The sequence below is a fragment of the Paramisgurnus dabryanus genome, chromosome 9, assembly GCF_030506205.2.
Source record: "Paramisgurnus dabryanus chromosome 9, PD_genome_1.1, whole genome shotgun sequence".
NCBI classification, from domain to species: Eukaryota; Metazoa; Chordata; class Actinopteri; order Cypriniformes; family Cobitidae; genus Paramisgurnus; species Paramisgurnus dabryanus.
In genome coordinates, this window is record NC_133345.1 from 39,258,679 (window position 1) to 39,361,669 (window position 102,991).

General features: G+C 38.5%; 2 protein-coding genes across 3 annotated transcripts; one reads left to right on the plus strand and one right to left on the minus strand.

The window, feature by feature from the left end:
* The first annotated feature begins 20,733 nt into the window (after window positions 1-20,733).
* On the plus strand, window positions 20,734-63,867 carry cdon (cell adhesion associated, oncogene regulated). 2 transcript variants are annotated; one of them, XM_065282773.2, is made up of 20 exons: window positions 20,734-21,046; window positions 26,536-26,566; window positions 36,603-36,742; window positions 36,840-37,118; window positions 37,856-38,002; window positions 38,091-38,234; window positions 38,434-38,724; window positions 38,805-39,074; window positions 45,064-45,341; window positions 46,143-46,317; window positions 46,473-46,586; window positions 49,156-49,362; window positions 49,449-49,630; window positions 52,713-52,818; window positions 56,333-56,455; window positions 57,101-57,292; window positions 58,689-58,987; window positions 61,567-61,646; window positions 62,465-62,712; window positions 62,893-63,867. In XM_065282773.2, the coding sequence occupies exons 3-20, from the start codon at window positions 36,670-36,672 to the stop codon at window positions 63,045-63,047; spliced, it is 3,363 nt and encodes a 1,120-aa protein (XP_065138845.1). In that variant the 5' UTR covers window positions 20,734-21,046; window positions 26,536-26,566; window positions 36,603-36,669; the 3' UTR covers window positions 63,048-63,867. The 2 variants fall into 2 exon arrangements, with proteins under 2 accessions (XP_065138845.1, XP_065138846.1); XM_065282774.2 differs by lacking the exon at window positions 26,536-26,566.
* Window positions 63,868-72,013: 8,146 nt separating this feature from the next.
* LOC141282543 (uncharacterized) lies at window positions 72,014-73,043 on the minus strand. Its single transcript, XM_073815690.1, has 2 exons — window positions 72,862-73,043; window positions 72,014-72,622 (listed from the first exon to the last, which is right to left on the minus strand). The coding sequence occupies exons 1-2, from the start codon at window positions 72,917-72,919 to the stop codon at window positions 72,174-72,176; spliced, it is 507 nt and encodes a 168-aa protein (XP_073671791.1). The 5' UTR covers window positions 72,920-73,043; the 3' UTR covers window positions 72,014-72,173.
* Window positions 73,044-102,991: the final 29,948 nt, after the last annotated feature.

The following is a 102,991-nucleotide window of genomic DNA, read 5'->3' on the forward strand; positions in this document are numbered from 1 at the left end:
TGCCTTTCTTTTTTCCCTCCTTTCCACACTTTTTCTGATAAAAGAGGTATTTTTGACTGGCTCTGGGGAAGATGGATCCCAGGGGCTGGATGGCAAACTAAGATAAGACTGGGAAGACTGAGCTCTTTCACATTTATTCCTATTCGCTAATTTACTGCAGCACACATAACAAAAACACATACACTAGTATTAGCTTTCCTACTGTCCAGAACGACCCAGACAATAAATATTAGCATGCATGTATGATTGTACATATAAAGATGAAGGTTTTGGCTATTGCACTACAGTAAATTTGACCTGTAGGAAAATATGCACTATGAATTTCGATTACATGTCAATGAGCACATTTCAGCCTTATAAATTTTAATTGGCAACAGCATATTATAAATCTAAATTGGGGAATGTTACAAAACACAAAACAAGCTAACACCAATTCCATGAACATGACTTTGACCTATAAAATGTCATTGCTTCACACATGTGCTGTCAATGCAACAGTTCAACCATTGTGCATAAAGTCATCTGTTTGATACGAAAAACGGTTGAAAACGAGCTTGATGCGCTCTTATCTGGCCTGACTGGGCTGGTTTGAAGGTTTTAGAGTGGTTTTGAGCACTTGAATGCTGGCCAGGTAGCTAAGCGCCAACTTAACCATGCCTAGAAACCAGTTATACCAGCTAAATACCAGCCTAAACTACTTGGACTGGTGTTAGGCTGTTTTCATTTATCAGAAGGGCAACCACAAGTTAATAGGCGACCGTACAATCTTACCCTTATATCAGCTACCACTCTGTGGCTTCCACCACAGCAGCAACCAAACATCTTTTCATTTTTTACCCCAAATTTAATGAGGGCTTTCGCTTCGTAACCTCTCCAGACTGATTTATTGCTTGCCAAGCAGAGATCAGAGAACTGGGTGCTATAGGGCACTCCAGGACACCCCACTACCCCTTCCTGAATCTAAGCCCTTGGCTGGCGTGGTCTGTATGTAGGGTGGGTGATTGCTAAACGTGGTGTAACTCACAGCTGGGCTCAACATGGTGAGAGGTGTGAACAGTCGGCTCTTAATGAGGGAAGAGGACAAGCGGATCAGAACACAGGTCAGAGGTGGTGGGACTGGGGCCAGAAAGCCTGGCTCTAATACAGGGGAAGTGGATTAACGGAAAAAGGAGATTTGCCGTAACTCTAACGAGAGCCACTTTGTAAGTGTGGAATGAGGCTTTTGATGAGGATGATGATGTAGGCCGAAACTGTGAACCAATACTTTTTTCATTTCCTTGCAGCTGGAACACAAGCAAGCTCCACTCTTAAAAATAAATGTTCCAGAAAGAGTTTTAAAGCTTAAGGCCATGGGAGTAACTTTTTAAGTTCCTAAAATGACGTACAAGAACTTTTAATCATCTGCGGTGTCAAAGAAGCCTGGAGGACTTTATTTTCGCTCTGTTAACTAATATTCAAAGATTTTTTCCTCAAATATCATCCTCAAAAACTCTCAGGGGCGGCTCTTCATACAGGGCTTGTCCTAGTCTCAGACTAAAATGCATGTTTGAGGTACCATAATTTACACCTTTACATCTTAAAATATATCAGTGCCATTGTTTTGTCTCTATATGCACACCAGTATTGTTTTTTTGTAAGGTTTGTGTGTAAAAAAATGTCCCAATATAACTAAGGCCTAGTCCTGGCTCAATCTAAACGCTGTGTGGGAAACTGTCCCACAATGTACTGTAGCACTTTGGTGACGTACATTCTGAACTTTATTTTCAAGCCAACTGGTTAAAACCTAGTCACCTTAACTCCAGGAAACTGCATAACAGCCAGTTCATCAGATTACAACTTGCAACATTGAAAACATACTTGCCAGTTTTTCTTTGCAATATGCATGAGACGGTCATTGAATATTGAGCATTGGCTGTTTGAGCCAGATAGTACCCAGCAAGTAATAGCCCACATTTCACTGTCTATTTTAACTATAAACCCGATATATAAGTATCTATACCCATTTCTAGCCAAAATAAACTTGAATTTAGTGTCGTTTTTACCAAAATAACTTGTGAAATGTATGATTTTCTGCCTTAAAGGTATTGTGGAGGATTTTCTTTTTCCGGGTGGATCATCAAGACTATTGGTCCTCCTAGTTGTCAATCAGGAGTGTTGCGCAATTGCATTTTTTAAAAAAATGGAGAAGGCGGTTCTTTTCTAAAATTCGAGAAAATCCTCCGCTACACCTTTAACATGGCAGCAGCAGGCGTAGTGATATTAGGCACTGCCCAAAAATAGTCCTATTAAAAGTTACCAAAGGGACTATATTTGGGCAGTGCGTAATATCGCAACTTTTAATTTTCTGTTTGTCTTAGTACACGATGTAACTACAGAAGAGTCAAGTTTTAAATAGGAAAACTATAGAAAGTCTTTGGTTATTTTTGAGTGTTTCTAATGGAGATTCAATGTATTGTGCTTAACTATGCTAAAAGTGGTAGCGTCAGACCCAGATATCGTCTGAATTGATCCCAAAACAGTAAAAATCTAATGTTTAACTCTAGGAGAGCTGGAAACTGAGCATATTTAAAAAAAAAATAGGAATGTCCATTTAACAGTGGTGTTTGGTTTCATTTCTTTATTTTTTATTTCATTTATTTTTGGGCTATGGTTAGACTTCTAGGGGTGGTTTCCCAGACAGAGATTGGCTTAAGCCAGAACTAGGCATTAGTAAAATTCGGAAATATATCTAGTTTTAACAAACATGTCTTACTAAAAACATTACTTTTGTGTATTTTGAGGCAAAACAAATATGTCATTGCAAATTGTTTTCAGTTTGGACAGCTCTTACATTTATTTTAGTTTAGGACTAGTCTAATCCCTGTCCGGGAAACCGCCCCTAATAAATTTTCACTGACAGCAAAAATTTTGCCTTGTATTAGCCTATACCTCTGGCCTGTGTTTGGACAGCAATTAGGTGTCTTTTAAATGCAAAATTGTTTGCTAGGTACCCATAATCCAAGCAGGAACCAGTGATGTAGTCGAGACCACCTAAAGCGTGACCAAGATAAGACCACAGGGTGTCTAGACCAAGACAAGACTGAGACCAAAGACAGTCAAGACAGAGAAAAGACCAAGACCATCAAAAAATTGGATGGAATTATTGTGGATATTGTGGGACATTGTATTCATTGTTGACAGATTATTTTGGAGATTCTTCCGGGCACAACAGTAATAAAAAGTCAAATAAAAAATAAGTCAGTGATTGCTTTAAAATAGGGTGACCATACGTGCCATTCTTCCCGGACGCATCCCGTCCAGGATTTCGGTGCGTCTTCCGGAAGTCGTATTTGTTGACAACATACGCCATTCAGTTAAAAACATAAGATATACAATCGTAGTTTCATTCTTACCTTAAAATGTAACGGTTGCTTTTCTGTAATAATAATAATAATCCTCTATGACGTATGCGGTCGACAAATACGACTTCCGGAAGACGAACCCAAAATCCTGGACGGGATGCGTCCGGGAAGAATGGCACGTATGGTCACCCTATTTTAAAGCCAGAACTTCTACATCTAATCACATTAATGATGTTTACACATAAATCAGACTATGCACCAGCAATTTAGTGTAATTCCTGCAGTTGTGGTCTTGACCGGTCTTGAAATAAAATCCAGTCTGAGAACACGACAAGACCAACCAAAGGCAGTCAAGACCGAGACAAGACAAAGACCAACAAAAATGGTCTTGAGAGCGACCTCGAGAACTACAACACTAGCAGGAACTACTTCAGTCTTCATAGAACAATACAGCTACAATAAATCTAGTTATAGATGACCATCAAGTGCTTTAAACATCATTAAAAAGCATTTACTTTTGGAAGTACATTTTAAAATACAACTACATGTGACCGGGTGTTATCTAGAAGTCTTTAATGATCTCCTAATATGAGAGTTTACCTAATAAACTGCCCAAAAGATGTTCCTCATCAGTTCCCCAAAGGTCAAGTATGTGTGACTAAGTAACTTCTCCTTATTTATGAGGGCTATAAGCACTCAAGGCTGTAAGTCTTGTTTCAAGTTGAGAGGGCGCATGTGAGAGTTATATTTTGTTATGGTGAAGGGCTTAAGATCAGCAGGGTTGCCAAGGAGAATTTGTTTGGACAGCCATGCCCCCAAAAACCAAAACTGAGCCATTGGAATCAATTTTACACTCAGAAAATGTCTCCTTCCTCCATGTTTAGGACGACACACATTTCCCATACGCCTTTTGGGGTTGTGGTGACTATTAAGTATAACACATGAGGGTCATAATCAAACCTAAGAGTGAAATGAGGTTGAAATTTGCAGTGTTTTAGTAATCAGCCGTGCTTGACCCTGAAGGAATAAACAGGGATAAGATGGGAGTGTCAAAGGGGCCATGATTTCCAGATTTGTGGGTGCATGTTACCCTTTTCACCCAGAATGCTTAGCCTCTCGCTCTGGATCATCTCAATAACTCCACTCATTTGACGGCTCCCAACAGCGTCATTAATCTATCCCATGTTAAGATAAAAGATCGTCCTGTCTTCGTCTCAATTTCAACCGATTTGTGCCGGAGGTTCAAATTTCCAATGTGAGACTCGAAAAAACCTTGAAGCTGCAAAATGTTAAATCTTATGTTAGCTTGTACAAACCACTAACATAAGGTACAGCTGCAGATTGTCAACCACTTCACTGACAAATTCAGGTTGCCTGTTAACTAATTTTATTGGAATTGTAGCTGTTTTACCAGCATAAGACCCTCTTGCCTTTACAAACACACAAAAAGGTTTTACCAGTAGACTGAAGGGCCATGGGTTGTACCTCAGGTTGCACAACAAAATGATTACCTGACCTGACAGCAGTTTAACAGAGACATTAGGACAGCACTGTTTTAAAAGAGCAGGGTTACTGCCATATTCACGCTGGGTGGCCTATGAAATCCTGTGAATGAAAGCAAACACATGAAAGAGAGAAGAGAAGCTGTGGTACTAAGGCCCGTGTAATACTTGCTTCTGTGGAAAGCCCTTTATTTACTTTTAACAGGCCAGTAAACGTACTTTCAATGCCTCGGTCAGGACACCACAAGCCTGGGCCACTTAAAAAGCTCACAACCTGTCCCAATCCGGTCACCGTTTAAGTTGTACTTAAGCCTGGCCATCGGTCAAGCGATACTATCTTACATAAAGAGATATTTGATGAATACCAAAAGCATTGGGAGCTTTTTCAGTTGTTTTTCCTGGTGACCTCTGTCCTGCAAAACTAATTTGAAACAGAAGCTTCTTCAGACAGTTTCATCTCTCTTTTCTATGGCCGGCTGTCTCTCTATCCACCCCCAGGGAGCTGCAATTTATGCCCAGGGAACAGGCACAGAGAATGGGGCTGAAACAGGCCCAATGGCCTAGAAGGCTGGAACCAATTGTTCACGGGTTGAGAGCGTCTCTCTGGTAGTGAGCAAGGCTGAGAAAGAGAGAAAGAGAGAGAGGATGGATGAGTCTATCACAGAGAAACAGTGTGAGAGAGTAAATGGAGATTATTATGAAGACATCAGGCCGGGTTTCTGGTTTCACATCTGTCCAGGATTCCTGTCTCACATCCTGTTGAAGGGAATCTTTCGTCGGCACGATGTTCTAACCTCTCGTCTTACGCTTCCTTGCACTTAAGACCCTTACAAAAATACCAGACTATCACTACATGTATTTAATATATGGACATGGTAACGTGAAATACGTTTTTTAGACACTAATGGCCAAACCAACCAATGATATACAAAGACCCGAGATTTGATTTGTCTTTTTTTTCACATTTTTACCATCTATTTTGGGGTTAGGAGGAACCAATAAATATAAAAACCAAATATTTTTCTTAGAACATGAAGCAGTGTATTTGTCCATGTTTGTGGACAACAGGTTCCAGTTACACATAATTAAGTATTATGGTGCAAAAAAAAAAAAAATTGATCTAGGTCTTAGGAGGTTAAGGATGCTTACTGGAAATTTTGCAGTTAAAATTTTAATTTTAGGTTGAGTCAAATTGGCAATTACAAGTTATTTCAACTTAGTATTTTACATTTTGTTTACACTTCAAACTTTACAAATTAAAATTTTTAACTTAGTTTACACAAAATTTAAAACGGTAAGTCTTGCGAAGCCAATTTGATTAAAGTAAAAAAAATGACATGCTATTAGCATCTGATACATCAAAGACATGTTACATAATTAAATAAAGTAGATTTTTTGTATGTTGTAGGGTCTTGCAGACTGTACATCTTCTTTGTTGAAACTTTCTTAACCCCTTAACAATGACATTTCTTGTTAAATATTGTTAACAATTTTTTTTTACTGGAAAACAAGATGGAAAAACTGATTAGTTAAATACTTTTCTGTCGTTTTTTTTGTTAAATACTTGGCCAAATACAACTATTTTCATGTCCCATTTATAACTCAAATGCTCTATACGTGCTGGTGTACCCATGCATTTGTGTCTGTTTTCTTACTGCAAAGCTTTCATGTTTGCATATGTTATTGCTTCTCTAGCTCTGTCCAACATGCCACATCCCGGTCCAACCTAAATGCTGAGCAACAGCCCTGCAGCATAACATTGAGTAAACACGCATGACATTCATTCAGCAGCTGGGAATACTGCTACCAATGGTGCAGACCAGAGCAAGAACCATATTTAATGAGCTAAGAAAACATTTGGTCTCATTCCCTGCCTAACTGGGTGTGTGCAATACATGAGAATATATCTGTTCTTTATAAATATATTTTGATGCATAAGAAAACATGGACTTTATTAAAATGTTTTTAGAAACCTGCACCAACAAAAATATACTATGATATACTTCTAGTACTTTTATGCTCTCAGAAAAAAAGTTGTCACTGGAACAGTACCTTTTAAAAAGGTCCTATATTCCATTTTGTGTTAATAAGATTTTATAAATCTTATTAAAGATTTTTTTTTTGAGAGAAACATTTTGTGAGTACATTTCATTTGTTTCCTTTTGTTTGGACAAGGTTTTCAAAACAGAGAATCCATAAAAGTCCTGTCATTCACACCTTTGGCTCACTGACTTTTCTGAAAGCTGTTCAGTAAATAAAATTTTTCTAATACAAAACACATGAGTCAAAGCCTCAGGTTTAACCTTGTTTGATGTCATACTCGTCAAACTTTTCCTGATAAAAGAGACGTATGGTCCAACACACAGCTTTGCAAAGTATAGTTTATTTGATTGTTACGTGCACACAGACGTTCGACGCATTTGCTTTGCAACGAAATGCAGTGCATCTCCTGGGCTACACATTCTCCTGTAGGCGGCGTGCATCATTGACCTACTCGTACAATGTACACAGGGTTTTAAAAATCCACTCTTCTGATGCCAAAAATTGCCGCCGCTCACATAAAAAATGGACCATACTTGGGCCTTAAACTTACTTATTTTGAATTTTGCAAAACGCTTTTTTATAAACACTGATTGTTTTATGGACAGACTGATTGTAAGAATGTATCTGATTGTAAGACATGATTATAAAAGATCCCACTCTAAAATTGGTTAGCATCCCTTGGTTAGGTCAAATTATACATTTCCTAGGTTAATTTAAACTAGCAGTTGTGTTTGTCCATATTTAACCCCCACCAAAGGTTGACACAACCAAGCATTTTTATAACGCAGTATAATCAAAACACATCCACAGCTCTGTGTAGTCCATGGGAGAGTGTTTGGGCTGAACTCATCCTCGACCCCCTTTCAACGGCATGGCTGAGGCCCAATGGGAAAGCCATTGTTTGTTTAACTACTGTTTTATGGAATACCTAGTAACAGGAAGTTCTTAAAACAGCAGCAGTTACTATTTATATAGTGTCTCTTTCGGAGTAAATACTCGTTCAGATCGCCGCCGCCTCCTCCTCAAACCCGCACACAGACCCCACGGGACACTCCGGCACTGAGGAATGCACCCATTCACAATCCGGCGGCCATCTTGAATGCTTGCCTCTCACTTCCTGTTACCATGACAACACCCTCCCATCTCAGACGAGGCGTGAATGAGAGCTGATAAGCGCTCTCTCCGAGCGTGTGAGCAATAATCCCTCTCATGCAGCTAATTTTCTAAATCTGTTTAGGCCTTTCAGAGTCACAACCACAATGACATTTAGCCCAGTCTGCCGCCTTTATTGCTTTTATTAGTTTGCTGATCGCTGGCTGCCTGACAGCAAGAACCGATGTCACGTAATTACTTCTCTTTCTTTAGTGCTCTTTGATTGCTACATTTCCCCTCAGGTCGGGTTCGTACAGAGATAATGAGCAGGTAGCATGTAGCATCAAGGGAATTTATGTTTAGGGGGCATTACAGAGTTCACAAGTATCATCAACAGATCGGCCTGCTGAGCAGAAGGCAATACCTCAGTTACGGGAGATTAGTAGTTCAATTAGATGCAGCAGTATAGTGCTGTCTGAAACCAAGGGTATTAGCATATGACTGCATGTGTGTTTGTCTATGGGATGAGTGTCCTAACTATTCAATTACTGAATGAAGAGTTTCAGAGTTTTGTATAATGAGGTTATTAGCATTAGTACTAGTGTAAATTAAAGTCTGAATAAGATTCCAATGTTTTTGTGTGTGAGCTACCAATAGATTTGGGGACAGGATTGATAAAAATGTCCAGAGAAGTCAGCAAAATCTGACCTATAAACCTACTTTTGGAGGCATTCAGAAAGACAAATGTCTTCATGAATCATTATCACTTGATTAAGGGTTCCAAGTTCAACTAAAAAAATTAAAGGGACATTCCGCTTTTTTTAAAACTATGCTCATTTTCCAGCTCCCCTAGAGTTAAACATTTGATCCTTACCGTTTTGGAATCCATTCAGCTGATCTCCAGGTCTGGCGCTAGCACTTTTAGCATAGCTTAGCACAATCCACTGAATCTTATTAGACAATTAGCATCACGCTAAAAATACCAAAAGAGTTGTAATATTTTTACTCTTTAAAACTTGACTCTTCTGTAGTTACATCATGTACTAAGACCGACTGAAAATTAAAAGTTGTGATTCTCTAGGCAGATATGGCTAGGAACTATACTCTCATTCTGGCGTAATAATCAAGGACTTTGCTAATGTAACATGGCTGCAGCAGGCGTAGCGATATTACGCACTTCCCTGAAAATAATCCCCTGCTATATCCCCGGGCAGTGCGTAATATCACTACACCTGCTGCGGCCATGTTACATCAGCAAAGTCCTTGATTTTTACGCCAGTAATTTGGAAATTTAGCATATAAAAAAAAATAAGTGGAATGTCCCTTTAAATCATTACTTATCTCCTCAATTTGTTAGATTGGTTATGAGTTAACTCTAGTTGGGTTTCCATCACCACATATAATGCATAAGAAACAAGTGATGGAAACGCCGAATAACGAATAAAAATCCCTTAATTCGCAAAAACATTTTAATGCTCACTTGAGGTTTTTGATTTATGGGATGTCGTCAATATTTGACGACACTTGACCATTCGTCATATGTTGACGCGAAGGGTATACCTTTCGCGTCATTTTTTGACGAACTGGGGACTTCAATACTATTACATCCGTTGCATTCTCTTTCCTATTTTCTTACCATTTTCGCGTCGGTTTAGGGTTAGATTTACATAATGACATCCCTACCCAAACCTAACTCTAACCCCAACGCCAGGTGACAACTGTTTCATTTCGCGTACCTAACTCTAACCCCAACGCCAGGTGACAACTGTTTAATTTTGCGTACACTGTTTAATTTTGCGTAATCTAACCCTAAACCGACGCGAAAATGGTAAGAAAATAGGAAAGAGAATGCAACGGACGTAATAGTATTGAAGTCCCCAGTTCGTCAAAAAATGACGCGAAAGGTATACCCTTCGCGTCAACATATGACGAATGGTCAAGTGTCGTCAAATATTGACGACATGGGGTGAGACTGTGTTAGAAAAACAGTAAATGCGAAAAATGGTTGATAGAAATGCATTTGCAGAATAAATTCTGCCGTAGTGAACGTTAAACCCACGTGACTGATCATCTAACTGTATCATCATATATGGGGCTTAACGTCGCCACAATGCCATTGCTGCTAGTGCCTTCATCAAAAATTCTGCATTTTTTTCTGTACACAGCAAGTTTGGCAATTAAATGTTGTCTCCATTTTCTAAGCGTGCCTTGTTTCATTTACTGTTGATTACTAGGTTACAAATACCACCGTCATTCGCTCGAACAAGTTGATGGAAACGCCCCTAATTAGCATTTTTGTTTTTCTGAATTTTGAAAAGATTTGCTTCTCATTTCGATGGATATTCAGATAATGTTATCTCTGTGGGTGGAGTTGTCACCATGTATGCAGTGCTTCCCTGGTATCATTGCATATTAGTGGACCAGGGAAGGACGACATACATGGTGTTGAGTTGAAAGGGTTTTATGTACGCTGATATTTTCTGGCTAGTAAGACAGAATGTATACTGTTCCATTGTAAGTGCACTACCACAAACAGGATTTCTGTTCTCAACCGCCTTCATCTATAAATGAGGGTGAAACTGCAATAGGACTTAAGGAGACATAACTGAACCCTGTGACCGATCACTTTCTTTACCAGCTTCCTTCCCGTCTATTCCCTTGACTCGCTCTATCACAGATGAGCCGTGTGTCATCATTTTCCAGCTTATCTTTAATGATTCCCTGTCTGCAATATCCGTGCACTGTCCTCGAGAGAAGAGAAGACAGAGGAAATTTAAACCTGCCGTATGGCAGAGTGTAGACGTTACACAGTTGCATTCTGGGAAACTTCCTGATAAGACAGAAATACTCCTGTGGTTAAAGTTCAGATGGACTAGCATGCATTTTTTACCGAGTGGACTGTCTCTGAAGATAAAAAACAGGATGAGGGAGTAAATAGAGATGGAGAACACTGAGGGTTCTCCAGGGAAACGTAAGGTCCTGTGTGTGTGTCAATGACTTATGTTGGAGACTGAAAGAATGCGAGGTTGTGTGCGTGAAAGAGAGAGAGAGAGAAAGGGAGAGAGAGAAAGAACAGACTGCAGAGAGATGAGTGAATAAGTGAGATGTAACATACTGATGAAATTCCCAGAGAGGCCAGAATGGATAATACAATCTCGGCACAGTGATGCACAAACCAGATGGGTGGAGGATGGGGGGTGTTGGAGGGATACTAGTGTTCTCTCTCTCGTTCGCTCGCACACACACCTGTCTGTGCTAAAAGACATATGGTCTTCCTGGGGGAGATGTGGTTGCGTGTGTTGTACAACAGTAAAGAGAGTTTATATAGTTTGTACTTCAACTTCACTTTTATAGTAAAGTTTAAATTTATACCATGGGTCTGTTGAATGCTGTATTCTGATTGGTTAAGAAATCTTCCATGGATGTTGATTATTTTTTGATAAACGCACACCTGACATGTCAAATGTCGAAAAAAAACCCGCCAGAGCAATGTTTGTTGTAACCGTGGTATAAGCAGAATAATTGACTCCGGTCAATTATTTGAAAATAATGCACACCCCCTGGTGTAAAATCCCTCGTGTCGCATTACCACCTTATTTTCGAATAATTACAATGGCCCTGTCGTCAATTATTCCTTACATATTAAATATATAATGTTATAATATGATATACATTTCTATGATGAAAGTTAGATTTTTTTGTATTATTGAGGGGATATATTATATTTTAGTTATAAATGATATAAATTAAACTATAAATAGTTTAATACATGATAATATAATCATATTAATAATTATTATATTATAATCTATAAAAATTTGCAATAATATTATATATTCTTTTATATATACATATATATATTATATATTTAATCATTTTTCTTTGCCTTTCTTGTAATGCTGCTTTGAATCAACAAAAGATTGAAAAAAAATATTTCAAGCATTAAAGAGGAATAAATCCAACTCTATCTCACGAGAATTCGTACATATTTTACAACTTGGCTTATTCGTATTAATTCATACGACCTCATTCGTAAGTACGATTTGCATTGACCCCTGTGATGTTGGGGGTTCGGTTTTGTTCTTTTTAACATGAGAAGCGTACGATTTTGCATGATTAACTTTGTATGAATTGATACGGATTAGCCAACTCGTAAAATATGCGAGATTTCTCATGAGATCAGGCTGAATAAATCAGTTTTTCTTTACAGTTCAGATTTTGGTAGGCCTACTACATTCTGTAGTTTCTGTCCTTCATACATGTTAATTTTTACTATTGATGGTATTACGTAAGTCAATATAAAATCAAAACACATTTTTTTTTAAATTTCTCATGTATTAAAGATAAATAATATCCACATCATGACATGTTTGATGAAATTGTTTTTTAATCCCGGCCCTCCAACTACCTGTCATATAGAAACTAGGGCTGTCAATTGATAAAAATATTTAATCTAGATTAATCGCATGATTGTCATGAGTTAAGTCATGATTAATCGAAACTTAATTGCACATTTTTATCTGGTCTATTTATCTTAATTTAATTTAGCACGTTTTTAATACTCTAATCAACATGTGCATGGACAAATATGGATGCGTTATACAAATGTACGTTTATTATTAGTGAAAGAATCAGCAAAAATACTTTTGGAAAAAAATCCAGTTAAAGATTTTTTAAGGTTCAAAAACAAAATCACCGCAACCCTACCTTAAAATCACTGGTAAAACTAAAAGACTTGGCACACACAAAGTCAAAAACAATATCAATATATGTTGCACTTTTTTCTTTACTTTTATTGTTTTATTGACATAAAGACACAGACAGTTTAATGATATACTGTAATGCAAGGACCTAATATAATGTTACACATCAGATATTTTCCCCAACAGTTAATCAGATATTTAAGACATAACAGACTATATCTGCTTGAATTCTTGTCAAAACAGATATTTTTAAACCAAAATCTCCCAAGTGGATGGACATGCATCATTTGTATTAGTTAAGCATTTAGGACGGTACACCTATCAGAAAACGTACAAATAAAGATAGTTTTAGACGTTTGACGCCCATTTACTGTAAGGTTGCGTCTTAATTTATCCAACAATGGCCTATGGTCAAACAGAAATTGCACGTTGCGTGTGTGTGTCTGTGATAATCAGGATCAGTAATAAAATTACTGTTGTTAAAATGTTTTTACGTTAACATGTTATACATTTTGACAGCTGAATAAACAATGGATAAATTCATGAACAAAGTGTTTCACATGGAATAACATCAATATACTTATTTATTTACATAAGTAAAATAAATTGTGAATGAGGTAACTCATAAAATTATTGTCATCCCTGTTCAACATCCACTTTACAAATTTTATTCCTCTATATACGTCAGGTATGCTCTCTGTATATGTCTATGTGTATATGTTTATGTTGTTAATATGTTATGTATGTTTGTATCATGTATGTACACATCTATGGTACATCTCTTGAGGATAAATCAATCAATCAATACTGTTTCAAGTTGACTTTGATCCATTTCTTTTGCAATGTTTCCCTTAAGAGGACAAATATAGTTTACTCTTAAATTACATTCCAATCACATGTCTTCATGTCTCTTAGAAATTCACAGAATTGCAAACCAGTACAATAGGTGTTAGACAGGGTTTACTAATCTAAGTTTTGGCATATGGACTCACATTCCTGTGTGAGGTTAAGGATGCTCCCAGGTTTGATTTAGCTGTGTACTCTAACCTCTGACCCCTAAAGGCACTCTTGCTATCTCTAATGACCTTTTGATAGCGAGTGAGAGGAGGAGAGCAAGTCGGGGTTGGGCGAGCATCATGGCCCCTGCTGGAAAAGTCAATACTACCCTGTCTTGCTTTGCAGCTCGTAAACACTCTGCCGACAGTGATCTGATCCTGATTATCACAGACACACACACAGCAAACAATAAACAGACGTATACACCTGACAGGCAGAGGTGTGAGAGCTCTGCTGTGCCTAATTTTAAGGCGCGTGTGGATTTGGAGGTGGAATGGGAATCTTTTTTAACATTTTATTTTTAGTATGAATAACTCTTTTACTAAAAATGAACATGAGTGAATCGTAAGGACAAATTATTATATTTTATTATATATATATATACATATATATATACATATATATATATATATATATATATATATATATATATATATATATATATATTTATGTATTTATTTATTTATTAAATTAGTGCATAATTCCTAGTTATCATAGGTTGAAAAAATCCCTGGTGACAATGTTGTTTTGAACTCCACATGCCCATCAGATTTTTCTTCAGTTTATGTCAAACGGAGAAAAAGAGACTGCAGCAGGGCCAGAGAGATGTGACCAGCTTCAGTTCCCAGCACGTCTCGGGCCTCTCTAACTCGCACACCGCTGGGCCTGACCCCCTCAAGCTCTTTTGTATGAAGACCCCTGCTCCCCATGGACTGCCTGCTTTCTGGCCTTTCACATGCGACTGTGTCAAATCAAACCCCAGCCCCTCTAACCCTCCTCCCGTCTCATCCCTCCGAGCTCATACATAGTAGATTTTGTCCTCTCACGTGCACACACTCCCTCCAATCCTCCCAAATTCACAACAAGAGAGGTAACAAACATGTGGAGGTGATGTAGGCAGAGTTTGATAGATCTGTAACATACATGATTGGAGAGTGGCGAGGTCTGCACCTGCTCTCCTTGAGTGTGGGTCATGTTGAAAGCTTTGATTTTAACCCAGGACCTGTTGAATCCACGCAGCCCCATACAGAGCCTTTAGAGCCAGCGCAGGGCTCACAGACAGCCTGCTGCTCTTGGCTTGGACTGAGCTTTTTTCTCCTGACAAAATCCCATTCAATAAGACAAAAAGCTCAGTGTGCTGAGGTACAGCGAGGTGAGAGGAAGGGGAACTGTAGGGGCAGAGGCCACTATGGAAAATTTTTCAAAAGAAAACCACAGAGGAGAGTCCAGAGAATAAACAGACACAATAAAGTACATTTGTTATAATTCCAGAAGAAATTGTCAAAAACAGCCAAGCATCAATGCTATTCTTGTTTTTAGATATGACGTTCAGTATTAGCTTACACTGTAAAAAAAATTGCTGTAATAATACAGCTGGTTGCCAGTAACTTACTGTAGAAAATAGAGACTGAAAATGTATCATGTTCATTTAACTTTGAACAAACTGTTGTCAGTAAATAACATAAATGTAAATATACAGTAAGTTACTGGCAACCAGCTGCCAGTAATACTGTAATTTCTACCAAATTTATTTTACACTGTACTGTATTTTTCTCCGGTTTTAAAATTCTGTAAATGAGTGATGAATGTACTAAATATTTTGATTATTTTACAATTTCAGCTTTGATAACAACTGTAAATCTGTTTAACTGGCGCTGTCCTGTGAGCGGGATACCTGAGTTTACTTCAATATTTTGCATGTAAATTTTAATCTATCACAACAAACGGTTTTTCGTTGGAAAGGTCTAAAAAGGTAGTTGTCATATTTAACCGTTTTAGCAGTAATAATAATTCAGTGACAGTAATTTATTCATTTGTAACAAGAGTATGCAGCAAACCATTGACACCTAGTGGCCGTTGTTGGTAAACCACTAAAAGTGGAACACAAACCTTATTTTTTGTGATCATTTTATGTATAAAATATATACTTTATTGCATTATTTTTACTACAATAAATGTAAACTGCTATAAAAAAAAATGTATGTAATATTTTCACTTCCAGACACAAAACGTTAAAGTGTCTTCTTTAAAGATTAGGCTTCTAGACAAAAATAAATAAAAATGGCAAAGTTTTATTAATTTAACTCATTCCTTGCCATTGACGAGTTATCTCGTCAATTAGGAAAAAATATTTGCATAAAAAACGTGTTTCCAAAGAATTTTAATGTTAATCTGTAATACCGCGATTATACACTAGATTATCCAATTACCCACTTTATAAAAAAATCTGAAGCTAAAAAGTTATTTACTAATTTTAAACTCTGTGTATGTTTTGATAATCAATCTGAATCTGATATCTAACAAAATTCCTTCTCAAAAATGCAATTATTTCAGCTTTTTGCTTAAAAAAATATTTTTTATGAAAAATACCCATATTTAAATGTTAATAAGCAGAGAAAAAATAAAGATAAGATGAAACTTTTTATCCCCATTTTGTTTGTTTGTTTATTGTTTGTTTGAAAGCAGAGGGTCTGTTATTTTTATTTGATATATTTGTATGTTTATATATATTTTAGAAGAACATTTTCCTTTTGTGAAATTTTTGTAAAAATCCCAAAAAATGCTTGCGGGGAATGAGTTAAAGGTGTACATGTCATTTTCACCAACCACCTTAAAAAGGGCTGCACCAGATAAGGGGTTTAATAAAAAACAAAGGCAAACAGAAAATGTTTATGAGTGCGGGGCATGTTGGCACATCCAGATCCTCTCAGCCAACAGTTGTCAGATAAGCCCCAATTCCACTGCACTGACTCTCTCTCCACAGACCTGAGAGGAACGGGATCACACCTTCCACTGCAATGGACAGTCAGACGGCAGCAGCACCTGCTGTACTTCGGCCCGGGTGGCCCGCCTCATCACAGCCCAGTGCAATGACTACAGCCGAAAAGTTGATTATACTATTTACACATGCTAGAACGTGGAACAGATGACCGCTTCACACACAAAATCGGGACGCCCAGTACGGGCCATTCGAACACACACGTTCGCTCTCACGCACAAGTTAACCTGCCAGCAATTTTCCCCACACCTGAACTTCCCTCTGCACACATACCATCATCTCACAGAGTGCTGAGGAAATTTTCCCAGCCAAACAAGCCACGTCCAACCAACAATCCTGAGGCCAAAATCGACCCACTGAACCTAGCTACACAAACAAGGACACAAACACTCATTTGAACCAGTGCTACAAGAGCAAACTGCATGCAACAGTGTGGTCGTTCTGTGTGCCTTACAGTGTCATTTTTAATCCGTTCATGATCTTTTTTTAATCTGGCCTTGTCAATGAATGACTGTGGAATGTGCTTTGTGCAAATATACCGCATACTTCCTGAAAACTCTTGCATTGCTGGGGATTATGGAGGTGTGCAAACAAGGACGCCACCTGCCAATCACACCAAGGGTTGACAGGTTCAGAAGAATTTGAAACATTTGAATAGTAACACTATCAGATATCATATAAGAATATTGATACAGTGGCAGTGTGATAAATGAAGTTGCTTGCCAAACTTATGGTTGTCTGTGATTTTATTTTTTATATTTCATTTTATTGTTTTAGTTTAGTAATAGATATGTCGTTATGTTTGATTAGTACTATAAACAGATTCAGCGGCAACAACATAATAATGGCTTTTGTGGACAAAACTCAACTTCTGGCAGACTTCTCCATAGAATCAGTCACAGAGTCCCTCTATAGTGTAGATTATTTCTGATAAGCAAAATTAATAATTTAATTGAATTGCATTTATATAGCGCTTTTCACAAGTGTTTAATTGTTCCAACGCAGCTTTACATTAATAAAAACAAGAGAAAACAAAGCAAAGCAAAGTACAGCCAGTACTAGTGAGCGGAGTAATAATGTAACGTAATGTAACATAAAATAACGTAGTTCTAAATTAAGCTAATGTCAGCTGACTCCTAAAAAAACTCCTAGGAGAAAAACCCTTATAGGGAAAAAAGTCCTTGGGAGAAAAAAAACCCTTGAGAGAGAGCCAGACTTAGTTGATCCTATAAAGGGTATGCACGTGACGCCACCTTTGGTGAAAGTGACTGTGGTTACGCCCACTGAGTGGCAAAAAGACTGAGCAACAGCATTAGCATAACATGAAAAACGTGTCTAAAATGGGAAAAGTAGTTGTGTGATCGACTGTGCTTACAGATTCAACAAAAATTTGGAACGATCTTTTCCAGATTGCAAAAAACACTCAAAGGAGAAGTAAATCAGCAGCAGTAGCCATTTGTCAGGTGAGTACAAATTAAGGATAAAAAATCCTATACAATACACCAATGAATACTCTTATTCTTTGTAATTGCAAAGTTTTGTCAGTGAGCCTTCATTAAATAAAAAAAAACATCCATTACGATGAACCTTGTGTTCTACAAAGGTGGGATGGTTTAATAGTGTTAGAGAAGACAAACATATATGTCAGAAAAGGAATGTCCATATGCCAATGTCCACAGATTACTGGTTGTCTGGCAAGTTGTTAGGCCAACTAAATTTAATTTAAGCTGATAATAGCCATGAAAACCAGCCATTTTGTTGAACATTTTGCCACTCTACAGGGCGAGCTCCGGTGTGGTCATGTGGAAAAGTGACATCATTGCATACCCTATGAGCAGTGTTGGGGGTAACGCATTACAAGTAACCAGCATTACGTAATAATACTTTTCTGAAGTAACAAGTAAAAAAAACGCATTACTTTTTAAATGTACACATTAATATTTGAGTTACTTTTTCAAAAAAGTAATGCAATTTATTTTTTTAATTTAATTCATTTGATTAAAAAAATATGTACTGAATTAAACTAAACGTAGTCACATTATGCATTTTTATGCATACACGCCTGTGTGGGAACAGTTTGAGTCAGAAACTGAGATGGCAGGCCAGAGCTCAACATTTTGTAATGAAATATGTAATTTCTGTATGCAGAACTTTTCAGTCATAAAAACACCTGCAAGGCCTGAAAGAGATCAAGCCTCAGCCAAGAAAAAGTAACGCAAAAGTAACTAAAAAGTAACGTAAGCATTACTTTCTATGAAAGTAACTAAGTAACGCAATTAGTTACTTTTTTTGGGGAGTAACTTAATATTGTAATGCATTACTTTTAAAAGTAACTTTCCCCAACACTGCGTATGAGGATATTGAATACTTTATTATAAGAGTTTATGGAATTAAAAGTTTTAAAGTGCACCTATTTCATTGCTAAAACAATATTACTTTATTTATTTGGTATAATACAATGTGTTCTCGTGGTTTATGGTTAAAACACACATTATTTTCCACATACCGTACATTTTTGTAGACCCAGATATCCTGCCTTCTTCAAAACCATTGATTTTGTACAAAACTCATCGATCTGAAAAGCTCTGTGTACCTGATTGGTCAGCTTATCTGTACGTTGTGATTGGTCTGAATACCTCTGACGTCAGCCGGAAATGTGACGCTGCTTACCATGTTTGAAAGATTCCCTCACAATGCAATGCTAATTGTTAATTTACAGAGGCTGTGAGTCAAAGCGGGACGAATTATGATAATTTGGGTCTTGTCTACATCACCAATCCCAGGAAGTAAACTGTTGCCTAAAATCCGTGTGTTTGTTGTAGTCCAAGAAAAGAGATTTACGTTGGAAATGATAACTTGCGTCATTGTTTACTTTGGGGTTTGTCCCTTTTGCATATATTGTTAACATGTACTAATACACACTTACACACCAAAGGAAAAATCAAAGCATGAATCAGACAATAGGTGCTCTTTAATATATGAAAGATAAAAAGGAAGCATTTGGTTGTCGCTGGGAAGAGTTAGGCAATCCATTATAAATATACTATACTATAAGATTTATTAAGAATTTAAAAAATGTAAAGATTTAGAAATAAAGGGAAGCGGTCCCTTTCACGATGATGGGAGGCCAGTGGTCTGAAGAGCTTCACATAACCATATTACTTTAGTTCAAATCATAGCTAAAGCATATCAACCATAACACTGCTGTACTGTATACAATAAATGTATAGAATTTGTTAGCAATAGATCCTTAAAATCTTGCCTGGCTGCCAAATGCACACAGCATTGATCTATGCTCCCTGTCTCCCCTCGTCTTTTGGAAACCAAAACATTTTTATTTTCCACAAGGTATTTGTGCCAGAGTTCAGTTTAGTCACTAGCCAGACCGATACACAAGCACAGACCGGAAGTTAACTTCGGCAAGACGAGTAGGTTACACGTCTGGACTGAACTTAACTTCCAGTCTCTGTTTGTTTAATGGTCTGACTAGTGGCTAAACTGAACTCTGGAACAAATACCTTAAAAATAACAAATGTTTTGGTTTCCTAAAGACGAGCGGAGACTGTGATCATAAATCACCGCTATGTGAAGGGAGGTTTGGCAGCCGATCTGTAGCTAATATTGTATACATTATATAGTACACATTTTACACAGTAACGTTAGCTCAGTGTAGTTTTCGTTACGCGTTAACTAAGATAATCTACCTGTTATTTATTTATCTTGTTATCAGAATCAAACTACTCTAAAAGGACTCTGTTGTTAGTCCTCAGAAGTAACGTTTGTTCCATGAAAGCCGATTGTTTTGTTACTGCTGAAAACATCTAAAATTTAGTAGACTGTTCAGAGCATCAGTGTGATGATGAGCATTAGTAAAGTTAATGAAACATCAGGACTCAAGTTCTCAATCAGCTGAGAGGGGACTTGTTTCTTTACTCAACTATTGGTATTTCAGGGCTTTATAATGATCTCTCTCTCTCTCTCTCTCTCTCTCTCTCTCTCTCTCTCTCTCTCTCTCTCTCTCTCTCTCTCTCTCTCCTCCAGTACAGGGCTGTGGGGCTGGAACATTCCTCTTCTGACGATCTGCTGAGCAATCTGATCCCCCCTCCTCGTTCTCTATGTGTGTGTGTGCGCGCACGAGTGTGTGTGTGTGTGAGAGAGAGAGAGAGAGAGGGTGAGAGAGAGAGAGGGAGAGGGAAAGAGAGAGAGAGAAACAGTTAGACGGGTAGGGTTCATTTACTACAAACCTACAAACAGGATCTGAAGTCTTGACTCCGCGGCGTTCACGCGTTCATACCTTCAGCGCCACGAAGTGACCGCGATCTTCAGCTCGAGACGGCGCCCGCGCGCAAGACAGACAGAGAGAGAGAGAGAGAGAGCGCGAGAGAGACGCGGTGTGTCGTTACTTATTCCTGGTTCTCGTGCACTTTGCGCCCGTGTCTAATGGAGGGCCCCGTGCGGATTTGCCATCAGGAAAATGTGTTTTACTTCTAGCACGTACGGCTGGTCGCAGCTTTTGCCCTCCCGTAAGAGGTAAGAACAGACTCCGATGAAAGGTTTTCTTCAGTCACCGCCACGCACTAAGACCCCCTTTCGAAAACCAGCGTTAAAGTTGATGTGTATTGTACCGTTTATATTGCACGCGACGCAAGAAAACCCGAACTGTCCCGTTAACCTTAACCTTAACTGTAAACCGCATACGGTAAAGTTTAGGGAAAACCTTTACTTTGTAACGTGTTTGCTTTTTTCGTTGTTTAGGAATGCAGGAGGATCTCGTCTCCCTGAGAGTAAACATTGTGTTACTTTCATGGGTTAGAAAAAAGTTTGCAACAAACTTTACATTTACAGTAAACACTGCGAAGTTTTGTAAAGTGTCAAGTAATAACCTCGGGAACACATTTTTTTATTAAATGCAACGAGTATGACAACCATTCAAACAATCCTGCTTTTAACATCGAAACAAACTTTTTTAAGTGTAAAAGATCAAATACAAATGCTTTAGGATATGGAAACAAAGTTACAAGATGAAGCTCGCTGTAAATGCAAAACTGTGTTAAATGTACCAAATATAAAGTCTTATATATTTTTGGGTGCATGAACACCACATTTGTTTATGTGTGTTTCAGTGAACAAACTCTTTTTATTTAGCCTATATAAAGTTTAAGTGTTAAGCATAGAAACTTTGTGCATCTCATTAGGGTTGTTTTCTCAAACTGACTATAATAACTGTAGCTGTATGAACAAAACATGGTTTCATGTTGCTTTTTCACATTCCAGAAAGGGGGCCGCTTGTAAAATTATCGAGCAACAAAATATAAAGAAAAAGTGCCTATGTGACAAGTGTTTTGTTTGTTGATAGTGTGGTAAAAGGATCATGTGGGGGACTTAATAGGAAAGGTTGCCTGTTCATGGTGAGGATCACGTTCTGTATGTAAATACACCACTGAACTTGTAAACATCACACAATAATATCACTGCTGGATTACCTCTGTAAGCGCACGCACAACTTGACTCTCGTGATTTATTAATGATAATTCGCTTATCTTATGTCTTATTGATATGGAAAGAGGGTTATTCAAGCCCAGCGGGGTTCCTTTACCACCAGAGTAGCTTGATTATGTTTCTTGATGGAAGCGGACCACAATATGTATTGGTCAGACCCTAAACACAACAGGTCTTTGAAATGAGATACCTGTGAGACAGAAACCAACTTTTTGCTCCAGAAAATAAATGGCCTTACATTGAAAGACAATGCAATGTAGTGAAAGCTTTCAAAGGGGTAGAGCAGCATTAAAATGAGTTATTGCATTTTAAATAATAATAAAATAACTTGACCTAATGATCTTATACTTTAATTTCAGAATTAACACATAAACATCATTTTTTATTTAAACATTTTTTTCTAAGACATTGCCACTACTGCATTTTGTTAGCAAATACTTGTTTTATAGATAAGTTATTAGTGTAGGTTCATTTTTAAAGAGATTCTTTTATTGCCAAAATATCCCAAAATGTTTGCATACATTTTGTTGTTGTTTGCAAGATATTGGAAAACCTTAACTCATGAATGATGTGTTTTATGTAAACCTCAGAGCCATCATACGTAAAAGTTTGAACATTCTGGCCCATTACATTTTCGATCGCAAAATAGTTAAACTCATCCAGGTGATTGGTTGAAATATGGGTTTGAACCGTGACTGTTTGTTTAACGTTTTTATGCCAACCGATGTTTATGATTCTGAGAGTAGATATTGGTGTGTATCTCTCTCTATTGTTCGTCTTGTGGGATGTAATGACTCTTTTGATGTTGTTTTTCTAAAGAGGCGTAAATGGATGCCTACATGTGGCATGTGAGTGTCTTTTGTCTGATCAGAGAGAGGTTAGGACAACATGACTGCTGGATAACAAAGCCTTCATGCTTTCTGCTTGGGAGCAAAAGAGACCGAGAGATCGTCTCAAGATACCAACACAATAAAAGTTTTAAAAAGCGCAGTCCGGGAAAAGGCAAGTTTAATGAATGAATGTCTGAACTATCAATGGAATTTTTGTTACATTCCCAGCTTTCGGCTGTCCCGTTCATTTATGTGAAAACTGTGGTGTAGTTTTGTTGTGGTAAACTGCGCCACGGATGGAGCGGATGAGAGCGTAGCACAGGAGGTCAGCATTTATCATGTCTTTATTTTTGTCCAGGCAGGAATGTTGAGCTTGGTCACGTATAATTCAGCGCGTTCTCTTTCACCTGTTTGCTCTTTCGCTCTGTCAGAATAAAATGTAGTGAGGAAGACAACAGTACTGATGGTTGAAACATATGCCCAACATATCATCATATCCACTGGATAAAAAAAGGGAACGGCACAGTTGGAATTGTCGAAAGTATATTGAAAAGTAAAGTACATTTATTTGGCTTGCAGTTTTGTTGTTGCTTGTTTATTTTGTCATGTGAGGTGTTTGGTCTGTACTGGGAGAAACTAATTTTGGTAATGCTATTTACTTTTTTATTAAAAAACTGAATATCCACATTAGCACTTTACAGTAAGGTTGTATGTGTTAACATTAGTAAATGTTTTAGTAAATTTGTTACAGTTACAACTTTTGATTTTAAAAATGTATTTGTAAATGCTAAAATGAACTTGAACTAATAAATGCTGTAGAAGTATTGTTGTTCATTGTTAGCTAATGCATTAGTTCAGTGGTTCTCAAACTGGGGGCCGTGAGATGGTGCCAGGGGGTCCCCAGTTTTAATGACATTTTATAAAAAAAATAATTTATCATGAATTCTGTGTTATTAAACCTAAACCTAAAAAAATAAGGCTACTGACCAACAGCACAACGTTGTATGATTTAATGTTTTGTTTAATTGAAATCTTAAGTTTTAGAACAGTTTTTTGTCATACATTTCTATGGGGGGCCGCCAAGGAATGCACCGTACACAAGGGGGGCCGCACGCTGAAAAAGTTTGAGAACCACTGCATTATTTAATGTTAACAAATGCAACCTTATTATAAAGCGTTACAGAATAACCTTTATAAGCAGCTTTGCAGGGGAGCAAACTGATACAAGCATCATGTTAGAATTTGCTTTCTCATATGTAGCACTGGAATCCTTCATTTATTGTAATGAATGGGTTTGTGTGCATGGTTCATATATATGTCCCTGTCTAAAGGCTAAAGTTTCAAATTCTGATATAACGAACATCAGATTTGATTTGAACGAACCATTCTCATTTTGCATTGATTTCAATCTTTGACATGACCACAGTCAATATTAAATATATCAAGGTTATAGCAGGACGTAAATCAGTAAAATGACTTGGGTTTTCACAGGCAGGTTCATAATATATAAATGTGCATTTTTTTATCATTTTTAAATCATAATTGTTGCCAAATGTTGCTGTTGATTACGTTTTTTTGCTTAGTTGGATGTTAGTTCAGAATTGATTTTAGTTGTTTAGTGTCCATTTATTGACTCAAGTCTGAGGCTAAAATTTTACAGGCATTTTTTTCTGCCAGAATCAATGATACAATATATTGGAAGTTAAAAGGATTTTCACCCTTAATAGATACTTAGTAACTGAACCATAGTTTTGATTTACATTCATGGCAATGTTTTACCATGAAAAGGATGACATCTTGTCCTGTCGGTTCCTTTGATCATTTACTGATACAGTTTATTAAGCTCCCTCATATCAGATGAGATCCTTGTTTATTTTCTTTCTGCTACTACAGTGTGATGCCCGGATATCACTGCTGTTTCAAACAGACTTTTCTTACATAGGGGCTGCACTTAAAGAACGGACGAGGTAACAATTCTCAACACTGTCCTGTATATTTTACTGACAAAAGGACATTAAGACTTTGAGCCGCAGGTGGGATCTTCAGAGAAGCTCTAAGTCTATGTTTTGTCCTGGGAAGACAAAAAAGTACTTCCTGTTAAGTAATATCCGTCAAAAGATTGCTCATAGTTTTTGAGGTCACAGTATTCGCAACCAAACATTTGTCCAACAAAAAAAGTTAATGTGAAGCTTTTTCATTTATGTTTATATTTCTTTTGCGATCAATCAAATGGTTTAATGATATCTTGTGATTTTTAAAGTCGTGACCCATCAGTGTTTCCTCGCTAATTACGAGCATTTATAAATCATTAGCAGGGCATTGGTTATCCAGAACAGACCGGAGCTAAACACTGCCGTGCTATTTAGAGAGCTAGAATAATGTTTGGCCGTTTAGAGAGTTCTGGGTAATGATAAACACATGGGGCTGTTGAAAAGGTATGCTAAGTGGCCAATTTGAATGTAAGCACGTGTAATGATTCGGACCTAGCGATGGCCTTCCACTCATTCTGGTGGTCTGTTGTTAGGATGCAAGTTTGAAGCTGTGCTTTGATCAATACATGGGAAAATATCAACCTTATCTCGGTTGTTGGGACTGAGCTTGTTTAATGTGCTTGATATTCGTCTGGAGTGAAATGGACAGGTGGGATTTTAGATTGAAGAGCCTGGCGGTTTGAGCAGCATCTTCTTTTTTGTAATAAAAGGTATAAATCATTTATATATACATATATATTGGCATGGGTAGGCCAATGAAAGAGAGAGTTTGACAGTCTGAGAGGGGGCAGTCAAAGTGTATTTAGGGATTCATCTTCGGCCCGGCCTCTGTTGCTCCACAAATGTTCAGCAGCTTTTTAGCCCCACCCTAAACAGGGGACATGAAAGTGAATTCGTATGGCTTTGTGGTTTAGAGGTTTATATGGCTTCGGGCTATGATCTTGATCTCTTGCTACCACAGCTCCTGTTGACCATAAATGAAGAGCTGAAATAGTATCTGCATAGAGCTGTCTAATGAAATAAATGTGTGTGTATTTTTTGTTTTATATATGTTGCATTTAGATAATATTTAATATATATTTATTTAGATTTTTGTATATGTTCTAAAATTATTATAACAATTATTTTTTTTTCAGTTTTCAGAATCATTTTAACCAAAAAGGCTTTGTACTTATTTAAGTAAAATGCATAAAAAAGTCATATAATAATTATACTACAGATATTTTTATTAAAATATTTTAATAAATGTAAAATGTCACGAAGTCAGTGACAAATCTCTTTAATGATTATCTAGTGATCTTAAACATATTATTTGTTAATTTATTTATAAACGAAACTGATTCAGAATTAAACCTATAGCTCTCTTAAAATATTTGTAGCTTGCCACTCTTAACATTTTTTGATAAAAAAATGAAAATGTTTATTGGGCAATTATGGAGTATTATAAAATTAGCGTAATTATAAAGTACAGAAAACTTCTAGGAATAGTTCACCCAAAAATATGCTTTTCTTGTGTCTTAAATGGTACATCATTGATTTACACAGACGTACTGGTAAAAATTGTATACCTTGAATGCATTCTTAGTCGCTTTGGATTAAATCCATGTCATCCCAGACCTGTATCAATGTCATACAATTAAGTCAGAGTCTGTCGGTTACTTACATTCAACCTAACAACTCTTTTTGTATTTCATGATAGAAAGAAGAGCATACTTTGAAAGAACACATTGGTGAGTAAATGAATTTCTATTTTTGGGTGAACTGTCCCTTTTAATGGCCAAATTAAAATTAGTGTGTTAAAACATTGCTATATTTGCTGTGTGCTATTTAGAGATGAAACAATATGAAAATTACAATGATTATCAATATTATCATGGTTTTGTGAACAATTTCTAGAAATGTAAAAAATACATAAGCAAACCAAATTTAAAATAGATTTTATATGTATGTACACTTTTGTTTGCATAAACATCAAATAAATAACATTAACATTAATCATGGCACATTTGGCTTTGTAAGATAAATATTCATCTAGTTCATCAATATTAATCAGATAAAACAAGTATAAAAAGTATAATAATCGTGATTAATCGCTTACAAAATCAAAGTTTGTGTTTGTATGATTTATTTCTGTGTGTATAGTGTGTAATTATTATGTATACACACATACATTTAAGGATATTTTTATTTATGTAAATTTTTTATTTATTTATAGTAGGGATGCATAACGATTAATCGCGATTAATCTTTAGCAGAATAAAGTTTTTGTTTAGATCATATATGTGTGTGAACTGTAATAAATTTGTATAGATAAATGCACACACATGCATGTATATATCTAAGAAATGTTTACATGTGTATATACATTTGCATATTTATGTATCATTGATATTATATATAAATATAAATATTTAAGATATACATTTTTTTCTTAAAATTATACATGCATGTGTGCATATTTATATATACATAATTATTATAAACAGTTAACACGCACATATATGATGTAAACAAAAACTTTTATTCTGCTATAGATTAATCGCGATTAATCGTTATGCATCCCTAATTTATATATAATAGAAAATATATTAAAATAAAAAAATATATACACATGTAAATGTTTCTTAAATGCATACATGCATGTGTGTGTATTTATATATAAAAAAAATTACACACAGTGCACACACACACACACACACACACACACACATAATGCCAAAACAAACTTTTATTTTATATGCAATTAATCGTGATTAATCTTTTGACAGCCCTAGTATAAATGTGTAAATACTGCGAATATTTAGTATATAAATGCCCAACTTTATTTCCATGCAAAAAGAACAGGAGAGATGTTCTTGTGCAGTGTGGCATATATACGTCACATTGCATACTTAATCAGGCCCATCCTGATTACAGGAACCACAATACTGCATTTCAGGATGTTTTAAATGAGGACCGTGACGTCCTTCTCATTCCAACAGAGAAAATTGAAGTTTCATAAGGTTGGACATTTTTGTACATGACATACACATACGGAACTCTGGTGATATCAAGTTAGTACACCGCCCAGAATAATTGCATTTAATCCCTGAAGTCCAGGTCTCATTAGTTCAGGTTAGCCGCTGTCTTTCCGGAGAGTCGTATAACCAGGAGAGGGATTACTGGTTGGCTGCCGAAGCTTTGCTGTGATTTACGGCCCTGGTAGTGGTGATGGACACCCGCCAGAAGCTATGCAATGGGAGTAAAAGGTATAGGGGGTTGATGGAAAAGCTGGTCAGGCATGAGTGCGTATGGGTTAGTTGGGTTTTTATATTTTTTAAAACTCATTGGGCAATCCATTTCAGTATATAAATGTCTTGAAGTGGCACAGATTTATGCTAGCAGATAACAAGGTGGAATTTAAAGACTCAGTGTCCATCTCCCACTTGTCTGAGCCAACAATAAGATTTTGTTTTTTTGTAATTTATGGCCCATCATCACCCCTTTGAGATAAACAAAAAATGTAGACACATCCCTTAAAGTCTACTCCCTAGTTTAAGGAGTAATTTATTGACATGCGTATTATGGAGAAAATGTCTACCCTTGGCTCACCTTTGAGTCTGTTATCAAAATATTTTTCTCTTTGGCTTTGTCTCCCAACACCTTTGCGTAACTCCAGAAAAGAATTGCAGCGCTAATCAGCAGAATGGAAAGAAAATAAGGGATCAAATTAATTCATACTGTATCATTTAGATGAACTTTGACTAGCTTTGTCTGTCCCTGTAGCACATCAATATAAGATGTTTACCTGCATTTCTCAGAACTCAGAGAAATCGTATTAACAGAATGATGTAAAACCTTATTGTCAAAATAAACAATTTTATGAGGTGCGACTGTGATTCGGCTCTATGTTATCTTTCTGTAAAATTCGATAATGTTGTTGTAACTTTAATTCCTATATAGATTGATGGCTTATGCGTCAGATAATAAATCTTGCCTTATTTTGTAGTGTGGTACATTTTAGTCTTTGTTGGAAAGAACAGATTTTTCTTATATGAAAGACAGTTCTGCGCAAGATCTGAAGTGTTCCCAAATTCTGTCCATATGCATAATGTTGGAGACAATTTTTGCATAGTCAGCTTCCTGTTTTCAAAACTTATGTTCTCCTGCTTCCTGACAAGACCCTGCATTTTAAGAGATCCTGTTCTCAGTCAACCCTAAAAGCAGTGAGAAGTCTTTATGCCATTTCATTTTACTTGTTTAGTACCAACCCAGTTACACCACAGCTTTCTATTTCAAACTCTGCACCCCATTGGCGACATCTTACATGGGTTTTCCCTGCAGCCCAGTGCCCAAGCGGATCAGCAAGACTATATTAAGGCAAAAGTGGCCACGGCTGGCTCCCCCCTGCTCTGACAAACACAGAGTTTGTTTGGAAGGGCTGCGTAGCTGGTGGATCTGAGCCTGAGGCATTGTGGGTACTACTACTGTGAGGCTTGTGGTTGTTAGTGCTGTTTTGAGCTTGCGATGCGGGAAGAGGCAGACCCTCTGGGGAACCGAATTAAATGGGCATTTACAGAGTCTAAATTAATGACTGGTTTGTCTGAAGTAGGCTGTGAATTGTTACATCTCTGACCTGTGTCTTTAAAACAACCATTAGATTGAGATACAGGATGGGAGACTTATAATGTTAATGAATTTGTGACAACTGCCTTATGCATTGCTGTTCTGAATGAAAATTTTCATAAAGTTTTGCTATCTGTTTGAAACAGTGATGTTGACGCCGCCGCTCCTCTCCCGATAGTGGGAATATGTACGGTATACATAATGTATGTAAGGTATATTGCTTTGTTTAAATTTTGTATTAAGGTTCTGTTAGTCTTGGCACCATCTGATACAATCCTTCACCATTCAGAATCTGTCACACCTCCAAAACAAGATAATCGCTGAATCCAGAAAATGACGTGTTTAACGCATTACCAGTGTTAGAAAGTCAGACATCCACATTTGTTAAACTCAAACCACAAAATTTGTTTTGTTATTTTGGAAGCACTGGAAAACATGAACTCTTGCCTTGTTAGAGGGCTACAAGACAAGACAGATAAACATTTAGACAACCTAAATAGATTCAGTCACAGAGGCAGTGTTTGGAGTGGATATTTATTTCACAGTCCTCAAGCTTGTACATACAAGGCAGAGAGTTGGCCTTATGTTTTTGGGGTGTTTTCAACACACTTTGAGAGAGTAATTTTGTTGTCTCAGCCTCTTAGATCTTGTTTGTTTTTGTTATATTAGGCTAATATTTCATGCTGGAATAAAATGAAGAATTAAGCAGCGTTTTACTCAAATTCTTTTTTTAAACTAATCAACTGTTAACCATTATTCATGACACTTTTACCCTCCATTTTTTTCTGAATACTTATCATTACAGTATCATTCATTTGTATTTCCTTCCTTCTTTCCATAGATGACATAGGTCGTCATTAATGTTAGCGTAGCATTCCCCACCTTCATTAGTTGTGAAAAATAATTTTAAGGCTTGCTGTCACTATAAATTCACTTTGCACAATTGCATCTTTTAAAATATGTTCCTGTTCTGAGTGCTTTTGGTTGGAAGCCAAAGACCTATCGACAAGATACTGAACAGAACATGTTGTGTAGCTGTATGTCTGGCTTAGTTGCCATGGCAAAGGAAGAGATGATGGAACCCAGGAGGGCCAGTAACTGGCTCTGAACTGAAGGATTGAGAGATAGAGTAAGGAGTGTAGAAACTGGAGACATCCAGAGATGCAATCTTAGCTGCTTAGTTCAACATAATCGAAATTCACGAGTGAGAGGTTTTTAGAAAGTAGTTTTGAAAGTGAGAGTCATACAAGGGTTGAATCATGACATAGTCAAAATTTCCTGTCCTTGCATTTCCCAGGTGTGCACCACTGCTCAACATGTCTGGAGTATGTACGCAAATCTCTTGGTCCAACAGCTCCAATTTATTGCTTTTGTCTTAGTAAATTCTTAAGGACTCAGCATTGAAAAAAGTCTAACCACAACACATAGACACTAATCTCTTATCTTCCACAACTTGGCTGATGATTTAGTCACTCTTGGCACACCCTGTCAATCAAATTTGTCTCCCAGCACACCCTCTGGGCAGACATAACCACTGTCTCTCCTGTCTCCAGCATTCCTCCTCTCAATTAGAATTACCCTTCCTGTGTGCAAATGTCCCCTTAAGGGTTTGGAGTAGCTGTGAACTCAGCTAGAATGATATTCTGTGGCACCCACAATGCTGTGGGTGTTGTTAGTTATGTGTGTACTTTGCAGCAGTATTGGCTGTGGCCTTGTGTGCTGTCGATACCCTGAGACCCATTTCCAGTGTCCGAGACGACCCTATTGAGTTTCAGTCCTCTCTCTAATCCCTGTTGTTGAAAACCTTGGGAAACGGCCTCTTTACCTCTGTACCCCTCCTTTCTCTCACCACCTCTCCTTCCACACCACCTCCTTCCACCATTCTCAGGCAAACAAGACACCACAGAACAAACTCCAATTAAGAGAGATCTTCTGTACTGTACTGGGGGCTGAAGGTCTCACTCCCACCCACTCTCACCAGGCGATCTGTGTGTGGACTGTTTGTGATCAAGGCCAACACGCCCGGGGCAGGAATTAGCACTGTCTTCCTGGTTTGAGGACTGGCACTCTTGGGAAGTAGGCGGAGGTAGACTGCGTCGTTGCTGAGAAACTTTATGGAGGGGAGAGGAGGGTTGGGGGTGTGTGTGTTCTTGGTAAACAGTGCTTTGTAAGAGGTGACTGATCCCAGGGGCCTCTGTTCTTATTTCTCTCTTGTCTCCACCCTCTTTCACTGTCAACTGCACCACAGCCACCCAGGCTGTGCCCTGTCACCCTGCAAGCAACTTACCCCTGCACTTTGCAGACAGTGATGTTATTTCCTGTCAACAGAGACATGCTGCATTTAATGGCTGGGGCAGTCCGGTCCTGGAATGAAGTATTAAAGTCTTGACGTAATGCAAGCACACTTGCTTTAACCCACTCCCATTTCACAGCACTACAAAAAGGAGTTGTTAACATTTGTTTGCCTTCTTTGGAACAGCATACTTTTGAATGCAAATGCAAGGCTAACTGCAGTATTCACCACTGTCTCATGTTTATTCTTTCATCTTCCCCCTGTATTCAGAGATTGACTGCTCAGTTCAAAAGCTCAGTTTTTTTACTCATTAGTCACATCTGCATGGCCTGGAGCTGCTCTCATTGCTGCCACTTGAACCAATAGTTGCCATCCATACTCTGCCATCACTCTCACACACACCTTCCTGCCTTTTTCTCTATCTATCTTTCTTTGTCCCTTGGGGTCTTTGTCATTGACACATTGGGTCCCTTTTATTGCACACCAAGATAGTATGTTGTATCTTCAGTTGACTGGGAGGATTACAAGCAAGGTTCACACAGTATGGGTTTGTCTGTCAGGCATAAGCTGGGGAATTGAGCTGAGGTTTGGCATGTATTCACCTCCTGATGAATCCCTTCTTTTTTCCCTCTTTGGCCCTCCCATTCTCGCTTTTTCCCCACCTCCTGTACTTCCTGCCTGACTTTTTCATTCTCTCACTTCAAGAGGGGATTTTTTTCCAACCCTGTATTCTTCATCATATTTTTCTTGATCTTTTATTTTTGTAACCTTTGTACTACCTTATTTCTTCTTCTTCACCTTTCTCTATCTGTGGAATGTGTGGAGAGCAGCTCCTCTGTCTGTGTTTGTGGGGGCGAGTGCGGACAGGTTCAGGATACAGAAGTATCAGACTTAACACGCGGGTCAGATCAGACTATCGTGAAAAGATATTCTTTCACTCTTAGACTCTTTTAGTATTCTGGTTTCACACTTTTATTTTGTCCCCCATTGTCTGGTCTACTTTTGCCTTTTTTCTTCTTTTTGTGGTGACCCTCATGTTGTCACTGTTAGTTTTTGTGGTTATTTCCCGTATTCTCTAATGACCGTAACCATGCCACTCATTTCTATTTAAAGTGGTTTCTTTAAACAAACCTTTGTCTAATAATCAGTCACATCATTTTAAATCAACCAGTGTGGTGTTCTGTTACTTTGTTTCCTTCCTGTGGAACTCCGGCCTTCCATTTTGTACCAGTTATGACCTGTTCTGCCTGAGCCCTCTGGGGTCTTTTTATTTTCTGTCAATGTTTACTTAAATTGACAAGGATCTGGGCGGAGGACAAATGACACTTCAAGCAATGCCTGCAGAAGTAGACTTATCTTTTCTCAATTGCACCTTTTTAATTGAACTGCAGATGCCACTCCCCTTTACACCTAGGGGCTTGTCAGAATGTTTTTTATTTTTCCTGGTTTCACTACGATATCCAACTTGCCACAGGAGTTCCCTAATGAGTGTTATATCGGAGGTCATGCGTGAATGCTTTTTGACATCCCAAAAGAAAGAGTCTGTCTTCCTTCCGTGCACTTTGGCAAGATCTCAGGTACGACCCTAAAGTTACTCCCTCATTCCAGAGAGAAAACAGAAAGGAAAAACAGCCGTTGCTCTGACAGCTGATAAGATTGGATTTATGAACATCAACTGCATGTGGATTTGCTGGACTGCTGTTGGATCGAGCTGTCTGGGAGCCTCTCATTAAAAAAATCAGAATGTATGTGGGTCTTCTGGCTTGAGAAAGTCCACACTTAAACTTGTAAGTGCAAAAACAGAGTGGAGAGACACTAAGGGGAAGTCTACCTTTCCAAAGAGTCTGAAGACTTTAGAATAGCACACTGGCTAAAGAATGATCCTTAAGAATTAAATAGCCTTTTTAGAAATGAGCCAGCATTGGACCAGTTTTGGATGTTGGTCCTCATGGAATGATGGTGTCCCCTTCAGGCTTAATCAGTACAAAAGTGTTAACTGCTTAAGCTTCAGAAAGAATTGCTGCTCAGGTCACCGGGAGTAAAGTAATGTTACCTAAATAGAGGTACTGTCAATTTAATGTCACGTTTCACTCTGATTGTCAGCCCCTTGTTTCCTTTTAGACTTTTTTATTCTGCCCTTAATCATCTCTTTTGATGTGTCCTGTATGATGGAGATCTTTAGCTCATATAGGGGACTTCCTTTTTTCTGCCATTAGACATGTCTCTACACTCCACTACCCGCTGTGTCTCTCTCTGCCCTGCTCCCTCTCTCTCCACTTGCACCTCTTTATATTGATGGCTCTAGACTGGTCCAATTCCTCCTGTCTTTCTAGCCTGCATCTAGTTGGTAGGTGCCTGTCTCTCTCTCTCTGATGGAAGACAGCAGATATCTTGTAAAGTGTCTCTCTTTTCTGAACCTGCCGCATACAGGCGGATATAAAAAAAGATAAAACCCAGGAATGGTGCTTGTGTTTCCTCGTCATGCCAGATCTGTTGCAGAGATATCAGGAGGCACAGCGTCAGTCCTTACACTAGATATCTCTATCTGGGGTTATACTGACTCCGAAGGGTACATAACATCAGTTTCCCAGCATTTGCTTATACACATTGTTGCATTGTTGCCCATTTTGGTTGTATGTTTCATTCAAGGCTGTTGTTATTGTTGTAATTATATATTATTATTCTGGGAGTGAAAAGGAGATGGTTTCCAGTGATGATATAGGGGCACTGCATAGACTTGTTTGGACTTGTGGAAAAAGAAATGCTACCTTTACTATCCCAGAACTGATAAACCATGCCCACTTGATCTTATGGACATATATATTTTCTCCTCTGTTTATGAGTAATTGTTATAAAGCTACTTTGTTTTTAAAGTCACAACCTACAGGCCTGTCTGTTTAGCACCCTGCTTGCCTTTCTGCTGTCATTTCTGCTTGTAAAGTGGTGACACTGTCCCCATTCTCTCATCCTGTTTTTGAGGGTGACCCCAATGGGTGGGGCCACGTCTGGCAGGCACCCGCTGACTCTCTGCTCTCCAATGACCCCTGACCTCTAGGGTTAGAGGGGGCGTGAGCAGAAGGCTGAGAGAGTTTATTATTTCCTGTGTTTCTTACTTTGTCTTCCTCTGAGTGGTCCCATGGGGGGCGGTGAAGATGTATATGCATATGTGGGGGTATTTTAAGCTTGGGAAAAGGTTTTTGGCCTCATTTAGGTTAAATTGAATAATGGGTCATTGATTTTCATTAGAATAAACTAGATTTGTAAATTATCTGAAACAAATATGTGAGTCATGCTTGCTCATACAAAACACACAACTCGTGGTGTTCTGGATAGCTGCCAGATAATTTCTATGCAGTGGTTTTTAAGCATGTTGCCATTAGGATGTTGGGCGATTCTTTGTGGTTGCTAGGGAATTACTAGGTGGTTGCCTGCTGGCAGAAGTCAAAGGAGACCTGCAAGTCTGGCTCCTACATATTGCTTGATTCATTTCGATGTAAGTCTTTGGGACTTTTCACCCATTCACTCATGATAAAATCCTCAACAGGATCTATGGTTTGAGGTATCAAGCACAAGCAATGCGGAAATGTGAGCGTCTGTGCATCCCATCACACACTGTTCAGCTCTAGTTGTCCCACCCAGACATCACCCCTTTAATTTGACCCACTCGAGTGGCTTGTCCTTTGGTCTGATGTTGGGCCGGGCACAGAGCCCCATGGCACCCACAGTTTGAATATCACAGCTGGACAACCTTTATCCCTCACCCTCTGGCCCAAACTATGCTCACAGACCAGGAGCCTGTGATCAAAGACCCTCCGGATTAACATAGCCCAGATACAGAGGACTGGCGCTAGGGGAAGGACAGGTTCAAAAGCAAAGAGGAATGCTCCTAATTACGTTCTTTCGCCCTTTTTTGTGTCTCACCCTTTGGGAGCTCTCCTTCTTTTTCAGTTTGGTGTGTGAACACCATGAGGGGGCTCTTCAGGCTACAGTGAGTCTGTATGAAAGCAGTGCTCTGTAACAGGATAGTGATATTAAGAGTAGACTGGGGCAGACCCTGCCACTGCACGAGATGGACAGGAGTGAAGGGGGCAAAGGAGAGAGAGGGGGAAAGGAAGGGTTAAGGGGGTGTAGAGGGTTAGAAATTCCTGGTTCACTGCAGAGGCTCTCTGTGGGAATCATAGTGTTGTAGATCAACAAAAAGAAGATTCTTCAGGAGGAAGAATGTGTGAGATGAACGAATGTATAAAGGGTGTATGATGTGAAGATTATTGTTTAGGATTACATGTGGAAGATAAGGTGTTATGATTCCTACAGGGTGAACGTATCGAACAGCTACAGATACATTTTCTCAAAATCAAATCTGTCGTATCCCCAAAATGTATGGTGGTTGCCAGGTTGTTGCTATTTATGAATTTCTCATAGTTTTCTCATGTTAATAAATTACAATGTGTAGTTTTTTGCTTTTGATGGTTGTAGTGTTCTGAATGGTGGTTATGTAGTTGCTCATTGGACCAAGTTTAGCCAACCATCAAAATGAATGTAAACCTTCCTTTCTTTGCCCGTTTAAATTGTAGTGCTATATTTTACAACAATGCAGGATAATTATAAATAGCACTGCCCTCTCTGAAAGTAATTATAATGAAAACTCCCTGCACAACAGCAGAAATAAATGCTTTAAATCCATTTTGGTTGCACATATTTTGGGTGAACAGGAAAAATTCAGTTGTTTCCCACAAATAGGAAGATCAACATTGTTATATTTAAAAAGCAATTTTATGTTTCAAACAGAAATGGCTATATAGAGGCGAACATTACGAATTGCATCTTTAAATACATTACAGTAATTCAAATTATGTTTTTTGTTACAGGTGTGGATTGTGTGTGAAAGGGGTGTGTGTCAGGCCCCTCGTTAGCGCGCCAAGGTAAAACGGCGTCATGGAGGACAGTGGCTTGAGATTACTGTCGGCAGTGCTGTGTGTTTGCCATACCCTGCTTCTAAACTGCCCATGTGAGTAACTCACTGACACACATGAACAACAATGACAATGTCCTTTTGGTCCTGTAAGAAGGTCAAATAGATTTACACCTTTTTCTTTCTTCTTCAGCTGTATTTTGTCTCTCTTTTCGCGTGGAGCCTGTATCTGTGGTGCAGAAGCAGGACGATGCAGTCCAACTTCGCTGCACGGCGCGTCCCGCCACCGCCAACATAGGCTGGCTATTTCAGGGCCTGCCCTTAAACCCTGCCCACCAGCCCGGTGTGGAAATCACTCCAGGCTCCCTCTCGCTGACCTCCCTCCAACCGGCTCTCACGGGTTCTTACCAGTGTGTTGCTCAATCTGAGACGGGTTCTATCGTCAGCCGGCATGCACGGGTACTTATTGCAAGTAAGTGCATTGTGAAAATACGCTGCATGCTGGCACATACACTCTCATTACAGCAGTTTGAACAGTCCAACAAGAACTGACTTCAAAGAGTCTGCTGGAGAAGAAAGACAGGAAGTATCGCAAGGCGGATTTCTCGAGCCATTAACACTGTGAGAATAGGCGACCACAGAAGTGTGTTGGAAGGGAAGGAAATGGCTCTTATTTTCAGTCTGGCACTTATCCAGACACCTCTTCGCCAGTATCCTTAATGAGCCCGGGGGCTTCCTGTGCCTTACCGAGGGCTGATGCCGGGAAGGACGTCTTATCGAAGCAACCCCCGAGTGGTCCACTCGGGACCTGATCAGGGTTGCAGATAAGGCCGCATTATTCAGCAGAGAGCACACGTTTTATGCCAGTCACAATCCAATATAAACACCTCTTTGACAGAAGGTCTTTGTGTGAAGTGTTGTTGCTCTGGATGAATAAATCAGTCTATTACACAGCTCTCAGGAATACTACATTCTGATTGGTCGTTTATGCAGATATTTTTCTATAATTGCTTACTGAACTGTATAATTTACTAAAGTCCCAGGCATCTGATTTCTTAAATAGTTTTATGTTATATTCATGGTAAATTTGCTAAGTAATAAATGGGGAAAACTTACAGTCAGTTGGTCAGTATCACATATGTGAAAAGTCTAGCTGTAATTTATGGCTTAAGCTTATTAACATTTTTATTGTCACATTTGTTATTACAGGTATTGAACAGTTTCCAGAGACCCATCGGCGGTCATTAACAGTTAATAAAGGAGACACTGCCATTATCGAATGCCTTCTCCCTCACAGTAATCCACACGCTATCCCACGCTACCGAATACGTGGAAAATGGCTAGAACAGTCCTCAGGTACAGACAAGACAACCACAAATGCCAAACTCTTACACATAAAATACAATAAAACATTTTGAGAGTTAATTTCATTGATGTTTTTCAGATGAGTATTTAATTCTGCCCTCCGGGAACCTTCAGATCAACTCGGTGTCTGTAGAGCATCAGGGCATGTACAAGTGCGGTGCATATAATCCTCTTACCAGAGAGTCTCAAGTTGAGACCCATGGCACTAAACTCATAGTCAAAGGTGGGTCGAGCACACTTCACTCCTTTACTTAATTCTGCTTATCACACTTTTCAAAAAAGGTCAATTCTTTCAAAGCGTAAATGATAATTGATGGTGGTCTCAAATGAAAGTTCTTGACTTTTTTAGGAATTTGGTATCAGAGTAGTACTCGGTAGTAAAATGAAAAAAGTGTATAAAGTTGATTCTTTCTTCCATATAGATCCTGAAAGCCCTTCTCCTGTAAGGATTGTCTATCCCATCACCCCTCAAAATGTGACAGTGGAACAGTCTGGGTCTCTTACTCTTGAGTGTGTGATATCAGGAAGTCCTTCTTCGAAGGTCAGATGGATTAAAGATGGGGCTGCGCTGTCACTGAGTTCCAAACGGATGTTGTTGCATAGCAACCTGGTGTTGAATGACATTCACCTAAGTGATAGAGGCCATTATTGCTGCTCTGTTCAGACTGACCATGGAGCTGTGGTCAGTGTCAACTACACTGTAAATGTGCTTGGTAAGCAAACTTAAAATCTTATTTACATCGTGCCATGATTTTTACGTACACTACAGATTCTATATCTATACTCTTTACAGAGAATGTGAGCGTACTGCGAGGTTTGTCAGACCAGACTGTAACTGTGGGCTCGCCTGTGCAATTTACCTGTGCTGCCAGCGGTTACCCCACCCCAAACATTACATGGCTGCTCAACACCGCCCCTCTTTCTTCCTCACCCCGCCTCCGAATATCTGGCTCCTCCCTTCATATATCTTCAGTAACAACTGAAGATCTGGGAATCTACCAGTGTCTCCTCGACAATGGGATTAGCTCTGCCCAATCAGCAGGCAGACTCAGTTTGCAATTAGGTAAGGCACTAATGTTAAGTGGAATTACATTTTAAAACCCTTTTTCCTACCACATTTTGCATGAATAAGGAAGAGAAAAACTTTTAAATGTCCATATCTGCCGATGCAGTTTACAGCACTTTGCAAAGTTAGGACAGTATATCCATCCAGAAGGGCTGAAGAAGGGGTGGGGGGTTAGGATTTTTTTTGGCTGGCAATGAGACGGCTTTGAGTGTGAGCTTTGTGCGTGCTGTTGGGGATAAGCTCTTGGACAGCGGAATGTAAGGAGTAACTACACAAGGTTATGACGAGAACCAGACCACCCAGCTGTCAACATCACACACAACTAGCTCTATATTTATTAATACACATCGCACACAGCGTCCTGCACTCCTCCGAGGCTATTCCTCAGCCTTGCTTTGTGTCTCCAAACGTGATTGATAAGCCTAGAGATATGCAGGCTTCACAATAGATAAAACATGACGGAGGCGCTTTCCAAATTTTGGCTCGCGTCACTTTTTCCTGGCTCGGCCGCAAGGGTGATTTATTTTACGCTGATAAAATGCAGGTCAGCAGGCTTGTTTATGTTTAACAGCAAGATTTGAGTTTGATATGTGATCTGTCAGCCTCGGAAAAAGAAAAAACAACATAAGATGTGATCAGCTCTGAGCCTGAGAAGCACAATTTAATGCTTTAGATTTAGAGATAATGCTCTTTATATTTTAAAGACTCTATGAAATAGCTTGATGTGCATAGGTTTCTTGCCTTTCTTGACGTATTTCCTGTTATACCAGGAAGTTTGGGATTGGATATATCGAAGGACTCGAGTTTCTATCCATTATATAGAAATATCTAGTGCTGGGAAAAGATTAATCGCGATTAATCGCAATACAAAATAAAAGTGATTTTTAGCATAATATATGAGTGTGCTGTGTGTAATTATTATGTTTATATAAATACACACACATTCATTTACATGTGTATATATATTTATTTATATTTGTATATATTCTATATTATATATACATTTTAAAAAATTATATACAAATTAAAATGTTCTGAAATTTATATATGGATGTGAGTGTGTTTAAATATACATAATAATTACACACAGCACACTCATATATTATGCTAAAAATCACTTTTATTTTGTATGCGATTAATCGCGATTAATCTTTTCCCAGCACTATTTATAACCATTTGTCAGATGTATGTTGTATAAAGCCCTCGGTATAGCCTACACATATGCACAGTTTAACGCACAGCCTTGCAAAGCATAGTTAGTTCATTTGACTCATACACGTGCGGTTATGTTCAATGCAACAAATTTTGCAATGCGCGACCTACACATACAATGTGCGTGAGGTTTCCGAAATCCAGTGGTGCGCGTACAGTACATACGCACTCTTCTGATGATGAAAATTGCGTCACAGTGCGTGCGCGGACCCTCGTGTACACGTTAAAAATAACTATACTTCGACCTCTGCCTACAAAATACATAATGTATATTTTTAATCTGCAACAATTTCAGGAGTGCACTAAATGACGTTGGCATCCACTATGCTTGTAGATTGCAACACTAATAGGCATAGAATAAAATCAACAAAAACAAGTTTTGGATTTGGTCTTAGGGGGAACTCAAAGCCCACAATCCTATCCTGAGAGGCATCTAGGTGGACGCTTATAATGCTAGTGGACAGCCACTTCCTGTTATTCGTTGGTACAACTCAACATGCAACCCCCTAGCCATGCCCTAGCACTTACTCAAAACACTTTGGCAACTCTGAAGTAAAACACTGGCAACCACAAACAATACCTAAGGACTGCCCTGCCAACCACTAACACCCTACCAGAATGATGGTGAGTTGCACAGGGAAAAATTTAGTGCAACATACAATATATCATTGATTTCGACTGTAGGACCATGATTTTTCTAAGCTTTCAGAGTTTACACAGTGGGGCTCGAAACGCACAGAAAGAAGCAGGAGAGACACAGTACAGGGAGGTTAGTATCTGAACTGGTGTACGGCTCTGATTCTCTCTGGTATTTTAATGGCCGATGGGTGGAATGTGTAGCGGCTGGCGGTGGGCCCAGTTTGAGTTCTAGTGTTACTGGCGCTGGGGCTGTTTGTTTTGTAAGGTAAACCAGTGCCACATACACACAGTAACAGAATCAGAGACCCAAAGAACCAGCAACAAACTTCACCTCACAAACAACAGACTTTAAGCTGTGTACTTTGGCTTTAGTCAGTTGGTTGCAGACTTTAATTGCTGTAGATGTACATAAGCATATACAACATGCACACTTACGATTCATACAAATCTACCCAAAAGAGACGTTTACATGTATATGACACAAACAATGTATAGTTAAATGTTGTAATGTAATCTTTTTATAGCTCTTTTCACACAGAGATTATGGAAAACATAGAAAATGTGTCGTTTGGGATTGTTTGATTTTTGGTTCAAACACACTGCCAATGATTTTCCGGAATACATGCATGTTTTTTCACACATACCGTAAAGATCTTGTAAAGATATGTGACGTATGTAAAGTTCTGCACAGCATCTGAAGTTTGCTAATTATCCGTAATTTCTTTAGCGAGAAACCACATGGGCATTTTTGTTTATGACAAGATCATAAGGAGCGCATGATGTGCTGTTCTGTCATGCTGGTGTGTGATCTCAGCTTCGGTGCTGATAGTAATGAGCTCCCTGATCTCTGCTTCAGTCCAGTTTGCCAACATTTCTTGTTGTGAATGTTAATGTGCGTTTAAATCCATGTGTCAAAGTGCTGAACCATAATTTCTTGTTGGGTTCTGTAAATGTTATGGCAACGTTAGTAGGTCCTCTTTACGGGAGCGATCCCAGAACATTTACTGGATGTGCTTGTGTTCACACAAAAGCCTCTCTGCCAATTTTACGAAAATGTTCTTTTATGTGGGACAAAGCTCCATCATCCATCATTAACATTTTAATGCATGATGTCATTGATATTTCTCCAATCATGATTAGGGGAAAGTGGGGTGAGTTGTGCCAGTTTCTACTCAAAGTGACTTTAAAATGAGGCCATGACAGTAATGCCTTCAACTTAAGGATTTACATATATTTCAGGATGTTTTGGATCCCTGAGAACAATAACTATGGATCTGAAATAAATTGTTTCAGAAATATAGCTTTTGAGAAAAAAAGTGGTCTTGTGGTAAAACTTGCCCCTGGTGCGGGGTAAGTTGTGACTTTAGGGAAAATAAGTTAGGGTAAATTGTGCCGGTGATTTCTGAAGTAAAAAAAGAACATTTTAATGTTATGAACTGTAATGCTATATTAAAGCAAGACAAATTCAATACACAATTACTCATTTAAGGTTTATTTAGCTATTGTCACTCTATTAAACTGTTGGAATAAGTCATATTTTTTCTAGTTTTTGGAAAAACACAACTTAAATACACAATATATGATATTTCTGAATAATATCATGCAAAGTGGCTTTGGCAATAGATGCCTGTTGACATACACAGAACGCTGTCTGTCAATAATGTAATATATAAGAATAAAGTGACTTGACTAATTTCTAAACATCCTATTGTGACTTGGCCACTTAAAAACTTAAAGGGATAGTTCACCCAAAAATGAAAATTCTGTCATCATTTACTCACTCTCATGTAGTTACAAACCTGTATAAATTTCTTTGTTCTGATGAACACAATGGAAGATATTTTGAGAAATGCTTGCAACCAAACCCTTTGTGGACCCCATTCACCTCCATAGTAGGAAAAAAGAATACTATGGAAGTCAATGGGGTCCACAAACATTTCTCAAAATATCTTTCTTTGTGTTCATCAGAACAAAGAAATTTATACAGGTTTGTAACAACATGAGAGCGAGTAAATGATGACAGAATTTTCATTTTTGGGTGAACTTTCCCTTTAATAAAACTTTTCTTTAATAACATATTGCAAACTCAAAACTGAAATCAATGTTAGCTAAATGAAACAAATAGCAGGTAGGCCTAAGTCAAACACTGATGAGGCATTTCCATCTCCTCACTTCTCCAGATTATCCCCTGTGAGTATGTAAGTCTAGGTGGTCTGGATCTGGCCTACTATTTAACATCCCACTTGACAATACTGCAGGAGAATATAAATGTATGCTGTCTTATGGCTGTACCACCAAGTTTTTGGGGTGTGGGTCGTTTGTTGAGCACATCACCTCTGGCACAACTTAACCCAGGCCCTTTGGCACAAATCACCCAAGACCTACAAGTCTGAACAATTAGCAGTTAAGGGCGATTTATAGTCGTGCGTAGGTCCTACGGCGTAGCTACGGCGTAGGCTATCCGTAGCCTGTGCGTAGCTCTGCGTAGCCTGACGCGCACCTCACAAAATTTCTAACAGCGCGTCGGCTCTACGCGGACCGTAAGCGCTGTGATTGGTCCACCAGAACCCCTCCCGTCAGGTAAAAAAACTGCGTCATAGGTATTTCCGTTTGAGACGGTGAAAACAAAGATGAGCCAAGTTGAGGAGTGATTTAACTCAAACTGCAACATTAGTCGCTGTTTATTTACTTCCATCATTGCTGGTCTTCTCAAATTATACACAACAAGTTGCTATTTCTTCTTCGTTTGTGGGTTAACTTGCGTAGCTTCTTCTTCTGTGACGACTTCTGCTGCTACTGTGGTTACACGCGTGATTTCTGCCAACCAGCGGTTTCGCGTGTGTTTGCACGTCGACACGGACGGCGACGCACAAGTATAAATGAAAACCGACGCGGAACCTACGCCGTCGCTGCTACGCCGTAGGACCTACGCACGACTATAAATCGCCCTTTAAGCGCTAACATCATGCTAACTGTATAGACTCATTGTGTAGCCTGCTAAAGCCCTAAAACATGTGTGAAATATTTTCAAATCTCTAATTGTTTAGACACTACAATCAAAAAACCTTAATCATAGAAATTTTACTTTGAAAGGAAAAAAACAGTTTTTGGAGCTAAAATGTGCTTACCTCTCATGCCATGTGTCTCTCTTTTTTTGAGGATAAGTAAAATTGATGGTTTTTCAAAATGATGTGGTCACATGGCCAATTTCTTCCATGGTTTTCCAGAAACAAGGGGTGGAACTACTTCCCCCTGGCACAAATCACCCCACTCTCCCCTATATATTTGGGGCTTTAGCAACCCCGAATGTATATTTAACACTGATCTCTAAACTTCCTCATTAGTATAAAACTGTCCTAATACTTCATTACCAATTGCAATATGATAACATAAAGCAAATGTCATTGGGACGGTTTCCCAGAAAGAGATTAGCTTAAGCCCAGGACTAGGTCTTAGGCCGGTGACACACTGGATGCGTGGCATAAGCGTCTCAGCTGCGTGGCGTGTCCGTTTTTAATTCGGCTTCCATGTTAACAAGTTAGAGCTTGCAGACTGCCTGCATGAGACGCGCGCATCAGGCGCGGCCCGAGCCGCGCGGAAAACGCATGCTTGCTAGAAATAGAACCAACGCCTATTTTTCACACCACACCACACGCACGCGTCTTGGAAGCGTTTCCAGCCAAAATATATGTCACCTATAGCAACAGCGGCGCGTCAGCGCCGAGTCAGGCATGCTTCTGGTATGTACAGACACAGAAAACGCGACGCAGCCGCCACGCAACTGACATGCAACAGATACGCCACGCATCCAGTGTGTCACCGGCCTTAGTTTAAATAGGAAATATAACTAGTTTTAACAAACATGCCTTACTACAAACATTACTTGTGCATTTTGAGGCAAAACAAAGGGCACAGATGTATTTTAATGATATGTCAAGTTGTTTTCAGTTTGGACAGCTCTTACATTTATTTTAGTCTAGGATTAGTCTAATCCCTGTCTGGGAAACCGCCCCATAATGTTTTGACAAACGTCAAAAAATACAACCTTAAAATGATGCAATACTCCCATTCCAGGTCTCTAAAGACCCAAGATCATTTAGGCGTTAAAGTCATGACCTATCTTCTTTTTTAATAGATTCTCAGTCTAGATCCTCGACCCCTAGAGTTGCTGTGGAGACGCAGCCGTCCGTCCACCCTATACAGAGTGATGAGGGTGATGAACTGTTGCTTAGCCGGGCTGGGAAGGCGCTTGGAAATACGCCCACCGAGAGAATCAGTGACAAACCTACACCCGAAGCACCGATCATAATCAGCCCACCCCAGACGCATAAACCCAACATGTATGATCTAGAATGGCGAGCTGGTCGAGACTGGGGCATTCCCATTAATGCCTACTTCGTAAAATACCGCAAGGTAAGAAATCGTAAACAATAATGCAGCCTAATTGGTTTTCAGCTAATGTTTCATGGTTTCCAAAAGCTCTGTGCCTTAACGTCCTACATGGCAGATTAAAATCAAACTTTGATGCTCCTAATCTCATAATTACAGACAGGGTCACATTTTCCATCTTCAATTCAGTTTTAAATTGAGATGTTGTAGGGCATTCTGTGATTATGCCTTTGCATGCCTTAAAATGCGCCCTTCGTAGGCTGCTTGCTAGGTTTTGCAATGAAGCAAAAATGTACTGCTTTGTCTAGAAAGACTGACTCTTGCTCCACCCTTTTCTCACTTGGCGTGAGTTATCAGGTCAGATTTACAGTTATTAGATTTGAGAATGAGCACTCAACAACGCCCAGTGCCATTTACTGTAAAGTCAGTGGTAACACAATAAGCAATCACTGCCAACTAAGCTCTTTTCGTCAAACTGTTGGTCATTTCATTTTAAAAGCGTGCCTTTTCTTCAATAACAAGCTCCCTTTGCTAATAAAACTGCTTTGGTTCTTTTCAAGATTGCATTGGCAGCATTTCTCACATTGGCTCAGAAAAAGTGACTGTCAGGAATAGTTGAGTAGGTCGATCTTTTGTCACAATTTGAAGTAGGAAAGAAAGACAGTCACTGTTCTGTGTTGGACTGTGCACAGTGTACGTGTGAAATTTTCAATCTAAAAAGTCAAAGACGGTAGGGTTTGAATCAGCCTTGACCGTGTGCCATTTTAAAATGTATGTATATGTAAGACTGTCCCCTTACTGTGTGTGTGCTGTTTACCTCTGTAGGTGGACGACATGGGGAACGTGGTGGGTAATTGGTATACAGTGCGTGTGCCAGGCAGCGAAAAGTCTTTGCCGTTGTCTGAGCTGGAGCCGTCCAGCTTGTATGAGGTTCTGATGGTGGCCCGCAGTGCTGCAGGAGAGGGTCAACCTGCCATGCTTACGTTTCGCACCGGAAAGGGTAAGAACGCTTTCTGCACTTTACACAACCAAAGCCCAGTGTTGGTTTTGTAAAGATGTTGGGATGAACAAAATACACCAGATGATAATGTATAATAGTGAATATTATTATGGTAATTATTATTGGTCACAATGTTCTCTTTCTTTCTCTCTCAGAGAGGAGCTCTCCCAACAAAAACCCCTCCAAGGCTCCATTTGTGTCCATTCCAGAGAAAACACCGGAAGATAAAACCACTAACACACATTTTGGAGTCGTCATACATGACAGAGGTATGAGGAGATCCTGTAATTTTAGTGCATGTGTTTATATTACTTATAATCAATCATCTACACTGGTCTCAAATGTAGTCACATTTAAAAATATGCAGTATGAATGTAATTGCATTAGGAGGACAAAATATCAAGACAAGCTGATAATGGCGTTCAGACACTTGCTGGTTGTCAAATGTTAAATGCAACTTGGCCTGCTAGTCTTACATCCAAAATGACTTAAAGGATTACTCCACTTTCAGAAAAAATCCAGACAATTTTACTCACGCCTGTGTCATCCAAGATGTTTAAGTCTTTCTTTGTTGAGTGGAGGAGAAATTACGTTTTTTGAGGAAAACATTCCAGGATTTTTCTCCATATAGTGGACCTCAACAGTTAACAGTTTCAACGCAGCTTGAAAGGTCTCTTAACAATCCTAACCGAGGCATAATGATCTTATCTAGCGTCATTTTCACCAAAACAATTTACTTTTAAACCACAATTTCTCTTCTTGCACTAGGTGTGACGCACCAGCGCGACCATACATATTACGTAATCATGTCGACGCATTACATATGTGAAACGCACACTTCTGGACCATTGTAAACAATAAACTGACACAAAGACATTACTTATTATCACTTCACATACAACAACCTCACAGCGGTCCTCTTTCTCCACACTTGTAAACACTGGAGCAGTAGTTTAGCATACGTCATGTGTGACTTTTTTCAACGTATTACGTAATACAAAAGGTAATGTTGGCACATCACACTGCTAGTGCAAGACGAAAAGTTGTGGTTTAAAAGTACATATTTTTAATTTTTTGGGGCGAAACTGACGATTGTTTCACTAGGTAAGACCCTTATGCCTCAGTTGGGATCGTTTACAGCCCTTTAAAGCTGCATTGAAACTGCAATTTAAACTGTTGAGGTCCACTTAAGAAAAAATCCTCGAATGTTTTCCTCAAAAAATCTTAATTTCTTAAATTATCAGGATTTTTTTTCAGAGTTAAATGATTAGTCCATTTTCTTAAAAAAAATCCAGATAATTTACTCACCACCATGTCATCCAAAATGTTGATGTCTTTCTTTGTTCAGTCGAGAAGAAATTATGTTTTTTGAGGAAAACATTCCAGGATTTTTCTCATTTTAATGGCATTTAATGGACCCCAACACTTAACACTTAACTCAACACTTAACAGTTTTTTTCAACAGAGTTTCAAAGGACTCTAAACGATCCCAAACGAGGTATAAGGGTTTTATCTAGCGAAAAGATTGTCATTTTTGACAACAAAAATGAAAAAATATGCACTTTTACACCACAACTTCTCGTCCATCCCTGGTCCTGTGATGCGTCAGCGTGACCTCACGCAATACGTCATCATGTCAAGAGGTCACGGATGATGTATGCGAAACTACACCCCAATGTTTACAAGTGTGGAGAAAGAGGACCGTTCCGATGTTGTTGTATGTCAACTTATACTAATTAATGTCTTTGTGTCAGTTTATTGTTTAAAATGATTCACAAATGTGCGTTTCATATATGTAACACAAGAACTTTCTACGTCAATACGCAAATATGTGAGGTCACGCTGGCGCGTCACAGGACCGGAGATAGACGAGAAGTTGTGGTTTAAAAGTGCATATTTTCTTGTAAAAAATGACAATCATTTCACTAGATAAGACCCTTATGCCTCGTTTGGGATCGTTTGAAACTCCGTTAAAAAAAACTGTAAAGTGTTGAGTTAAGTGTTAAGTGTTGGGGTCCATTAAATGCCATTAAAATGAGAAAAATCCTGCAATGTTTTCCTCAAAAAACATCATTTCTTCTCGACTGAACAAAGAAAGACATCGACATTTTGAATGACGTGGTGGTGAGTAAATTATCTGGAATTATTATTATTATTTTTTTTTTAAGAAAATTGACTAAACCTTTAAATATGCATGAAACAAAATGTAGTAATATTTTTATGCAATATCTTTTATTCATATCAGTGTGGCTTATTTACCCAAATACCCTTTGGGCCATAGTTACTAACCCTCCTTAACATGCACATGGGGATTACATGACTTATAAAGCTATGATGCTTTAAAGCTGCTTTGCAATGATGCTAAATTGTGAAAAGCACAATAGAAATGAAATAAAATTGTACTTTAATGATAAGTGCCACATCATTTGCCACATAACTTTAGCTTATGTCTCTTTCTGTCTTTCTCTGCTTGCGTCTCTGTGTCTATGGCTCAGAGCCCATTCAGTAAGTACTCGGTTGACCCTGGCATGCAGTTGGTTGTGTGTGTATGTGTGTGTTTGTTTAGATTTTTTTATCTTTGCTCTTTTGCCGTTCTCATTGACGTTTAGTTCAAGTATGCACTTGACATGAAAGCTGCTGTATATTTTTGGAAATACAAAAATGAGAGTTCAGTTTACAGTTGCTTTCCTCTACATCTACACCCTGGTAGAGCATAGCGCTAACAATGCCAAGGTTTGCTATCATGATACATGGTCATGAAATGTATAGCTTGAAAGTCACTTTGGATTGCAGTATCTTCCAATACATTAAAAACAACTTCTGTTTTTTTCCAAAAAGTACCTGAGGCCCCGGACCGTCCAACTATCTCTATGGCAACAGAAAGCTCAGTCTACGTCACATGGATCCCGCGAGCCAACGGTGGCTCTCCAATCACAGCCTTTCGTGTGGAATACAGAAAGCAGGGTCGCAGTGGGGACTGGATTGTGGCGGCTGATAATATCTCACCCCTTAAACTTTCAGTGGAAGTCCGCAACCTGGAGCCAGGTGAGAGTACAAACACTCACTGCTGTACATGTTATGCCGCATAAAAGCAATTGAACAAATTCATTAATGTATGGTCTAATGTTCAGGTTCCACATACCGCTTCCGTGTCATTGCCATTAACAACTACGGTGAAAGCCCCGCCAGCGCCACCTCCAGGCCGTATCAGGTGTCCCTATCAAATCCACCTGTGTCAAACCGCCCGGTCGCAGGCCCTCACATCTCCTCCACAGATGCTGTCAGTGACACGCAGATCATGCTCCGCTGGACTGTGAGTACATCTGGGAACATAATCACACTAACTGCTAGATAATACAAAGTTACTACAATATATATCACTATAAACGCTTTCACAATTTCCAGAAAATTGGCATAAAACTACAAAGGGGTAAAAGCAAACACATCCCGGAATTTATCCTTCAATTGTTTCTTGCTCCCCATACCGGGATCAGTCTCGGAATGCGCCCTATGTGAATAAAAGTGCCGGAGTACTAATTCCCAGCCAAATATGCATAAAATTAATATATATGAATGACTTAATTTTGATTTCATTTACGGGTAAACTTGTGAAATGCAGATCAACATTCACAACTAAAAAACATGTTTGCAAACTAAAATTAAGAAGGGATCAGGGAGCTAAAAAATTTCACTAAGAGCACCATTACAAAATTGTAATTTTACATTACGTAATACCCTGATTATGTCAAGTGTCTGTATAAGATCTTTACAGGATATGTGTAAACTGGCACAGGTTCGAGAAAATCACTGGCTGTGTGAATTAACCAAAAATCAAACGATTCTGTGACACATTTTCCATGTATTTTCCAGAATCTCATTTTGAAAAGGGCTTAACTCTGTTTCAAAACTTAGTAAGCTGCCTCTCTAGGGCACTTTAAAGCATAGGTTTACCTCTGACACTGTTTAAAGCAGTGGGCAGCAAAACAAAGATGCCTTAGAAATTTATTCTGGCAAATATTGACAATAAAGCCAAGCTCTGCATGTATCCTTTATAGAACAGCAATCCCAGAATGCATTGCGCACCGTAAAAAATAGTTACTGTAAAATGTGGTACAAATTGAGAGAAATTTTGATAATATAAAAAAAATTTATATTTTATTTTAATGTTAATATTTTAATTTTAATTAGTGCTGGGCAAAGATTAATCATGATTTATCGGATACAAAATAAAAGTGATTTTTTTTGCATAAGTGTGCCATGTGTAATTATTATGTATAAATACTAAGGCTGTAAAAATTAACGCGTTAATAACATGTTAACGCAAATTCATTTTAACGGCACTAATTTTATTAACGCACGATTAACGCGCGATTAACGCAACACGCAATTTCTGTTTAGCCCACAGCTGGATGAATTGAGACACATCAAGTGATCCACGCTGTCTTGATGAGACTGAGGTTTTCATAAAAAATAAGAACATTAAGCTCTCGTCTAGCGAATCCAATCCTCTAAATGGTTATTAAACATCTAAAATGATCTTTATCTGCACGTTTCCTGAGAGGTGTACCGTCCTAAATCCATAATCTAAAGCAAAGATGCGTCTTCTTTCACTTTTTGGTTTCGTTTTTAAAGCATTCAGAAATTATAGAAAATAGACTTGCTTGATGTTAAAATAATTATTAGGAGAGATAAAGTTCGGGACATGTTTGATGTTAAAAGAGTTATTAAGAGTGACAAAACAAATGCACTCATGAAGCGCATGCACACAAACGAGCAAATGCCCGACCCCATTTATAAAACTTTGGTTGATGGTTCTGTTGAAAATGTAAACAGGTTGTTGTAAACATACATTTGCATAAAGCATATATATTTGTCCAAATCCATGTTGATTAAAGCATTAAAAAAGTGAAAAGCGTTAAATTTAGGTACATTTAGAAAGGATAAAAATGTGAGATTAATTTGCGTTTAATGAAATCATGAGATTAATCTAGATTAAATATTTTAATCTATTGACAGCCCTAATAAATACACACACATTCATGTATGTATTTAAGAAACATTTACATGTGTATATATATTTATTTATATTTTATATATTCTATATTAAATATAAACAAAAAATGGATATAAAAAAAATTCTGAAATGTATACATGGACATATATTATGCAAGAATTCACTTTTATTTTGTATGCAATTAATCACGATTAATCTTTGCTCAGCACTAATTAAATCTTAAAATTCAAGTCTGTGGCATATCTGATTTGTTAAAGGGATAGTTAACCCAAAAATTAAAAATCTGATGAACACAAAAGAAGATATTTTGATAAATGATGGCAAGCACACAGCTGATTGTAACCATTGACTTCCATAGTAGGAAAACAAGTATTATCCATCTATTGTAATAAATAAAAAAGAAGATATTATGATAAATGATGGTAAGCACACAGTTAACGGTACCCATTAATTTCCATCATATTTGTTTTTCCTACTATGGAAGACAATGGTTACAACCATCATTTATCAAAATATCTTCTTTTGTGTTCATCAGATAAAAATATCCTCATGTTGTTGCAAACCTGTATGAATAAGAAAATAATGACATGAATTTTCATTTTTGGGTGAACTATCCTTTTAATGCATACTTTGTATACTTTGTACTTATCTGAGTATTGCTTAGTTAGCTTAGTGTGCTAACGTCATACCTTCCTTAAATCAGATACGAGTTGTAGTCAAGTGTTTTAAATCAGTCACTACCATCACTAGTGACTTACAAGGCGACTGCCAATATAGACAGCAGACATCGAGGCGGCTCGTTAGATTTTGGAACAGAGCCTCTGTCAAGCACTCAATAACTCATCACTGGATAAACTTTGTTTTTCTCTCCTCTCAGGCTTCTGTATGTGTATTAGTAGCACATTTATCTTAAAAAGGGTCTCGCCACTTGTACAAACAAATGTTGTTTCTGTTTCTGGTCTGTTGAAGGAATAACTCTGAACCTCACATTAACAGCTCGGGGTCTGTAGAGTAAAACCAGTGTGTGCGACTGTGCGTTAAGGTCTTAAACATGTGCCTTTAATATCTAATGGCCAATTAAATACTAATCACATTTCACGCCTAATTCAAAAACAAGAGTGTTAAAACTGTCCAGAATGAACCACAAAACAAGCTTGCTCGCATAGTGTTTTTTTTTTGTCACAGAATGATCAACTGGACTTCTAATTGGCTAAATAAAGGGGAAAGAGTGTGTTAATACAGATTAAGAAGCAGATTAAAATTTCATCTAAACAAATTATTCTTGTAAGGGGTTAGATGGTTCACATTCATTCAAATTTGTATCTTTGATAAAATAATCTTTACTTGAAGTCAAATATATATGTCCCTCTCTCTTTTACAGTACACCCCCTCCAGTAACAACAACACCCCCATCCAGGGTTTCTACATCTACTACCGGCCCACAGACAGCGACAATGACAGTGATTATAAAAGAGATGTGGTGGAAGGTGAGATCACTACGTCTGTGTTTGCTCCGTTGTTAAGGAACTGTTTGGGGCCCTCGGTGTGATGCAGAGGGGTCTTGTATCACCCTTAACTCTTGAGAGGGGCGGGGCAAGGGAAGCGTAATCTGATGATTGATGTGTAGTAAGTCCTGGGATCAGAGTAATGAGCCAGTCTAAAATGTGTTTTTAATAAATGACTGCCGCACTAATGGGCCCGAACTGAAACCCTACACTGACCGCTCTGAGAGGAACTCAACTTTCTGAGAGGAATGTTAACTGCACCACCTCCCCTTTTTGCATTTTACCCCCTCTTTCTCTTTTTACGTCTGGCGTGACCCTCAAACATCTCCTCAGACGTACAAACGGTGAGCGGTCAGAACCCCGCTGTGCAGATGAGATGGCCTCATAAGTCTTGTGGTTTAAATAAAGCTATCCACAACCTTTAAGCAGTGTGCACGAAAGGAATTAAAGGACATTTGAATGTTTTTAAGTTAAAACAACATTTATAGTAAATCTTTTGTAAATTTGTATCTGAAGATAATGTGAGAAATTAATCACTTTCAGTATTAAAGTAGTCACAGATTAATACGCAGAGGCAACTACAAGTAATTCATATGGTGATTCCACCCAAAAATGTAAATACTGTGGCTATTTTACTTTGTTTATTTAAGCATTTTGCCACATTGACTCAACAACTGGCATGGGTTTGAGGAGGGCTGTCCACTTTACTGTCCAATGGCATGAGTTTGGGGAGGGCTGTCTGCTTCACTGTTCAATGATGTGGGTTTTAGGGGGTTTTTATTTTACTGTCCAGTGACATGAGTTGATGGAAGGCCATCCTCTTGGTCAATGGCGTGTGTTTAAGAAAAGTTGTCCAACTAACCGTCTGATAGCTTTAGTTTGGGGAGGGCTGTCCGCTTCACTGTCAAAATGTCATGAGTTTGAGGGGTCTGGTCGCTTGACTGTCCAATGGCATGAGTTTTGGGAGGGTTGTCCGCTTCACTTTCCAATGTCATGAGTTTGGGGATGGCCATCTGCTTCAGTGTCCAGTGGCATGAGTTTAAGTGGGCTAGCCGCTTGACTTGCCAAACGTGTAAGTTTGGTAATGGCCACCTGCTTTAGTGTCCAATGGCATGAGTTGGGGGGGCTGGCCACCTGAATGTCCAAAGGTGTACGATTGGCGAAGGCCACGTGCTTCACTGTCCAATGGCATGAGTTTGGACATCTCCATCTGCTTTACAGTCCAATGGCATGAGTTTGGACATCTCCATCTGCTTTACAGTTCAATGGAATGAGTTTTGACATCGCCTTCTGCTTGACCATCCAAAAGTGTGAGTTAGGGGATGGCCATCTGCTTCACTGTCCAATGGCATGAGTTTGGGGGGGGGGCTGACCGCCTGAGTGTCCAAAGGTGTGAGTTTGGGGATGGCCGCCTGCTTTACAGTCCAATGGCATGAGTTTGGACATTGCCATCTGCTTTACAGTCTAATGGCATATGTTTGGACATCACCTTCTGCTTTACAGTCTAATGGCATGAGTTTGGGCGGGCTGGACACCTGAGTGTCAAAGTTGTACGTTTGGGGATGCCCACCTGCTTCACTGTCCTATGGCATGAGTTTGGACATCGCCTTCTGCTTTACAGTCCAATGGCATGAGTTTGGGGGGCTGGCCACTTGACCATCCAAAGGTGTGAGTTAGGGGATGGTCATCTGCTTCACTGTCCAATGGCATGAGTTTGGGGGGGCTGACCGCCTGAGTGTCCAAGGTGTGAGTTTGGGGATGGCCGCCTGCTTCACTGTCCAATGGCATGAGTTTGGAAATCGCCTTCTGCTTTACAGTCCAATGGCATATGTTTGGACATCGCCTTCTGCTTTACAGTCCAATGGCATGAGTTGGGGGGCTGGCCACTTGACCATCCAAAGGTGTGAGTTAGGGGATGGTCATCTGCTTCACTGTCCAATGGCATGAGTTTGGGGGGGGCTGACCGCCTGAGTGTCCAAGGTGTGAGTTTGGGGATGGCCGCCTGCTTCACTGTCCAATGGCATGAGTTTGGAAATCGCCTTCTGCTTTACAGTCCAATGGCATATGTTTGGACATCGCCTTCTGCTTTACAGTCCAATGGCATGAGTTTGGGGGGCTGGCCACTTGACCATCCAAAGGTGTGAGTTAGGGGATGGTCATCTGCTTCACTGTCCAATGGCATGAGTTTGGGGGGGCTGACCGCCTGAGTGTCCAAGGTGTGAGTTTGGGGATGGCCGCCTGCTTCACTGTCCAATGGCATGAGTTTGGAAATCGCCTTCTGCTTTACAGTCCAATGGCATATGTTTGGACATCGCCTTCTGCTTTACAGTCCAATGGCATGAGTTTGGGGGGGGGCTGGCCGCTTGACCATCCAAAGGTGTAAGTTTGTGAATGGCCACCTGCTTCGCTGTCCAATGGCATGAGTTTGGGGGGGGCTGACCGCCTGACTGTCCAAAGGTGTAAGTTTGGCGATGGCCACCTGCTTCACTGTCCAATGGCATGAGTTTGGGAATTGTCATTTCCTTACAGTCCAATGGGATGAGTTTGGGGGGACTGGCCGCTTGACTGTTCAAAGGTTTGGGGATGGCCAACTGCTTTATTGTCCAATGGCGTAAGGTTGAGGCAAGCTGTCCACTTCATTGTCCAGTGGCATGTTTTTGGGAAAGGCCTGTTCACTTTACTGTCCAATGGTACTGTCCAAAGGTTGTGGAGGGCTGTCCACTTCACTGTCCAGTGGTGTGAGTTTGAGGAGGGCTGTCCATGAGACTCATTTTCATCTACTCATCATAGGAAATTCACTGAGCTAGTAAAGACAACATAATGTAAAAGCCTGTTGTCTGTTTATTTGTATAATTTCACAGCATCCACAATCTTTCTAGTCAGTCACATTCAATTCAGACTGAAATTCTGCAAATTCGCAACAAAAGATGATTTCATTTGCCGCGTCACACACTGGAAACAGTGGTACATTGTGTAAATACAGCACAGAACAATCTGTGATGCATTAGAGATGTTTTTCAGTGTGTGTGTTTAAGTCTATAAGTGTGTGTTTTTTTGGTTTTCTCTCCTTGTTATGCAGTATAGCAGCTGGTTATTCAGAATACTCCATGTCTTTACTGTATTCGAGGCGAAACCAGCTACACAGATAAAATATTGTGGCACAAACTGTAATTACAGACCTGGCTCTGAATTTGTGTATGTGTGAGCGGCTGCTGCCATGTGTGTGTACACAGGGTCATAAGTGTGTTCAGTGGGAATCTTGGCGACGGGCCATAGTAAACGTTAAGTTGCCTTATAAGGAGCCTGTCTGGAGTAAAGCAACTGTCTGAATCCTTTTTGGACTGTGAGAATGAGAGCAAGATCATGTGTGTGTATGAGCATTAAGACAGAAAACCTAGATTGAACAAATGAATTGTGGTTTGTAGAGAACAACACAGACTCATTCAGTAACCCCGCTCTCTTGCCTTTCTTCTCCCCTGTTCTGTCCACTCCCCAGGCTTCAAGTTTTGGCACATGATTGGTCAGCTCCAACCCGAGACGTCCTACGACATCAAGATGCAGTGTTTTAATGACGGCGGCGAGAGCGAGTACAGTAACGTCATGATCTGCGAGACCAAAGGTGAGAGTCCGTCACAGGAATGCTATGCTTACAGGAACCCATAAACCTTTGCAGTAATGACAGTGTAGAGCAAGCCATCATTTTATGACATGCAAGACAAAGAGACTTTGTTCTGTGTCTCCTTGACATCATTTACTGATAACTGCTTTTAATGCAACACTGTTGAAATCAAACCAGGACGTCATTCACAGCCAGAGCAAATAAAAACCATGTGCAAACAGACCTACATTATTACTAACAACAGACACATTGTTATGAGCGAATACGGGCAAGTGGCGGTATTGCTATTGCTCATACTCAGGGTTTGGGATTTTTAAAGCCTCTAACTTGCACATTTAACTTTGGCTTGTAAATCCTGCACTGGTTTTAAATCCAGCACTGTGCTGTGGACATTATTTTAAGGTACAGTTTCAAAATAAAACTTTCGATTTTTGTCTGGTGTATGATACAACTGGAAAAAAAATGCAATGCATTAAATGAAGGACCTCTGGCATAGAGATGTGTTGGCTACTGACTTGATTTGCTTGGGCTAAGCAACCACATAGAAACAACCCAAAAGTGAATAATTATACTATGAGACTAGATATCACAGACAGGGTCACAAATGTTTTGTCGTCTCATACTCGATTTGTTTTCTCTTTCCAGCCCGTCAGCCTCCAGGTGTGCCCAGTCAGCGCCCTATCACTCCTCCGGGCATGTACCCACAGGATACACCCAGTCAGCCGGGCGGTCTGCTCTACCTGATCGTGGGCTGTGTTCTGGGAGTCATGGTGCTTATTTTACTGGCCTTTATCGTCATGTGCTTGTGGAGGAACCGTCAGCAAAACAGCCTGCATAGTAAGTAAAGTAAATCCTGTATGCTGCCTTTATCACATTTACGGTGTGAAAAATATTTGAGCATTTATTAGATTGCTTCAGGAATTTATCCTAAGCTTATTGAAAAATGTACATTAGTAGAGTGAGATACAGGAGCCTGATGAAGATTTGGGACACTTATGCATATACACCTATGGGGGTTTCACATTAGCACTTTTGGTGCGCACCCGGGTCCATTTACAGTTAGAGTTCGATTCGTTTTGATCATGTGAACACTGTTGTCGAACTTGGGTGGGCGTGCTAGTGATGTGCTGTGAACATAATTTATGTTCATTTTCCTAAATTGTCCTTTCCTTTAATTGTCCTGGGAATGTCAAACAAACCATTAGTAGCATTGTTGCAAATGTCAATTTATTATTGCAACTACCCAGTCCTTCTAGAAAAATGAGTTAAACGAGAAAAACAAGGGGATTTTTTTGTGATTGTTGCGGGCAAAAATCCTTGATCTTGCGGCATGTTTTTTTTTAAAAATGCGATGGAATATGCGTGATATTTATGCAATTTTATGCAATGAAATTGCGGGAACTTGCAAAAATTTCGGGAACTTAGCAGCTTTTCAGTGATGTTCACGTCACATAATCACATCACTTCATAACATACCCATGGCAACAGAGCACCTGGCTGCGCTTGTGTGAAGTAAATGCAACATTTGATGTAAATACAACATTCAACTTTTTGCTAAGATATATGTGATTTATGAAATCTCGCATATTTTGCGCATGGAAATCTGCAATTTATGCTGTGAAAGTGCGGCTTATTTGAAAAAACGTGTCCCCCGCATAAATATGCAGACTTTGAGTGATTATGCGTTAAATCATGCGATCGCATAATTACGTTTTACTGGAGGGACTGACTACCTTGTCATTGTATTAGCGTGCAATATTAAGACCAGCAGCACTGTATTGTTTTAGTTTATGTAGCATGTCTTTAAGGTTAAGAGAGGTTATGTTAATAAACTCATATGCAATTGAGTTGTAGTCCGACTTCTGAAGAGAGGCCAGGCCGGGTTTTCACTGACGCTTGGCTACCGACCCTTTGAAGTTCTCTTTCTTTCTCTCTCACTTGCTTTCAATGAGATTGAGTAACAGAATAAACAGTGCTGGCCACCGCCGTGTGTATAAGTAGTAACACAGACACTCCTCTCTCTAAAATAAGGCCACAAGCCGACGCTGTGTTAACTTTGATCAGATGTGCTCTGGTTAGCTTTTCCATTTTACACATGCACTTGCTAAAACTAACCTTCATACTTTAATCGTATATATTTCGCTGTATTTTAATTTTTTTAGTATTGATACTCACAGGCTCTATCATATCATTTAAGTAGTAAATGTATTAACACACACATCATTCCTCATAGAATACGACCCTCCAAGTTACCTGTACCAGTCTGCTGAGATGAACGGCCACGTTCTGGAATATTCCACCCTGCCAGGCTCCGGTCACGTAAATGGAAGCTTACGCTCGGGTTGTGGACACAGCGCTCCCATGATGCCCCAGGCCTGCCATCACCTCCATCACAAACTGCCCAATGGACTGGCACTGCTGAATGGATCGGGAGGCCTCTACCCATCTGGGGGGCATCCTCATACACATGACACCAGCCTTCCTCACAACACCATGGAGTACGATCACCCGCACCCTCACCATCTTCATAACGTAAGGAAATGTTTGTACGCCTATAGTTGTAGTTTCTGGTTACCAATTAAAAAGTAAGTAGTTTTATGCAGACTAGAGTTGAGTAATACTGAAAGTAACATTTATAAATTTGGCAGATGCTTTTATCCAAAGTGATTTACAAGCTATCAGTGTGACTTGCACTTGGCACCGCTATTGCACTGAACCTGTCATTTTTAACATATATTTGTGGACAAAAGTGATGTCCGGGACAGGGGAATTTGTGCAATATTTGCTTTAAATGCCCACACAGGTTAAATTAAACCATCACAATATGGACAAAATACTAAATTGAGGGATTTATTAGACAAAATAATTTTGGCAAAAAGCCAAACCACAGCGTATTAGAGATATTCTGGGTATTATTCGAACATGCAAAAAAAGCTTAAACATTTTTTTCTGTTATTAATTTTTGTTAATCCTCTTTTGTGGTGATATTTGGTAGTTATGAGCTATGTCTTTATAAACTTTATATATTTATTTTTGAAATTTTGAAAATGAATCAATAGGCATAAAAAATTGAGAGCAAAAATAAAACATTTAAAAATAACTTTTTATTACAGCTCTTTATAATAATATTTATGAATAGTTATTAAGAATTATTATCCACAAACTAAATCATTACCTTTGTGGTTTGATCTTCAATTTCTGGATTAAAGCAGTGGCGCAAACACAATGTTAGTGTTCTTATAGGTTCATTACAAAAGTATACAGCCTGATCTCACAAATTTCCGTGTTATAGTCACGGAATATTTTGCTCATTTATCTGCGTCATTGTCACAAATCTCCGCATTTTTCCATGTCCGTACCACTGACTTTCTTTTCCGTGTCAGTTTCATTTATTCAATTGTTTTTCCTATTTTCTTACCATCATAGCTTGGGTTTTGGGTTAGAACGACTTTCTGTTACATAAAATGACATCCTAACCCAAACCCAATATTTCACCCTAACGTCAGGCAACAACTGTTTAAAAATCTGGGGGGAAAAAACAGTATAAACCAATAGTTTAAGCGACATCCTAACCCAAACCCCAAATCTATCCCCAAACCCAAGCGACCATGGTTTAAAAATAGTAAAAAACAATTGAGTAACCAATACTTGAAACTGACACGGAAAAGAAAGTCTGTGGTACGGATACGGAAAGATGCGGGGATCCGTGACAATGACATGGATAAATGAGCAAAATATTCTGTGACTATACCACGGAAATTTGTGAGATCAGGTTGAAAGGCAGGACAGATTTTGGCAAATGACTAGTTTAAAGGGGACATATCATGAAAATCTGACTTTTTCCTATAGTTGCTATAATTGGGTCCCCAGTTCTTGTATCAACCGTGAAAAAAAATCAATTTAGTAACTTAGTTATGGTAAACCATTCTCTGCAAGCATGTGAAAAAATTGGTCATTGAAATTTGGCTCCCCTTGTGATGTCAGAAGGGGATAATACCGCCCCTTAATCTTCACTATCCAACCACAGCACTGCCATTTAGTGCAGAGATCAGCTCATTTGGATTTAAAAGGACACACCCAAAAACTACAAATTGTTACTCACACCTACAAAGTGACAATTTTAACATGTTGTAATAAATTATCTATATGATATTTTTAGCCAAAACTTCACATACATACTCTGGGGACACCAAAGATTTATTTGACATCTTAAAAAAGTCTTGTGAAATGTCCCCTTTAAGTGATCAGTGGGAAACACACTGCAGTAAAAAAATAGAAATATACATTTGATATAAAAGCAACAAACCAGGATAATTAATTTTAAATGGCTATTACTCACATGTATGCTTGAAGTTTTGGATGCTTTCTGACAAATCTTTTGTTTGCACAGCTTACGTACGAACATGTAAGCGTTAATGTTTGTTTTTTTAAGAGACATGAACTTGGACAAATAAGGCCATGGGCAATTAATCTCTACAATCTCTGCCGTCATGCCTCACTCCATCACGGACATAAAAATAGGATGGGCGTGTCGACTATAGATGGCAGTAATGAACAATTTGAGTTGTAATCTAGTAAGAAGGGAAGAAGACGCTGCTGCGCTGCTCAATTTAAGGAGATTTCAGTGTTTGCTGTATTCTTTTTTAACCACAACCCTCGTCATAACAGAATGTAGCGTCTAGTCGCGCTACTTGCTGGATAAAGTATTTATTTACTGTTAAAGCTACACTGTTTCAAAAGTAACTGAACTACCGCCAAGCTACAGAAAAATGTAAAGTTAGTAGCGTTAATACTTGTAGTTACACTGGCAACATTTTGAATGCATCTTTAAGAAAATATCTGAATGAATAGCAAAGATATAATTTGTTCAAAGTTGCCCATCACTTTTTTAGTGTAGATGTCATATTAATGTAGTAATGTATAATAATAAATGTTACATACCATATAGTACAGTATAGTGTATATTGCATAAACTTATATTGTTAAAACGATATTGAATATTATAATGCAGTATAGTATAGCAGCCATATGTGTTGTAGTGATATGTGTGTAAAATATAACATATGTTGTTAGTGATGTGTAAAGCTCATGTGTCGTGTGTGTTTGGGCAGGGCGGAGGGATGTACACGGCTCTTCCCCAGAACGATTCGTCCGACTGCATGAGCTGTCAAAACTTCTGCAACAACAACAGGTGAGAGAAATCCAACCCTCCAGAAGTCAAGCCCAGTAGCTTTGTTAATGTTTGGTGTTTACATGCCGGCAAAACGATGTTTTGCTCAGCACGCCTCCAATCAGCAAACCCATCTGGCTCTCATTTCACCCTTGACCTGAACAAAACACACACACACACACACACACAATATCGTTCTGCACGGTGAAGCTTGTTTGTGTACTCTAGCGTGTCCGGCAGTAACAGTTTACACTGAACGCACTCTCGCTACAGTCTTAACCAACGCTGTGTTTATTTAGCTTCGGCCTGCAGGAGAGCTAAGAGACAAGAAACCGGATGTCAGTTCAGAGTTTACTAACTACTGTGTGCGCCTGTGTACACTTTTTACATCCCTTATTAGTTCCTGCGTGTATCCGTAAGTTTATTTGCTCTCAAAGGTATTGTTTGTTTGTGTGTTTATGGATGTGTGCCGAAATCTCTGCGTCTTATCAGCTTGCACAAACACAAAGAGACACAGGCTGTTGAGTCTGGTCAGGCATCATAGAGGCTTGCGGAAATAAATCTGCGATTTCAGATGCAATCGGAGTTTGAACATTGCAGAGATGCTCGGTCTTGTTACAGCCGGTCCACAGACTCCAGCTGGGGATTTAACGGAACAGTTCACCCCCGAAATATTATTTTTCTGACCCTCATGTCACTCGATACCTGTATCATTTATTTATCATGCGTAACGTAGAAGATTTTTTTTCTTTATAGTGAGCAGCATGGAATGCATTTACAAAGAAACTGTTCTTTGAAGTTTTGTTGCCATCGTCTCACGTATGTGTTTCATGACCCAGGTGTTACACGAAAACCAACGGCACTCTTCCTGTAATGCACCGCGTGGCGGCACGCCAACCCGACGGACTCGAACTGTTGCCGCTCAACACGGCTCTGTCTCGCTGCCAGGGACGTGACAGCCCACAGCTCAACGGCACCCATGAGAGAAATTCAGTCCAAGAGGTGGAAGAGGGCAAAGCTCCGCCCCCTTCCCAGAATTCCCCTTGTCAGCCTGTGGAAACAAAGTCCAGCGTAGAGCAGCAGAGAGGTAAGAGAGGTTCAGCATAAAGAGCCTTCTGATTCACACACTGAATGAAGAGACTCAGCTCAGGAAATGACTGCATTGGCCCACTATAAATTACCCATCATGCAATATTATTTTTGCCGACTAGTCTGTTGAATGTTACTTCTGGTGCATTAATTCTTACTATCTGTTTGTGTGTAACAGGAGGTCAGCACGTGCAGATTGAAGACTCAGAGGGTCCTGTGGTGTGTTGGCAACAGCTGGGACTGTCCGACCTGGACTGTAAAGATAAAACAGTCTGGATCTCTACTGGAAACCTGACTGGAGATTTCATCCAACCTACAGTGCAGGAGATCTGAATACATACGTCGTATGATCATACATTTGTGGAAAGAGATCGAGAGATTGTGGGAACGGACGATAAGGAATGTCCAGTGATGGGACGGTCAGAGACATTGTGTGGGCCAAACCGAACACTTACCTGACTGCGCACCAAAAACTGATGAGGAAAAATCGTATGGAAATAAACAGAGAATGAAGTGACTTTATAAAAGCATGGATTGTGGTTGAAATGGACTCAAAGGCAGAAACGTCCCCGTTTGAGGGTTGACTTTCACAAGCAAAAAAACTCTTTAGATGACTTATTTATTTTTTTGTAGTAGTAAAATATTATTTCATATGAATGTATCTGTTGTAAGAAAAAAGTTTGTCTTTTATATTATTTATGCCGTTTTTTTGATGAGATACTTTTTATTTTTTTGTGTCGCTTATTTGACTATATTTTTTGTTTATGTTCCACACAGTGTGGAGTTTAGCCATTGTATGTGTAAAATTTTGTAATAATATAAAGAGAAGATAAAAGTATTATGCTTATTCTTTTCTTCATTATGATACAGTTTACTATAATACATAAATAATTGCTCTGATTTGATTTAAAATCAGTAATAGTCCTCTTGAGTGGCATCACTAACCCCAGTCCCCCTTAAAAACGCACAAAAGTCAATGAAAATCTTTTTAATACAGTGAATACTGCAATACGGTTACAATAAAATTCAATCATATTATTCAAACAATTTTATATATATATTTATAATCACATCCCTTATTGGGGGCTGAGCCCCCTAATCCTTAAAACCTAAAATCGCCCCTGGTCCTCCCATTTTCCACCATAAGCTGCTTGTGCCAGATACCCACATCAAACAGCGATACATAACTGAATAATTAACTACATAACCAGCCCACAAACAAGCATTTGTTTTACAAGTTTTTTTGATAACACCTTACAATAAGGTTATATTTGTTGACATTAGTTATTAGCTTATATGAACTAACAACGATCTATATAGTTTCAGCATTTATTAATCCTTTTTAATTTTAGTTAATGCCAATACAGTGTTCATGCTAGTTCATTGTGCATTAATTAATGTTAACAGTTACAACCTTTGATTTGTATTAGTAAATGCTGAAATTAACATGAATTAAGTTGAATAAATGCTTTAAAAGTAGGGCTGTCAAACGATTCATTGTGATTATTCACATACAAAATAAAAGTTTGTGTTTGCATAAGTGTGTGTGGAATTATTATGTATATATGTATTTATGTATATATTTAAGAAACTTTAAAGGGACATTCCACTTTTTTTGAAAATGTGCACATTTTCCAGCTCCCCTAGAGTTAAACATTTGATTTTTACCATTTTGGAATCCATTCAGCTGATCTCCGGGTCTGGCGCTAGCACTTTTAGCATAGCTTAGCATAATCCATTGAATCTGATTAGACCATTAGCATTGCGCTAAAAAAACAGAGTTTTGATATTTTTCCTATTTAAAACTCTTCTGTAGTTACATCGTAAAATTAAAAGTTGTAATTTTCTATGCAGATTTGGTTAGGGACTATACTCTCAAACTGGCGTAATAATCAAGGACTTTGCTGCTGTAAGACGGCTGCAGCAGGCGTAGTGCTATTACGCACTGCCCGAAAATAGTCAATGAGTTTTATTTCAGACACGTTTTTTTTTTCATATATTTATATATATATATATATATATATATATATATATATATATATATATATATATATTTGTTTTTATTTTATTTATTTTTTTTTTTTGACACAAGTTAGGCCTACCTTACGTTATTTCATAATACACATGATCTAAGTACTAAAAAATTAAGATAAAGATTAAATTTTTCCATCTGCTTTACCTGCATACATCATTATTCAATTATGTTTGTAAAGACTTATCGCGAGAGGAAAAACTGTTACAGTTGCATATCATCGGTTAATAGAAACGCTGTCATGTCGCAGTAGCCTTTTGTTGACATTTAAAATAAACTAAAGTTTTGCACAAATTTGTAATGGAAACGCAGCTACTTTTATGCAATCTGGTTTTTTTTTGCGTCAGTCCTGGTTTGAGACCAGCAGGTTTAAGTGTTTAGTGCAGTAAAGATGTTTCTACCGTAGGATCACCTCAGCTTTGTTTTAAATAAGGTATTTGTTTCCGGAATCACCCTGTCAGTGGAGAACCGGCATCAGGAGGCCTTTGAAGTTTAATGCTGAGCAGTGACCCAAAACTGGCTGAGGGTCCCACATCACCCTCTTTATCTCTCAGCCACACCTCCTCGCATCTCTCTCCTTCTCTTTGTTAACCATAAACAAACACGATAGTGGCTAGGTGACCTTTGACCCTCCTGCTCTGTGTTAAAGGGAGCCGGTTGTGTTGACATCACACCGAGTGTTTATGTTTGGTTGCTTAGTGGAGCTCATTACTGTGGTCTCTTTATTTCAGCTTCTGATGTAGGTTGTACTCGGGTTGACTGTCTATTCAAGCAGTTGGCCACGAGGCGAATGGTGCATCGTCATGTTTGCGGTCTGTTCTCAAGCTGGCGCTGTTTTGTGGTGGATGGTTGAATGGATGCACAGAGAACCTAGCAGTAAACAAGTTTGTTGATAAATGATGAAGAAATTCTGGTTTATTTATTTATGAATCAAACTCAGACGGGATGGCTACTCAAACAATGTCCCACAAGCTGTTTTATGATTGAATTGCTGCAGTCGAATCTAACACATGGAAATTACACAAAGATGTCGTTTATTGAAAAGGAAATAAATGTGTCAATCCAAAAATTATTGATTACCGACTGTCAACCCTAAGGTGGCCTTAGTCTATCCAAAATTGGATCTCCATGGAAAGTTAGATAATTTAACCAAACCTAATATTCATGAGCTAAGCCTTCCCTCGTCACAGTGTCACAATCAGCCTGTCTCAAGCACTTTTTAAAATGTAGTGCTGTTCATGACCGAGATGTTACACCTCTGTATATTTTGGCCTGAGCTCTTAAATCAGCTGGAGTGCGTGGAGGCTAACAGAGCTGGCAGGTTAGCAATGAGTTTATAGATCAGCATGGGATTATCTGGACATTATAATGCTGACACTGACACACTCAGGCCTGCTGGCTCTTCTTTGCAACCCTGATGTTGACTTGCATCTGTCATTCTTGTTTGGAGAGAGGATGGAGTTGCAGGAAGGACCTTCTGCTGCCAGATTGTGGCAAACCGTTTAGCTTCAAATCTAGGACGCTTCAAGGTGGTTTCTTGAATTTTGGCTGGGCTTACGGTGTCTGAAATTTCCTTTTTGCTCCTCTGGGCTTCAACTGCAGAACCGGAGCCAGGATCCAAACAACAGACCCAGAGACCTAAGGCATAGCAGGTTATCCAGAAACATCACATCCTTCTGGACTTTGAATTTGATTTAAACTGAAAAAGATGACCTTAAGTGGGGTCACAGCAACTGCTTGACTAGAAAAAATGCCTAAGAAGTGAATAAGGATGAGTCAGGATTTATTTTATTTTTTTGACTGATTTGACAACCGACTAGTCAGTTTATGAGGTCAGATGGTTTGTTATTAATGAAGAACAAATCATACAAATATTTGTTTTGAAAGCATTCTGTAGTTATTTACAGTATAGACAACCAGTGGCGGCTGGTGACTTTTTTTTTCGAGGGCGCATGGTGCGAAGTTCATCACAACATGTATGTAGCCCGTCATGTGTGTGGTTCGTAATTTCATGTGTTTTGACTTGTGTGCAGCAGGCACTTATTCTGTGTGGTTCACATGACGCAACAAACACATATTTGAAAACACGAGCAACACACGACACTATGAACACATATTTTGAATTAGCGCGCCTCAGAAGAGCAGTCACGAGCCGCCACTGTTTACAACATAATTTTATTGTTGTTAGATAGTTTGGGTGGTTAAATCCAGTCTGATCTCATGAGAATTCATACATATTTTACAAGTTGACTTATTCATATGAATTCATACAAAGTAAATCATGTAAAAATGTACCATTATCATTAAAAACAATAACAAAAGCTCTCTCCAACCCCAACGCTGCAGGGGTCAAAGCAAATCATACAAAAATGTATGAATGTGATCATACAAATGAATACGAATTAGCCAGCTCGTAAAATACTTACAAATTGCCATGAGATAAATCTGTGGTAAATCTAACATTCACATTGTCGTTTATGAGGTCAGATCAAGCGTGCCGCACAAGCCCTGAAAAGTGAAGCCAAAACGTCTCAATCGCCCCCCAGTGACTGGTCCCAGTATAGGTCATAAACCCCGCCTCCCCATGTTATTCAATATTTGAATTTTTTTTCAAAGTTATTTAAGTTACTCCCAAAAAAGTAACTAATTGCGTTACTTAGTTACTTTTCATGGAAAGTAATGCTTACCTTTTCTTGGCTTAGGCTTGATCTGTTTCAGGCCTTGAAGGTGGTTTTTATGACTTAAAATTTCTGCATACAGAAATATCATATTTCATCACAAAAATGTTGAGCTCTGGCCTGCCATCTCAGTTTCTGACTCATACTTTTCCCACACAGGCATTTATGCATAGAGTGCATGATCTGCCAACGTTCAGTTAAATTCAGTTAGTTTTTTAAATCAAATTAATTAAACTAAAAAGTTACTTGCATTACTTTTTTTTAAAGTAATTCAAATATTAGTTTATTTAAAATAATTAATTGTAATGCGTTACCCCCAGCACTGCTCTTTAACATCTAACAACCGCATTGTAGTTTATGAGGTCAAATAGTTTATTTAGAATAAATCTTTAAAATATTTTATTTATTTTGCTACAGTATCATCAACATGCATTTTTAGATAGATATTTTTGCGTGGTAATTTTTTGACTGATTTTACATCTAATAACCACATTGTCATTTATGAGGTCAGATAGTTTATAAAGAATAAATCTTACAAATGTTTTATTCATTTTTCTCTCTGTAGTTGTTTATAGTGTTGAGAAAGTGTGCATCCTTATAGAGAAATTAGAAAAAAATTGACTTATTTGACATCTAACAATGCTGCCTTAAAATTTTTTTTTAGCAACAAGTCATGTCAACAAAGAACAGTTGTCACAACTTATAAAATATAGTTAAGAAAAGTCAACTTAATTTTATAAGTTATAACAACTCACCTGTAGTTATAACAACTCATCTCTAGTCAAGATAAATAATAGTAAGTTGAAATGACTTGTAAATCCGAGTGGATTCAACAAAAAATTATTTAGTAAGTATTTTTTACAGTGTAGATGCTTTATACGTTTATAAATTAAGAATAATTCCAACAAATATTTGTTTCGTTTTGCATTCTGTAGTTATTTATAGTATTGACAACACACTATTTTAATTTTTAGACAGCTTACATTAAATCTTTACACAGAAATTAGAAAAACTACTGATTTGACATCTAACAATCAACTAGATGCTTTATGAGGTGATATAGATTGACAACATACTTTTATAGTTGCTAAACTGTTTGCTTTGTTAAATCCTTAGGGAGAAATTCGAACAATTTTGACTGATTTGACATCTAACAATGACATTTTCAGTCAATGAGATCATAATGTATTATTAATAAAGAATAAATCAAATTTGTACCCATTTGTTTGTTTGACATCTGTTGTTATTTAAAGTGTTGACAACATATTGAGCATACTTTTGCTTTAGTTGTTAGAGAGTTTGCATTTGCATTGCAATCAAAAATGTGTTGCATCTTGGGCTGTTTTTCTTGGGTAGCATCAAAGACCTATGGTTTTCATATCACTGTGCTCATCTAACTGTTTTTGGATGTATTTTCTGTAAATGCCCCTATATGCAAAGTGAATGCAAACACAGCCTGACCATAAATAATGGATGAGATGGATGATAAATACATTGACTGTAACGAAGTAAGAAAAGCACAGATAAAATGTTAATGGAAGTCTCAGGTCATTTGATGAGATAAATATAAGTTTGAGAACTTAATGATAAAGATTTTCCCCTGTCTGAAGTCACTCTCTGCTTCACTCCTGCCCTATTGCCCCCTATACGCCACTCAGCCCCCTTATTAAGGGCATCATGGAAACAAATGTCCTCATTGTCCACCCCAAAAATCCCCCCCAATCTCAGAGGACCTGTTAGCGCCCTCTTCCACCCCCTCCTCCACCCACCATTATTCGGCTGTCTCTTTGGCACACCCTGACTGAATAAAACACTCATGAATTAGGCCGTTTCTTTCTCTTCTTCTCTTGTTTTGAGATCGGCCTGATTTGACTCGGTTTCCAAACCGTTTATTCGTGTGAGGTTACAAACCGCACAAAGACCAAAGAGATGGCCCTACCTCAGACTTTTATTATTTTAGGCAAATTTGAGCCCCATAATCAGTGTTGTACAAATAAACTACCGTTTTTTTCAATGCGATCTCCATGGCCAACAGGAAATGTATGCACAATATACCAGATCAGCTGATGACTTGATATACTTTTTCTAGCTTAGTTGTTATTCCATATGGGTCTTGAATTATGTACGGCTATCGCTATATTTCTGCAGCTCTCGTAGGAGTCTTCCTATCTGTTCTGAGGTCATGCGTTTTTTTTCATGTGTCTGCAGCTAGTGCTGTTCAAGGAGACCGGTGACAAGTCACTTATACATGTCAGAGTCACCTTGAGATTTTATATGAGATGTTATTTCCAAAACCAAAAAGAGACATTTCTTCACAGATATCGCAGACCTAGATTGTTGTTAGTAATATTTGTGTGTTAAGCGTGCTCAGATTTACATTTCCATTACATTGATGCATTTGGCAGATGCTTTTATCCAAATTGACTTATTGTGCATTCAAGGTATACATTTTTAATTACAGTATGTTTGTTTGCTGGGGATTGACTTTGGAGCCAGAAATAATGTATACTTTGTGGACATATCCTCTTGAATAGGCCACAATTGCTGTAAAATCTCACTATTTTAGCATAATGGCCAAGCTTGATTGGCAATTATAATAATAACCAAGTGTAAGCAATATTGTTAAGGATTTGTCTGTACTTCTGTTTTATTTATATTTTGCAGGATCTATTGCTGCATTGAGGCCAGACACAGTTTGTTCTGTTTATTTCACATCTGTTTATTTCCCTGTTTATTTTAAGGGAAAACCTTGCTCCAGTGTAAAGCTGGTGGTGTACAAAAAATGTTAAGCTCCATAGATCCATTATTCAGCGGCCAGTATGACTGTTACTAGTACTATGAAAGGAAAACATGGAAACTTGGCAACGTTGAGCCAGTTGGACATGGGACTAAGTCATCAAAATTAGATTAGTTGAAGAAAAAATGTTTTTGGTTTACAAAATGTCAAAGTAATTACAGTATATGAATCATTTACATTTCCCAAAGGAAATACCAGCAGCAAAAGAACAGTGATTCAGTTGTATGGATGCTTAGGCTGTAGCATTTTTGCTCTGTCTACAGTAAATCAATTCTGTATCAGTACACTTTCACTCAATTCAGTTCAGTTCATTTGTATTCAATTGTATTCAGTTCAATATAGTTAAACTCAGTTCAGTTTAAATTCAATTCAATTCAATTCAGTGCAATTGTATTCAGTTCAATTCAGTTCAGGGCAATTGGTTCAATTCAATTTAATTCAGTGCAATACGATTGTATTCAGTTCAATTCAATTCAATTAAATTCAGTGCAATTGTATTCAGTTCAGTTCAATTTAATTCAGTGCAGTTGTATTCAGTTAGGTTTCAATTCAATTCAGTGCAATTGTATTCAGTTAAACTGTATTCAGTTCAGTTCAATTCAATTCAGTGCAATACGATTGTATTTCTTTCAATTCAATTCAGTGCAGTTGTATTCAGTTCAATTCAATTTAATTCAGTTCAGTGCAGTTTAGTTCAGTTCAATTCAATTCAATTCAATTCAATTCAATTCAATTCAATTCAAATCAGTTCAGTTCAGTTCAGTTCAGTTCAGTTCAGTTCAGTGCAGTTCAATTCAATTCAATTCAATTCAATTCAATTCAATTCAATTCAGATCAGTTCAATTCAATTTAATTTAGTTCAATTCAGTTCAGATCAGTTCAATTAAATTCAATTTAATTTAGTTCAATTCAGTTCAGTTCAGTTCAGTTTAGTTGAGTTCAATTTAATTCAGTTCAGTTCAGTGCAGTGTAGTTCAATTCAATTCAATTCAATTCAAATCAGTTCAGTTCAGTTCAGTGCAGTTCAATTCAATTCAATTCAATTCAATTCAATTCAATTCAATTCAATTCAATTCAATTCAATTCAGATCAGATCAGTTCAATTCAATTCAATTTAATTTAGTTCAATTCAGTTCAGATCAGTTCAATTCAATTCAATTTAATTTAGTTCAATTCAGTTCAGTTCAGTTCAGTTTAGTTGAGTTCAATTTAATTAAGTTCAGTGCAGTGTAGTTCAATTCAATGTAATTCAGTTCAGTGCAGTTTAGGTCAGATTAATTTAATTGAATTTAATTTAATTCAGTTTGGTTCAGTTCAGTTCAATTAAATTGAATTCAGTGCAATTCAATTCAATTCAATTAAATTCAGTTCAGTTCAGTTCAATTAAAATCAGAGCAATACATTGTATTCAATTAAATTCAGTTGTGTTGTGTTGTGTTGTTTTGTGTTGAGTTGAAATTAAAAGAAATTAAATTAAATTAAATGAGCAATTCAGTGCAATTCAGCTAAATAAAATAAAATTTAATTAAATTAAGCTTACAAAAAACTAATAGTACTATAGAAATAAAATGTAATTAAAGGGAATTTAATTGAATTTAACTAAATCGAACATAATTTAATTTCAGTTCAGTTCAGTTCAGTTTAGTTTCATTCAATTACATTTTATTTCTATAGTACTTTTTGTTTTGTCTCAGCTGCGTCCAAAATCCACGACACAACACTTTGTTGTGAGAAGGAAGAACAATCTCAATCTCTTTTTTTAATCTGGTAAAATATGAGTCAATCGAATATTTTCAAACTTTAATCTCAAATTTCTAATCTAAATGTACAAAATCCAAATCTAAATTGCCTAGTAAGTTACAGTTAGTTATAAAGTGAATTAACAAGCGGCAAGTTTGACTAAATCACATTATCTTTCAACTGATCACAAAATACAGACCACCCATTACAGATCATTGTCTATATGCATTCTGATGTTCCTGCTTAATAGCTGTCCCAAGAGTTGTGTCGAGTTGAGACCCTGATCCCCTGCCTTCCTCCTCGTCATCCTGTAGATTCAGCTGGTTGTAGTAAAACGTAACTCTGGGGGTATCATCCATGTTGTGAAGGGCCTGGCAGGTGTAGACCCCTTCAGCCTCACTCAAGACCCCCTCAATGACCAGGGTGGATGTGTTGGAGAGCAGGGAAATCTCTCCCAGGGTGCTGCCCAATGGAAGGAGTTTGGAGCCTTGCCCGCTATTGTAGGCCAGAGGCTCATTTTTCTCTGTGCCCGGTTTGGAGAAGACCCAGATGAAGAACGTCGGCATGTCAGATCCACAGTAAAGATACACTGTGCTGTTTACTTTTGCATCCACCTCTTGCCTGATATACTCGATTTCATCGGTGTCAGGGATATCTAGACCTGAGTATACACATATATGTGATTGTTAAAATATAAAAAATTAACATTTCAATCCAAGGAGCATTTGAGTTTTTTATATTTATGGTGGTATAACATTGAATCAAAGATGTATTCATAATTAAAATGCATAAACAGAACGTCCTGTCCAACACATGACTATATTCTTGCTAAAAGTTTTTGATGCACATTTGTCCAAAACCCTAAAACAGAACCTGTCCTTCATCATCACTGCTTCTTACCTTGTACGAAAACCAAAAGGAAGCAAAAGAGCGGGGGAGAGAACCGTGTAATCCCCATGGTCCCACAAACTTTCGGAAATGCTGAAAGCAGACCTTCAGACAACGGGCATGTGGACAGTTTCACTCCTGTCCCAGCTAAACCCAAACCATCCGACGGAGAGACTACAGGGACAGGGAAACTGGTGGAGAACTTTGTCTCGGTTACTTTAAATTATTTATTATTGACTTACATTACACTGCTGTGCCTCATTTGGTTTCTCATATTCTCTGCGAGAGCTATAGTGTGTCTGGATAATGGAACTGCAGTGTTTATTAATGAGAAGACTGAGGAATTTTTGAAATTGTGCCCGACTGGTACCTGCTTAAATAAGAAGCAGGTTTGAAGAAGTGCAAACATCCCTACACATTTAATCTTAAGCATTCATTATAATTTAAATATTGTTGCCATCATTTGAACCATGGCTTAGTGGTGAGACAAATGAACTGTGGTGCACATGTGAGAGACCCAAGTTCAAGTCTGGTTCACGATACCAGTCCTGTACTCCAACCACTCTCTTGTTTACTGTGACTTTAAGACATACTATTGAAATGCTACGACAGCATTATTGTGTCACCCATTTAGAGTTTAGGGATAAGGAAAGGGGGTGAGGGTCTGAAATACTGTAGGGGTCACATTGTTTATTTATGTACTCATGTGATAGTATTCATTTATTTTTGCTGATATTACATGAACCTGGATTGTTCTATATTTTGATTTAATACACACACAAAAAATTATCTAAATAAATAAATAAATATATATATATATTTATTTATTTATTTACTTGTAGCCTAAGTGAATATATATATTTATTTATTTATTTATTTATTTATTTATTTATTTATTTATTTATTTATTTATTTATTTAATAAATAAATAAATAAATAAATAAATAAATAAATAAATAAATAAATAAATAAATAAATAAATAAATAAATAAATATATATATATATATATATATATATATATATATATATTCACTTAGGCTACAAGTCTTAGGCTACAAGTCATTCAGACAATTTAATAATTTTGGCCCATCTCTAGTGATGTCAGGTATCGGTTCGATCCTCATACATCTCAGTCGTGAGCTGACTATAGCGGTTATTGCTGAGATAAGGTAAATGTTATCATAAAGAAGACGTGCGCGTATTGAACTGAACGTTCTTTGGCAGGAACTCCACAATTCTGTGAATTCACATGCAAAAGACAAAGATGATGCATCAGATGATGACGGTGATGAAAAGCAGATAAAAGACAAAGATTCCAGCGAGCATTTGATTTGTGATGAGCTTCATTTGGGGCGGCTGGCTGACCAAATTCCTTACCGGTGAAACACATCCCTTATTAAAGCAGTCTGAGACTGCAGAGGCCAGACACATCTGCTCCGGCAAACCTACAGGCCTGGGAGGGAGGACTGGAAAATGTGAGCAGTAGAAAAACTAAATGTTTGGGGGGTGGTTTCTTTTAGGAGGGGATTATTGCGGCGAGAGGAGATAGGATTGGAGAAAACAGGAGTGGGAGTATTAGAAGTCTTATCTGGGGCCTGTTTGCGGGGTAAAAGCTTTCAGGTGTGGCAACCTTTCAACACGGATCCGGCCGAGCCTGGCAGAGGGGTTGGCAGCACATACTGTAAGACTGAGACCCTTGATCGCTTTGTATAAGGGGTGGTTCACATTTCGCAACTAAAACTGTTCATAAAATGGATCGCACCGCTTTCCTCCTTCTTTCCGACGCTGCATTCTGAAAAATTAAATATTTTCAACTGCCTGTGGCAACAGCGTGCCTGGAACGCAATCGCGTTGCTCTCTATTTGAGCACGCTTGCCACGCGTCTACATTCAAAATAATGTATTTGCATGCAAAATGTGAACTGCCCCTAAAACAGGTCTATTGAACCTGCTGCCTAAATGACTTCTGCCATCTCTGTGCACCAGCTCTGTGTCATTTTGGAACTTGATCAAAAACTCTGACGTGTTAGATTGTTTACACTTAAAGGAAAACTTCAGCCAAAAATGATAATTACCCCATGATTTACTCAACCTCAAGCCATCCTTAATGTACATGATTATCTTTTTTAGCCTAAAAAAGTCCATCTATCCTTCACAGAAGTTACCCACACAGCTCCAGTGGGTTAATAAAGGCCATCTGAGGTCTATCAATGTGATTTTGTAAGGAAAAAATCTATATTAGAAAATGTCCTGGTTCTTCTGAGCTTTATAAAGGTAGTAAATGGTGCTTTTTATTCGAAGCCTAAAAAAGTCCATCCATCCTTCACAAAAGTAATCCACATGGCTCCAGTGGGTTAATAAAGGCCATCTGAGGTCAATCGATGTGATTTTGTAAGCAAAAAGTCAATATAAGAAACTGTCCTGGATCTTCTCAGCTTTATAATGGTAGTAAAAGCTGCTTTTGACTCGAAGCCTAAAAAAGTCCATCCATCCTTCACAAAAGTAATCCACATGGCTCCAGTGGGTTAATAAAGGCCATCTGAGCTCAATCGATGTGATTTTGTAAGGAAAAAATCTATATTAGAAAATGTCCTGGTTCTTCCCAGCTTTATAATGGTAGGAAATGGTGCTTTTGATTCGAAGCCTAAAAAAATCCATCCATCCTTCACAAAAGTAATCCACATGGCTCCAGTGGGTTAATAAAGGCCATCTGAGCTCAATCGATGTGATTTTGTAAGGAAAAAGTCAATATTAGAAAATGTCCTGGTTCTTCTGAGCTTTATAACGGTAGTAAATGGTGCTTTTGATTCGAAGCCTAAAAAAGTCCATCCATCCTTCACAAAAGTAATCCACATGGCTCCAGTGGGTTAATAAAGGTCATCTGAGGTCAATCAATGTGATTTTGAAAGGAAAAAATCTATATTAGAAAATGTCCTGGTTCTTCCCAGCTTTATAACGGTAGGAAATGGTGCTTTTGATTCGAAGCCTAAAAAAGTCCATCCATCCTTCACAAAAGTAATCCACATGGCTCCAGTGGGTTAATAAAGGCCATCTGAGCTCAATCGATGTGATTTTGTAAGGAAAAAGTCAATATTAGAAAATGTCCTGGTTCTTCTGAGCTTTATAACGGTAGTAAATGGTGCTTTTGATTCGAAGCCTAAAAAAGTCCATCCATCCTTCACAAAAGTAATCCACATGGCTCCAGTGGGTTAATAAAGGTCATCTGAGGTCAATCAATGTGATTTTGTAAGGAAAAAATCTATATTAGAAAATGTCCTGGTTCTTCCCAGCTTTATAATGGTAGGAAATGGTGCTTTTGATTCGAAGCCTAAAAAAGTCCATCCATCCTTCACAAAAGTAATCCACATGGCTCCAGTGGGTTAATAAAGGTCATCTGAGGTCAATCAATGTGATTTTGAAAGGAAAAAATCTATATTAGAAAATGTCCTGGTTCTTCCCAGCTTTATAACGGTAGGAAATGGTGCTTTTGATTCGAAGCCTAAAAAAGTCCATCCATCCTTCACAAAAGTAATCCACATGGCTCCAGTGGGTTAATAAAGGCCATCTGAGCTCAATCGATGTGATTTTGTAAGGAAAAAGTCAATATTAGAAAATGTCCTGGTTCTTCTGAGCTTTATAACGGTAGTAAATGGTGCTTTTGATTCGAAGCCTAAAAAAGTCCATCCATCCTTCACAAAAGTAATCCACATGGCTCCAGTGGGTTAATTAAGGTCATCTGAGGTCAATCAATGTGATTTTGTAAGGAAAAAATCTATATTAGAAAATGTCCTGGTTCTTCCCAGCTTTATAATGGTAGGAAATGGTGCTTTTGATTCGAAGCCTAAAAAATCCATCCATCCTTCACAGAAGTAGTCCACATGGCTCCAGTGGGTTAATAAAGGTCATCTGAGCTCAATCGATGTGATTTTGTAAGGAAAAAGTCAATATTAGAAAATGTCCTGGTTCTTCTGAGCTTTATAACGGTAGTAAATGGTGCTTTTGATTCGAAGCCTAAAAAAGTCCATCCATCCTTCACAAAAGTAATCCACATGGCTCCAGTGGGTTAATAAAGGCCATCTGAGGTCATTCAATGTGATTTTGTAAGGAAAAAATCTATATTAGAAAATGTCCTGGTTCTTCCCAGCTTTATAACGGTAGTAAATGGTGCTTTTTATTCGAAGCCTAAAAAAGTCCATCCATCCTTCACAAAAGTAATCCACATGGCTCCAGTGGGTTAATAAAGGCCATCTGAGCTCAATCGATGTGATTTTGTAAGGAAAAAGTCAATATTAGAAAATGTCCTGGTTCTTCTGAGCTTTATAACGGTAGTAAATGGTGCTTTTGATTCGAAGCCTAAAAAAGTCCATCCATCCTTCACAAAAGTAATCCACATGGCTCCAGTGGGTTAATAAAGGCCATCTGAGGTCATTTAATGTGATTTTGTAAGGAAAAAATCTATATTAGAAAATGTCCTGGTCCTTCCCTGCTTTATAATGGTAGGAAATGGTGCTTTTGATTCGAAGCCTAAAAAAATCCACCCATCCTTCACAGAAGTAGTCCACATGGCTCCAGTGGGTTAATAAAGGTCATCTGAGCTCAATCGATGTGATTTAGTAAGAGAAATATTAATATTTACATTATTACATTACATTACATTACAAACTAAAATAACTAGCTTGTGTTTGTCTCTCTCGTCTCATCTCCACTGTGTTTCGTACGCTACATCTACGTTATGAAATCAAAATTTTTGAGATGAGATTATGACACTGGATTTCACAGAAAAGATCACACATATATAATGGATGATCACTATATTCATATACAGTACAGTGGTATTTATATAATACTTTAAGAAATATAATGGTATTAACGTGGCATGACGTACAAAAGCGCAACTTGATATCGTTTTTTTGTTGTTGTTTAATCACACAGTCACTTAGAGTTAAAAATAGCAACAAGAGAGATTAGCAGCCACTGATTTCTTTCTCAGTGATCACATGGCTGTTTAATGATTTCTGCATCTGAATGAAAGAGAGTGATTACATCAGAGTCTGGCTGAATCTTTTGTTCCACTCCTTGAAGAATGCTGTATTCAGATCAGATGGTGGTTTTGTTGTAGTTGTTGTGTTTGTGCAGAGATAGTGTGCGTCTCATTACTTTATCAGTCTAAGCATATTGTGTAGTTAATGTGCAGTCCTGTACAATATCTCTCTGTGTTCTTTAATATTCATCCTGACATTTCCTCTCTTAACCAATAGAATGTGTGTGTTTGTCTTTAATTATGCTTTTCTGCATCCCACAGTGCTAAGAGTGGGAAATACAGAAATCTCTCACACATGCACACAGACAAAGTTTTTTTTTTCATTTAAGTTAATAGTTGTGTTAGAGGCTGAAGAGGTGAGGTCTATGTTTTCTATCATCACTCATATGCCTGCAGGCGGAGAAGCACTGCTGAGCCCCAAACACTCATCTGAAAGCATGTGTGTAGCTGTGCTTTTGACTCCTTGTCTTTGGTCTCCTCTGCTCTTGTTCACCTCTTCTGTTCTGTCTTCCTCTTCTCTTCTCTTCTCTCCTCTCCTCTCCTCTCATCTGTTCTCCTCTGCTCTCCTCTCATCTCTCTGCACTCCTCTAATCTCTTCTGTCTTGTCCGGTCTTTTCTTTTCTATGTTCTCCTCTCTCCTCTCATCTGTTCTCCTCTCCTCTGATCTCCTTGTCTTCTCTTTTTTGCATTCCTCTTGCATTTCTTTGATCTGTTTTCCTCATCTCTTATCTTCGGTATTATCCCCTTATTTCTGCTCTTCTTTCATCTCTGTTTTTCCCTTGTCTGTTCTCCCCTTCTCTGCACCCTTCTTCTCTCCTCTTTTTTGCACTCCTCTCGTATCCTCTCTTATTTCAGGTCTCGTCTCATCTCTCCTTTTGTCTTTTCTCTTCTTTGCTGTCCTCTTTTCTCCTCTCGTCTCCTCTGTTCTCCATCATATTTTAGATCTCGTCTCATCTCTCCTCTTGTCTTTTCTCCTCCTTTGCACTCCTCTGGTCTCCTCTGTTCTCTTCTTTGCTCTCCTCTTTTCTCTTCCATTTTGCACTCCTCTCGTCTCCTCTGTTCTCCATCATATTTCAGGTCTCGTCTCATCTCTCCTCTTGTCTTTTCTCTTCTTTGCTCGCTTCTTTTCTCCTCCTTTGCACTCCTCTCGTCTCCTTTGTTCTCCATCATATTTTAGGTCTCGTCTCTCCTCTTCGCTTTCCTCCTCTTTTTTCTCCTCTATTTTGCACTTCTCTCGTCTCCTCTGTTCTCCATCATATTTTAGGTCATGTCTCTCCTCTTCTCCTTTTTCCTCTTTGCTCTCCTCTTTTTTCTCCTCTATTTTGCACTCCTCTCGTCTCCTCTGTTCTTTTCTGTGCTCTCCTCTATTTTGCACTCCTCTCGTCTCCTCTGTTCTCTTCTTTGCTCTCCTCTTTTTTGCACTCCTCTCGTCTCCTCTGTTCTCCATCATATTTTAGGTCATGTCTCTCCTCTTCTCCTTTTTCCTCTTTGCTCTCCTCTTTTTTCTCCTCTATTTTGCACTCCTCTCGTCTCCTCTGTTCTTTTCTGTGCTCTCCTCTATTTTGCACTCCTCTCGTCTCCTCTGTTCTCTTCTTTGCTCTCCTCTTATTTTGCACTCCTCTCGTCTCCTCTGTTCTCTTCTTTGCTCTCCTCTTTTTTGCACTCCTCTCGTCTCCTCTGTTCTCCATCATATTTTAGGTCATGTCTCTCCTCTTCTCCTTTTTCCTCTTTGCTCTCCTCTTTTTTCTCCTCTATTTTGCACTCCTCTCGTCTCCTCTGTTCTTTTCTGTGCTCTCCTCTATTTTGCACTCCTCTCGTCTCCTCTGTTCTCTTCTTTGCTCTCCTCTTATTTTGCACTCCTCTCGTCTCCTCTGTTCTCTTCTTTGCTCTCCTCTTTTTTGCACTCCTCTCGTCTCCTCTGTTCTCCATCATATTTTAGGTCATGTCTCTCCTCTTCTCCTTTTTCCTCTTTGCTCTCCTCTTTTTTCTCCTCTATTTTGCACTCCTCTCGTCTCCTCTGTTCTTTTCTGTGCTCTCCTCTATTTTGCACTCCTCTCGTCTCCTCTGTTCTCTTCTTTGCTCTCCTCTTATTTTGCACTTCTCTCGTCTCCTCTGTTCTCTTCTTTGCTCTCCTCTTTTTTGCACTCCTCTCGTCTCCTCTGTTCTCCATCATATTTTAGGTCATGTCTCTCCTCTTCTCCTTTTTCCTCTTTGCTCTCCTCTTTTTTCTCCTCTATTTTGCACTCCTCTCGTCTCCTCTGTTCTTTTCTGTGCTCTCCTCTATTTTGCACTCCTCTCGTCTCCTCTGTTCTCTTCTTTGCTCCCCTCTTATTTTGCACTCCTCTTGTCTCCTCTGTTCTCTTCTTTGCTCTCCTTTATTTTGCACTCCTCTCATCTCCTCTGTTTTCTTCTTTGTTCCCCTCTTATTTTGCACTCCTCTTGTCTCCTCTGTTCTCTTCTTTGCTCTCCTCCTATTTTGCACTCCTCTGGTCTCTTCTGTTCTCTTCTTGGCTCTCCTCTTTTCTCCTCTTCTTTGATCTCATCTGGTCTTCTCTGTTCTCCATCATATTTCAGGTCTCCTCTCGTCTCTCCTCTTCTCTGTTCTCTTCTTTGCTCTCCTCCTTTGTCCTCTATTTTGCACTCCTCTCGTCTCCTCTGTTCTCTTCTTTGCTCTCCTCTTTTCTCCTCTATGTTGCACTCCTCTTGTCTCCTCTGTTCTCTTCTTTGCTGTCCTCTTATTTTGCACTCCTCTCGTCTCCTCTGTTCTGTTCTTTGATCTCCTCATTTCTCCTCTTCTTTGCACTCCTCTCGTCTCCCCTGTTCTCCATCATATATCAGGTCTCCTCTTGTCTCTCCTCTGTTCTCTTATTTGCTCTCCTCTTTTTTGCACTCCTCTCGTCTCCTCTGTTCTCTTCTTTGCTCTCCTCATTTCTCCTCTTCTTTGCACTCCTCTCGTCTCCTCTGTTCTATTCTTTGCTCTCCTTTTATTTTGCACTCATCTTGTCTCCTCTGTTCTCTTCTTTGCTCTCCTCATTTCTTTTCTTCTTTGCTCTCCTCTTTTCTCCTCTATTTTGCATTCCTCTCCTCTGTTCTCCATCTTATTTCAGGTCTCTTGTCTTTCCTCTCCTCTGTTTTCTTTTTTCCCTCCTCCTTTTTTGTCTTTTCTGCCCTCCTCTAATCTCCTCTGTTCTCCTCACATTTCAGTTCTCCTTTCATCTGATCTCCTCTTTTTTACTCTACTCTCCCTTCCTATATTATGTATAGTATTGAAAATACTGCACAACCACTGCGCAACTGCGCTTCAGGACTGGGCTGCATTACCACCTTGGGGGCGCCTTGTTTTTAAATAATTCAACAGCCCGTAGTCATTAATTACAAAAATATATTTCAGTCCTCTTACATTCACATTTATGCATATTGCAGATGCTTTTAGCAACTTTTGTTGAATTCAAGCACACTGTAAAAATGAGTATTTGTTTATGGAGAGAAAGAAGTTTAAAGTTTTGTCCTTACATTGTCTTGTCTCTTCTGGTCTCCTCTAACTCTCTGTGTAGTAGGCTAGTTTTAAGTTCTCCAATAGTTCAGTTGTCTTAACTTTGTGTTAGTGGTTTGGGACAGAAATACAGAAATATAGAGAAAATGAAAAATTGAGAATATGCATGACAGCAAAAATGGACAGCCCAAAATAAAAAAAGAACCAAAGGCAGGGTAAGAAATAGCACAAACTTTCATAACTTTCAGCCACAGAAGGATTAGAGTGGAGCCTGATGGGACATTTCACCAGTATCAGACTTTTATCCGGACCAGCCTGAGGGACAGCGGAGAACAGCGCCGGCTTATTCATTCTAATTCTGCCATTACTCTAACCGCTGACAGTTTTGAGTTTCGCTCCTACTGTACACAAACCACATTTTCCCAGGCTCCAATTTTTTTGCAATTCTCAGAGTTACTGTATATTACCTTCGATCCATAAATGTAATATCTTTGGCCATCACACTGAGGACTTCTCACAGGCCTACTCAGCCAATTAATGATGGAGAGGGGCTTGTGGCCTGTCAACAAAGTGTGTCAGGCTCTGAACAGACGAACTTAACTGCTTCTTAAAGTGCCGTGCATGTATTTGTGTCTCAGCCAAGAAACGGACACACAAGAATGACTTTTACAACTCAGCTGACCTGTCGACAAGAGCCCGGGAGACCCGTGACATAGCATGACCGGCCTACACAAAACTTGCATGTTCGGGTGTGAACCACAAAACCCGGGAGAGGTTTGCTTGCGTTTCGGTAGAGTGGCTGCGAAGCGGAACGCAGGTTCACTTCAGGGAAGCTCGCGTGTGGGTGTGTGAGCGAGAGAATGGGGTGAGCAAGATGACCTGGTAAGAGCCAGATGGGGAAAAGTCCTTTTATGCACCACAGAGGCCTTCTGCAAACAACATGTGGAAAGGCTTTGGCCTCTAATGTAGCGTGGAGCGTTTATGTACTGCATGCAGACTCCTCTACTGTCTATCGGAGAAAAGAAGCCCCACCGCTAGTGACTGGGTCTGGTTTACCGGCCACGTTGACGCGGTGCTCTCCCACAAACACGCTACCTCATCTTTTGGTTCCTCTTACCGAACCCCAGTACGAGAAAAAGACTCCCTCAGGGACGTTCCTTCGCCAGTTCTGCTTCAGCTGTTCAGTGTGCGGAAACGCTTACCCACAATCCTCCCTGAGCAGGTGGCCCCAAACAAGCCCCTTTGTTTTCCCATGTCTTGCCAAAAAAAGCTAAAGGCAGAGGAAGCTTGTAGGGAAGCTTCACATTTTGGCACTACACGCTCGAATCCTAACAGCCAGAACATATATAAAAAATTCAAGATTTTCTTCATTTGTATGATGTCATATAATCTCAGGATCCGAGGGAAAATGTGAACCTCAGTTTGTGCACGGCGACAAAACATTTTTGTGGACAGCAATGCAAACCACATAAGTTTCTCACATTCTAAATGACCTTTTTGTAGTTTGTATCCACATGATTCCTCTTTCATTCCATAGGAAAAGATAGGATATCTTGTTGCGAATGACTTCCTAAATGCTCTCTGATGTCTATCTCCTATCTTTCAGCTCAGTGCAACCAGCCCCATGTTTCTCCTAAGGCGACGTGTTTTGCTCTCAAAGCCAGTGAGCAATTATGTTCAATTAGCCTTTACAATCCAGTGCGGCTTCTGATGATCTCATGGATAAATGGCGTGGGGATAAAGAGAGGGATTACGCTTCACCCTGAAGTTTGAAGGACATCTGGACCGAGGGGCCTTCAAAGAGATCAGGTCGGTCCTGTCCTCTCAACACCCGGCGAATAAACTGATGAAGGACACCATAAGGAGACATCAAGGACGCTCTCTGAGCAACTGGCACGGGACTACACCGGCTAGCCTTGAACTGCTAGCCAACGTGCATTCTTCGGAAGACACAAACAAAATTCCTTAAAGCAATAGTCCTGCGTAAGCATCTGTGGACTGCTGTACAATATCATAACAACTTTTGACTGGTTAGTCAGTTTGTAACAAAAATATAAAGGAAACATGAATACACTTACAGTGGAAGACGGTGCAAGTCATTTTTAGTTTCTTTTGCTAAAGTGTTTGATATTGGGATTTGTAGTTCTGAAATACTATGTCAGTATTCGGTTGTATATCGTGAGTGTTACTGTACAGCACTTTGGGTCAGCCGTGAGTTGTATCAATTGTGGTTTATGTAAGGGATAATGTATAGGCAGGAGGTTGTTTTCACAAGAATAAGCCCTGACAGTGTGATCTGGACCCGACACGAAGCAGAGGTCTTGTATCACACTGAAAGGGCTAATTTCACAATAACAACCGGCTGCCTGTACATTATCCTGCTATATTACACGGCTATTTGCCTCATTAGTAAGGTAAGGTACATTACATTTTTTGGATTTGGATTTGAAATATTTTATCAGCTCATTTTTAATGAAAATAGACCTTCCGCAAGGAAAATCCTTTTAGTATCGGTTTTAGGATAAGAAAAGACGTTCAAATGTCACGAACACACTATTTGGTTTAATCCAGTGGTTCTCAAACTGGGGGCCCTGAGATGGTGCCAGGGGGGCCCCTGTTTAATGTCATTTTATGAAATACATAAATTAATTATAAATTCTGTGTACACTGAAAAAAATATTCAATTTACTAAAATTTTTAAGGTAAGTGGTTGCAAGCAATTTATTTAAGCTACATTTCAACAACAAAAATTAAACAAATAAAATAAAAACTTTTGTTTAAATGTAGCTTAAATAAATTGATTGCAACCACTTACCTTAAAAAAATTGAGTAAATTGAATAAATCATTTTTTCAGTGTATTTAAAACTCAGAAAAATAAGTCTACTAACCAACAGCACGACATTGTATAATTTAATATGTTTTGATCAATTCAAATTTTAAGGTTTATAATGTTTTATGTCATCAATTTTCTTTGGGGGGGGCCACGAAGGATGCCCCGTTCACAAGGGGGGGGGGCACACACCGAAACAATTTGAGAACCTCTGGATTAATAAATTGTAAATATAATGTCATAGATATTATTAAAAGACATATTTATATTAATTTTTGTTTATTATTAAACTGTTACTTTCAAAATGATTTGCAGCTTTTGATTTTGAGCTGTATGTCTGGGAATAACAAACATGACTGGCCAATCAGAATCAAGCATTCCAACAAGCTGTGTAAAAATAAATAAACTAATAAAGAAAGAAAGAAGAAATAATAGTCGAAAAATGCTTGAAAAAAAATGCAGGGTTATTTTCAACTCAGCGTTGGGTTTAAAATGGACAAACCCAGCCATTGGACTACATTAACCCAGAAAATGTTTACAGTATACACTGTAAAAAAATTCCGTAGAAATTGCAGCTGGGTTGCCGGTAACTTACCGTAGATTTAATTTTATGTTTTTTACTGGCAACATTTTGTTCAAAGTTAAATGAAAATTAAACATTTACAAGTCTTTGTCTTTACAGAGTAAAACAAAAAAACAGCATCAAGCAAAACATTCTGGGAAACAAAATCTGAAGCAAGAAACAGAAAAAGGTTGATGATGATTTCTGGTTCCCAGAATGCTTTGCATGAGGCTGTTATTGTATAGTTTTATTCTGTAAAGATAAAGTTAATATTTAAAATGTATTTGACTTTGAACAAACTCTTGCCAGTAAATAACATAAATGTAAATCTACGGTAAATTACCGGCAACCCAGCTGCAATAACATTGTAATTTCAACGGATTTTTTTTACAGTGTATTTATTTATTTATTTTTATTACATGGCTTGTCAGAATGCTTGATTCTGATTGGCCAGTCGCGACATTTGCAGGTTTGTTATTTCCAGAAAAAAAACACTCAAAATCAAAAGCTGCAGATCATTTTGACAGGTACAATTTAATGCAACATGATCTCATGGAAAGTCGTGTAATAGTCATGAAAATTTTTATTAATTTATTCGTGTCCATGCGTTGAGCACAAATGTCTTTTTCATGTTAGATTTGTATGTACTTTTATGTATTGGTTTCTACATGTTTTTCTTTGGTTTTTAAAACTATTCTCGCCTGGAGTTGGGGTTTGGGTTAGGATGTCTAAAAATGTAACAGAAAGTGATTCTAACAACAAGCGACAATGGAAAGAAAATAAGAAAAAACTATGAGAAAACAATACATAAAATGACACGAAAAAGAAAGTCATGCTCAAGGAACGAAAAAAGCTGAATTTCGTGCCATGGACACAAATAAATTAATACAAATTTTTGTGACTATAACACGACTTTCCATGAGATCAGTCTGGTTTAAGTAAGCAATGTAAGGTACGAGAGGATGTGCTGTATTGTGAATAAGTAACGGCTGTCGGCTAAAGGGCGTTGTTAGGCACGAAGCGAAGAGGAGGGCCTGCAACCCTTTCAGACGTTATTTATTTACAAAACAGCAATTGCCTAGAGTACCTTAATGCTTTTATAAAACAGTTACCACACAATATTAAAGTAAAAAATAATTATTAATGCAATTTTCATGAAGTTAAATCAATAAAAGCATTCCTTCCACTAGAAAAAATAGTCGCTGACTGTGAACAACAACATTCCAATGAGTAATATGCATGAAAGCTCAAATAAATATGTGTGTTTAAATAGATATGTGTGGTTGCTAAGGGTGTTGCTAAGGGCGCAGTGATAAATAGAACCGTTTGGTGAAGCGGTCATAGCGGTGTTTTATCATGAATAAAGCACCCCTATTGACCAATCAAAATCAAGGATTGGAACTAACCATTTTATAATATTACACAAACATTACATACACATCTTTCAATAACATATACGACATTATATTTACAAATTTTTAAACCAAATAGTGTGAAATTTGAACGTCTTTAAAGAGAGTGTACTTTAAAGCTCAATTTTCAAACATATCAGTAAAAATTCATGTACGTTTTTAAACCTAGTTACATAAAGTACCTTATAGACGGTTTCATCGGACGCACGTGATACACGTCTGGATCCGAACCTTACTTACGGTTTCGTTTTTTTAATGGTCTGACTGGTTGCTAAACTGATCTCTTGAACAAATGACTCGTCGAAAATAACAAATGTTTTGGTTTCCTAGGTAATCTATGTGTTGTTTTTTTGCTTGTTATATAAATAAACTACGTTTAAAGAACTTTGTTGTTATTTATTCTTAGCGGAGTTTACCGGAAGTTACGTGCGGACCGCGACAGCCGCTTGTTTATGTTGTTACTGCTGAAACCGTCTATAGGCCTCTATAGGCATTATTTTTTTCTTTATAACTAATGCACTATTTAAAATATATTTCAGAATTTGTAAATAAAGTTTAAATTGTTTTCTTTTTCTGAAAGTAGTATACAGTATTTTTACAGTAATGTCATAATTCATTTTTTTTTTTTTGGAGTGGGGGTTATGAAGCTAAAAGGGAATTCTTGTTCAAAACAGCATTACAATAGAAATTCCTTTATTGGATTTAGAGCTTTGGAATGCTTTCACAAGACAAGGTACAGCAGGAAATTAATTTAGCTTTGACTCCAAATACTCTGTCAATAGTTTTTTACCATTTACAGTGAGATTTTCAAATTAACGTCTCAGCCTGAATACATCATTCACTTAACGCACATCAGCAGAACTGGTGTAGAGTTTTCTTTCTCAATGGAAACCAGACCGCATCGCTATCCATGACAGTGTTTCAATGTACAAGGATAATATGCTTTCTTAACACTTACGAGCACAAACAAACATCGGTCTACATACAAACAGATAAGTAAACAATTTATCTTCAGGAAAACGCAGATGCATATGAATACGACTAACATTCTTCTTGCACTTCTTGACTTTACATAGCAAGAGGTCGTGGTTTACAGACCTGCCGCTTGATGCAGGATTTTTTTCTGGAAGTCAAAGACATTATAGCATTACATTTTCTGAAAAACAAACTTGAACCCTGTTGTGCCTTCCCCATCTGGAAACGGTAGAGGGCTTGTCTGAAAGATAAAAACTATACGAAACGCTCCTGGCAACGCAAACAGACAATCTGGGATCAATTACAGGGACAGCTTTCCGAAAGTAAATGGGGGGGGGGGGGGGTAGGAACTAAGAACAGACTTAAAGGCCCTAAATATGGTCCAGACACATACATCAACCGGTAAGGCTTTTTCTAGTAAGGCGTTTTCCTGCCGAGTTTGGCTGTGGTTTAGTAGTTCTGCAGGTGATTGAGGTTCCTCCTCATGACACAGTCCTGGTAAATGAGGTTCTTCTGGGAGCTCTGGCAATGAGGCACTGCCCAAAGTTTTAGCTCGGGGAGAAACATCACAGACCGGCTGCACTAGTATGTTAAGATAAAATCTAAACATCTTGAGTCGTTTACTATTTTGCTTTTTGTGTCTCTCGTCATTTATTCTTCACATACTTGCAGTCAACAAACGTATCCACGGCCCTGCCGTTGTAGCAGATGTCGATATGTGCAATTGAAAACCATTAATGCTTCGCATTCGTGCCAAAATCTCGGAAAACGCATTCTCAACACTCCCACAACACAAGCAGATCTTACAGATACACACTCTGGTGCCCCAAACTGTGAAACATCTGCCAGGCAGCCCAGAAGCAGTGCATTATGGGAGCAGCAGGGTTTAATGAAAGGAATATGAATAGCACAAAGTAAAAGCAGAGAGAAAACAGGAGGGAAGGAAAGGAAAGGAGGAAGAAGAGAGAAAATAATCTAATGCGGTCCAGATTGTGTGGTACTGTCGTCTTTCCAAATGAGGCATACTGCCACGAGTATGTTTGTAAGCATGTTGCGAAGCCTGGAAATACAGAGATGATGTTAGTCTGTACACCCCGTGCTCCTACATTAATCATAAGAAACATTGTATCATCGAACATATAATTTGGTTAGGTTAAAAATAGTTTAAAATAAATTCATAAATCAGTTTCTCCATAGCATGCAGTGGAAAACTCATTTTTTTAAAAATATTTTTGCAAACTCTACGTAATGAATTAAATAGAGAACAACTTAATTTAATCATAATCATTATTGATTTTACAATCAGTCCAAAAGGGTTTAGCTTCATGAAGAAGTTTGGTTTTTAAGATCTCTTATAAAAAGACTTTTAGCCCCATCTAGTGGCAAGGAGCTCCTGTATAGATCAGTGATAGAGAATTGCATTTGCAGCACTAAAGGTCATGGGTTCGAACCCAGAGAATACACATGGTAATAGAAAATGTAAACCAAGTCAAGGCTTGTGACCAAAGTCACTTTGAATAAAAGAGTCTGCCCAGAGCATATATTTGAATGTAAATCTGTCACTGGATATCCCAAATTGAGTGAATACTAATAAGAATTGTGATGAAGTGTCTCATTGTGGTTTTGCATTATAGTGCTTTAAACGATGTGGGAAGCAAGTTTGGTTTTAAAACACAAACACAATTACGAAAACAGTATACAGCTGTGTTTGTTTGTTATCAAAGTTTTCCTGTGGCTCAGTTGGACACTGCGTGAGAAACGCAAAACGTCATGGGTTTGATCTAGAAGGAACACACATACTGAATGTATTGAATCTCTGACCTAAATGTAACAAATTGTGTTCCCTCTACATCAAACCTATGACTTTTTCGCAGTACACTGTCAGAAAAAAAGTACTGAGGTACTTATATGCACCCAAAGTGTGCATATTAGTACCTGAGAGGTACATACTGGTACCTAGGGCGGCCATTCGTGCCAGTTCCGCCGGACACGTCCCGAACAGGATTTCGGGTTTGTTCTTCGGAAGTCGCGTTGCTCGACCTTGATGACGTGTGTGGTCGACCAAAGCGACTTCCGGAGAACGAACCCGAAAACATGTTCGGGACGTGTCCGGCGGAACTGGCACGAATGGCCACCCTACTGGTACCAAAGAGTGCATATTAGTACCTCAGAGGTACATATTGGTGGCAAATAGTGCATAATTGGTAACTCAAAGGGACATAATGATAGGACACAGTAATAGGGTGGCCATTCGTGCCAGTTCCGCCGGACACGTCCCGAACATGTTTTCGGGTTCGTTCTCTGGAAGTCGCGTTGGTTGACCACACACGTCATCAAGGTTTAATATTTCGGGTTCAATTTCAGAAAAGCAACCATTACATTTCAAGGTAAGAATGAAACTACAATGATTGTATGCCTTAAAAGAAATAAATCTTCATTTTCTAATGTATTTTAACTGAAATGTGAGAACCTTGATGACGTATACGGTCAAGCAACGGGATGTGTCCGGCACGAATGGCCACCCTACACAGTAATATTTCAATAGAGAAATTAGGTTTATTAGATTAACAGAAATTGTGCAATATGCATCAACACGAAATTAGACAGGTGCATACATTTGGGCATCCTTGTCATTTTGTTGATTTGAATACCTCTACTACTACTAAGCACTGACTTGTAACACACAATTGGTTTATTGCGCGCATTAAGCCTTGAACTTTATAGACGTGTGCATCCAATCATGAGAAAAGATATTTAAGGTGGCCAATTGCAAGTTGTTGTTCTCTTTGACTCTCATCTGAAGAGTGGCAACATGGAGGCCTCAAAACAACTCTCAAATGATCTGAAAGCAAAGATTGTTCAACATTATTGTCTAGGGGAAGGCTACAAAATTTTATGGCAGAGATATAAACTGTCAGTGTCCACTGTGAGGAGCATAGTGAGGAAACAGAAGACCACAGGCACAGTTCTTGCTAAGGCCAGAAGTGGCAGACCGCGTAAAATATTTGAAAGGCAAAGGTGAAGGATGGTGACGAGAAATGTCAAAAACAGCCCACAGACCACCTCCAAAGACCTATATTTTCTCAGTACTCAAAGCGCTTTACATATGAATGGGGGAATCTCCTCGACCACCACCAATGTGCAGCATCCACCTGGATGATGCGACGGCAGCCATATTCCGCCAGAATGCCCACCACACACCAGCTTATTAGTTGAGAGGAGACAGAGTGATATAGCCAATTAGTATGAGGGGATGATAAGTAGGCCAATGGGCAACTTTGGCCAGGATGCCGGGGCACACCCCTACTCTTTTTCGAATGACATCCTGGGATTTCTAATAACCACAGAGAGTCAGGACCTCGGTTTAACGTCTCATCCGAAAGACGGTACTTTTTTTGACAGTAGTGTCCCCGTCACTATACTGGGGTGTTAGGACCCACACAGACCACAGGGTGAGCACCCCCTACTGCTCTCACTAACACCACTACCAGCAGAAACCTGTTTTTTCCCAGGTGGTCTCCCATCCAAATACTGACCAAGCTCAGCCCTGCTTAGCTTCAGTGGGCAAGCTGTCTTGGACTACAGGGTGATATGGCTGCTGGTATCACTGGTGTCACTGAGTGCGTTTGCATGCACAGTCTTACGCCGATTATGCTTAATAAACTGATAACATGTGGGGTCGTGTAAACGCTTAAAACTGTTTTCTTTTATCGGGGAAAGCCCATAAACGGCGTAAGCAAAAACCTATCGGCACATATTTCCCGTGGCATGTTAAAACCTTAACCGGCTTTCTCACGGTTTTGTCCATGTGCGCATGTCTCCACGTGTGAAAAATAAAGCTGATGTAATATTTACAGGTTCGAGAAGAGATAAGATAGTATAGCTTAAGACAGATATGCCGGCCCGTCGGCTTTTTTGAACGACTATTATGTAATATCGGTGTGACGTCACTACCTGCAAGAAAACTGATAATTCTCCAAGTCCCATGTAAACTCAGTTGTCTGCATAGCTGGTTTATCTATTTGCATGTAAACACATAAAAACAGTTTTCTATAATAAGCAGATTTTTGATAGTTATTCGCTTATTCTGTGCATTTAAACGCACTCACTGTGCATTGTTTAACAATTCAGCACACTTTCCTCCTGAAAAAACAGCATACCAGCAAGACCAGGATATGTTGTGTTTTGGTGCTGGTTTGCTAGTGAACACCAGCTAAACCAGCATCAGCACCAGCTAAACCAGCACCAAACCAGCATTAGCACCCACATCCCATGCTGGTCATACCAGCAAGACCAGCATATGTTGTGTTTTGGTGCTGGTATGCTGGTGACCACCAGCTAAACCAGCATTTAACCAGCATAGACCTGCATAATACCCATGCTGGTTTGATGCTGTTTTTTTCAGCAGGGTTTGCTGCGAAACAAGCCTTTTCTCCACAAATGGGGTAGCTAAATGCAAACGCACATTTAGACAAGCCAGCTTCATTTTGGAATGAGGTGTGGTGGACTGATGAAACAAAGATTGATGCTGAGTCCCAATTCGCATACTATCCGTCCTAAATAGTATTCGAAACTAGAATTAGTACGTCCCAAAACGTAGTATGTTGAAATGAGTATCCCAAAGATACCCGGATGGTCTACTATTTCCGGTTAGATTTCGAAGTGCAGATCGATCCACACTCTAACGGCTAATATTGCCCACAACCCATTGCGTGCGGGAGGGAGGAGCTTTGTGGTGATGTAAATATGGCAGCCAGACGCAGCAGCGGAGATGCGCCCTCAGCTTTTAAGTGTAAGAATTTAAATGTTTAACCCTAATTAAAGTTATCTTTCATTGTCTCGTAATATTCGGTTGATGTTGTGAAAATAAAGTACCATGGCTGTAGTACTGTGTCATGCATGTGTCTTTTTTATGTATTTCTTTTTATGTTTCTGTCTTAGATTTATACCTTACTATAAACCCTTATGAAAAAAACACCTTTTACTACACTAATCATAGTTTAACCACACTGACTTATTTGTAGTAATACTGTGGCTGTACAAATGTTAACTTTATTAAGAAATATGGCTACTAAACTTTTACTATAGTAAAAGCATGGTTCATTTTCATCGCGGTATTTCTGATTTGCAAACATAAGTATAAAATAAGCATAAAATACGTTAAACAATAGTTATACTATAAACTTTAACTATTTTGACTTTAAAATAAGTAGCTTTCATTACACACATTGTTGCACATGAACATCATAACCAGCCGCCTCACAAACGACCTGCGTTTGGTGTGCGTAACTAGGCAACCACGTTGTCGTTCACTTTGCATGACGTCATCGAAGTACGTCCCAGAACGTGCATACTCTTTTGCTACACACTCAAAAGTACGTACATTTTCCTCACAAAAACAGTACATACTTTTAGGTCGTAGTATAAGTAGGCGAATTGGGACCCAGAGTTTTTTGGTCATAACAAGGGGCGTTATGCATGGCAGCAAAAGACCACAGCGTTTCAAGAAAAACACTTGCTACTCACAGTAAAATTTGGTGGAGGTTTCATCACGCTGTGTGGCCAGTGCAGGTACTGGAATCTGGGCTGTCCATGCTCGGCAACCATCAAAACTGGAGATGTTTTGTAAGGAGGAATGGTCCAAAATGCATTCATTCAGAATCCAGACACTCGTTCCAGGCTATAGGAAGCATCTGGAGACTTTATTTCTGCGAAAGGAGGCTCTACTAAATATTGATGTGATTTTCTGCTGAGGTGCCCAAATTTAAGCACCTGTCTAATTTTGTGTTGATGCATATTGCACATTTTCTATTAATCCAATAAATTTAATTTCACTAATGAAATATTACTGTGTCCTTCAGTTATTTGATAGATCAAAATGAAATTGCTGATCCAATCACCCAAATATTTATAAATCACTGTGGCCAGCCTAAGGCACACCTGTGCAATAATCATGCTGTCTAATCAGCATCTTGATATGCCACACCTATGAGGTGGATGGATTATCTCGGCAGTTCTCACCAACACAGATTTAGACAGATTTGTGAACAATTTTTGAGCCAAATAGCCCTCTTGTGTACACAAAAAGTCTTAGATCTTTGAGTTCAGCTCATGAAAAATAGGGACAAAAACAAAAATGTTGCGTTAATATTTTTGGGTAAGTGTAGGTTCATATATTTAAAGAGTACTGCCCCACTGAAATCTTGGAACAATTTTTGCCAAATGCATAAATGTAATAATAAAGATAATAAACATTCTAAACAGTCATAAACAAATCAAATATTGTCCATCATTGTATTCTTTTTATTGTCTAATATCTTGTGCCATCAATACCTCTTGCTTTAAAATGGGCAGAAAACACATTGTTTATTTATTGACCACACATAGCACAGGTAGCAGTACATCTCTCGCCTCATGAATTATTTAGTGTCTTGTTAGCCGGGTGAAACCTGACATTAGCCCAATTAACACTACAGTGTATAGGAGTTAACACGTTAATCATAAAGTAACATGCCAAGAGTAAAAAGTACCCTTCACCCATGTGTTATTCTTCCTAAAACACATCTCACTTATGCACATTTATACATTTCATGCAGATATTTGAAAATGGGGTTTTGTCTTTTATATCTTTTATGTGTTAAGTATAAGACCAATGGTTGGTCAACTCAACAGAGAGTGCTTTCAGAAATGAGGGTCATTCACGCTGAGAAGCAGGGTAAGATAACTTACAGACACAATGGCAGGGGTATTGTTGTCACCACGGAAACCATTAGTTGCCAGGCAACTGACCTACCAAGGCAAGACTCCGAGCGTGTCAACTAATGATGGGATTCCAGCAGCTCAGAGTGTTAAAATACATCTGCGTGATGTTTGTGTGTGTGAGAGAGAGAGAGAGCGAGAGCGAGAGAGAGAGAGAGAGAGAGAGAGAGACTTGATGTGGGTGGCAAGCTGTGGGAAGAATAAAGAATTGCTTTGAAATTGTAAGAGATCAGAAATTGAAGGTACAGTATTGAGGGTATTGTATGGTATTGAAAACTAAAGATATACAAAAAAACTGAGCCTTCTGGTATTCATGGGAAGTGATTCACTTTACTATTAGCGAGTGTGCTATGACTAAACGTCCATTAACACGGGTTTTTGTATGAAGTGTGCTTGGCCTTGAAAGTGTTCCAGCCTTGAATGAATCCTCTATCATATTTGACATGTCCTTCACTATTTGAGGACAAACTGCACTGAGCGGCTGCCTTTTTCAACAAAGAAACAAACGCAGAACAAAGGCTGAACAGATTAATAGCACCATTACACAAAGTTTATTGTTTAAAGTTTTCTTCCTTAAAGCAATACGTTCTTGTGTTGTTCCAAACCTGTAGGACTTTTTTGAAAGGAAAAAAATGAATATAGATCCAGGTGGAATTCATGTGGACACTTTATTTTACATTACATGTATTTACCTTGTACATATATGGCAAATATATTGTACTTACAGACTAATGTGTGATACTTACTTTTGAGTATCTACATAATTAAATGGTATCATTACTGTACCAGTGGTACATACTTGGTAGTTATTGTGTAACTCTAGATAAGTACTGGGTAATACCAGATACATACTTAGTGTAGGTATACTGTAACTAACAAGAAACACTAGAGTACTTACAAATGAATGTGTAATATCTTGTGGATATATTCTCCACAACAATGCATCTTATTTTATGTTCTTATTAGTTATAACTCACAGTGGCATATGTATACTATGCTATATCTTATAGGTCCTGTGTAATAACTTTGTCCTGTTTCCATGCAGTTACTATGGACCTACTAGTGAATGTTCCCAGTAGTTAGTGTGTATTCAATTTAATTAATGCTTGGGTTTAAAGAGTTCAAAAAAGGACAAAGATATTAAGTACAAAAATGTCACATTAGTAATGTTTGCTATTAGTTATCATATACGTACACTATAAGTACCTTTCATTAACTTATACTGACCTGTATGTACTACTCACTTACTATGTACATGCAATTTCTAAGTACAGTAGTGTTTGCTATTAGTTATCATTTATGTACACTATAAGTACATGTCATTAACCCACACCTGTAAGTACTAAATACTTAGTTACAGTTGTAATACACTTACATTTGTAAGTACAGTAGTGTTTCTTGTATGTATACCCACACTATAAGTGTATCTGGTATTACCCAGTAACTACCAAGTATGTACCACTGGTAAGTACAGTAATGATACCATTGAACTACCATGTAGATACTCAAAAGTAAGTACCGCACATTTGTCGGTAAGTACAACATATTTACCATATATGTACAAGGTAAGTACACATACTGTAAAATAAAGAGTTACCCTTGTGGGTATGTTATGCTTTTTATTTTTTAACAGTACATGATTTTAAGAAACTGTTTTCGAGTAGGTTTAGGGGTATTAGCAACTTAAAATATCTTTTAAATGCTAGATTGTTATTGTTCCTAAAAATTTCCTACCCATTACTACGGAGCCCCTAAGGGGTCATGGAGCAAAAATTAAATAAAGGTTAGTTTCGCGTGCAAAAGTTTCACGTGCGCACGTGAAACTTTCGCATGTGCACATAAAACTATCGCGTTCGCACATGAAACTTTCGCTTTCACGTGAGCATGCGAAAGTGAGCACATGAAACTTAACTTTAGATTTGTTTTACTCCAATGTCACCTTAGGGGCTCTGTACATTTCTGTGTCTATTATTTTTTTTCCCCTATTTTTTATGTTTGTGTTTAGGGTAAGGTTTGGGGTAGGGTTAGGGTGGTAACATTATCAAAGAAATGGTTAAAGGGAAATTATAAGCGATTTTATGGTTTTGTAAATGTTTTATGTTTTTCACATGAAACTATCGCGTTTAGTTTCGTGTGCTCACGTGAAACTATCGTGTGCACACGTGAAACTTTCGCTTTCACCTGCGCACGGGAAAGTTTCAAGTGAGCACGCGAAACTAAATGCAATAGACCAATTTCGTGTTTGCAAACAGAGATGACTTTTTTTGTGGGCGGAGCCAAACTGGTTGCAGAAAGTGACTGCTCCGCAGTAGGGTTGTGAAGTGTTTTAGCATTAAACCGTGATTTTTATGGGTCCGGTGTTCTTTCGAAGTCTGATTCCCCTACGTTTCCCTTTAGTGCAATGTTTCTTATAGGGTTTTAATCACGTTACGTTTATTTTTTAGATAGATAAAAAGTTTAAATGGCTTGGCTACTGATGCATGTATGTAATGTATATGTATTGTTCTTTTTTGCTAAATCAATTATTTTTACAGTTTGAATCGCTAAAGTACATATAAAAGCAATACTATAATGTATTATATATATAATAGCGTTTATTAAATATTTCATAATTTTCCTGTTTTCTATTATTTCTTATATTTATCTTACATGTTTGTTCTAAAACTATTATGAAAGTGTTATGTTTAAACATACATTAAAAATACATATATTAATAACACTTTACATGTGTGTGTGTGTGTGTGTGTGTGTGTGTGTATGTGTGTGTGTGTGTGTGTGTGCGTGCGTGCGTGCGTGTGTGTGTGTGTGTGTGTGCGTGTGTGTGTGTGTGCTATATTTATATATTTATTAAGTATGTAAACATAATAATTTTAGAACAAACAGGAAGAAGACATAAGCTAAGATATAAGGAAATAAAAAGAAATAATAGAAAACGATATTATTGTGATATTATTGCTTTTTCAGTATAAAAAAACATTTATTCTGAATAAATTATAATTGTAACGTGATAAAAACGCTATAAGAAACACATGGAGGGAACAGACTTCGACAGAACACCGGACATCTTCTCTAATTATTTTCTATTCTAATTATTAAAAGATTTCCAGATGATTTCCTCGCTCCATTCTGTCCGTTTAAGGGCTTATTGTAATCATAAACACCTACGTTTATCTTTAAATGATGTCTTCGACGATGGTATTCTATAAAAATGAAAGCCATCTTTTTTGGCATTCTTATTCTGACACTTAACAGCACACCAGGACATTTTCCAGTGAGTTATCTTGCTCTTTTAACTCGTGTCTAATTCATTTTCACTGTTTTTCTGCAACCACATTGCGCGCGCAGCTTGCAGTGACGTAACTGTGACGTCTACTCTAAATTGGTCTATAGTACGATTAAATGTTGCAAATATGTCCACATTGTACGCTTCAGCATCTATTTAAACGTACAAAAAAGTATGTTTTTTAAAAGTTACGTATTAATACTACATATTAACAGTGAGACAAGGCTGGTTATTGCAAATGAAGCACATTAGTAGGTGACACACAATTGTAATATACTGCTCATTTTGGGAATTATAATAGGTAAATTGTCCATTCCATGCACAAACTTGCGGCACACAGTTTACATACTAGTACATACAGTACTACTGTTTATTTTTTCATAAATACTATTAGAAAATAACAAGATAAGAAGATAAAAGACATTATCATCCACTTAAAGTAATATCTGGGCAATATTAAAAATACTGGCAATGCACATAATATACACAATGAAGTTAGATAGCTACTATCAGATTTTCTATGCTTAATATCTTTTCCATAGAGACTCAACCTGCTGTCTCTCTCTCTCTTCCTGCCCGTGGCTGTCTGCGATAAAGTTATTTCATTTTTCTATAAAGCACTGATGTGGGGGAAGCTGAGAGTCTCTGGAGAACTCCCCACTGCTAACAAGCTAAATTAAACTTGTGAAAGACAAACAAGGCAACAAAGAAACACATTTACCCACACACATTCACTTTACAACCTACTTTAGTTCCTCCCAAGGCTAATTAAAAACACTTGGTAATTACTTAAGTCACTGATTTTGCCGTCTAATAAGATGCTCTTTCTTCCAATTGCCCCGTCCCACCAGCCATTCCTTTAAAGCATTATTTAGGTTTGACACATACAGTATTTTCAGCCTACATTGCACTGTTGACCTCTGTGCCATTGCTTATATTAGGTCAATGTGATTGAACGTGAATAATGTGCCATTGAAAGAGCTGGAAACATTTCAGGTTATCGCAAGCATTTCCGTTCCACCTCAATCACCATCACTCTTTCTTTTTATCACTCCTCACTCTTTTACACTCCTCTTGTTATCCAATTCCATCACACTCAGAGGGTAAACCAATTTACATTCTTGTTTTGGTCTTTAGATCCTTGCCTGTTTCCATGACAACACTGCTTTCTTCCTCTTTCTCCTCCTCGGGATCTTTTCATTCCCCACTGTTTCGCTCTCTAGCTCTACTCTTGACCTTCCTCCTCTATCTCATTTTCTATCTCTTTATATTCTGTTTGGTTCTTGCATCTAACTCTCATTTTCTTGCCTAATTGATGCGGTCACTGTTGTGGCACGCAGCAGCTGAAGGTATCAGCGAGGGAGACGCAGGGAGCCGACTCCTAAAACATCTGGATGAACACAAATAATGCAGTATGTGTGTTAAATGATCAGTACTGAGAGGCATCTATATGCTCTTTTTTAGAGGATGCCTGAACTCTGAAGCTTTATTTGCGGTTGTCTGCAGACCAAGGATCATTTTTATGACCATTAACCATCAAGTTATTTTGGTTATTTTGACATGCAAATTCATCCATTATTTGTGTAAACAGAATTAAAAGATGAAGTTAAGTCTGATGTTCGGATGAGACTGACTTTACTGCTTTTATGTTTGGGTTCCAGATACCCCAGTTATGCATATAAATCATAATCGTAATTTCAATGTTTCTCTTTAAATTTGTTTTGTTTGTTTAAAACAATTTAACACTGTACATTCTTTCTGTAGAAATTACAGAATTACTCACAAGTCTTTGGGCCCTATTTTAACGATCTAAGCGCATTGTCTAAAGCGCACAGCGCAAGGTCTAAACGGGCGTGTCCGAATCCACTTTTGCTAATTTAACGACGGGAAAAATGGTTTGTGCGCCGAGCGCATGGTCGAAAAGGGTTGGTCCTTTTTTTTAATGAGTAATGGGTGTGTTTTGGGCGTAACGTGCAACCAACCAACGAGAGTCTCAGCTCTCATCCCCTTTAAAAGCCAGTTGCGCTGGCGCTATGTCTAATCCCTATTTAGATGACAGACTTTGTAAACTGAAAAACTAAGCGGAGGAAGAAGATCTCCAGTTTAAGAATAATGTAAAATAATTGTGTTGTTTTTCACTTGTATTGAAATTGTTATTTTTTTATTAAAACCTTTAAAATCCGTTTTCTTTTAGTCATGGAAGTAAAAAAGCAGGCTTTTAATTGCTTTAAATGTATGGCTATCCAATATCATCAAAAAATTATTTACAAGTATGTAAGAAAAGGTTTGTACTGTAAAAATACTTTATTTGTAACAAACAGGAGATAAAGAATTTACAAACGGCTCTCCACACGTTTCGTTTTTTTTAAGCATTACTTAAAAATGTTTCTCATCCCACATCCACAGGTACCGAGTCATCATATACAATAAATCCGCGAGGCAGCATTAAAAAAAAACATTTAAAAACAGACGCATTTGTTCAAAGCAAAGCATTTATTTACTTACCAGGCTGCAGGTGAAGCAGCTCTTTGTGCCTTTTAACGTAATCGGTCCTCATTTATGTCCAAGAGACTCAATAATAATCTTTTACATTCAATCCTTTAATCTTTCATATTTAAAAGTGTTTTTGTGCTGCTGCACATTCATGTATGTGATAAGCAAACCCGCGTTGTCGTTCCATTTATAGGCGCATATTACTAATGCGCTCTTTAAAGCAACACCAAAGAGTTTTGGCTCTTTGCTCCCCCTACAGGTTAGAAGCGTAATTGTCCATTACCCGCTGTCATAAATACTGAGGCATAGCTGGCTCTGATTGGATTGTAGGTCTGCCGTAAAGCAAGTTTTTGTAGTATTCACTCGGACTACAGGACCACTACCCGACGTTTGGAAACTTATTTAGTGCGGTTTTGGCCGATAGAGGGCTGCAAAGCGAATGTGAAAGTGCTGTTCACCCTGTTTAGAGTGGATGAATGACTGAAACTGTTTTGGAAGCGTTATTTTAAGGTAAAAAAAACTCTTTGGTGTTGCTTTAAATAACATAAAACACATTGCACCACTGACTGTCACGGTTAAATCCGTGTCATGTTTTGTTTCTGTTCTGATCGTTGTCACCTGGACATTCATTGATTAATCACCTGATTCATTCCACCTGTTTGTCATTAGTCTGTGTATTTATACCTGTGTTTGTGAAATACTGACTGCTGGTTCATTGTCATTTCTTCCATGTCTGTTCACGTTGGATGTTCCTGTGTTCATTACCTGCCCGTTGTTTGATTCCCGTGTTTTATTTCATGTTTTATTATTAAATGTCCTTATGTTTTGTGAACTCTGCACTTGTGTCCTTACTTCTGTTCCCCGTCGTGACAGAATGAACCGGCCATTCAAGGACGCAGCAAGTTCACGGAGGGCGGCTCCCCCAGGAGTTTCGTCGAGGGGGAGTAGTGACATCGGGGTTCATTCCCCATCAGCCCCGATGTCTCTTGGGGACCACCGTGAGCGATCGCTCGCTCCTGCGGGAGGAGGATCGGCCCAGGCGGTCCCCCAACGGTTGAGTCGTCGTCGACGGTCCCTCGGACGACCACCATCCTGCTCGCAGGGAGATCCGGAACGGACCACGCCCGATCATTTCCACGGGGTGGCTACCGAGGGTCTCCGTTTCCGCGAGGGGATGGGAGATGATTTCCGGGGGCATCTGATCGTCGACGATTCCCAGGAGGGGGGTAATTCGTCTGCCTCGGTTCTCGGAGCGATCGCTCCGGTTCTCCTGGCGCATTCCGGCCCACCGTCTCGTTGGTTTCGTCCCGGCGGCTGCCGGCTTCGCCAGGGTCCCCAAGCCCTCCACCCCTCCCTTGGACTCTCGCTACCAGACTTTGTTTTTGTTTTGTTTTTATGTGAGTGTCTGGTAGCCACTCGTAGAGGGAGGGGTTATGTCACGGTTAAATCCGTGTCATGTTTTGTTTCTGTTCTGATCGTTGTCACCTGGACATTCATTGATTAATCACCTGATTCATTCCACCTGTTTGTCATTAGTCTGTGTATTTATACCTGTGTTTGTGCAATACTGACTGCCGGTTCATTGTCATTTCTTCCATGTCTGTTCACGTTGGATGTTCCTGTGTTCATTACCTGCCCGTTGTTTGATTCCCGTGTTTTATTTCATGTTTTATTATTAAATGTCCTTATGTTTTGTGAACTCTGCACTTGTGTCCTTACTTCTGTTCCCCGTCGTGACATTGACTTTAGACTTTAGAGCAGGTTTTTGTTGGTCAATGGCGTAGTCTATTTTAGTTGCCTCAAAATAGCAACGCGCCAACAATGCGCCTGAACACCTCGTTTTTACATCAGAACGCACATTGGCGCAAAAATCGGCGCAAATGCATTTGCTATTTAAACAACATGGCACTTAACGTGAAAATGATCATTGCGCAGGGTGGAAACTAGCAAAAGACACTTGCGTCGTGCATTGCGCTGCATTGCGCCGGGTGTAAGATAGAACCCTTTGTCTTTACAGAATAAAACTATAAAATAACAGCCTCATGCAAAGCATTCTGGGAACCAAAATCTGAAGGAAAAAAACTGAAAAGGTTGATGAGGATTTCTGGTTCCCAGAATGCTTTGCATGAGGCTGTTATTTTATAGTTTTATTCTGTAAAGACTAATACTTGTTAATGTTTAATGTTCATTTAACTTTGAACAAACCAGTAAATAACATACATTTAAATTTACAGTAAGTTACTGGCAAACAGCTGCATAACTACAGCAATTTTTTTGTGATATAACACATAGATTATTGAAGCTTTATCTCGCTCTCTTTCTCTCTATCATTAAGTCAACCTAACCTAATCCCAACATTTACTAAATCTAAAAATATTATCATAATTTCTTGAGCATCCTTATGCTCTGCATATTAAGCTGCATGATGAGAAAGTTTTACAGCCATAGAAGAACCAATTTTGGTTCCTCAATGAACCATTCGGTCAAGGTTCTTGGAAGAACCATTTCTTTCTTACCTTTATAATCTGAAGAATATTTTTATTTAAACTTCATAGCACTTTTTGTGAAACAGAACGGTTCTTCAGATGTTAAAGGTTCTTTATGAAACCATTAAGAAGAAAAAAAAGATTATTCTATGACATTGTGAAGCACCTTTATTTTTAAGATTTTGTACCCTAACAAAACTCCTACTGTCTCTCTTCCTTCTTTTCAATCTCTATCTCTTTCTTTCTTATTTTCTTTCTCTCTCTCGCTGGCTCCTCTGACTTGGCACTTAAAAGTGTAACTCAACACCAGATCTTGTAGACAAAGGGAAAGAACCCAATTTCTTTTCAGGAAAACACTCCTGCCAATTCGGATACACACAGAACAGATCTAAATATCTCATCCCAGTGGAGCTATAGTTTTGACTTCTCACTTTTACACAACTCTGTCCATTCTTCACCATTACTACCCAAATTTAACAGCATACATTTCTCTGGGTTTCATCATGTACACGGATTTATAACACAAGCTTCCTCGGGGTGAAACCTATAAACACATCCAGCTCATAAAGAAGCTATTTGTATGCACACAATTAGATTAGCTTGCATTGTGGTTTGGAGTGGAGCTGATTTCTCGGTGGTGCAACTTTTGGTATATTTTGTGCAAGTCTGTGGAAGTTAATTCACTTTGGTACACACAATTTGCATAATCGTACACATTTGTGTTTCAGAACAAGGTTTTGCCTGCTTTGTCAAGCCGACAGTTAAAGACTAAATTCATCAAGAGCTCGCTAACTTGGGACTTTTCGG

Excerpts from the sequence above, each read along its gene's own strand:
- LOC141282543 (XM_073815690.1), bottom strand. The coding sequence starts at position 72,919 with ATGGGGATTACACGGTTCTCTCCCCCGCTCTTTTGCTTCCTTTTGGTT. Across the intron at positions 72,623-72,861 it reads CCTTTTGGTTTTCGTACAAG|GTCTAGATATCCCTGACACC; the intron begins GTAAGAAGCAGT and ends GTGTATACTCAG.
- cdon (XM_065282773.2), top strand. The coding sequence starts at position 36,670 with ATGGAGGACAGTGGCTTGAGATTACTGTCGGCAGTGCTGTGTGTTTGC. Across the intron at positions 49,363-49,448 it reads AGTCCGCAACCTGGAGCCAG|GTTCCACATACCGCTTCCGT; the intron begins GTGAGAGTACAA and ends TCTAATGTTCAG. Across the intron at positions 49,631-52,712 it reads AGATCATGCTCCGCTGGACT|TACACCCCCTCCAGTAACAA; the intron begins GTGAGTACATCT and ends TCTCTTTTACAG.